General features: G+C 43.2%; 6 protein-coding genes and 1 long non-coding RNA gene across 9 annotated transcripts; 3 read left to right on the top strand and 4 right to left on the bottom strand.

Moving 5' to 3' along the window:
* Window positions 1–11,267: 11,267 nt before the first annotated feature.
* LOC137308144 (uncharacterized) lies at window positions 11,268–77,342 on the top strand. 3 transcript variants are annotated; one of them, XR_010959424.1, is made up of 5 exons: window positions 11,268–11,716; window positions 15,155–15,372; window positions 26,991–27,430; window positions 35,820–35,915; window positions 76,291–77,342. It is a non-coding gene; the product is annotated as an uncharacterized lncRNA (long non-coding RNA). The 3 variants fall into 3 exon arrangements; XR_010959423.1 differs by having other exon boundaries at window positions 27,150–27,430; XR_010959425.1 differs by having other exon boundaries at window positions 15,155–15,250.
* A 17,043-nt stretch (window positions 77,343–94,385) lies between these two features.
* Window positions 94,386–94,697, bottom strand: LOC137308146 (histone H4). The gene has a single exon (XM_067977034.1). The coding sequence runs from the start codon at window positions 94,695–94,697 to the stop codon at window positions 94,386–94,388; it is 312 nt and encodes a 103-aa protein (XP_067833135.1).
* Window positions 94,698–96,520: 1,823 nt separating this feature from the next.
* Window positions 96,521–97,144, bottom strand: LOC137308167 (histone H1-like). Its single transcript, XM_067977050.1, has 2 exons — window positions 96,977–97,144; window positions 96,521–96,868 (listed from the first exon to the last, which is right to left on the bottom strand). The coding sequence occupies exons 1-2, from the start codon at window positions 97,142–97,144 to the stop codon at window positions 96,521–96,523; spliced, it is 516 nt and encodes a 171-aa protein (XP_067833151.1).
* Window positions 97,145–110,918: 13,774 nt separating this feature from the next.
* On the bottom strand, window positions 110,919–111,230 carry LOC137308150 (histone H4-like). The gene has a single exon (XM_067977035.1). The coding sequence runs from the start codon at window positions 111,228–111,230 to the stop codon at window positions 110,919–110,921; it is 312 nt and encodes a 103-aa protein (XP_067833136.1).
* Window positions 111,231–112,774: 1,544 nt separating this feature from the next.
* LOC137308168 (histone H1-like) lies at window positions 112,775–113,395 on the bottom strand. The gene has a single exon (XM_067977051.1). The coding sequence runs from the start codon at window positions 113,393–113,395 to the stop codon at window positions 112,775–112,777; it is 621 nt and encodes a 206-aa protein (XP_067833152.1).
* A 19,330-nt stretch (window positions 113,396–132,725) lies between these two features.
* On the top strand, window positions 132,726–133,331 carry LOC137308169 (histone H1-like). The gene is made up of 2 exons (XM_067977052.1): window positions 132,726–132,905; window positions 132,999–133,331. Exons 1-2 carry the CDS (start codon window positions 132,726–132,728, stop codon window positions 133,329–133,331), a joined length of 513 nt encoding a protein of 170 aa, XP_067833153.1.
* Window positions 133,332–134,680: 1,349 nt separating this feature from the next.
* On the top strand, window positions 134,681–134,992 carry LOC137308145 (histone H4). The gene has a single exon (XM_067977033.1). It carries the CDS (start codon window positions 134,681–134,683, stop codon window positions 134,990–134,992), a length of 312 nt encoding a protein of 103 aa, XP_067833134.1.
* The last annotated feature ends 9,187 nt before the right edge of the window (window positions 134,993–144,179 follow it).

The raw sequence follows: 144,179 nt of genomic DNA on the forward strand, positions 1-144,179 counted from the left end.
GAGGGTAAAAGGCCTACTCCTGTTCCTATAATCCTTCGAAACCAAGAGAGGCGATCCCAGGCTTCAGTCTGTCCTCATCCAGCAGAGAGAGCTGGTCTTCCGCTGAACGTTCCTCACAGAAGTTGTCTCTACATTTCAAACACTGTCAGTATTGGATTCACGGACAGGGCACAATGAAAAGAAAACTTTCTTTCTGCTCACCTTCTGAACCCAGGGCTTTGGCTTTTTGTTGGATCCTCCACAGTGAACTGGATATAGTTATAAAACAATGTTAGGCAACACCTTTATAAATCGCTGGGTTAGGCCTCGGCTGGAGCATTGTGTCCAATTCTTGGGCACTACACATTAGGAAGGCCTTGGAGAGGACGCAGAGGAGATTTACTGGTATAGGTCCAGGGATGAGGGAGTTCAGTTACGTGGGGAGACTGGAGAATCTGGAATTGTTCTCCTTGGAGCAGAAAGGCATAAGGAGAGATTGTCGAGAATAGAGCCAATGATAGGCGAATTCAACCGGAATGAATGTCGGTAACCAGAGGAGACAGATTTAAGATAATCAGCTAAAGAACCAGAGTGCGACGATGAGGAGAATTCTCCTTTGTTAGCGAGCTGTTATGATCTGGAATGCACAGCATGAAAGGGTGGCGGAAGTTGATTCAATTGTGACTTTTCAACCGGAATTAGATAAATACTTGAAGGGCTAAAATTTGCAGTGCTATGGGGAAAGAACAGTGGAGTAGGGCTAATTGAATAGAACTTTCAAAGAGCCGGTCTCAACAGAAAGGGCCGGGTGGCCTTTTCCTGTGATGTGGGATTCAACGAACGATGAGGTGTAATACTTCCTGCTTCCAGACAACCTTTGTCTAAAACATTCCTGCTCCCCCGAGAGGCCTGTTGTTGAAATCCAGCTGAGTTTAACCCTCCGCATTCAACAGTAACTCTGGTAACATTAGTGATTCACATGATTTTGAAGTTTGCTTTTTCCCAGCCTCCCACCCCCATAGATACTGACTATCCTTGAGGGACGGGCTCCACAATGACAGGCTGCCTCATTGGTATTTCACCCCAAGGGCATAATCTCCTGTGTCAGAATAGACGCACCGTGTCAGCACCTACTGCACCTTCCACCAGGGGACCCTGCTGACCAGGAGTGATGGAGAGATAGAAGTGGAAGAGAGGGAGAGAATGTGAGAGAGGGAGAGAGAGTGAGGGAGCAAGGCAGATAAAGATAGAGAGAGAGGGTGACAGAGACAGAACGAGAAAGAGAGAAACATAGAGACATAGCGGGACCGAGAGAGACACGGAGAAAGGGGCAGATAGAGAGAGAGAGAGAGACAGAGACAGAGCGAGCGAGAGAGACGGAGAGAGGAACAGATGGGGAGATATATAGAGAGAGGGGAGAGGGAGAAAGAGTGAGAGAGAAAGGGAGAGAAAGACAGAGAGACGGAGTGAAACAAAGAGAGCTGGAGATAGAAAGACAGTGAGAGAGACAGATTGCAGGAGGAGAGAATGGGAGATAGAGGTTGAGAAGGAGATCGAGAGAAAAATACAAACACTCACACACACACACACATGGAGTCGGAGAGAGACAGAGAGAGAGAGACATAGAGATGGGGAGACAGAGAAAAAGAAAGAGAGTGGAAAGAGAGAGTAGGAGATAGAGGGTGAGAAGGCAACAGAGGGAGAGAAAGACACACACACACGGCATCAGAGAGAGAAAGAGACACAGGGAGACCTACAGATGTGGAGGCAGAGAGAGAGCAACAGATAGAGAGAGGGAGATGTCGAGAGACAGAGAGAAACCGAGAGAGAGAGAGAGTCTCTTAAAGGGACAGAGGCAGAGAGAGAGGCAGACAGAGAGAGAGACAGACAGAGAGACAGAGGGAGAGAGAGACAAGGAGTTCGACAGAGAGAGTGAGACAGGGAGAGTGAAAGATAGAGAGACAGTAATAGAGACAGACAGGAGTGGGAGAGAGAGGGAGATAGAGGGTGAGAAATAAACAGAGAGAGAGAAATACACACATACACAGAAATTAAAGAGAGACCGAGAGAAAGGGAGACAGAGCGAGAGGCACAGATAGCGTTAGACAGGCAGAGAGAGCGAGGGATAGAGACAGAGGTAAAGAGACAGACCGGGAGAGAGAGACCGAGAGAGAAACGGAGAGATAGAGCGAGCGAGAGAGAGAGAGACCGGAGAGGGAGAGGGAGTGAGAGAGAGACGGAGAGAGACAGAGAGAGAAAGAGAGAACGAGAGAGACAGACAGAGACAGAGCGAGATAGAGAGCGAGAGTCTCATAGAGGGACTGAGACAGAGAGAGAGGGGGAGAGAGAGTATGAGTGGGACACAGATAGAGAGAAAAGGAGTGGGACAGAAAGAGTGAGACAGAGAGAGAGAAAGAGAGAGACGGAGAGGTAGAGAGAGGGAGAGACAGAGAGAGAGGGAAAAGTCTGTAACGATCAACAGAAATAAAAAGAGAGTGAAAGAAAGAGAGATAGACACACACACAGAGCCAATCAGAGAGTGAGACAGATAGCGAGAGATGGAGAGACGGAGAGCGAGAGACAAAGCAGTGAGGGGGCAGAGGATAGTCAGGGAGAGAAAGAAAGACAAGAGGGAGAGACAGGGAGAGAGACAGAGATGGGGACAGAGTGGGAGAAAGGGTGAGAGAGAAAGAGAGAGCCAGAGAGAGAGAGAGAGAGAGCTCGATCGGGAAAGAGAGAGGGGATATCGAGGCAGAGAGAGACACAGCGAGAAACAGATAGAAAGTCACAGACAGCGAGATTGAAAGGGATTGGAGCAGACACACAGAAAAAAAGACAGGGATAGTGTGAAAGAATCATTGTCAAAAAGGGAGAGAGCGGGACAGAGAGAGACTGTGCTGTGTTAGGAAACAACTCTCTAATCATCAACAGAAACAAAAAGAGAGGGGGAGAGAGAGACATAGGGAAAGAGAGAGATCGAGAGAACAGAGAGCGGGACGGGATGACAGTGAGAGAGAAAGTCAAGAGTCGGAGACGGAGAGAGATACAGAGCGAGAGTGAAAGAGAGAGTAGAGACAGAGACAAAGTGCTTGGAGGGAGAGAGAGACACAACGGACACAGAAAGACGGAGAGACCCAAAGAAATGGAAAGGGAAAGAGTTGAGGTGGAGGCAAGAATGAGAAAGTAAACTAAAGACAGAGAGGGAAAGCCAGGGAGAGAGGGAAATAGAAAGATAGAGAGAGTGGTGAGAGAAAGAGGAAGACACACAGAAAGGAGGGAGAGAAAGAAAGACAAGATGGAGGGAAAGAGGGATAGTGAGAGATTGATATTTAGAGAAAGGGACAAGAGGGAGAGAAAGAGAGAATAGAAAGAGAAAGAGACAGTGAAAAGAGGGAGAAAAAGAGATAGAGAGAAAAAGGAGACAGAGAAACAGAGATAAGGGCAGAGAAAGAGAGAGAGGCAGGGCAGAGAGAGTGTGACCAAGAAAGTGAAACAGTGTCAGATAGAAAAAGAGACAAAGAGAAACAGAGACAGAGAAATACATATGAACAGGCAGAGAGAGACAGGGAGACCGAGAGGGAGAGAGAGAGAGAGAGAGAGAGAGAGAGGCAGATGGAGAGACAGAGATAAAAGGAGAGAGAGTGGGAGCGACAAGGAGAGAGACAGAGAGAGAGACACACACGGAATTACATAGAGAGACAGAGAAAAATAGAGACAGAGAGAGATGATGAGCGAGAGGAAGAGAGAGTGAGAGAATGACAGACAGAGAGAGGGCGAGAGAGAAACAAAGGTAAACAAGCAGAGACAGAGAGGGAAACGGTTGAGAAAGAGTGAGGAAGAAAACCGGAGCGACAGGTAGATAGAGAGACGGGGACACAGGATGACAGAGAGTGAGTCAGAGAGAGATAGAGATCTGTGTCTTTTTCTGTTTAAAAGAGGTGTGCGATCAGTCCCCGATCATACCGTGTCTGTTAAAAAGGAGTGTGTGTAACATGAGCCAGAAACATCTCTAATCTCTGCAGAAATGTGTGAAATAGGCCTGAAACATCTCCACTCATTGCAAAATGTGCAACATGGACCTGGATCACCTGTCATCTTCACAACAATTGGTAACATAGGCCTGAAAAATCTGTAATCTCCACAGTAATGTATCGTATAGTTCTGAACCTCATCTAATATCTACAACAACCTGTAACATAGGCCTGAAACATCTGGATTTTCGCAAAAATGCGCAGCAAAGACCTGAGATATCTGCAATATTTCTAACAATGTGTAACTTTGTTCTGAACGTCTCTAATCCCTGCAACATTGTGTAACATAATCCTGGAACATCAATAATCGCTCCATCAATGTGTAACACAGGCCTGACCTACCTGTTTCAGGCCTATGTTATACAATGTTACAGAGTTTAGAAATGTTTCTGGCCTAAGTTACACAATGTTACAGAGTTCAGAGATGTTTCAGGCCTATGTTGTACAATGTCAAGAGTTTAGAAATGTTTCAGGCCTATGTTACACAATGTTACAGAGTTCAGAGATGTTTCAGGCCTATGTTATACAATGTTAAGAGTTTAGAAATGTTTCAGGTCTATGTTATACAATGTTAAGAGTTTAGAAATGTTTCAGGCCTATGTTACACAATGTTACAGAGTTCAGAGATGTTTCAGGCCTAAGTTATCCAATGTTAAGAGTTTAAAAAATTTTCAGGCCTATGTTACACAATGTTACAGAGTTTAGAGATGTTTCAGGCCTATGTTATACAATGTTACAGAGTTTAGAGATGTTTCAGGCCTATGTTATACAATGTTACAGAGTTTATAAATGTTTCAGTCCTATGTTATACAATGTTACAGAGTTTAAATATGTTTCAGACCTATGTTATACAATGTTACAGAGTTTACAGATGTTTCAGGCCTATATTATACAATGTTACAGAGTTTACAGATGCCTCAGGCCTATGTTATACAATGTTACAGAGTTTCGTGATGTTTCAGGCCTATGTTTCAGTTTGTTACAGTGATTACAGATGTTTCAGGCCTATGTTATACATTGTGGAAGAGATTACAGATGATTCAGGCTTATGTTGCACATTTTTGTACAGCACTTTGTTGTCTTTCCCTTGTATCACTGCATCTTTCGAGTTGATTTCCTTTTGTCACTTTACTCTATCAGATTTTATGTTGTTTCCATTTGACATTCACTTGCCGATGTTTCTGAACAATCGTTGTTTTGAAGGTTACTGGTTTGTCTTTCAGCAGGTTACAGTTGTTCATGAGATTCATTGCCTGAAACGGAAGAATCTGGGCTGGGGAATCGTTTTTATTTTTGTCTCAAACCCCCATTGAAAACAAAACAAAGTGCGCTGAGGACTTTCTCAACCTGTTATTTTGCACCGGACTCGGGCCGAGGAGCAGATCTCAGCTCCGGCTGAAATCTCCGTTTTGCTGAAACAGACGGACAAGCTGAATTTAAAGCGGCGCCGACAGCTCCAGGTGGTCGGGGAGGGGGGGCGGAAAGTGCACGGGGAGCGAGGTTCGCTGCAGTACGGAAGGTACCGAAAAACTGATTCCTGCACCGGATAGTGAAAAAGCTGCTTGGTATATTTTGCATGAACTGAATGTTAAAATTTGGGGAAATGTTCACATAAACGCAGCTGCAATAACATCTTTATTCTCAAACAGCCAGTTAAATAAACGTCAGCTTTGAAAAGCAAAGTCCGATCAAAAAAATGTGAGCAAATGGTGATTGCATTCTAGTGTTTAAAAGGGGTGTACTGTCAGTCCCGGATCACTCTGTGTCTGTTTAAAAGGGGTGTACTGTCAGTCCCGGATCATTCTGTGTCTGTTTAAAAGGGGTGCACTGTCAGTCTCAGATCAGTCTGTGTCTGTTGAAAAGCGATGTGCTGTCAGTCCCGGATCATTCTATCTCTGTTTAAAAGTGATGTGCTCTCAGTCCCGGATCATTCTGTCTCTGTTTAAAAGCGATGTGCTCTCAGTCCCGGATCATTCTGTCTCTGTTTAAAAGCGATGTGCTCTCAGTCCCGGATCATTCTATCTCTGTTTAAAAGCGATGTGGTCTCAGTCCCGGATCATTCTGTCTCTGTTTAAAAGCGATGTGCTGTCATTCCCGGATCATTCTGTGTCTGTTTAAAAGCGATGTGCTCTCAGTCCCGGACCATTCTGTCTCTGTTTAAAAGCGATGTGCTCTCAGTCCCGGATCATTCTATCTCTGTTTAAAAGCGATGTGCTCTCAGTCCCGGATCATTCTGTCTCTGTTTAAAAGCGATGTGCTCTCAGTCCCGGATCATTCTGTCTCTGTTTAAAAGCGATGTGCTCTCTGTCCTTGATCATTTGGACCGATTCTCTGACCCTCTCCATTCACGGGCCGCGCTCCACGTTTGAAGCCCGAGCTGAGCGAGTGTTGTCTCCCATTGTGACGTCAGAGGCGCAGCGACAGGATCCCGAGACTCAGTCACCCGGTCCCACGAGCACTGATTCTGCACGATATCCGGGGCTGAATGTTCCCCAATGGAGCATTGTCTCAATGTACAGACAGGAATGGACAGAGCAGCACTCAGTCTGGGCTACAATTGGACACTAGTTCAATGTACAAACAGGAAGGGCTCAGTCTGGGGCTCAGTCTGGGCTACAGTGTGACACTGGTTCAACATACATACAGGAAGGGAACAGGATACGACTCAGTCTGGGCTACAGTGTGACACTGGGTAAATGTACAGACAGGAAGGGAACAGGATAGGACTCAGTCTGGGCGACAGTGTGACACTGGGTCAACGTACAGACAGGAAGGGAACAGGATAGGACTCAGTCTGGGCTGCAGTGTGAAACTGGGTCAACGTACAGACAGGAAGGGAACAGGATAGGACTCAGTCTGGGCGACAGTGTGACACTGGGTAAATGTACAGACAGGAAGGGAACAGGATAGGACTCAGTCTGGGCGACAGTGTGACACTGGGTAAATGTACAGAAAGGAAGGTCCCAGGGTTGGACTCAGTCTGGGCTACAGTGAGACACTGGGTAAATGTACAGACAGGAAGGGAACAGGATAGGACTCAGTCTGGGCTGCAGTGGGTCACTGGGTCAAAATACAGACAGGAAGGGAACAGGATAGGACTCAGTCTGGGCTGCAGTGTGAACTGGGTAAATGTACAGAAAGGAAGGTCCCAGGGTAGGACTCAGTCTGGGCTGCAATGAGACACTGTGTCAATGTACAGAGAGGAAGGGCCGAGGCTGGCGCTCATTCTGGGATTCAGTGGGACACTGGGTCAATTTACAGACGGAAAGGGCCCAGGGCGGGTCTCAGTCTGGGCAGCAATGGGACACTCAATGTACAGAAGGGTCCAGGAGGCCCTCAGTCTGGGCTGCAGAGGGACATTGGGTCAAGGTACAGACAGGAAGGGCCCAGGGTAGGTCTCAGTCTGGGCTGCAGTGAGACACGGTGTCAATGTACAGATAGGAAGGGCCCAGGGTGGCGCTCAGTCTGGGCTGCAGTGGGACACTGGGTAAATGTACAGACAGGAAGGGATCAGGCTGGGTCTCAGTCTGCGCTGCAGTTAGTCACTTGCAATCGGACTCAGTGTTCCTGGGTTTGTGGAGTGAGAACACCCAAGGTTCCCGGTGACTGCTGGAAAGTGCACCTGTGTGGGTCTCCCATTGCCCCCTCAGTGTTGGATGAGAATGTATTCATAAATCTCTGATTGGCCCCTCAGTGAGGGAGGAGGTTTAACCCGCTGTACTCTTGAGGAGGAGTGGGGATCTGGGGTTAAAAGAGATTGGATTTTTTATACCCGGTTTACGCGGGAAGTAAATCACCCGAATGGCACGAAAACCGGGATCCAGGGGGAGGCGTTGTTATCCCGATTCGGAGCATCAGACCGACCACTGAGCCGCTGATATAATGTGGCGGGTGAATGTGGCATGGTATTGGCGATTCGAGACTGTTTCAAAGTGCAAGTCCAGTTGTTATAAAGCAGCGCTCGTATCGTTAAACTAAAAAGTACTGATATTACTGAGAGTATCTGTGTTGATTATATTGCTGATATTACTGAGAGTATCTGTATTGATTATAGAGTTGATATTACTGACAGTATCTGTCTTGATTATAGAGCTGATATTACTGACAGTATCTGTACTGATTATAGAGCTAATGTTACTGAGAGTATCTGTATTGATTATAGAGCTGATATTACTGACAGTAACTGTATTGATTATAGAGCTGATGTTACTGAGAGTATCTTTCCTGATTTTCGAGATGATACCACCGACAGTATAAGTTTTGAGTATAGAGCTTATACTTCTGAGAGTAGCTTTATTGATCATAGAGCTGATAATACTGACTGTACCTGTGCTCAATATAGCGTTGATATTACTGACTGTATCCATGCTCAATATAGGGCTTTTATTACGACAGTATCCCTGATCATTTTCGGGCTGATAATTCTGACACTGTGTGTTGATGAAAGAGCTGGTGTAATAAAAATATTCACTGACTGACAAAGAATTTTACAGATCAGGAACAGCCCACTTGGCCCAACAGGTCTTTGTCTGGATTTATGTTCCACACGAGCGTTCCCCACACTACTTCTTCGCATCCTATCAACTTATCTTTCTATTTCTGGCCCCCTCGTGTATTTATCCACCTTCCCCTTAAATGCATCTGCACTTTTCGCCTCAACCATTCCACGTGGTAGCGAGTTGCACATTCTAACCACTCTCTGGGTAAGATGTCTCTCCTGATTTCGTACTTGGTTTCATTAGTAACTACCTAATATTCATGGCCTCTAGTTTAGGACCGCCCTCAAGGGGTAACATCTTCTCTAGGTCCACCCTATGGAAATCATTTTGAATATAAAGACCTCCATCAGGTCGTCTATCAGTCTTCTCCTAAATAGAGAACAGAGCCACAGCCTGTTAAGTCTTTCCTGATATTGCTGGTAAATAATGCATTGAACCAGTGACTCCAGGAATTAAAAGAAAGTAATGGCAGGAAGGAACACCCAGGCCACAATCTTCTCCCCTAGGACCGGATTAATGCCGGCAATGTCGGCACAATCCAGAGCACGTTAGAAGGGGAACTTAAAACTGCACCAATAAAATATCCGGAGCCGGCAGGCCGTGTTTGTGCATTGCTGCGGTTCAAGCAGATCAGTTAGAAGGACTGCACTGTCAAACTCACAAATTAAAAAACAACTTTCTGTACAATTGTTGTCTTGTCCTGCCAGGTGGGTGCGGGAGAACTGCTGGGACTCGCCCGGCAGAGGCGGAGACTCCGAAACGGCGCCAGAGAGTTCGATGTTCTGACCTGTCTCACTGTTTGTCGACTGAACGACAAGATTCTTATGATAGCGTGGGTTTGGGTGGGGGGTGAATTGAGATCCAGAATCCTGGACACATCAGGTCAGCATCTCGGCAGATACAAAAAGCATCAATTTCAGGACCTTAGTATTTAAAATCTATAGAGACAGAATCTCTTGTTCTGAACTTTTAACCGTCCCCGAAATAAAATCGCAGGTTGGTTTCAGGGTTTCACTGTTTAATTCTGACTGGACACAGGGTGGAACAATGGGTGTGTTTACTATATTTAACAAAGTTTACCTTCGATTCCCTTGCACCGATTATCTGATCTTTTCAGTTGACCCAGAATCTACAACCTATTGGAGGAGGGCATTCCGCATGTCCAGTAAACTTTGTGTGAAAAAGTGCGTCCAGGTTTCACACCTGAAGGGCCCAGCGCTAATTTTAGTGTTGTGCCCCCTTGTCCTGGACACCTCCATCAGAGGAAATGACTTCTCTGTATCTAATGAGTATGGTGTATTATATTTTGGTAGGAAAAATAATGGGGCCACATACTGCTTCGATGATAAGTGTCTAAATAGTGTAGAGGAGCAGAGGGTTCTCGGGGTAAAGATACAGAAATCACTAAATGTGACGATGCAGGTTAATAAGGCCATTAAAAAGCAAATCAAGCACTGAGGTTCTTTCCAGATGGATGGAATTGCAAAGCAGAGAAGTTATGTTAAAGTTGTATAAAACCTTGGTTAGGCCACACTTGGGTTACTGTGTACAGTTCTGGTCTCCATATGATAAAAAAGGATATAGAGGCACTGGAGAAGGTGCACAAAGGATTTACTAGGATGATACGAGAACTGAGAGGTTATAACTATCAGGAAAGATTGATCAACATGGAGCTCTTTTCTCTGGAAAAGGGAAGATAGAGGGGTGAACTGATAGAGGTCTTTCAGATCATCAAAATTGAGGGAGAAACCAGAACTAGGGGCCATAAATAAATGATAGTCACTACTAAATCCAATAGGGAATTCAGCAGGAACGTCTTTCCCCAGAGAGTAGTTAGACTATGGAACTCACGACCACAAGGAGTCATTGAGGCGAGTCGCCTAGATGAATGTAAGGGAAGCTAGATAAACATCCGAGTGAGAAATGATATGGTGGGAGGAGAAGATGAATTAAGGAGGGAGGAGTCTCGTGTGGATTATGGACCAGTTGGGCCGAATGGAGTGTTTCAATGCCGTACGTTCGATGTAATTCTGTGCAATTCTCTATTGAATCGTTTTATCAATTTATAAATCTCAATTAACGCACCCAGAGTCCATGCAAACCTATCATTTACCAACACTGTCCACGTAACAATGTACTTAATGAGATATCAACCCACCATTTAAGCACAATATCCATTTAACGGTGTATTAAATGATATATAAACCCACCATTAAACCACACTGTCCATTAAACAATGTATTTAATGATATATAAACCCACCATTTAAGCACAATGTCCATTTAACGGTGCATTTAATGTTACATAAACCCACCATTTACCCACACTGTCCATTTAACAGTTTATGTAATTATGACCACAATCTGTCCCTGTGATTGATCACAACAATCCGTCCATCCGAATTATCACCACAACCTATCCCGGGGATTGATCACAACAATCCGTCCCTCGGAATTATCACCACAATTTGTCCTCAAACACTTTCTCTCTTCTGACCTCTGAAAATGAGTGAAATTCAATCCTTCTACCGATCACAGCACAGAAATGGTCCTTTCCGGATTTAACAATTTAACTGCTGTATCTTCAGAATATTTACTATGATAAATGTAACTGGGGAAAGACAGTGCTCATTCCACAAGTGACTGAGGTGGTTGATGCTCAGCGACAGCTGAATTCGGCGGTTAAATGGTTAAAGTCCTCACTTTCAGAAACAGCCTCTCCTCAGCTCACTGACGAAACACTGTCTTTTGGCCCCAGGTTTGAAAGCGCAAACATCAGAAAATCGATGGGACTTTGAGCAAACAATGTCCCTGATGCAAATGTAACAATTTATTTCTAACCAAGTATCTTTTTTTACTGAACCTCCCTGGAAAAAGAAGAGAAGAAGTAAAATTTATAACTGACTTTGTTCGCAATTGGCAGCGAATCGTCAAACCGGTTCGATTAGATTCCACCAGAAAGGCCGCTCCCTGTTCTGAAACAAATGAGGAATGTTTGTGTTGAAATCCATCCTCATGTCTGGCAGCAGCTTTCACAGAAGGCGGAGCTCTGAATCTCACATAACAAGGATCAGATCAAATTCCCAAGTTGTGAACTGCTAAAATAAAGCAAGGAACTTGTACTCGATTGGTTTCAATGAAATAACAAGGATATAATTTGCAAAATCTGCACGGACAGTGAGAGACGGAAAATCCTCGCGGGATCAAGGTAAGGTTCATGTTGTGTCAATTTGTTTTATGAATTAACTTTTTCTGCCCCTTCCTCCTTTCTAAAGCCGATTTCCCGCGGTCTGATATGTTCCCCAGCGGATGGAGCTCTCTTGCTCGCGGATGGAACAATTCACTAATTGTTCGCTGAGACACGAACTGAAGGTCGGCTATTTTATACCGGGAATTTCAGGGCTTATCCCTTCATGGGCCCCACCAATCTCCCCACAGACACATTTTAAAGCGGTGACAGGACAGAAAGCAGGAACACGAACTCTGGAGATTTACACAACCGTAGTCCAGCGGTGCCTCCTCTCCAACTTAGAAATTGATATTCAGTAAACAGGGGTGAGAAACTGACCTTTCTCACTCTATATGCATTTATTTCTAACTGTGACACTGGCTTTTTTTACTCACTGAATCGTTTTCTGCACGGTACACTTTTATTTAACTGACCAAAAACTGATGCAACATTCAGTTCAACTTAGTAAAGTTTTAACACAGTCGCAATGGTCGATTATCGCGCTCTACCGGGCACCTGGAAAATCAGCCGATTACAACTACGAGCAGGTCGGAGGATCCATCACTAATCTTTATATAAAAAAGTAACCACTGAAATTACCAACAGGTGGGAGGGACCATCACTAATCTTTAGAGAAAGATTAATACTGAATTACAAACAGGTAGGAGAGTCCATCACTAATCATTATATAAAAAGTAACCACTGAATTCCAAACAGGTGGCAGGGTCCATCACTAACCTTTATATAAAAAGTAACTATTGAAATTACCAACAGGTGGGAGGGACCATCATTAATCTTTATACAAAGAGAAACACTTGAAATTACGAACAGGTAAGAGTGTCCATCACTAATCTTTGTATGTAAAGTAACTCCTGAAATTACCAACAGGGAGGTGTGTGGATCACTTATCTTTATTTTTAAAGTAACTATTATATTACAAAAGGTAGGAGGCTGCATCGCTAATCTTCGTTTAAAATGTAATTATTGAAATTACCAACAGGTAGGAGGGTCCATCACTAATATTTACATAAAACGTAACTACTTTAATTACCAACAGGTCGGTGGGTCCATCACTAATCTTTTTAAAGAAAATAACGAATGAAATTACCAGCAGGAGGAGGGTCCATCACTAATCTTTTTATAAAAAGTAAGCATTCAAATTACCAACAGTGAGGATGGTCCTTCAATAATCTTTATACAAAAAGTAACGACTGAATTACAAACAGCAAGGAGGGTCCATCACTAATCATTATATAAAAGTAACGACTGAATTACAAACAGGTGGGAGGGTCCATCACTAATATTTATTTAAAAAGTAACTGCAGTTATTACCAACAGGTGGGAGGGTCCATCACTAATCTTTATAGAACAGTAACTAGTGAATTACAAACAGGGAGGAGGGTCCATCACTAATCTTCAGATAAAAAGTAACTACAGAAATTACCAACAGGTAGGAGGGTCCATCACTACTATTTATATATAAAGTAACTCCTGCAATTACGAAGAGGGAGATTTGTCCATCACTTGTCTTTATTTAAAAAGTAATTATTGAATTACAAATAGGTCGGAGGGTGCATCGCTAATCTTCTTTTAAAAAGTAATTACTGAAATTACCAACAGGTCGGACAGTCCATCACTAATCTTTAACTAAATAGTAACGACTGAATTACAAACAGGAAGAAGAGTCCATCGATAATCTTTATATGAAAAGTAACTAATGAAATCAGCAACAGGTAGGAGGGTCCATCACTAATCTTTATATATCAAGTAACTACTGAATTACAAACAGCAAGGAGGTTCCATCGCTTATCTTTAATGAAAATTAACTACTGAAATACAAACAGCTACCACGGTCCATCAATAATCTTTATATAAAAAGTAATTACTGAAATTACCGACATGGAGCAGTGTCCTTCAATAATCTTTACATGAAAAGTAACTACTGAACTAGAAACAGGTTGGAGGGTGCATCACTAATCTTTGTATAAAAAGTAACTACTGAAATTACAAACGTGTAGGAGGGTCCATCACAAATCTTTATTTAAAAAGTAACTACATTAATTACCACCCGGTAGGAAGGTCCATCACTAATCTTTATGTAAAAATAACTACTGAATTACAAACAGGTAGGAGGGTCCATCACTAATCTTCAGACAAAAAGTAACTACAGAAATTACCAACAGGTAGGAGGGTCCATCACTAATATTGATATAAAAAGTAACCATTCAAATTACCAACAGGTTTGAGGGCCCGATCTCTAGTCTTTATATATAAAAGCAAGTAACTGCTCAAATTAATCTTGTGTTTGATTACACTAATGTAATTAGTGTAGGTGTAAATTTAAGTTTTTGTTGCTGTTGTCCGTTTAAAGCACTAGTGTGAGCGTGACTGAAACAACAGATAACTGCATCTTACAAGGTCTCAAACTTGGTTGTACATTTATGGTAGAGAATAACTTCAACTATAGTTTGCAGAAATTTCCTGACCGACATGAACCGCTTTTACATTCAAACAGTGTGAAAAGGAAAGCACCGATACTGATAGTTTGATTGGTTGCTCTTGCATTTGCGCACACATACAGCAAGGCGCACACAAAATGGAGAATTATGATTATAAAACAGCCGTCAAATCTTCAACTTAGAAATTTGTGGTGTTTTCTGAGATTGTACGACCCCAAAAGATAACGCAAAGATAAATGTGCAGCATCTGTTTAAAGTTACACGATTCACAATATTATACATTAGTGTTGATATTATTGAACGGAAATTCCTCACCTCCGACAGTGCTCATTAGTCAGGTGCTGATACCATGAGAGATACGGTAAATATATTCAAATAGAAGCACCAACCAAAACACAACTCCATGAACACACGGACAATGTCACTGTCCATAGAGAGCAGAAAAATCACACCCAGCTCCAAACTCTGTATGTAGATAGATATCAGGTTCATAAAATACCGGAATTTAATATCAAAACTCAACACATTAAAAATATTAAAAATAAATCTGTGAATAAAATAATACAACAGCGCCAGACTGGGTAACACCGAGTGAAGGATCATTTAATTCATCACCTTGCTCCATATTGCCCTCCAGAATATTCACGACCTCAGGAATAAGTCTGGTGCTGGCCTGCACGGTGAGGAAACCTGACCAATTGGTGCTCCCAGTGCAGAATCTCGGCCGGCTACAACTGGGTTGTGAAGATCAGTGGGTCTCATTGGGTTTCACTGGGCAGCTGTCTTTGCCGCACCTCATGTGGAGAGTTGATCCTTACAGTCGGGAAATGCTAGATTCCAGAGCGAACAGCTGTTGTACTGATGGGGGAGGAGGGACTTGATATCGCGACAAGGCGACGTTTTATCCTTCTCATTTCAATATTTCACTCTAACCCTCCTATTAATATATTTATTACAGAGCATCAGAATCTTGGAACGCCTGTCACCTCCATGGCTGAAGGACCAAACAGGGGAGAAGACCCAACATCATCAACAAGAATGAGAATAGACACCGGTAGATTCAGAACAACCTTTAAAATATCAATTGTGTCCTGATAAAGGGTCCAGCTCACGAACAAGAACCTGCAGCTCACACAAGAAGAGAAAACCGAGCAGATACTTTGTGGATAGAGAGAAGTGAGTGAACATCTAGTGGGGCAGTGCAGTCACAGGTGGAGGGACATCAGTACTGGAACTGTCCGGTAGATAACTGGTGTTAGGGACTGCAAGGTGGATAGAGACAGTGACTCAGGCTGGCCTTCCTGATTAATAGTGTGACACCAGGGAGTAGGGGGACACCCCGAGTGGCGCAGGTGTGACAGGCAGGTTAGGCACAGGAATAGGAGCGCGATAGTGTTGCGAGATTCTATAGTCAGGCGAGTAAACAGAATGTTCTGCAGCCCTGAGCAGTTCCCAATTGGTAAGTTGCCTTCCTGGTATCAGAGCGAAGAACTTCCTGGAACAGGTTGGACACTCTCTGGGAAGGAAAGGAGAGAGGAAAATAGTCATGGCCGGAACGAATAACAAGGAAAGAGCTCCGTTTATAGAATGAATATTAACTCTGGAGCCCAAGACTGAACAACAAGGCCTGAAGGTGGTGATCTCTGGATTGTATTGCGCTGGGCTGCTTAAGGAGGACAATATGAGGCAGGTCAATGTGCGGCTGCAGGGCTGGAGCAGGAGGGAAGGGTTCATGTTCTTGGGACACTTGGGTGAGTTGAGGAAGACGGGAAGGGATGGTTACGATCTGAACATACAAACAACAATAGGGTGAGTTCAGGACGAAGGGAACGGATATATAAACCCATAATTTATCGACATTGTCCGATTAACAGTGTATTTAATGATAAATGAACCTACCATTTACACACACTGTCCTTTTAACAGTGTATTTAATGATATATGAACCCACCATTTAACCAGACTGTCCATTTATCAGTGATGTAATGATATATAAACGAACCATTGACATACACTGTCCATTTAACAGTGTATTTAATGATATATAAACCCACCATTTACACACACTGTCCATTTAACAATGTATTTAGTGATATATAAACCCAATATTTACCCACACTGTCCATTTAACAGTGTATGTAATGATACATAAACCCACCAATTACACAGACTGCCCATTTAACAGTGTATTTAATGATATATAAACCCACCATTTACACACACTGTCCTTTTAACAGTGTAGTTAATGATATATGAACACACCATTTAAACACACTGTCCTTTCAAAAGTGTATTTAATGATATATGAACACACCATTTACCCACACTCCCCATTTAACAGTGTATTTAATGATATATAAACGAAGCATTGACACACACTGTCCATTTCACAGTGTGTTTAATGATATATAAACCCACCATTTACACACACTGTCCTTTTAACAGTGTATTTAATGATATATGAACATAACATTTACCCACACTGTCCATTTAACAGTGATTTAATGATATATAAACCCACCATTTACCCACACTGTACATTTAACAGTGTATTTAATGATATATAAACGAAACATTGACCCACACTGTCCATTTAACAGTGTATTTAATGATATATAAACCCACCATTTACACACACTGTCCATTTAACAGTGATTTATTGATATATAAACCCACCATTTACCCACACCGTCCTTTTAACAGTGTATTTAATGATATACAAACCCACCATTTACTCGCACTGTCCATTTAACAATGTATTTAATGATATATAAACCTACCATTTACACACACTGTCCATTTAACAGTGTATTTAATGATATCTGAACACACCATTTATCCAGACTGTCCATTTAACAATGTATTTAATGATACATAAACCCACCATTTACATACACCGTCCATTTAAAAGTGTATTTAATGATATATGAACCCAGCATTTGCACACAATGTCCATTTAACAGTGTACTTAATGATATATGAACCAACCATTCAACCACACTGTCCATTTAACAGTGTATTTAATGATATATTAAACCACCATTTACACACACTGTCCATTTAAAAGTGTATTTAATGCTAAATGAACGCAGCATTTTCACACACTGTCCATTTAAAAGTGTATTTAATGATATATGAACCAAACATTTACACACACTGTCCATTTAATAGTGTATTTAAAGATATATGAACCCACCATTTACTAACATTGAACATTTAACAGTGTACTTAATGATATATAAACCCACCATTTACAAACACTGTCCAGATTACTGTTTATTTTCTGATATATAAACCTACCATTTACACACACTGTCCTTTTAACAGTGTATTTAATGATATATGAACCCACCATTTAACCAGACTGTCCATTTAACAGTGTATTTAATGATATATAAACCCACCATTTACACACACTGTCCTTTTAACAGTGTATTTAATGATATATGAACCCAACATTTAACCAGAATGTCCATTTAAAATTGTATTTAATGACCGATGAACCCAACATTTAATCACACTGTCCATTTAGCAGTTTATTTAATGATATATAAACCCATCATTTACCCACACTGTCCATTTAATAGTGTATTTTATGGTATATAAACCCATCGATTGCTCACACTGTACATTTAACAGTGTATTTAATGATATATAAACCCACCATTTACCCACACTGTCCATTTAACAGTGTATTTAATGATATATAAACCAACCAATTAACCACACTGTCCATTTAACAGTGTATTTAATGACATATAAACTCACGATTGACCCACACAGACTATTTAACAGTGTATTTAATGATTTATAAAGTGTCCATTTACCCGCACTGTCCATTGAACAGTGTATTTCATGATATCTTAACCCACACTTATCCACACTGTCCATTTAAAGGTGTATTTATTGGTATAGAAAGCCACCATTTCCCTGCACTGTCCACTTAACATTGCATTTAATGATATATAATCAAATATTTATCCACACTGTCCATTTAACAGTGTATTTCATGATATATGTGCCAACATTTAACCAGACTGTCCATTCAACAGTGTATTTAATGATCTGTAAACTTACCATTTACAAACACAGTCAATTTAACAGTTTCTTTAATGATATATGAACCGACCATTAAACGAGACTGTCCATTTAATAGTATATTTAATGATATATAATCCCAACATCGACTCGCACTGTCCATTTATCAGTGTATTTAATGATATATGAACCCAACATTTACACACACTGCCCATTTAACGTGCATTTTATGATATATAAACCCACCATTTACCCACACGGTCCATTTAACAGTGTATTTAATGATCTGTAAACTTACCATTTACAAACACTGTCCATTTAAAATTGTCTTTAATGATATATGAACCGACCATTAAACGAGACTGTCCATTTAATAGTATATTTAATGATATATAATCCCAACATCTACTCGCACTGTCCATTTAACAGTGTATTCAATGATATATAAACCAACCATTTACCCACACTGTCCGTTTAACAGTGTATTTAATGCGATATAAAACCACGATTTACCCACACTGTCCATTTAACAGTGTATTTAATGAGACATAAACCCACCAATGACCCGCACTGACCATTTAACAGTGTATTTAATGATTTATAAAGTGTCCATTTACCCGCACTGTCCATTTAACAGTGTATTTAATGATATATGAACATATACTTATCCACACTGTCCATTTAAAGGTGTATTTAATGTTATATAAAGCCGCCATTTACCTGCACTGTCCACTTAACAGTGTATTTAATGCTGTATAATCCCATATTTATCCACACTGTCCATTTAACAGTGTATTTCATGATATATGTACCCACCATTTAACTAGACTTTCCATTTAACAGTGTATCTAAAGATATATGAACCCAACAATTACACACACTGTCCATTTAACAATGTATTTAATGATAATTAAACCAACAATCTATTGACATTGTCCATTTAACAGTGTATGTAAAGATATATGAACCCAACATTTACCAACACTGTACATTAAACAGTGTATTTAATGATATATGAACCCACCCTTTACCGGCACTCAAAAATTTAACAGTGTATTTCATGATTTATAAAGTGTTCATTTACCCGCATTGTCAATTTAACAGTGTATTTAATGATATATGAACTCAACCTTTAACCAGACCGTCCATATAACAGTGTATTTAATGATATATAAAAATACCATTTACACACACTGTCCATTTAAAAGTGTATTTAATGATAGATGAACCCAACATTCCCCACACTGCCCTTTTAACAGTGTATTTAATGATATATAAACCCAACATTTACCCACACTGTCCATTTAACAGTGTATTTAATGATATATAAACCCACAATTTATCGACATTGTCCATTGAACAGTGTATTTAATGTTACATGAACACACATTTTAACAACGCTGTCCATTTAACGGTGCATTTAATGATGTATGAACCCACCATTGAACCAGACTGACCATTCAACATTGTAATTAATTATATATAAATAAACCAATAACACACACTGTCCATTTAACAGTGTATTTAATGATATATAAACCCATCATTTACCCACACTGTCCATTTAACAGTGTGTTTAATGATGTATAAAACCACCATTTATCCACACTGTCCATTTAACAGTGCATTTGATGACATATAAACCGACCATTGACCCTCACTGTCCATCTAACAGTATATTTAATGATATATAAACCCACCATTGAACGCACTGATCATTTAACAGTGTATTTCATGATATATAAAGTGTCCATTTACCTGCACTGTCCATTTAACAGTGTATTTAATGATATATGAACCTACCATTTACACACACTGTCCATTTTACAGTGTATTTAATGATATATTAACCCACCATTTACTCGCACTGTCCATTTAACTGTGTATTTAATGATATATGAACACAACATTTAACCATTCTGTCCATTTAACAATGTATTTAATGAAATATAAATCAACCATTTACACACAATGTCCATTTAACAGTGTACTTAATGATATACGAACCCAACATTTACCCACACTGTCCATTTAAACGTATATTTAATAATATGTAAACCCACCATTGAACCAGACTGTCCAGTTAACAGTGTATTAAATGATATAGAAACCCACCATTTACACACACTGTCCATTTAACAGTGCATTTAATGATATATGAACCAACCATTCAACCACACTGTCTATTTAACATGTATTTAATGATATATTAAACCACCATTTCCACACACTGTCCATTTAACGGTGTATTTAATGATATTTTAACCCACCATTGACACGCACTGACCATTTAACAGTGTATTTAATGATATATAAACCCACTATTGACACGCACTGACCATTTAACAGTGTATTTAATGATATATAAACCCAACATTTACCCACACTGTCCATTTAAAAGTGTATTTAATGATATATTAACCCACAAGTTATCGACATTTGTCCATTAACCAGTGTATTTAATGATATATGAACCCAACATTTAACCAGACTGTCCATTTCACAGTGTATTTAATGAAATATAAATCAACCATTTACACACACTGTCCATTTCACAGTGTATTTAATGATACATGAACCCACCAATGACCCGCATTGACCATTTAACAGAGTATTTATTGATTTATAGAGTGTCCATTTACCCGCACTGTCCATTTAACAGTGTATTTAATGATATATGAACGTACCATTTACCCACACTGTCCATTTAACAGTGTGTTTAATGAAATATAAATCAAACATTTACACACACTGTCCATTTCACAGTGTATTTAATGATACATGAACCCACCATTTAACCAGACTGTCCATTTAACAGTGTAATTAATGAAACATAAACCAACCATTTATCCACACTGTCCATTTAACAGTGTATTTAATGATATATAAACTCACCAATAACACACACTGTCCATTTAACGATGTATTTAATGATATATAAACCTACCATTTAAAAACACTGTCCATTTAACAGTGTATTTAATGATATATGAACCAACAATTTAACGAGACTGTCCTTTTAACAGTGTATTTAATGATATATGAACACAGCATCTACTCGTAATTTCCATTTAACAGTGTATGTAATGATATATAAACCCACCATTTACCCACACTGTCCATTTAACAGTGTGTATAATGATATATAAACCCAACATTGACCCACACTGTCCATTTAACAGTGTAATTATTGATATATAAACCCACCAATAACACACACTTTCCATTTAACAATGTATTTAATGATAAATAAACCAACATTCTATTGACATTGTCCATTTAACTGTGTATGTCCAATTAACAGTTGATTTAATGATATATAACCCACCATTTACACACACTGTGCGCTTAACATTGTATTTAATGATTTATAAAGTGTCCATTTACCCGCACTGTCAATTTAGCAGTGTATTTAATGATATATGAACTCAACATTTAACCAGACCGTCCATATAACAGTGTATTTAATGATATATAAACCCAACATTTGCACACACTGTCCATTTAAATGTTTATTTAATGATATATAAACCTACCACTTACCCACACTGTCCATTTAATTGTGTATTTAATGATATATGAACCCACCATTTAACCAGACTGTCCATCTAACAGTGTATTTAATGATATATAAACCCAACATTTGCACACACTGTCCATTTAAATGTTTATTTAATGATATATAAACCTACCATTTACACACACTGTCCATTTAACAGTGTATTTAATGATATATGAACCCACCATTTAACCAAACTGTCCATTTAACAGTGTATTTAATGCCAGATGAACCCACCATTTACAAACACTGTCCATTTAACAGTGTATTTTATGAAATATGAACCCACCATTTACCCACACTGTCCATTTAATAGTGTATTTAATGATATATAAACCCATCATTTACCCACACTGTCCAATTAATAGTGTATTTAATGATATTTAAACCATCATTCACTCGCTGTCCATTTAATTGTGTATTTAATGATATATAAACACATCATTAAAACACACTGTCCATTTAACAGTGTATTTAATTATATATAAACCCACCATTACCGATACTGTCCATTTAACAGTGTATTTAATTATATATAAATCCACCATAACCGATACTGTCCATTTAACAGTGTATTTAATGATATATGAACCTACCATTTACCCAAACTGTCCATTTAACAGTGTATCTAAACAGATATAAACCCACCATTTACCCACACATCCATTTAAAAATGTATTTATTGTGAAAAATCCCACCATTTGCACACACTGTCCATTTAACATTGTATTAAATGATATATAAACCAACCATTTACCCACACTGTCCATTTAACAGTGTGTTTAATGATATATAAACCCACCATTGACCCGCACTGACTTTTTACATTGTATTTAATGATTTATAAAGTGTCCATTTACCCGCAATGTCCATTTAACAGTGTATTTAATGATATATGAACCCATATTTATCCACACTGTCCATTTAAATGTGTATTTAATGATAGATACACCCACCATTTACACGCACTGTCCATTTAACAGTGCATTTCATGATATATGAACCCAACATTTACCCGCACTGTACATTTAACAGTGTATTTAATGATATATAAACCTACCATTTAAACACACTGTCCATTTAACAGAGCATTTAATGATATATCAACGCGCCATTTACACACACTGTCCATTAAACAGTGCATGAAATGGGAAATAAACCCACCATTTACCCACACTGTCCATTTAACAGTGTATTTAATGTTATATGAACCCACCATTTAACAACTCTGTTCATTTAACAGTGTATTTAATGATATATTAACCAACCGTTTGCACACACGGTCCATTCAACAGTGTATTTAATGATATATAAACCTAACATTTACACACACTGTCCATTTAAAAGTGTATATAATGCTATATGAACCCACCATTTACACACACTGTCCATTTAACAATGTATTTAATGATAAATAAACCAAAAATCTATTAACATTGTCCATTTAACAGTGTTCTTAAAGATATATGAACCCAACATTTACCAAAACTGTACATTAGTCAGTGTATTTATTTATATATGAAACCACCATTTACCCGCACTGTACATTTAACAGTGTATTTAATGATATATATACCTACCATTTACCCACACTGTCCATTTAACAGTGTATTTAATGATATATGAACCCACCATTTACCCACACTGTCCATTTAACAGTGTATTTAATGAAATATAAAACCACCATTTACCCACACTGTCCATTTAACAGTGTATTTAATGAAAGATGAACCCACCATTTAACCACATTGTCCATTTAACAGTGGATTGAATGATATGTGAACCCACAATTTATCCTGACTGTCCATTTAACAGTGCATTTAATGATATATAAACGCACCATTTACACACACTCTCCATTAAACAGTGCATGAAATGGGAAATAAACCCACCATTTACCCACACTGTCCATTTAACAGTGTATTTAATGTTATATGAACCCACCATTTATCCACTCTGTCCATTCAACAGTGCATTTAATGATGTATTAACCAACCGTTTGCACACACTGTCCATTTGAAATTGTATTTAATGATATATGAACCCTCCAGTTGCGCACTCTGTCCATTTAACAATGTATTGTATGATTTATGAGCCCACCATTGAAACAGACTGTCCATTTAACAGTGTATTTAATGATATATAAAACCACAATTTATCGACATTATCCATTCAACGGTGTATTTATTGATATATGAACCCACCATTTAGCAACACTGTACATTTATCAGTGTATTTAATGATATATGAACCCAGCTTTTAACCAGACTGTCCATTGAACAGTGCATTTAATGATATTTCAACCCACCATTTACACATACTGTCCATTTAACAGTGTATTTAATGGTATTTGAACCCAGCATGTAACCACACTGTCCATTTAAGTGTATTTAATGATATATAAAACCACCTTTTACACACACTGTCCATTTAAAATTATATGTAATGATATATAAAGCCACCATTTAACCACACTGTCCATTTAACAGTGTATTTAATAATATATAAACCCAACATTTACCTACACTGTCCATGTAACAGTGTATTTAATGATATATGAACCGACCATTTAACCAGACTGTCTATTTAACAGTGTATTTAATGATACATAAAACCAACATTTGCACACACTGTCCATTTAAAAGTGTAATTAATGATATATGAACCCACGATTTACCCACACTGTCCATTTAACAGTGTATTTAATGATAAATAAACCCACCATTTACACACACTTTTCATTTAACAGTGTATTTAATGATATATAAACCCATCATTACCCACACTGTCCATTTATCAGTGCATTTCTTGATATATAACCCCTGCATTTACCGAACTGTCAATTTAACAGTGCATGAAATGGGATATAATACAACCATTTACCCACGCTTTCAATTTAATAGTGTATTAAATGATATATAAACCCAACATTTTCCCACACTGTGCATTTAATAGTGTATTTAATGATATATAAACCCATCATTGACCCACAGCGTCCATTTAACAGTGTATTAAATGATATATGAACCCACCATTTACAAACACTGTCCATTTAACAGTGTATTTAATGATATATAAACCTAACATTTACACACACTGTCAATTTAACAATTTATTTAATGATATATGAACCCACCATTTACCCACACTTTCCATTTAACAGTGTAATTAATGATATATGAACCCACCATTTTACCACACTTTCAATTTAACAGTGTATTTAATGATATATTAAACAACCATTTGCACACACTGTCCATTTAAAAGTCTATTTAATGATATATGAACACAACATTTACACAGACTGTCCATTTAACAGTGTATTTAATGATTATAAAATCCACCAGTTACCCACACTGTCAATTTAACAGTGTATTTAATGATATATCAACCGACCATTTACGCACACTGTGCATTTAACAGTGTATTTAATGAAAAAAAAACGCCATTTACCCACACTGTCCATTTATTAGTGTACTGAATGATATATGAACTCACCATTTAACCACACTGTGCATTTAACACTGTATTTATTGTTATATAAACCCAGAATTTATGGACATTGTCCATTTAACAGTGCATTTAATGATATATAAAACCTCTATTTCCAAACAATGTCCATTGAAAAGTGCATTTAATGAGATATGAACCCACCATTGACAAACTCTGTCCATTTAACAGTGCCTTTAATGATGTATGAACCCAACATTTAACCAGACTGTCCATTTAATCCTGTATTCAATGATATCTAAACCCACCATTTACCCACACTGTCCATTTAATAGTGCATTTAATGATATGTGAACCCACCATTTACCGAACTGACAATTTAACAGTGCCTTAAATGGGATATAAACCCACCATTTACCCACATGGTGCATTTAACATTGTATTTAATGATATATAACCACACCATTTACCGAACTGTCAATTTAACAGTGCATTAAATGGGATATAAACCCACCAATTACCCTTACTGTCCATTTAACAGTGTATTTAATATTATATGAGCCCACCATTTGCACACACTGTCCATTTAACAGTCTATTTAATGATATATAAACCCATCATTACCTACACTGTCCATTTATCAATGTATTTCTTGATATATATCCCCTGCATTTCCCGAACTGTCAATTTAACAGTGCATGAAATGGGATATAATACAACCATTTAACCACGCTTTCAATTTAATAGTGTATTTAATGATATATAAACCCAGCATTTTCCCACACTGTCCATTTAATATTGTATTCAATGATATATAAACCCATCATTGACCCACACTGTCCATTTAACAGTGTATTAAATGATATATAATCCCATATTTATCCACACTGTCAATTTAACTGTATGTTTAATGATACAGAAACACAGCATTTTCTCTCACTGTCCATTTATTAGTGTCTCTGATTATATATAAACCGACCATATACACGCACTGTCCATTTAAAAGTGTATTTAATGATATATGAACCCACCATTTACCCACACTGCCATTTAACAGTGTATTTAATGATATATAAACCTAACATTTACACACACTGTCAATTTAACAGTGTATTTAATGATACATGAACCCACCATTTAACCAGACGGTCCATTTAGCAGTGTATTTAATGATATATAAAACCATCATTTATCCACCCTGTCCATTTAATGTGTATTTATTGTGAAAAATCCCACTATTTACCCACACTGTCCATTTAACAGTGTATTTAATGATATATAATCCCATATTTATCCACACTGTCAATTTAACAGTATGTTTAATGGTACAGAAACACACCATTTTCTCACACTGTCCATTTAAAGGTGTCTCTAATGATATATAAAGCCACCATTTACCCACAATGTCCATTTAACAGTGTATTTAATGATATATAAACCCACCATTTACAAACACTGTCCATTTCACAGTGTATTTAATGATATATGAACCCACCATTTGCAAACATTGTCCATTTATCAATGTGTTTAATGATATATAAACCCATCATTTACCCACACTGCCATTTCACAGTGTATTTAATGAAATATAAACCCATCATTTAGCCACTCTGTCCATTTAACAGCTTATTTAATGATATATAAACACATCATTTACCCATACTGTCCATTCCCCCAGTGATTGAGCTGATTGATGCTCAGACATAGTTTAATTCGGCGGTATAATGGTTAATATCCTCACTTTCAGAAACAGCCTCTCCTCAGCTCACTGACGAAACACTGGCTCTTGGCCGCAGGGTTGAAAGCGCCAACATCAGAAAATTGATGGGACTCAAGTAAACAATGTCCCTGATGCAAATGTAGCAATTTATTTCTGAACAAGTATCTATTTTACTGAAATTCCCAGGAACAAGAAGAGAAAATGAAAATTTAGAACCAACTTTGTTCACAATTTCTGAAACAAATGAGGAATGTCTGTGTTGAAATCCATCCTGATGTCTGGCAGCAGCTTTCACAATGGGCGGTGCTCTGAGTCTCACATAACAAGGATCGGATCAAATTCCCAAGTTGTGAACTGCTGAAATAAAGCAAAGAACTTGTACTCGATTGATTACAATGAAATAACAAGGATATAATTGGCAAAATCCAGACGGACATTGAGAGACGGAAAATCCTTGCGGGATCAAGGTAAGCTTAATGTCGTGTCAATTTGTTTTAGTAATTAATTTTTCTGCCCCTTCCTCATTTGTAAAGCCGATTTCCTGCGGTCAGATATGTTCCCCGGCGTACGGAACTCTCTATTCCTCGCGGACGGAACAATTCACTGATTGTTCGCTCAGACACTGACTGAAGTCCGGCTATTTTACACTGGGAATTTCAGGGCTTCTCCCTTCATGGTCCCCACCAAACTCCCCCAGACACAATTTAACGCGGTTCAGGGAAAGAAAGCAGGAACACGAACTCTGGAGATTTGCACCATCCTCGTCCAGCGGTGCCTCCTCCCCATGTTAGAATTTGATACTTGGTAAACAGGGGTGGGAAACTGTCCTTTCTCACTCTTTAAGCATTGATGTGTAACTGTAATACTTGCTCTTTTTACTCACTCAATCGTTTTGTGCCCGGTACACTTTTATTGAACTGATCAAAGACTGATCGAACACACAGTTCAGCTCAGTAAAGGGTTAACTCTTTCGCAATGGCCGATTATCGCTCTCTGCCTGACACCTGGAAAATCAGCATATGGTTACCCGAGGGGTCAGACTGAACGCGATCCAATGACAGGATAGGAGCAACATCGGAGACAAAACGTATTCCAGATTAATTATAATCAATTAGTTTGATTCCAATTAATAGGAGAATGGAGCAGGGACGTCTGTTTTTGCTAAAATATGTTAGCGAGGGTGTTATTTGTTGAACTGGCTCAATTGAAGAAAGGCCGTTCCCTTCAGATAGAAACAAACTTCACGAATGTTTTAAAGGGATACCGGTTCAGGGCGGAAACCATCTTTCACACAGATGGGTGGTTTCTGATCGTTAATCATGGTAATTTGAGTAGTTACTTTTAATATCAACAGGTCGGAGGGCCACAGCACTGAGTGGAATAAATGAAACTTTTGCAGCAGGAACAGAAGATTTATGAAATAGTGAAAAGTTATGAGCAGGAAAACGGAAGGAGGTTTTGAAGAAGTAACTCGATATTAAAAATTGAAAACGTGAACGGGTCAACATTCCAATGAATTTGAGTTCAGATTGTGTGTTATGTCTGTGAATCTACAAAATATTCAAAACACGTTTGGAATGTCAGAATCATGAGAGATGTGATCTAGTATCTATAAGTCAGGGCCTGGGTTTTCACAGAACACAGTGAAATGTTCCTGGTTATCACATTTTGAGGAGAGAGGACGCCAGTATGAATAAATGGTTCCATGACAGAGGTGGAAAAAACATCAACAAACTTTCAGGGCCCCAGCACTAATCTTGATATAAACAGTAACGACTGAAATTACCAACAGGTAGGAGTGTCAATCACTAATCTTTATACAGAAAGGTAACTACTGAAATTACAAACATGTCGGAGGGCCAATCACTAATCTTTATATAAAAGATAACGACTGAAATTACCGACAGGTAGGAGGGTCCATCACTAAACTTTATATAAAAAGTAAATACAGAAATTACCAAAAGGCAGGAGGGTCCATCATTAATCTTTATACAAAAAGTAACATGCCAAATTACCAACAGGTATGAGGGTCCAAGCACTAATCTTCACATAAAATGTTACAAATCAAATTACCAACAAGGAGGAGGGTCCATCACTAATATTTATATGAGAAGTAACCACTGCAATTACCAACAGGCAGGAAACCCATCACTAATTTTATATAAATCACTAATTTTATGTTAAAAAGTAACCACTCAAATTACCAGCAGGTATGAGGGTCCAAGCACTAATCTTTCTATAAAAAGTAACTTCTGAAATTACTAACAGGTAGGAGGGTCCATCCCAAATCTTTACATGAACATTTACAACTCAAATTACCAACAGGTAGGATGCTCCATCACTAATTTTAAATAAAGAAGTAACCACTGAAATTACCAACAGGTTGAAGGGTCCATCGCTAATCTTTATATAAAAAGTAACTCCTGAAATTACCACCAGGGAGGAGGGTCCATCATTAATCTTTATATAAAAAGTAACTACTGAAATTTCGAGCAGGTAGGAGGTTCCATCACTAATCTTTAACTAAAAAAAAACCTACTGAAATTACCACAAGGTAGGAGTGTCCATCACTCATCTTCATAAAAAAGTAACAAGTCAAATTACCAACAGGAAGGAGGGTCCAGCAATAATCTTTATATGAAAAGTAACTACTAAAATTACGGACAGGTCGGAGGGTCCATCACTAAAACTTACAAAAATAAATAACTACTGAAATTACCAACAGGCAGATGGCCCCATCACTAATCTTTATATAAAAAGTAACAACTCAAATTACCAACCGAGAGGAGGGTCGATCACTAATCTTGAAATAATAATTAACTATTGAAATTACCACCCGGTAGGAGGGTGCATCACTAATCTTTATATCAAAAGTAACTACTGAAGTTACCAACAGAGAGGAGGCGCCATCACTAATTTTATATAAAAAATAACGACTGAAATAATCATACGAAGGAGGGTCCATCACTAATCTTTACATGAAAAGTAACTAAAAAAATTATCAACAGGAAGAAGGGTCCATCACTAATCTTAAAAAAAAAGAATCGACTGAAATTGCCAACAGGTAGGATGGTCCATCACAAATTTTTATTCAAAAATAACTGCTGAAATTACCACCAGGTAGGAACGTCCATCATTAATCTTTATATAAAAAGTAACCACTGAAATGACCAGCGGGTATGAAGGTCCTATCACTCATCTTTACATAAAAATGAACTGCTGAAATTACCAACAGGCAGGATGTCCCATCACTAATCTTTAACTAATAAAAAAAATAACTATTGAAATTACCAGAAGGTAGGAGTGTCCATCACAAATCTTTATAAAAAAGTAACAAGTCAAATTACCAACAGGGAGGAGGTTCCATCAATAATCTTTATATAAAAAGTAACCACTGAAATTACCGAGAGGCATGAGGCCCATCACTAATTTAACAGAGAAAAAGTGACAACTCAAATTAGCAACAGGTAGGAGGGTCCATCACAAATCGTTATCAAAAAAGTAACTGCTGAAATTACCAACAGGGAGGAGGGTACGTTACTTATGCTTACATAATAAGTAACTACTGTAATTACCACCAGGTGGGAAGGTCCATCACTAATCTTTATATAAAAAGCAATTACTGAAATTACCACCAGCTAGGAGGGCCCATCAATAATCTTTACAAAAAAAAACACTGAAATTACCATCAGGTAGGAGTGTCCATCACTAATCTTTACATAAAAATATAGCGGCTGAAATTACCAAAAGGTAGGAGGAACCCATTACTAAACTTTATATAAAAAGTAACTACTGAAATTACCACCAAGCAGGAGGCCCATCACTAAATTTTTATAAAAATGTAACGACTGAAATTACCAACAGGTCGGAGGGTCCATCATTAATCTTTGCATAAAAAAGTAACCACTGAAATCACTACCAGAAAGTAGTGTCCATCATTAATCTTTATAAAAGAAAAATAAACTACTGAATTTACCAACAGGCAGGAGGCCGCATCACGAATCTTGATTTAAAAAAAGTAAATCCTGAAATTACCAACAGGTCGGAGGGTCCATCACTCACCTTCACGTAAAAAAGTAACGACTGAAATTCCCAACAAGCAGGAGGTCCCATCCCTTATCCTCGCCGAAAAAAATAACTACTGAAACTACCACCAGGTGGCAGTGTCCATCAGAAATCTTGACGTGAAAGGAAACTACTGAATTTACCATCAGGGTTGAGAGTCCATCACTAATGTTTTGTTCAAAAGTAACTACTTAAATTCACACCAGGCAGTCGGGTCCAACGCTATTTGTTATATAAAAAGCAGCTACTCAAATTACCAACAGGCAGGAGGGTCCATCAATAATCTTTACAAAAAAAGATAAACTACTGAAATTACCAACAGGTAGGAGGGTCCTCACTAATCTTTGTATAAGAAGTAACAAGTGAAATCACGAAAAGGCAGTGGGCCCCATCACTAATTTTATATAAATAAGTAACTAATGAAATTACCAACAGGGAGGTTGGTCCGTCAATAATCTTTATATAAAACGTAACAACTCAAATTACCAACAGGGAGGAGGGGCCATCATTTATCTTTATATAAAAAGTAAATACTGAAATTACCACCAGGTAGGAAGGTCCATCACTTATGATAATACAAAAAGTAACGACTGAAATTACCAGTAATTATGAGGGTTCCATCACTAATCTTTACCTTAAAAATTAACCACTGAAATCACCACCAGGTAGGATTGTCGGTCACTAATCTTGATATAGAAGTAACTACTGAAATGATCAACGGTTAGGAGGGTCCATCACTAATACTTACATGAAAATTAACCACACAAATTATGTACAGGGAGAAGGGTCCATCACTAATCTTTATGTAAAAAGTAACCACTGAAGTTACCAACATGGAGGAGGGTCCATCACTAATTTTATTTGAAAAAGTAACGACTGAAATTACCCACAGGTGGGGGGGGGGGGGTTCATCACTAATCTTTATATAAAAAGAAACCACTGAAATTACAAAAGGGAGAAAGGTCCATCACGTATCTTAATATAAAAAGTAACAGCTCAAATTACCAACAGGAAGGAGTGTCCATCACTAATCTTTATATAAAAAGTAAACACTGAAATTACCAACAGGAAGGAGTGTCCATCACTAATCTTTATATAAAAAGTAAACACTGAAATTACCAACAGGCAGGAGGGACCATCACGAGTCTTTATATAAAAAGGAACGAGTCAAATTACCATAAGGCAGGAGGCCCTGTCACTAATCTTTACATAAAAACTAACCACTGAAATTACCATAAGGCAGGAGGCCCTGTCACTAATCTTTACATAAAAAGTAACGACTGAAATTATCAAAAGGCAGGAGACCACATCACTAATATTTACCTAAAAAAGTAACTGTTGAAATTACCAACAGGTAAGAGGGTCCATCACTAATCTATATATAAAGAGTAAGCACTGAAATTCCCAACGGTCAGGACGCCCCATCACTAATTTTATATAAAAAGGTGACAACTGAAATTACCCGCAGGTAGGAAGGGTCATCACTACTCTTTATATAAAAAGTTACAACTCAAATTGCCAAAAGGGAAGAGGGTCCGTCACCAATGTTTATAAAAAAAGAAAGTACTGAAATTACCAACAAGTATGAGAGTCCATTTCCAATCTTTGTATAAAAAGTAATTACTTTTTTTTTATTCGTTCACGGGATGTGGGCGTCGCTGGCAAGGCCAGCATTTATTGCCCATCCCCAATTGCCCTCGAGAAGGTGCTGGTGAGCCGCCTTCTTGAACCGCTGCAGTCCGTGTGGTGACGGTTCTCCCACAGTGCTGTTAGGAAGGGAGTTCCAGGATTTTGACCCAGCGACGATGAAGGAACGGCGATATATTTCCAAGTCGGGATGGTGTGTGACTTGGAGGGGAACGTGCAGGTGGTGTTGTACCCATGTGCCTGCTGCTCTTGTCCTTCTAGGTGGTAGAGGTCGCGGGTTTGGGAGGTGCTGTCGAAGAAGCCTTGGCGAGTTGCTGCAGTGCATCCTGTGGATGGTACACACTGCAGCCACAGTGCGCCGGTGGTGAAGGGAGTGAATGTTTAGGGTGATGGATGGGGTGCCAATCAAGCGGACTGCTTTATCTTGGATGGTGAAATTACCAACAGTTAGTTGGGTCCATCCCTAATCTTCATATAAAAAGTAACAACCAAAATTACCAACAGGTCGGAGGGTCCATCACCCACCTTTACGTAAAAAAGTAACGACTGAAATTACCAACCAACAGGAGGTCCCATCCCTTATCCTCACCGAAAAAATAACTACTGAAACTACCACCAGGTGGCAGTGTCCATCAGAAATCTTGACATGAAAGGAAACTACTGAATTTACCATCAGGGTTGAGAGTCCATCACGAATCTTTTGTTCAAAAGTAACTATTTAAATTCACACCAGGGAGTCGGGTCCAACGTTATTTTTTTACATAAAAAGCAGCTACTGAAATTACCAACAGGCAGGAGGGTCCATCACTCATCTTGAGATAACAAACGTAACTGCTGAAATCACCACGAGGTAGTAGGGTCCATCTCTATTTTTTATAAAGAATAGAAATTACTGAAATTACCAACAGGTAGGAGGGTCCATCACTAATCTTTATATAAAAACTAACCACTGAAATTACCAACAGGCAGGAGGGTCAACCACAAATCTTTATATGAAAAGCAACTACTGAATTTACAAAAGGGAGGAAGGTCCATCACTAATCTTTTTAAATAAAGTTATTACTGGAATTAGCAACAGGTAGGCGGGTCCATCAATTATATTTATAGAGAAAGTAACCACTGAAATTACGACCAGGTCGGAGGGTTCATCACTAATCTTTATATAAAAAGCAACTACTGAATTTACAACAGGTAGGAAGGTTCTTCACTAATCTTTTTTAAAAAATGTAATACTGGAATTTCCAACAGCTAGGGGGTCCTTCACAAATCTTGGTAAAAGAAAAAAACTACTGAAATTTCCAACAGAGAGGAGGGTCCATCACTTATCTTCATATGAAAAGTAACTACTGAAATTACCACCAGGTGGGAGTGTCCATCGCGAATCTTTATATATAATGTAACTACTGAAATTACCACGAGGCAGGAGGAACAATCACTCATCTTTGTACCAAAAGTAACAACTGAAATTACCAATTGACAGGAGGCCCTATCAGTAATTTTTATTAAAAAAAGGTAACTACTGAAATTACCAACAGGCGGGAGGTCCCATTACAAAACTCCAGCCAAAAATATAACTACTGAAATTACCACCAATTAGGAGTGTCCATCACTAATCTCAATATAAAAAGAAACTACTGAAATTACCAACAGGTAGGAGGCTCCATCACTCGTATTTTTAAATAAAGTAACTGCTGGAATTACCAACAGCTGGGCGGGTCCATCATTAATCTTTGTAAAAGAAAAAAATACTAAAATTACCAACAGGGAGGAGGGTCCATCACTGAACTTTATAAAAAAAACGTAACTACTGAAATTAACACTGGTCAGGAGTGTCCATGACTAATCTTTATATAAAAAGTAACGACTGAAATTACCAATAGGGAGGAGGTCCCATCACTAATCTTTACATGAAAAGTAACTACACAAATTAGCAATAGGGAGGAGGGTCCAACATTAATCTTTAGATAAATGGTAAACACTGACATTACCAAAAGGGAGGAAGCTCCATCACTAATCTTTATATGAAAAGTAACTGCACAAGTTAATCTTGTGTTTGATTACACTAATGTAATTAGTGTAGGAGTAAATGTAATTTTTGTTTCTGTTGTCCGTTTATTACACGAGTGTCAGCGTGACTGACACAATCGATAACTACATCTTACAAGGTATCAAACTAGGTTGCACATTTAAGCTAGAGAATAACTTCAACTATAGTTTGAAGAAATTACAGAACGATATTAATCTCATTTACATTTCCAAAGTGTGACTGATAGTTTGATTGGTTGCTCTTGCCTTTGCGCACACACAGCGAGGCACACACAATGTGGAATCATGATTGTAAAACAGCCGTCAAATCTACAACTTGTATATTTGCGGTGTTTTCTGAGATTGTAAGACCCCTAAAAATAATACAAAAATAAATGTGCAGCACCTGTTTAAAGTTACACGATTCATAACATTATACATTCGTGTTAATATTAGTAGAACGGTGTAAAATTCCTCACCTCCTACAGTGCTCATTATTCAGGTGCTGATACCATGAGAGATATGGTAAATATATTCAAATAGAAGCACCAACCAAAACACATCTCCATGATCACACGGGCAATGTCATTACGCATAGAGAGCAGAGAAATCACACCCAGCTCGATATTGTGTATGTAGATAGATATCAGGTTCATAAAACACCAGAATTTAATATCAAAACTCAACAAACAAAAATATTCAAACAAATCTGTGAATAAGAAAATACAATAGCGCCAGACTGGGAAATAACGAGTGAAGGTAATTCATCACCTCGCTCCAGTTTGCCCTCCAGAATATTCACGACCTCAGGAATAAGTCGGGGTGCTGGCCTGCACTGTGAGTAAATCTTACCAATTGGTGCTCCCAGTGCAGAATCTCGGCCGTCTTGAACTGGGTTGTGGAGATCAGCGGGGCTCATTGGGTTTCACTGGGCAGCAGTCTGTGCCGCACCTGATGTGGAGAGTTGATCCGAACAGTCGGGAAATTCTCGATTCCAGAGCTAACAGCTGTTGTAATGTTGGGCGAGGAGGGATTTGGTATCACGTTTAACGAGGCGACGTTTTATCCCTCTCATTTTAATATTTCAGTCTAACCCTCCGATTAATATATTTATTACAGAGAATCAGAAACTTGGAACGCCTGTTACCACCATGGCTGAAGGTCCAAATAGGGGAGAAGATCCAACATCATCAACAAGAATGAGAATAGACACCGGTAGGTTCAGAACAATCTTTAAATATCAATTGTGTCCTGAAAAAGGGTCCAAATCACGAGCAAGAACCTGCCGCTCACACAGGAAGAGGAAACCGAGCAGATACTATGTAGATAGAGGGAAGTGAGTGACCATCCAGAGGGGCAGTACAGTCATAGGTGGAGTGACCTCATTATTGGAACTGTCCAATAAATACCTGGTGTTCGGGACGATAAGAGGGATAGAAAGAGTGACTCAGGATGGTCCTCCTGAGTAACAATGTGAAAACAGGGAGCAGTGCGGGGCAGCCCGAGTGGGGGAGGGGGGAGAGGCAGGTGGGGCACAGGAATTAGAGAGCGATAGTGCTGGGAGATTTTCTAGTCAGGGGTACAGGGAGACTCTTCTGAAGACATGAGCATGTCGCAAATGTTAAGCTGCCTCCCTAGTGCCATAAAGAACAACATTCTGGAACAGATGGGACCGTCTCTGGGGAGTAAAGAATAGCATAATATATTCATGGTAGGAAGTACTAACACGGATAGAACTAGGTTTATACAGGGAATATTAAGATTTAAGCTCTATACTGAAAAACAAGGCCTCAATTTGGTGATCTCTGGATTGCTTTGCACTGGGACACTTAAGGAGGAAAATATGAGGCAGGTCATCTGTGCGACTGCAGGGCTGGAGCAGGAGGGAAGGGTTCATGTTCTTGGGACACTAGGGTGAGTTCAGAACGAAGGAAAGGGACAAACAACAATGGTTTGATAGACTGGGTACATGGAGCAGTGGGAGGGTTTCACCTGATGGGACTGGAGCGTGTGAAATATCTCGATCTGAGACTAGAGAGTGGAAATAATAAAACTGTTGAAGCAGGAACAGAAAATTTATGAAATAGTGAAAAGTTATTAGCAGGAAAATGGAAGGAGGTTTTGAAGTAGTGACAGAAGAAGTAACTTGATATTAAAAGCGAAGAAAAACGATAACGGGTCAACATTCCAATGAATTGGAGTTCAGATTGTGTGTTATTTCTGTGAATCTACAAATCATTCCAAACACGTTTGGAAAATCAGAATCATGAGAGATGTGATGTAGTGTCTGTACAACAGGGCCTTGGTTTTCACAGGACAGGGTGAAATGTTTCTAGTTATAACGTTTTGAGGGGAGAGGAGGCCAGAATTAATAAATGTTTCTATGACAGAGCTGGAACAACAACATCAACAAATTTGCATTCATATAGCAACTAAACGGGGTAAAATGACCAAGGCACTCCAGAGGAGCGATTATCAATTTGACACCAAGTCGCATAATAAGGTATGAAGATGCGTGATCAATAGCTTGGTCAAAGAGGTAGGTTTTAAGGAGCGTCTTAAATGAGAAGAGAGAGGCGGAGAGGTTTAGAACAGAAGGAAGTTCCAGGGAGCTATTTGAAGGTAGAATCAATATGTACTCAGTTATGCAATAGGAAGGGAAATATCACAATTGTTGATGGGTTTTGCAGGCCAGCAAGCAGTGGAGATGAGATAGAGGAAACTGGGGGGAAATAGTTGTGGTGAAAGAAGATTTGGGGAGATACAAAGTATTTCCCTTAGTTTCTAAAAATGATGGCGGAAGTTACATTTTGTTGCAATAGAGGAGGCTGAAGATCCAACGTTGGAGATAACAGTAGAGAAGGATTTGGGTCTGAATTTAATAGCCAAGGTGGATATGTCACCGGGCCCAGAGATAACTCACCCGAGGGTGTTAAAGGAAGTCAGTGAGGAGATTGGAGGGACTTTGATCATAATTTTTCAACCCGCAAAATTTTGATAACACAATTGTTATCAAAAATATCCAGATGGACTGAAGGAGACCAAGTAAAGTCTCTGTTAAAATAGGGAGGGAGGGGTCAACTCGTCAACGAGAGACCAATTAGTCCACTCAATTGTGGGCAAACTGCTCGAAGCAGTAATTTCAGTTCGTATTAGTGAACTTTTATGATTCGAGGAAGGCTGGAACGGATACATTTTAGACATTTAACATTTGATTAGACTAATTTGATATACATTTGTTGAGACGTGACTATACAGGTCAATGGATTGTAACACATGCGGTATATATGGGTTTTCAGAAGGTATTTGATATCGTGGCTCACAGGAGGCGTCAGCCGTTTGGTATTAGAGGAAATGTCGCCGCCCGGATGGAAGGTCGATAATGTGTTTAGTTTTCTCCATTGTTGTTCACAGACCGAACACTGCGATCACTGAGTTCTTGACAAAGTGCGACGGTTACCAACTGATCCAGTTGACGCAATTCTAAATGAACGGAGTGAAAATAATGACAGTCACTCAGCTACATCCTGGAAATACTGACACTCACGCAGAATCTTCCTTTAAATACTGACACTCACACAGGAACATCCTGTAAATACTGACACTCGCGAAGGAACATCCGGTAAATACAGACACATTCAGGAACATCGTGTAAAAACTGACACTCACTCTGGAACACCCTGTAAATACTAACGCTCAACCTGGAACATCCTTTAAATACTGAAACTCGCTCAGGAACATCCTGTAAATACCAACATTCACTCAGGAACATCCTGTAAATACTGGCACTCACTCAGGAACATCCTTCAATTACTGACACTCACTCAGGAACATCCTGTTATTACTGACACTCAATTGGCAAACCCGGAATGCCCACTTACATAAGAAGAGTTACCAGGAGGCCCCTTAATTGCATCTCCTACCCGGAATACCCGATGTAGCTGTACATGCTTAGCAGGCGACCCCGTAATCCCATCTCGCATCCTGCAAAACCCACATTAATATACAGACTTACTCGGAGACCGGTAATTATATCCTCCATCTCAGAAATTTCACCTAGATGTAAAGACTTTCAAGGAGACCCTCTGATTATATTTTACAATCCGGAAGCCACGTATAGATGCAGACATGTACCAGGATACCCCGTAATTTCATCTCCCATCCAGGAAACCCAATGGGGTTATCGGGATTTTCCAGCAGAACCCGTAATTACATCTCCCATCCTGGAAACCCATCTAGATATGGAGACTTATGGGGGGTTCCTGCAATTATATTTACTATGCCGGAAAATCGTCTAGATATAAACACTTAACGGGAGATTCTATAATTGCATATCAATTCATGAAAATCCGATATAGATTTAGATAATTACCAAGAGAGCCCCGCGATTATATCTCATTTCCAGAAATCTCATATAAATATGGGTAAGTAACAGGAGCTCCCTTAATTGCACGCCCCAACTCCCATCCAGAAAACCCCTTCTGAATATCGAGACTTCCCAGTAAGCATCGTAATTAGATCTTACGTCCGTAAAATTCCATAAACACATGCAGGCTTATCAGGAACTCCAGGAGAAGTGAAGATGGCAATGAACGACGAGAACAGTAATACAGTGAAAGATAGTTCAAAAACTAATAGCTGGATATAGAGACTTATCAACAATAGCATCATCAGCGATGAGCAGACAGGAAGCGGGAACAACAGTCGTACAGTTAAACACCATAATTAATAACTGGATATAAAACTTACCAGGGACACCGAGAGCAGTTAGGCGGGCACAGTAAATGACTGGAACGTTCATAAAGTGCGTTATGGTGTGTAGAACTAATAGCTAGATATCGAGAATTTCCAGTGACACCGAGAGCAGTTAGGCGGGCACAATAAATGACTAGAAAAGTAATACAATGAACACAGATCCGACACTGAACACAGACTCCTCTCAGAACAAAGAAAACAATCTGAACACAGACACCACTCTCAACACAGACAACACTGAACACAGACACCACTCTGAACACAGACACCACTCTGAACACAGGACACACTCTGAACACAGGCCGCACTTTGAACACAGACACCACTCTGAACACATACACCCCACTCTGAACACAGGACACCACTCTGAACACAGACACCACTCTGAACACAGACACCACTCTGAACACATACACCCCACTCTGAACACAGGACACCACTCTGAACACAGGACACCACTCTGAACACAGACACCACTCTGAACACAGACACCACTCTGAACACAGGACATACTCTGAACACAGGCCGCACTTTGAACACAGACACCACTCTGAACACAGACAACACTCTGAACACAGACAACACTCTGAACACAGGACACACTCTGAACACAGACACCACTCTGAACACATACACCCCACTCTGAACACAGGACACCACTCTGAACACAGACACCACTCTGAACACAGACAACACTCTGAACACAGACAACACTCTGAACACAGAGACCACTCTGAACACATACACACCACTCTGAACACTGTCACCACTCAGAACACAGACCACACAATGAGCACGAACCCCACTCTGAGCACGGACCCAACTCTGAGCACGGACCCCAAACTAAACACAGACCCCACGGCGAACACATTCCCCACTCTGAACACAGAGACACTCTGAGGCAGATCCCACTCTGAATAAAGTCCCCACACTGAACACAGACCCCATTCTGAAAACAGACCCCACACTGATCGCAGATTCCACTCTGAAGACAGACCACACTCAGAAAACAGACCTCACTCTGAACACAGACACAATTCTGAACACAGACCCACTCTGAACACAGACCCCACTCTGAAGATTTCTGTGTTCGTATAGAAAGAACGTTATTGTACATCTGGACGACGCTGTTCCTCTCTCCTCATTTCTCCTTCACCCCCGTGGCTCCACCCACCTTTGGAACATTACATATGTCATTTTCATTCCTCCTTCCTCTTCATCCCCCAATTCTCCTCTCCTCCACTTTAGTTCTTTCTGTAAATCTTCGTTAAATCTGCTTTTTATTTTCCCCATTTTACCTGCCTGACTCAGTAACCGAACAATTTTGGTCATTTTCCAAATGAACTGCTTACTTTGCATTCAAAGAACAAAGCCACCTCATCGACAGAATATATTTTCATACGGGGCAGAGATTGCTCAGGGGGAAGGAGGAATTCCGTTCAGTTAAATGCTTAATTCTCACAAAATTATATCCAGAACAAACTATAAGACACCGCCCTGTGTCACATGGGGGAACACTTTGAACATTCACCCCGGGAACTAAATACCCGAGATAAAATTACTGTAAGGAGTTCAGGCCTTGAAATATTTAGTGCCACGAATGAAAAGATGCCCTTAATATATCCTGAATTGTAAAGAGGCTGTAAGGTGTCTGCAAGTGCCTTCAAAAGCTGCTTTAAAACCAATGTGTTCAGAGAGCTTTGCCTCCATCTATCTCTCTAAGCTGCACTCTCTCACACAGTATGCACGCAGTTGAATCCTTCATAAATTATTCTGAGTTATCGATTGATATACAAAGCCTGACACTGAACACAGACCCCACACGGAACACCTCAATCCTCTCACAACACAGACCACACTCTGAACACAGACCCCACTCTGCACACAGACCCCACTCTGAACACAGACCCCACTCTGAACAAAGACAGCACTCTGAACACAGGCCCAACTCTGAACACAGAGCTCACTCTGAAAAAAGACACCACTCTGAACACAGACCTCACTCTGAACAAAAACCCCACTCTGAACTCAGGCCCCACTCTGAACAGAGAGCTCACTCTGAACACAGGCCCCACTTTGAATACAGACCTCACTCTGAACACCGACACCCCACTCTGAACACATACACCCCATTCTGAACACAGGCACCCGTCTGAACAAAGACACCACTCTGAACAAAGACAAAGCACACTGAACACAGACACCAGTCTGAACACATATACCACACTCTGAACACAGACACCACTCTGAACACATATACCCCACTCTGAACATATATACCCCACTCTGAACACAGACCCCACGCTGAACACAGACCTCACTCTGAAAAAAGCCACCACTCTGAACACAGGCCCCACTCTGAACACATACCCCACATTGGACACAGACCCCATTCTGAAGATTTCTGTGTTAGTGTGGACAGAGCTTTATTGTACATCTGGACGATGCTGTTCCTCTCTCCTCACTTCTCCGTTACCCCCGTGGCTCCACCCACCTTTGGAACATTCCATATTTCATTTACATTCTCCTCTCCTTTTCATCCCCGAATTCTCCTCTCCTCCACTTTAGTTCTTTCAGTAAATCTTTTTAAAATCTGCTTTTCATTTCCCCCATTTTACCAGCCTGACCCAGTAAATGAAATATTTTGGTCATTTTCCAAATGAATTGATTACTTTGCATACAAAGGAACAAAGTCACCTCATCAACAGAATGAGTTTTCATAAGGGACACAGATTGCTCAGGGGCAACGGAGGTATCTGTTTTGTTGAAGTTTGAATTCAACCAATATTCTGTCCAAAACAAACTGTGAGACAAGACTTTGTGTCACATGAGGAGAAACATTCCGAACACTCACCCATGAGATCTACAGATCTCAGGTAGGATTGTTATGTTTTGCTCACACCCGAACATATTTCGTGCCAGTAATGAAAGACATCCTCAATAGTCCCTGAACTGATAAAGTTGTTCTAAGGTGCCATTCAAGTGCCGTCAAAAACCTATTTAAAACCTGTTTCTTAAATGTTATTTTCTCCACCTATCGCCTTACCCCGCACTGTCTCTCCCTCACACTCTGCGCGCTGTTGAATTCTTGGCATAGTAATCTCCGATATCTATTTAAAAACAAAGCCTGACACTGAACAGTGTCCCCACTCTGAAAAATGTCCCCACTCTGTGAACACAGAGCCCACAGGAAGCGGGGTGGTCGGCGGTGTTATCAATGTAGCTGTGAGAGCCGGTATGTTTAAAAGTCCCTGAATTTGCAGCGTTGCTCTGTGGTGCCGATCATGTGGACGCAAAAGAAAACCTATTTCTTCAAAAGGCTTTTCCTCCATTTTCTCTTTAACCCGCACTCTCTCACACAATCTGCGTGCATTCGAATTCTTTGTAAAGTGATCTGAGGTCTCTATTTGCAAACAAAGCCTGACACTGAATACCAACCACCACTGCATAAGGACCAGACTCTGAACACAGACCACTCACTGAACACAGACCCCAATCTGAATACAGGCTCCACTCTGAGCACAGACCCCACTCTCGACACGGACCCGACTCAGAGCACAGACACCATTCTGAAGATGTCTTTGTTCGTGTACAGGAAACTTTATTGTACATCTGGACGATGCTGTTCCTCTCCCCTCACTTCTCCTTCACCCCCCATGGCTTCACATACTATTGTAACATTCCATATTTCATTTACATTTCCCCTCATCTCCGTCATCGAATCTTCCTCTCCTCCACTTCATTTCTTTCTCTAAGTATGCTGTAAATCTGCTTTTTATTTTTACCATTTTAGTTTCTGTTCTCTATAAATATAAGACTTTGGTCAGTTTTTAACTTAATTCCTTATTTTGGATTCCGAGCATCAAAGCCACTTCATCGACAGAATATATTTTCATAAGGGACAGAAAGTAATGAGGGTGAAGGAAGAATTATGTTTTGTTGAAGGCGCAATTCTCACAAAATTGTATCCAGAACAAACAATGAGACACCGCCCTTTGTCACATGAGGGGAACACTATGAACATTCACCCCCGGGACCTCAATACCTGAGATAAAAGTAAAGTGCAGAGTTAAAATATTTAGTGCCGTTAATGTAAAGATGCCCTTAATAAGTCCTTAATTGGTAAAGAGTCTGTAAGTCCAGTATTGGTTCAGAGACCACACTCTGAACACAGGCCCCACTCCGAAAATTTCTATGTGAGTGTTGACGGAGCTTTATTGTACATCTGTTCGGTGCTGTTCCTCTCTCCTCACATCTCCTTCACCACCGTGGCTCAACTCACCTTTAATACATTACTTATGTCATTTGCATTCCCCCTTCCTCTTCATTGCCCAAAACTCCTCTTCTCCACTTTAGTTCTTTCTGCAAATCATCTTTAAATCGACATTTTTATTTTTCCCATTTTACTTGCCTGACTCAGTATCTAAAATATTTTGTTCATTTTCCCCACTCTGGACACAGACCCCACTCTGGACACAGACCTCACTCTGCACACAGACCCCACTGTGAAAATTCTTGTGTTAGTGTTGATGTCGCTTTATTGTACATCTGGAAAATGCTGTTCTTCTCTCCTCTCTTCTCCTTCAACCCCCGTGCTTCACCCACCTTTGCTACACTACTTATGTCATTTACATTCACCCCTCCTCTTCATTCCGACATCTCCTCTCCTCCACTTTTGTTCTTTCTGCAAATCTTCTTTAAATCTGCGTTTTATTTTTCCCATTTTACCTGCCTGACTCAGTAACTGAAACATATTGGTCATTCTCCAACTGCATTCATTACTTTGCATACCAAGGAACAACGCCACGTCATCGACAGAGTATATTTTCATCGTGGACACAGACTGCTCAGGGGGAACGGAGCTATCTGTTTTGCTGAATTTCGAATTCAACCAATATTCTGTCCGAAACAAACTGTGAGGCAGGACCTTGTGTCACATGAGGAGAAACACTCTGAACATTCACCACTGAGACTTAACGATCTCAGGTCAAATTGCTATTTGTTGTTCAGAGTCTAACATATTTCATGCCAGTAATGAAAGATTTCCTTATTAGTCCCGGAACTGGTAAAGTTGCTCTGAGTGGCCAATCAAGAGCCGTCAAAAACTGTTCAAAACCTTTTTTCTTCCAAGGTGTTTCCTCCATCTTTCTCTTTAACCCGCACTCTCTCTCTCTCTCTCACCTTCTGCACGCATTTGAATTCATTGTAAACAATCTGAGAGATCTATTCACAAGCAAAACCTGACACTGTACACAGTCCCCACTCTGAACACAGACCTACTCTGACAGAGAACCCACTCTGAGACAGAACACACACTGAGACAGACCCCGCTCTGACACAGATCCCACTCTGAGACATAACCCACTCTGAGACAGACCCCACTCTGACACAGAACCCACTGTGACACAGAACCCACTCTGAGACATAACCCACCATGATACTGAAACCACTCCGTCACAGAACACACTCTGAAAACAGACCCACTCCGACACAGAACCCACTCTAGCATCGAACCCACTCTGAAAACAGACCCACTCTGACACAGAATCCAATCTGACACAGAACCCACTCTGACACAGAACCCACTCTGACATAGAACCCACTCTGAACAGAGACCCCACTCTGAACACAGTCCCCACTCTGAACACAGACCCCACTCTGAACAAAGACCCCACTCTGAACACAGACCCCACTCTGAACGCAGACTCCACTCTGAACAAAGACCCCACTCTGAACACAGAGCCCACTCTGGACACAGACCCCACTCTGGACACAGACCCCACTCTGGACACAGACCACACTCTGCACACAGACCCCACTGTGAAAATTATTGTGTTAGTGTTGATGTCGCTTTATTGTACATCTGGAAAATGCTGTTCTTCTCTCCTCTCTTCTCCTTCAACCCCCGTGCTTCACCCACCTTTGCTACACTACTTATGTCATTTACATTCACCCCTCCTCTTCATTCCGACATCTCCTCTCCTCCACTTTTGTTCTTTCTGCAAATCTTCTTTAAATCTGCGTTTTATTTTTCCCATTTTACCTGCCTGACTCAGTAACTGAAACATATTGGTCATTCTCCAACTGCATTCATTACTTTGCATACCAAGGAACAACGCCACGTCATCGACAGAGTATATTTTCATCGTGGACACAGACTGCTCAGGGGGAACGGAGCTATCTGTTTTGCTGAATTTCGAATTCAACCAATATTCTGTCCGAAACGAACTGTGAGGCAGGACCTTGTGTCACATGAGGAGAAACACTCTGAACATTCACCACTGAGACTTAACGATCTCAGGTCAAATTGCTATTTGTTGTTCAGAGTCTAACATATTTCATGCCAGTAATGAAAGATTTCCTTATTAGTCCCGGAACTGGTAAAGTTGCTCTGAGTGGCCAATCAAGAGCCGTCAAAAACTGTTCAAAACCTTTTTTCTTCCAAGGTGTTTCCTCCATCTTTCTCTTTAACCCGCACTCTCTCTCTCTCTCTCACCTTCTGCACGCATTTGAATTCATTGTAAAGCAATCTGAGAGATCTATTCACAAGCAAAACCTGACACTGTACACAGTCCCCACTCTGAACACAGACCTACTCTGACATAGAACCCACTCTGAGACAGAACACACACTGAGACAGACCCCGCTCTGACACAGATCCCACTCTGAGACATAACCCACTCTGAGACAGACCCCACTCTGACACAGAACCCACTCTGACACAGAACCCACTCTGTGACATAACCCACCATGATACTGAAACCACTCCGTCACAGAACACACTCTGAAAACAGACCCACTCCGACACAGAACCCACTCTAGCATCGAACCCACTCTGAAAACAGACCCACTCTGACACAGAACCCACTCTAGCATCGAACCCACTCTGAAAACAGACCCACTCTGACACAGAACCCAATCTGACACAGAACCCACTCTGAACAGAGACCCCACTCTGAACACAGTCCCCACTCTGAACACAGACCCCACTCTGAACAAAGACCCCACTCTGAACACAGAGCCCACTCTGAACACAGACCCCACTCTGAACAAAGACCCCACTCTGAACACAGAGCCCACTCTGAAAAAAGACCCCACTCTGAAGATTTATGTGTTAGTGTGGACAGAGCTTTATTGTACATCTGGACGATGCTGTTCCTCTCTCCTCACTTCTCCGTCACCCCCGTGGCTCCACCCACCTTTCGAACATTAAATATTTCTTTGACATTCCCCTCTCCTTTTCATCCCCGAATTCTCCTCTCCTCCACTTTAGTTCTTTCTGTAAATCTTTTTAAATCTGCTTTTCATTTCCCCCATTTTACCAGCCTGACCCAGTAAATGAAATATTTTGGTCATTTTCCAAATGAATTGATTACTTTGCATACAAAGGAACAAAGTCACCTCATCAACAGAATGAGTTTTCATAAGGGACACAGATTGCTCAGGGGCAACGGAGGTATCTGTTTTGTTGAAGTTTGAATTCAACCAATATTCTGTCCAAAACAAACTGTGAGACGAGACTTTGTGTCACATGAGGAGAAACATTCCGAACACTCACCCATGAGACCTACAGATCTCAGGTAGAATTGTTATGTTTTGCTCACACCCGAACATATTTCGTGCCAGTAATGAAAGACATCCTCAATAGTCCCTGAACTGATAAAGTTGTTCTAAGGTGCCATTCAAGTGCCGTCAAAAACCTATTTAAAACCTGTTTCTTCAATGTTATTTTCTCCACCTATCGCCTTACCCCGCACTGTCTCTCCCTCACACTCTGCGCGCTGTTGAATTATTGGCATAGTAATCTCCGATATCTATTTAAAAACAAAGCCTGACACTGAACAGTGTCCCCACTCTGAAAAATGTCCCCACTCTGTGAACACAGAGCCCACAGGAAGCGGGGTGGTCGGCCGTGTTATCAATGTAGCTGTGAGAGCCGGTATGTTTAAAAGTCCCTGAATTTGCAGCGTTGCTCTGTGGTGCCGATCATGTGGACGCAAAAGAAAACCTATTTCTTCAAAAGGCTTTTCCTCCATTTTCTCTTTCAGCCGCAGTCTCTCACACATTCTGCGTGCATTCGAATTCTTTGTAAAGTGATCTGAGGTCTCTATTTGCAAACAAAGCCTGACACTGAATACCAACCACCACTGCATAAGGACCAGACTCTGAACACAGACCACTCACTGAACACAGACCCCAATCTGAATACAGGCTCCACTCTGAGCACAGACCCCACTCTCTACACGGACCCGACTCAGAGCACAGACACCATTCTGAAGATGTCTTTGTTCGTGTACAGGAATCTTTATTGTACATCTGGACGATGCTGTTCCTCTCCCCTCACTTCTCCTTCACCCCCCATGGCTTCACATACTATTGTAACATTCCATATTTCGTTTACATTTCCCCTCATCTCCGTCATCGAATCTTCCTCTCCTCCACTTCATTTCTTTCTCTAAGTATGCTGTAAATCTGCTTTTTATTTTTACCATTTTAGTTTCTGATCTCTATAAATATAAGACTTTGGTCAGTTTTTAACTTAATTCCTTATTTTGGATTCCGAGCATCAAAGCCACTTCATCGACAGAATATATTTTCATAAGGGACAGAAAGTAATGAGGGTGAAGGAAGAATTATGTTTTGTTGAAGGCGCAATTCTCACAAAATTGTATCCAGAACAAACAATGAGACACCGCCCTTTGTCACATGAGGGGAACACTATGAACATTCACCCCCGGGACCTCAATACCTGAGATAAAAGTAAAGTGCAGAGTTAAAATATTTAGTGCCGTTAATGTAAAGATGCCCTTAATAAGTCCTTAATTGGTAAAGAGTCTGTAAGTCCTGTATTGGTTCAGAGACCACACTCCGAACACAGGCCCCACTCCGAAAATTTCTATGTTAGTGTTGACGGAGCTTTATTGTACATCTGTTCGGTGCTGTTCCTCTCTCCTCACATCTCCTTCACCACCGTGGCTCAACTCACGTTTAATACATTACTTATGTCATTTACATTCCCCCTTCCTCTTCATTGCCCAAAACTCCTCTTCTCCACTTTAGTTCTTTCTGCAAATCATCTTTAAATCGACATTTTTATTTTTCCCATTTTACTTGCCTGACTCAGTATCTAAAATATTTTGTTCATTTTCCCCACTCTGGACACAGACCCCACTCTGGACACAGACCCCACTCTGGACACAGACCTCACTCTGCACACAGACCCCACTGTGAAAATTCTTGTGTTAGTGTTGATGTCGCTTTATTGTACATCTGGAAAATGCTGTTCTTCTCTCCTCTCTTCTCCTTCAACCCCCGTGCTTCACCCACCTTTGCTACACTACTTATGTCATTTACATTCACCCCTCCTCTTCATTCCAACATCTCCTCTCCTCCACTTTTGTTCTTTCTGCAAATCTTCTTTAAATCTGCGTTTTATTTTTCCCATTTTACCTGCCTGACTCAGTAACTGAAACATATTGGTCATTCTCCAACTGCATTCATTACTTTGCATACCAAGGAACAACGCCACGTCATCGACAGAGTATATTTTCATCGTGGACACAGACTGCTCAGGGGGAACGGAGCTATCTGTTTTGCTGAATTTCGAATTCAACCAATATTCTGTCCGAAACAAACTGTGAGGCAGGACCTTGTGTCACATGAGGAGAAACACTCTGAACATTCACCACTGAGACTTAACGATCTCAGGTCAAATTGCTATTTGTTGTTCAGAGTCTAACATATTTCATGCCAGTAATGAAAGATTTCCTTATTAGTCCCGGAACTGGTAAAGTTGCTCTGAGTGGCCAATCAAGAGCCGTCAAAAACTGTTCAAAACCTTTTTTCTTCCAAGGTGTTTCCTCCATCTTTCTCTTTAACCCGCACTCTCTCTCTCTCGCTCACCTTCTGCACGCATTTGAATTCATTGTAAAGCAATCTGAGAGATCTATTCACAAGCAAAACCTGACACTGTACACAGTCCCCACTCTGAACACAGACCTACTCTGACATAGAACCCACTCTGAGACAGAACACACACTGAGACAGACCCCGCTCTGACACAGATCCCACTCTGAGACATAACCCACTCTGAGACAGACCCCACTCTGACACAGAACCCACTGTGACACAGAACCCACTCTGAGACATAACCCACCATGATACTGAAACCACTCCGTCACAGAACACACTCTGAAAACAGACCCACTCCGACACAGAACCCACTCTAGCATCGAACCCACTCTGAAAACAGACCCACTCTGACACAGAACCCAATCTGACACAGAACCCACTCTGACACAGAACCCACTCTGACATAGAACCCACTCTGAACAGAGACCCCACTCTGAACACAGTCCCCACTCTGAACACAGACCCCACTCTGAACAAAGACCCCACTCTGAACACAGACCCCATTCTGAACACAGAGCCCACTCTGAACAAACAACCCACTCTGAACACAGAGCCCACTCTGAAAAAAGACCCCACTCTGAACACAGACCCCACTCTGAACACAGAGCCCACTCTGAACACAGACACCACTCTGAACACAGACACCACTCTAAACAAAGAACCCGCTCTGAAGATTTCTGTGTTAGTGTTGACGGAGCTTTATTGTACATCTGTTCCGAAGAAAAAAAAACTAGCATGCTCAATCTTTGCTCAGAGCTAAAATTCTCCAGCTCTGGCAACATCCTCGCAAATCTCTTCTGTCCCCTCTCGAGTGCAATCACATCTTTACTGTAATGTGGTGAGCAGAACTGTAGCAAGTACTCAAGCTGTGGCCTTACCAATGTTTTATGCTGTTCTAGCATAACCTCCCTGTTCTTGTATTCTATGCCTCGGCTAATAAAGGAAAGTATCCCGTATGCATTTTGAACCATCTGATCTACCTGCCCTGCTACCTTCAGGGATCTGTGGACATGCATTCCAAGGTCCGTTGGTTCCTCTCCTCCTCTCAGTACCCCCCCCCCCCATTTATTGTGTAATCCCTTGCCTTGTTTGCCTTTCCCAAATGCATATCCTCACACTTCTCTGCATTGAATTCCATTTGCCACTTTTCTGCCCACCTGACCAGTCCATTGATATCGTCCGGAAGTCTACAGCGTTCCTCCTCACGATCAACCACACGGCCAATGTTTGTATCATCTGCAAACTTCTTGGTCAAGCTTCCCACATTCAAGGCCAAATCAATAATATATACCACAAAAAGCAAGAGACCTGCTACTGAGCCTTGCGGGACCCGAATGGAAACAGCCTTCCAGTCGCAAAAACAACCGTCAACCACGGCATGAAAAACTCAGGTTAAATGCAGAGTAAAGCTCCTTCTACACTGTCCCTTCAACACTCCCAGTGCAGGTACAACAGAGGTTAGATACAGAGTAAAGCTCCATCAACACTCTCCCATGCTCTGTGTGTGGGTGTCAGTCCCACACCGGGTGAGATCAACGAACAGAGGCCGGGATGTGCCTGGGCCTTCCACAGAGATCACTGCCTCCCCCATTCTCGGTAATTCCACCTCCCTGTGATGCTGTGATCCTGATTCTCTATCTCTCTCTGTCATTCTACCCTCTCTCTGACCAATCTCTATCACTCGCTCTGTCTCCGTCTCTCCCTCGCTCTGTCTGTCTCTCCCCTGTTTCTCTATCTCTGACTTTCTCTCTCTCTCTCTCTCTTGTCCCTCTGTCGGTTTCTCTCACTCTCCCCCTTTTCTTTCTCTATCTTCCCCTCTTTTTTCTTTAGCTTCTTGTGCTCTCCTTCTCTTCCTCTTGTCTCTGTCTCATCCCCTCTTCCCTCTCTCAGTCTCTCTCTCTCTCTCTTTCTCACCTAACTGTTTCTCTCTCTCTCTCCCACTCTCTCTCCCTCTACATTCTATGTCTCCTTTTACTTTCTCTCTTTCTTTCTTTCTCACCCTACTCTCTGCCTGTCTGTCTGTCTCTCTCCCAATCGCCCTACCTCTACTCTGTCTGTCTCTCTCTACTCTCCCTATTTCTCTTGCCCTGTACTATCTCTCACTGTACCTTCTCTACCTCCTTTTACTCTGTCTTTTTCTCTATTTCTCGCACTACTCTCTCTCCCTCTACCTTGTCTGTCTCCATTTAATCTCTTTCTTTCTCTCTTTATTACTCCACTCTATCACCCGCTACCTTCTCTGTCTCCTTTTACTCTCTCTCTCTTTCTCACCCGACTCTCTCTCTCTCTCTCTCTCGCTAGCTCTCCTAGTCGCTTACCTCTGCTCTCTCTCTCTCTCTACTCTCCCCATTTGTCTTGCCCTCTACTCTCTCTCTCTCTCTCTCTGCACCCTCCTCTCGGTGATAATAAACTAATTGGAAAAATATCTAGAGCGGAAATGAGGTCACACTTTTCACTGAGGTTTATTATAATTTAGAATGATCTGAAAGAGCGGTGGAACCACATTCCATTGGAACTTTCAAAAGGCAATTGGATATGTCCTTGAAGAGGACTAATTTGCAGGGTTGTTGGGAAAAAGCTGGAGTGTGGGACTAAATTGGGCAGTTCTTTCAATGAGACAACACAGGTATTTAGGGCCGAATGTGTGGTAACATTCCAGGACTTCGTTGACTTTACAGCCCAGAAACAGGCCTTTCAGCCCAACAGTTCCATGCCAGTGTTTATGCTCCAAACGAGCCCCCTCCCCTCCTTCTTCGTCTAACCCTATCAACATGTCCTTCTATTCCTTTCCTATCTCATTGAAACATATAAAATAGAATATAAGATCTGAGGGGGCTTGACAGGATAGATGCTGAGAGATTGTTTTCCCTGGCTGGAGAGTGTAGAACGAGGGGGAAGAGTCTTCGGATCAGGGGTCGGCCATTCCGACTGAGATGAGGAGGAATTCCTTCACTCAGAGGTTTGCGAATCTTTGGAATTCTTTCCCCCAGAGAGATGTGGATGCTCAGTCGTTGAGTATACTCAAGGCTGGGAATGATAGAATGTTGTACTCTAAGGGAATCAAGGGGTTTGGGGATCGAGAAGGAAAGTGGAGTTGAGGTAGAAGATTAGACATAATCTGATTGAATGGCGGAGCAGGTTGGAGGGGCCATGGACCTAATCCTGCTCCCATTTCTTATGTTCTTGTGATCTTACTCACCCATGTGTTTATCTCGCTTCCACTTAAATCCATCTTTGCTATTCGTCTCAACTATTTGTTGTGGTAGCAAGTTTCACGTTCTCAGCACCATCTGGGTAAAGAAATTTCTCCTGCATTCATCATTCGATTCAATTCGATTTATTAATGAATATCCTATAACAATGACCCTGAGTTCTGGTCTCCCGGCAAGTGGAAACATCTTATCTACGTCCACCCTATCAAGCATATCATTAATCTTAAAGATCCCTATCACGTCACTCCTCAGTCTTCTCTATTCTAGAGAAAAGAGCCCCAGCTTGTTCTCTCTTTCCTGACATGTGTAACCTCTCAGTTCTTTGAAATTGTTTCAGAAAACTGTCCGAGATGCACTCTAGAAATATATTGTCCTTATGTCCCAGTCTTGGTGAAAATTAAAATCTCCCTTCATAACTGCTTTGCCCTAGCTACAGGCTCCTCTGATCTCCATATCTCTGTGTAGGGTCAATACTCCCTGTTTGAAGTATTTGCTTCATTAATTGAATGCATTTCATGCCCCAGTTCACCTCAGTTGGTTGTGATCTCCAGTGTGATCGAGCCGTCTACGGGTTCAGGCTCTGAACAGCAACTTGATTCTCTGATCTGGGACTGACAGCACACCCATTTTAAACAGACACAGAATGATCAGGGACTGACAGCACATCCTTTTTAAACAGACACAGAATGATTCGGGACTGACAGCACATCCCTTTTAAACAGACACAGAATGATCTGGGACTGACAGCACATCCCTTTTAAACAGACACAGAATGATCTGGGACTGATAGCACACATCTTTTAAACAGACACAGAATGATCAGGGACTGACAGCACACCCATTTTAAACAGACACAGAATGATCTGGGACTGACAGCACACCCCTTTTTAAACAGACACAGAATGATCTGGGACTGATAGCACACATCTTTTAAACAGACACAGAATGATCCGGGACTGACAGCACACCCCGTTTAAACAGACACAGAATGATCCGGGACTGACAGCACACCCATTTTAAACAGACACAGAATGATCCGGGACTGACAGCACACCCATTTTAAACAGACACAGAATGATCCGGGACTGACTGCACACCCATTTTAAACAGACACAGAATGATCCGGGACTGATAGCACACCCATTTTAAACAGACACAGAATGATCCGGGACTGACAGCACATCCCTTTTAAACAGACACAGAATGATCCGGGACTGACAGCACCAACATAAAAATACTTTTTCAGTGCCCTAAGCAACTGAGCTAATCGACCACTTCCTAGATGAGCTGTTGGAAATTTCAGTTTACTTTGCAACGTTTGCGTTCCCGGGAAACAAATCCTCTGCAGCTGCCTATCAAAGGAACTGCTGGAGGGTCGTAATTTATGAAGATATACAACATAGGCATGAAACATCTGTACTCTCTGCAACAATGAATAACGTAGGGCTGAAACATGAGTAATCTCTGCAACAATGTATAACATAGGCATGAAACATCTGTACTCTCTGCAACAATGAATAACGTAGGGCTGAAACATTTGTTATCTCTGCAACAACGTGTAGCACAGGCCTGAAACATCTCCAATCTCTGTAACATTATATAACTTAGGCCTGAAACATCTCTAAACTCTGTAACATTGTATAACATAGGCCTGAAACATCACTAAACTCTGTAACATTGTATAACATAGGCCTGAAACATCTCTAAACTCTGTAACATTGTATAACATAGGCCTGAAACATCTCTAAACTCTGTAACATTGTATAACATAGGCCTGAAACATCTCTAAACTCTGTAACATTGTATAACATAGGCCTGAAACATCTCTGATATTGATGCAGCGCGAAATCTGACCTTTAATATCTCAACTAGTCTGGTCTCTCTTCCACCCGCCCCACTCGGGCAGTCAGCAGCATGATTACCGAGAGCAACACTTTCATCATACACAAACATATACAGTCACATGCACACACATACAAACACATATAGGCACATACATTCACATAAAGGCACATCCTCACACATAAAGTCGCAGATACACACACACATACACACGCACATGCAAATACACATCCATACAGGCACATACACACATATACATGCATATACATACATATAAAGGCACAGACACACACATAAGGGCACAAAACAAACATAACATTCATATATAAAGGCACATACATACATACACACACACACATACAGGCACACTCACACAAATAAAGGCACATACACACACATACGAGAACATACACACATATATACACATACACACACATAAAGCAACATACACACATAGATATACACAAACAGAAAGGCACACACACACAAATACTCTTACATACTCATTCAGGCAAATACACACACATAAAGGCACATACACACACATACGCACATAGAGGCACAAACACATACATCAAGGCACATACACAGACATACACATACACAAACATAAAGGCATAGAATCATAGAAAGTTAAAGCACAGAAGGAGGTCATTCGGCCCACTGCGTCCGCACCAGCCGATAAAGAGCTATCCAGCTTAATCCCACTTTACAGCACTTGGTCCGTAGCCCTGTAGATTGCGGCACTTCAAGTGCTCATCCAAGAGCTTTTTAAATGAGTTGAGAGTTTCTGCCTCTACCACCCTTTCAGGCAGTGAGTTCCAGACCCCCACCCACCCTCTAGGTGAAATCTTTTGTCCTCAACTTCCCTATAGTCCTTCTACCAATTACTTTAAATTTATGTCCCCTGGCACTGATATCTCTGCTAGGAGAAACAGGTAATCTCTATCCACTCTATCCAGTCCCATCATTATATTATATACCTCAATTAAATCTCCCGTCAGCCTCCTTTGTTCCAAAGAAAACAACCCAACCTAGCCAATCTTTTCTCATAGCTAAAATTCTCCAGCCCTTGCAATGTCCTCGTAAATCTCCTCTGTACCCTCTGGAGTGCAATCACATCTTTCCTTTAATGTGAGACCAGAACTGTATGCAGTACTCAAGCTGTGGCCTAACCAATGATTTATACAGTTCTAGTATAACCACCCTGCTCTTATATTCTATGCCTCGGCTAATAAAGGAATGTATTCCATATGCCTTTTTAAGCACCTTATCTACCTGTCCTGCTCCCTTCAGGGATGTGTGGATACGCACTCCAAGGTCCCTTTGTTTCCCTACACCTCTCAATATCCTCCCATTTATTGTTCATTCCCTTGCCTTGTTTGCCTTTCCCAAATGCATGATCTGCAGGGACTCAGGAGAGGTCCCGGCAGATTGGAAAACTGCTAATGTAACACCGTTATTTAAAAAGGGTAGTAGGCAGAAGGCTGGAAATTATAGGCCAGTTAGTTTAACATCTGTGGTGGGTAAAATTTTGGAGTCTATTATTAAGGAGACAGTAACGGAACATTTAGATAAGCATAATTTAATAGGACAAAGTTAGCATGGCTTTATGAAGGGAAAGTCATGTCTGACAAATTTGCTTGAGTTCGTTGAGGATATAACGTACAGGGTGGATAAAGGGGAACCAGTGGACATAGTGTATTTAGACTTCCAGAAGGCATTCGACAAGGTGCCACATAAAAGATTATTACTTAAGATAAAAAATCACGGGATTGGGGGTAACATTCTGGCATGGGTGGAGGATTGGTTATCGAACAGGAAGCAGAGAGTTGGGATAAATGGTTCATTTTCGGACTGGCAACCAGTAACCAGTGGTGTTCCACAGGGGTCGGTGCTGGGTCCCCAACTCCTTACAATCTATATTAACGATTTGGAGGAGGGGACCGAGTGCAACATATCAAAATTTGCAGATGATACAAAGATGGGCGGGAAAGTAGAGAGTGAGGAGGACATAAAAAACCTGCAGGGGGATATAGACAAGCTGGGTGAGTGGGCGGAGATTTGGCAGATGCAATATAATATTGGAAAATGTGAGGTTATGCACTTTGGCAGGAAAAATCAGAGAGCAAGTTATTTTCTTAATGGCGAGAGACTGGAAAGTACTGCAGTACAAAGGGATCTGGGGGTCCTAGTGCAAGAAAATCAAAAAGTTGGTATGCAGGTGCAGCAGGTGATCAAGAAAGCCAACGGAATGTTGGCTTTTATTGCTAGGGGGATAGAATATAAAAACAGGGAGGTATTGCTGCAGTTATATAGGGTATTGGTGAGACCGCACCTGGAATACTGCATACAGTTTTGGTCTCCATACTTAAGAAAAGACATACTTGCTCTCGAGGCAGTACAAAGAAGGTTCACTCGGTTAATCCCGGTGATGAGGGGGCGGACATATGAGGAGAGGTTGAGTCGATTGGGACTCTACTCATTGGAGTTCAGAAGAATGAGAGGCGATCTTATTGAAACATATAAGATTGTGAAGGGTCTTGATCGGGTGGATGCAGTAAGGATGTTCCCAAAGATGGATGAAACTAGAACTCGGGGGCATAATCTTAGAATAAGGGGCTGGTCTTTCAAAACTGAGATGAGGAGAACCTTCTTCACTCAGAGGGTAGTAGGTCTGTGGAATTTGCTGCCCCAGGAAGCTGTGGAAGCTACATCATTAGATAAATTTAAAACAGAAATAGACAGTTTCCTAGAAGTAAAGGGAATTAGGGGTTATGGGGAGCGGACAGGAAATTGGACATGAAGCTGAGTTCGGATCGGTCAATGCCCTGTGGGTGGCGGAGAGGGCCCAGGGGCTGTGTGGCCGGGTCCTGCTCCTACTTCTTGTGTTCTTTAGATTTGTGGTTGGGATCAGATCAGCCATGATCTTATTGAATGGCGGAGCAGGCTCGAGGGGCCGATTGGCCTACTCCTGCTCCAATTTCTTATGTTCTTATGTTCTTATGTTCTCACACTTCTCTGGATGGAATTCGATTCTCCACTTTTCTGCCCACCTGACCAGTCCATTAATATCTTCCTCCAGTCCACAGCATTCCTCCTCACTGACAAGTACACGGCCAATTTTTGTATCACATGTAAACTCCTTGATCAAGCCCCTCACATTCAAGTCCAAACCATTAATAGATACCACAAAAAGCAACGGTCCTGGTATTGAGCCTTGTGGAACCCCACTGAAAACAGCCTTCCGGTCGCAAAAACACCCGTCGACAATTACCCTTTACTTCCTGCGACTGAGCCAATTTTGGATCCAATCAATCACTCTCCCTTGCATCACATGGGCTTGTACTTTTTGACCAGTCTGCCATGTGGGACCTGGTCAAAAGCCTTGCTAAAATCCATGCACACGAGATCAAACGCGTTACCCTCATTGACCCTCCTTGTTACCTGCTCAAAAAATTCAGTCAAGTTAGTCAGGCACGAACCTCCCTTAACAAATCCATGCTGACTGTTCTTGATTAATCCGTGCCTTTCTGAATGACGGTTTACCTTATCCCTCAGAATCAATTCAAATAATTTGCCCACCACCGAGGTAAGACTGACTGGATATATTACTCTATCTATCTCTTTCTCCCTTTTTAAACAATGGTACAACGTTAGCAGTCCTCCAATCCTCCGGCACACACCTGTAGCTAGGGAGGGTTGGAAAATGATGGTCAGAACCTCCGCTATTGCCTTCCTTGTTTATCTTAACAGCCTGGGATACATTTCATACGGGCCTAGTGTTTTATCTAATATAAAAGATGCTGATCTCCTTAATATTTGCTCTATCACTATGTTTATCCCATCCAATATTTCACAATCCTCCTCCTTATCTTCAATTCCTGCATCATTCCTCTCCTTTGTGAAGACAGAAGCAAAGTATTCATTAAGAACCATACCCACATTTTCCACCTCCACACATCGGTTATCGAATAGCCCGTACCTTTTCTTTCGTTATCCTCTTGCTGTTTATGTATTCAAAAAATATTTTTCGGTTTTACCTAATTTTAATTGCCAGTATTTTATTTTGCTTTCCTAATTTCCTTTTTAATTTCACCTATTTAATTTAATTTTACTTTCTATACTCCACCTGGCTTTCTGCAGTATTGAGCTCTTGGTGTCTGTCATAAGCTTCTCTTTTTTGCTTTATCTTACCCTGGGTGCTTCTTCTCATCCAGGAGGCTCAAGAGTTGACAGTCCCACGCTTTATCTTTGTGGCAACACGTTTACTCTGAAACCCTTGAATCTCCCCTTTTAATGGCTCCGACTGCTCTGACACTGATTTACCTTCAAGTAGCTGTTTCCATTCCACTTTTGCTCAATCACTTCTCAGCTTAGTAAAATTGGCCTTAACCCAATTTTGAACTTTAACTCCTGTTCTATCTCTCCTCCACCCTACTTCATCTCACCCTATCAGCATCCCCTTCTATTAATTTCTCCCTCGTGTGCTTATATAGGGATTTAAAAGGGTTTTTGGTGTCCTTGTAGATGAATCATAGAAAGTTAGCATGCAGGTACGACAATCAATTAGGAAGGCAAATGGCATGTTAGCCTTTATTGCAAGGGGGTTGGGTTAAAAAAGGAAGGAAGACTTGCTGCAATTATACACGGCACTGGTGAGATCACACCTGGAGTACTGTGTACAGTTTTGGTCTCCTTACCTAAGGAAAGACAAAGTTGCCTGAGAGGAGGTGAAACGAAGGTTCACAAGGTTAATTCCTGCTCCCTAGATTCATCTCTGTTTGTGGAAATACGCTTGGCAGAATAGCAGGTATTGCTTGCCAGCTGTTCAAAAATTGCAGATCAAATTTGAAAATGAACAAACAGATTCAGTTACAGAGACGGACTGTCAAAAATAAGGAAAAACAAGGTCCAGAAGATTTAGAGAGAGAAGCAAAACAGAGGCATGGATAATTCCTGGATAAAGAAGATTGTGTATATGTCACTTAAAGATGGAAGGTAATAAAATGAGTTCAGGAATCGAGGCTGGGTGAGAAGTGGGGGCCGTGGTGCGGCACAACTTAGAACCAAAAGCAGGCTTCCCTCTCGAGCAATGGCAAAGTCTTCCAGGACTCCAGGCCACTGGTGGGCCTTGCACATCCTGAGCAGCTCATTTGCGAACTAAGGGTGCAGAAGATGTGATCAGCTCATGCAATGTGTTCAGAGTACAGGCTGGGTTCAGTGTGAAATTGCTTGTGTTGGGATAGTCCTGTTACATCAGGGATCTTAACTTACAACGAAGACACGGACAGAGAGAGAAAGTAAGTAAATGACAGACAGATAGGAAACAGTGACAGGTGGAAATAAGAGAGAGAGAGACTTAGAGAGAGCGAGAGAGAGAAGAGAGGTTAGGAGAGAGAGAATGAGGCAGAGAGATAGAAAGGAGGGAGGGAAGATATAGCAGCAGAGATGGAAAGGAAGAGAATGAGGCAGAGATAGAAAGAGGAGAGAGAGACAGGAAATCGACAGAAGTGGCGAGAAACAATGAGGCAGAGAGAAGAAAGAGGGATGACACAGATGGAGTGAGGGGGAATGAGAGCGAGGCATAGAATCATAGAATCATAAAAGTTTACAACATGGAAACAGGCCCTTCGGCCCAACATGTCCATGTCGCCCAGTTTATACCACTAAGCTGGTCCCAATTGCCTGCACTTGGCCCATATCCCTCTCTACCCATCTTACCCATGTAACTGTCCAAATGCTTTTTAAAGGACAAAATTGTACCTGCCTCTACTACTGCCTCTGGCAGCTCGTTCCAGACACTCACCACCCTTTGAGTGAAAAAATTGCCCCTCTGGACCCTTTTGTATCTCTCCCCTCTCACCTTAAATCTATGCCCCCTCGTTATAGACTCCCCTACCGTTGGGAAACGATTTTGACTATCGACCTTATCTATGCCCCTCATTATTTTATCGACTTCGATAAGATCACCCCGAAACCTCCGACTCTCCAGGGAAAAAAGTCTCAGTCGATCCAACCTCTCCCAAATGTCAAACCATCAAGTCCCGGTAGCATCCTCGTAAATCTATTCTGCACTCTTTCGAGTTTAATAATATCCTTTCTATAATAGGGTGACCAGAACTGTACACAGTAAAATCACCGCGGTAGGATTCGAACCAACAATCGTCTGATCGTATTATAATTCACCCCGACGTCAGACGCCTTACCTTTTAGGCCACACGGTCCGTTGAGGCAAGAAGAGGGAACGTGAGATAGATAAGAGAGGAAGGCAGGAAGTGTAAGAGAGACGAGGCAGAGTGAAATTAGCGAGAGGTCGAGAGAGAGGGATTGAGAGAAAGAAAAGAGAGTCCCCGTAAAGGTGAATGGAAGAGAGAGAATGAGGCAGTGAGTGACAGGGCCAGAGATAAAGAATCAGAGGCAGAGATAGATGAAGCATAGAGAGAAATAAAATAAGTCAAAGAGGGAAAAAGTGAGAGAAAACGAGACCGAGGGATTTGGCAGAGGCAGGGAGAGAGAGAGACAGAAGGTGGAACATATTTCATCCCTGCTTTCTTACACAGTTAAATATTTCTGATATTTTTATTCTTCTATATTAAGAGCATTGTTGGGTTATAATCACAGATTTTGAACCCATAACATTTTGTTCAGTAAGTATTGATTTTGAGACAGTTGCTGATGTCAGAGCAGGTTCATCCAGAAGCATCGAGTTAGACTGCCAGCGACACATGGGTCTCTGGTCAATCGCCCCCTGCATTAACACATCAAACTCTTCCAGGTCAGATAGAGAGTAAAGCTCCCTTTACACTGTCCCCATCAAATACTCCCACGGCAGGAACAGCACGAATTGGATAAAAAATAAAGATCCCTCTACACTGTCCCATCAAACATTCCCATGGCAGGTACAGCACGGGTTAGATTCAGAGTAAAGCTCCCGCTTCAATGTCCGATCAAGCAATCTGATGGGCCTGATGCAATGTGTGTCTCCTTCCAATCTGCCTGAAAAAACCCGTTCAAGTGAGATATCTTGAACCTTGAATGGTCAGAGTGCTGACACTTTGGGCCACCTGTCTTATCTCAGTAACTTTCTAAATGTGTTATGAGGCACTTTCAGAAATTCCCTGCTCTGGTCTCCGCTTCCCATTACCTCCTATTCCCACATCTTCCCCCAGCCTCATAAAACCACTGAACACCCCATCCTCGGACACAATGATCCTAAAGAGAAACAAGACACGGATATGAAGCTGTGATCAATGCAGTGAGATTTATTTCTGAGTAAAGCCCATTATTCAGACAGCAGTAATACAGGGTCAGGGGTTGTGGGACCTACACAATCAAACAGAGCCAGCTCCCCGTGAACGAAGGTTTCATTCAGTGAGAACTTGGAGAGCTCGGGCTGGTGAGAATCCATCACTGGATCTTTCACTCGTTCGGTCCACAGCATTGGAACCCAACGCCGCAGAATATCGGCAGTGTCTCCCCGTTTGTGTTACAGGGGCCTTCACGACACATTGCTCCAAACAAGCTGCAGGTGTCGACGTGACCTAAAATCCAAAATGAAGAGTTAATTAATTGACCGTTCTGGACACAGAGGGAAGGAGAACAATGAGAAAACATGAAGCTGAGTCTGTCCGTGTTACTGGGACTCACTCTGGACCACACATGAACCTCAGCTCATTTGTACTTCATTAAACCTCCCCGACCTGCAGAGACTCACTCTTTGTTCTCAAGGGCAGCCCAATCGTTTTTTCCACAGAATTGAGCCCACCGTTCGCGCTTTCTGAGACTAGAGACAAAGAAAAGAAAGATCTAACAATTCCATGGCGCCTTTCCCGTTAACACAAGGGCCCAAAGAGTTTCACAGACAAAGGATTATTTCTGAAGTACCGACACTGTTTTGTAACCAAATTGCTCACAGCAAAGTCCCACAAACAGCAAATGAGATTTGACAGTGTGGGGAGTTTCTGGTGATGTTAGTTGAGAGAGTGATGTTGGTCCAAGAAACCAGGAGAACTCCCAGCTCTTCAAATAATGTCACCAAGTGTTTCCTGCCCCATGAACAGGTAGACAGGGTCTCCGTTTAACGATTCATTCAAAAGATGACACCTCCAACAGTGCTGCACTCCCCCAGTGCTGGGCTGTATGTACTGGAGTGGAACATCAGCCCATAACTTGTTCACTCAACTCCCAACTGAGGCAAACTGACACCCGGCTCCTGAAAATTGATAGTTTCACCCCTTGACTCGTCCACTTATTTAGTGTCCTCATATCCTGATCTCTATGAAGGCTGCAGAATTATTAGTATTTAAAAACCTATTTTGAAACCCTTTTGATCCAATCCCCTCCCCTCATGTTATGAAAATCTGACTCATGTCTGGGGATCGGTTCCTCAGACGCCTCCAGTATCACTCCCAATTCACCATTCTTTGTCTGTGGGTATGAGCAGTGAGTGTGGGGGAAAGGGGCTGAAATAGTTCCAGATCCCGTCCACATTCTCACCCTTTGTAGCAGGCAGCACTGATCGGGAGCAGGAGCTGTGAGATTCCCACTCCACAGTACCTGGGTACCGAGGCCAATTACAGTCTCCCAAACAGGTCAATGCCCCGGTTGAGATCCGGTGACTCGGCACTGGCCAGTAATTTGTGCTTTAATTCCTGGTCTGTTTGGATCCTCACACAACACCCACCATTCCCACTCCCCGCTCAGGTACCGACTAAACAATCGGGGGATTTACCTGTTGAACTGGTTCAGATTAAATTCTTCAGTCATTCTTAAAATTTTACAATCGTGATCATTTAACCAATCGAACAGTGAGATTCAGTCAGAGAATAAAATAGTTTAAACACAATGAAACTGTCTGAACACTTGGTGCTGAGATCGGAGAAATTTACCTCTGAAACCATTGTAACCATCACAAGATTGAGCAGTGATGGACTGAGTCAGCACCAGGACTACAAATGCCAAGAACAGAACTTTCATCATCTTCCGCTGAGTTCCTCAGCGTCAGGATCAGTCGGCAGGAGTACTCGCGTTCTGTATCTAGACTCAGAGAGTTTGCTGTATTTATAATCACGTATATGGGGAGTGACTCTCTGAAAATATCCAGGGAAAGGAATTTCCCTTCTGTGTGATGGTGGATCAGTTGGCAGCTTGCCTTAGTTGGCAGTTCTCTATCTTTCAGATCACAAGGTTGTGTTTTTGGTCCCACTTCAGGTTTTAAAACATGAGCTCATCTGACAGGATGTGCCAGGAACACAAGCAGGACATTTAACCCTTAACTCCACCCCAAGTATTGCATCCACATGAGCTCTAATTCAGACCCCTCCTTACTGCCCGCTCTCCGTGCACTTTAATATGCCAACTAGACTGATGTCTCTTGCGCCGAGCCCCTCTCGGGCAGTGATGGACTGAGTTAGAACCAGGACACCATCTACCGAGAGAAGCGCTTTTATCAGTTCTGGCACAGAGAGTTTGCTGCATTTTATCATCACACACACGGGGACTGACCGCTGTCTGATAATATCCTGAGAAATGTTATTTCCCTTCTCTATTACTGCTGATTAGTTGGCAGGTGGACTAAGTTGGCAGTTCTCGATCTTTCAGATAACAAGGTTGTGAGCTTGGGCCCACATAAAAGGCTTAACACGTGAGTTCAGGTGACAGGATGTGCCAGGTAGACGAACATGGCTTTTAACCCATCAACTCCAACCGCACTATTCTCTCCACATGAAACCGAACCCCTCGCTCCATCTCGCTCCACTTGCTGTTTAATATTTCGCAGTCTGATTTCACTTCCAAGGTTAAACAGACACAGAATGATCCGAGACTGACAGCACATCCCTTTTAACAGACACAGAATGATTCGAGACTGTCAGCACATCGCTTTTAAACAGACACAGAATGATCCGGGACTGACAACAACACCCTTTCAAATAAACACAGACCCAGAATGATCCGGGACTGACAACAACACCCTTTCAAACAGACACAGATCCAGAATGATCCGGGACTGACAACAACACCCTTTTTAACAGACACAGACCCAGAATAATCCTGGACTGACATCACATACCTTTGAGAGAAAGCGAAACTGAATAAATACGGCATGAAACTCACGGGTATGAAAGAGACACACTGAATTAATACTGCGAGATATTGCAGGGTGTGTGCGATAGAGAGACAATGAATTAACACTGCAGGGTATTCCATAGTGTGCGCGGGAGATACACTGAATTGATGCTGTTGGATATTCCAGGGCTTGTGAGAGAAACACACTGTATCAATACTGCAGGATATTCCAGGGTGTGTGCGAGAGAGAGACACTGAATTAATACTGCACGATATTCCAGGGTGTGTGCGAGAGAGAGACACTGAATTAATACTGCACGATATTCCAGGGTTTGTGCGAGAGAGAGACACTGAATTAATACTGCACGATATTCCAGGGTGTGTGCGAGAGGGAGACACTGAATTAATACTGCACGATATTCCAGGGTGTGTGCGAGAGAGAGACACTGAATTAATACTGCACGATATTCCAGGGTGTGTGCGAGAGAGAGACACTGAATTAATACTGCACGATATTCCATGGTGTGTGCGAGAGGGAGACACTGAATTAATACTGCACGATATTCCAGGGCTTGTGAGAGAAACACACTGTATCAATACTGCAGGATATTCCAGGGTGTGTGCGAGAGGGAGACACTGAATTAATACTGCACGATATTCCATGGTGTGTGCGAGAGGGAGACACTGAATTTCTACTGCAGGATATTTCAGGGTGTGTGGGAGAGAGAGTGACTCTGAATTACTACTGCAGGGTATTCCAGGGTGTGTGCGAGAGAGACACACTGAGTTTCTACTGCACGATATTCCAGGGTGTGTGGGAGAGATAGAGACTCTGAATTACTACTGCAGGGTATTCCAGGGTATGTGAGAGTGAAACACTGAATCAATACTGCAGGATATTCCAGGATGTGCGGGAGAGACACTGAATTAATACTGCTGGACATTCCAGGGTTCGTGCGAGAGACGGACTTTGAGTTAATACCACAGGATATTCCATGGCGTGTTAGCGAGACACTGAACTAATACCGTAGGATATTGCAGAGGGTGTGCGAGAGAGAGAAAAATCGAATTAATACCGTAGGATATTGCAGGGTGTGTGAGAGACACTGTATTAATACTGAAGAATATTCCATATTGTGCCGGAGAGAGACACTGAATTAATACTGCAGGATATTCCAGGGTGTGCCGGAGATAGACACTGAATTAATACTGCATGATATTCCAGGTTGTGTGAGAGGGACACAGAATCAATACTGCAGAACATTCCAGGGTATGTGAGAGAGAGACACTGAATTAATACTGCAGGATATTTCGGGGTGTGAGAGATAGAGCCACTGAATTAATACTGTAGGATATTGCAGGGCATGTGCGAGAGACGGACCTCCGCTCTAAATTAATATTGCAGGATATTCCAGTGTATGTGAGAGAGACACTGAATTAATACTGCCGGATATTCCAGGGTATGTGAGAGAGTCACACTGAATCAATGATGCAGTATATTACAGGGTGTGTGCGAGAGAGAGACACTGAATTAATGCTGCAGGATATTCCAGAATATGCAAGAGACACTAAAAAAAACTGCAGGATATTTCAAGGCGTGCGAGAAAGAGACACTGAATTAATACTGCAGGATATTCCAGGGTGTTCAAATGAGAGAAACTGAACTAATTCTGCAGGATATTGCAGGGAATGTGAAAGAGAGTAAGAGAGAGAAGCTGAATTAATACTGCAGGTTATTCCAGGGTGTGCGAAAGAGGAACTGAATCAATACAGCAGGATGTGTGAGACAGAAACTGAATTAATACTGCAGGATATTCCAGGGCAAGAGAGAGAAACACTGGATTAATACTGCAGGATATTCCAGGGAGTGTGTTTGAGAGAAACACTGAAGTAGTACTGCTGGACATTCCAGGGTGTGAGTGACAGAGACAGTGAACTAATACTGTAGGATAGTTCAGGGCATGTGCGAGAGGGATAGAGAGTCAGTAAATTAACACTACAGGATATTCCAGGGTGTGTGAGCGACACACCGAATTCATACTGCTGGATATTCCAGGGTGTGTGCGAGAGAGCGACACTGAGCTAATACTGCTGGATAATCCATGGGTGTGCGAAAGAGATTCATTGAATTAATAATGCAGGATATTCCAGGGTCTGTGTGTGAGAGAGAGAGACTGAATTAATACGGTAGGATCTTGCAGGCCATGTGCGAGAGTGAGAGCGAGATCTGAATTCATACTGTAGGATATTCCAGGATGTGCGAGAGACACACTGAATTAATACTGCAGGATATTACTGGGCATGTGCCAGAGAGAGAGATTAAGATCTGAATTAATACTGCAGGATATTCCAGAGTGTGCGTAATAGACGTTGAATTAAAATTGCAGGATAATCCATGGTTTGCGAGAGAGAGACACGAAAGTAATATTCCAGGATATGTGAGAGAGATGCACTGAATCAATACTGCAGGATATTCCAGGGTGGGTGCAAGAGAGAGAAATATTGATTCGATAGTGCAGGATATTCCAGGGTGAGCAGGAGAGCGACACTCAATTAATACTGCAGGATATTGCAGGGCATGTGCGAGAGAGAGAGGGAGACTGAGTTAATACTGCAGGAAATTCCAGTGCGTTTGCGAGAGAGATTCACTGAATTAATACTGCAGGATATTCCAGGTTGTGTGAGAGGGACACTGAATTAACACTGCAGGATATTCCACAGTGTGTGTGTGAGAGAGGCACTGAACTAATAATGCAGGATATTTCAGGGTGTGTGAGAGAGAAACTGAAGCAATACTGCAGAATATTCCAGGGAATGTGAAAGAGAGAGAGACACTGAACTAATACTGTCCGATAATGCATGGCATCTGCGAGAGAGAGAGAGAGAGACTGAATTAATACGGTAGGATATTCCAGGGTGTGCGGCAGAGACACTGAATTAATACTGCTGGATATTCCAGGGTATGTGCGAGAGAGCGACACTGAGTTAACACTGTAGGATAATCCTGGGGGTGTACGAGAGACATTTACTGAAATAATACTGCAGGATGTTCCAGGGTGTGTGAGAGAGACACTGAATTGATACTGCAGGATATTCCAGGTTGTGTGAGAGAGTCACATCGAATTAATACTGCAGTGTATCCCAGGGTATGTGAGAGAGACAAATTGAATTAATACTAAAGGATATTGCAGGATATGCGAGCGATAGAGAGGCTGGATTAATACTGCACGATATTCCAGGGTGTGTGAGAGAGAGACTGAATTAATACTGCAGGATATTGCAGCGCATTTGCGAGAGAATGAGAGAGACTGAGTTAATACTGAAGGAAATTCCAGTGCGTGTGCGAGAGAGATTCATTGAATTAATACTGCAGGATATTCCGGTGTGTGTGTGAGAGACTCTGAATTAACACTGCAGGATATTCCAGTGTGTGTGTGTGTGTGTGTGTAAGAGAGATACTGAAGTAAAATTGCAGGATATTCCAGGGTGTGTGTGTGAGAGAGGCACTGAACTACTAATGCAGGATATTCCAGGTGTGTGAGAGCGACACACTGAATTAATACTGCAAGATATCCCAGGGTGTGTATGAGAGAGAGACTGAAATAATACTGTAGGATATTCCAGGGTGTGTGAGAGAGAGACACTGAACTAATACTGTTGGATGTTGCAGGGCATGTGAGAGACAGGGAAATAAAAACTTAATTAATATTGCAGGATATTCTAGGGTGTGTGCGAGAGAGCAACACTGAGTGAATACTGCAGGATAATCCTGTGGGTGTACGAGAGAGATTCACTGAAATAATACTGCAGGATATTCCAAGGTGTGTGAGCGAGACACTGGATTAATACTGCAGGATATTCCAGGTTGTGTGAGAGAGAGACACTAAATTAATACTGCAGGACATTCCATTGTGTGTGAGAGACACACTGAATTAATACTGCAGGACATTCCAGGGTGTGTGAGAGAGTCACACTGAATTAATACTGCAGGATATTCCATGGTGTGTGTGAGCGACACTCAATTAATACTGCGGGATATTGCAGGGCATGTGCGAGAGAGAGAGAGGGAGACTGAGTTAATACTGCAGGAAATTCCAGTGCGTTTGCGAGAGAGATTCACTGAATTAATACTGCAGGATATTCCAGGTTGTGTGAGAGGGACACTGAATTAACACTGCAGGATATTCCACAGTGTGTGTGTGAGAGAGGCACTGAACTACTAATGCAGGATATTTCAGGTGTGTGAGAGAGAAACTGAATCAATACTGCAGAATATTCCAGGGAATGTGAGAGAAACAATGAATTAATACTGTAGCATATTGCAGGGCACGTGCGAAAGAGACAGAGAGAGAAATAGAGAGATAGAGAGAGAGAGAGAGAGAGAGGGAGAGAGAGAGATCTGACTTAATACTACAGGATACTCCAGGTTATGCGAGATAAACAGTGAATTAATATTGCAGGATAATCCAAGCTGTGCGAGAGAGAGACACAACATTTAAACTGCAAGATAATCCAGAGTGTGTGAAAGTGACACTGAATTAATACTGCAGGACATTCCGTGGCTTGCGAGAGAGAGACACTTAATTATTACATGCAGGATATTCCAGTGTGTGTGAGAGGGAACACTGAATTAATACGGCAGGATATTCCAGGGTGTGTGCGGGAGAGAAAAACTGAATTAATACTGCTGGATATTCCATGGTGTGTGATAGAGAAACACTGAATTAATACTGGAAGTTATTCCGGGATGTGTGCGACAGAGAGAGACTGCATTAAAACTGCAGGATATTCCAGGGTGTGCGATATAGACACACTGAATCAATACTGCACGTTATTCCAGGATGTGTGCGAGGGAGAGGCACTGAATTAATACTGCAGGATATTCCAGGGTGTATGCGCGACAAAGACACTGAATGAATACTTCCGGACATTCTAGGGTGTGTGCGAGGGAGCGACACTGAAGTAACACTGTATGATGACAGCGGGTGTGTGTGAGAGAGACTGAATTAATATTGCAGGACATTCCAGGTTGTGTAAGAGAGAGACTGAATTAAAACTGCAGGATATTCCAGTGTGTGCGCGAGAGAGACATTGAATTAATACTGCAGAATATCCCAGTTTGTGCGATAGAGAGACAGTGAATTAATACTGCAGGATAATCCAGGGTGTGTGACAGAGACACTGAATTAATACTTTCGGATATTACAGGGTGTGTTTGTGGGATAGATATCGAATTAATACTTCTGGATATTCCGGGTTGTGGGTGTGAGAGAAACACTGAATTAATACTACAGGATAGTTCAGGGTATGTGAGAAAGAGATACTGAATTGATACTGCAAGATATTTCAGGGTATGTGAGAGAGCGAGAGACGCTGAATTAATGCGGCAGGATATCCCATGGTGTGCGAGAGAGAGAGACTGAATTAATAATGCAGGATATTCCAGGATGTGCGAGAGACGCACTGAATTAATACTGCAGGATAATCCAGGGGGTGTGCGAGAGAGTTTCACTGAATTAATACTGCAGGATATTCCAGGGTGTGTGAGGGAGACACTGATTTAATACTGCAGGTTATTGCAGGGCATGTGCGAGAGAGAGAGACCTGAATTAATATTGCAGGACATTCCAAGGTGTGAGAGATAGAGAGTGAATTAATACTGCAGGATATTCCAGGACGGGAGAGACACTGAATTAATACTGCACGGTATGTCAGAGTGTAAGAGAGAGATAACATAGAAATATAGAAAATACAGATAAATTACGACACAGAAGGAGGCCATTCGGCCTATTGTGTCTGTCGATCCAAAAAGCGCAATCGAGCCTAATCCCACTTCCCAGCACTTGGTCCGTAGCCTTGTAGGTTATGGCACTTCATGTGCATATCAAGAGCGTGAGGTACTGAATTAACACGCCTTTGATGGAGGGAATCGATGTTTAAGGTGGTGGAAGGGCTGCCGACCGAGCGGGCTGCTTTGTCCTGGATTGTGTCGAGCTCCTTGAGCGTTGCTGGAGCTGTACCCAACCAGGTAAGTTCACATTCCGGACTTCTGCCTTGTAGTTGGTGAAGAGGCTTTCGGGAGTCTTCGTCGGGGGTTTTGGTGAGGATGAGATGAAGTCGTTTATTCCCTCTTGTTGGTTCTCTAAAACGTGCAAGAAGTCCAGTCTGTTTGCTGTCTCTTTCAGGGCTCGGCCATCCAGAGTATATTGTGTGTCCTCACTACCCTCAGTGCTTCATCCAAGTGTTGTTCAACATGGAGGGGGACTGATTCATCAGCTAAGGGAGGGCGGAAGGTGGTAATCAGAAGGAGCTTTCTTTGTCCATGTTTGACCTGAAACGAATGTGGATTGTTGAGAGAGGGGTGCAGATGCTGACTGGAGATAGAGAGAAACAGATGTTGACTGGAGATAGAGGGTTGAAGATGTTGACCGGAGATAGAGGGGTGCAGATATTGACTGGAGATAGAGGGGTGCAGATGTTGATCGGAGATAGATGGTTGAAGATGCTGACTGGAGATGAAGGGCGCAGATTTTGACTGGAGATAGATGGCTGAAGATGCTGACTGGAGCTAGGGGGTGCAGATGTTGACCGGAGATAGAGGGGTGCAGATATTGACTGGAGCTAGGGGGTGCAGATGTTGACCGGAGATAGAGGGGTGCAGATATTGACTGGAGCTAGGGGGTGCTGATGTTGACCGGAGATAGAGGGGTGCAGATGTTGACCGGAGATAGAGGGGTGCAGATATTAACTGGAGATGGAGGGTTGAAGATGCTGACTGGAGATCGAGGAGTGCAGATGTTGACTGGATATAGTGGGTTGCAGATACTCACTGGAGATAGAGGATTGCAGATGTTGACTGGTGTTTGAGGGTAAAGAAGAAGAAAGAAGTTGCATTTCAATTGCGCCATTTTACAAACTCAGAACGTCCCAAATCTCTTCACAGACAATGATGTATTTTTGAAGTGCAGTTACTGTTGGAATGTAGGAAATGCGGCAGCCAATTTGCGCACAGAAAGATCCCGCAAACAGCAATGAGATCAATGACCAGATAATCTTTTTTTAGTGATGTTGGTTGGTTAATTTTAGGCCCCAGGACACGGGGGAGAGCTCCCCTGCTCACCTTCCAATATGTTCACCAGAGAAAGCAGACGCAGCCTCGGTTTAACATCTCATCCAAATGTCGGCACTTCAGACAGTGCAGCGCTCCTTCAGTACTGCCCTCTGACCTTGCAGCGCTCCCTCAGTACTGATCCTCCGAAAGTGCAGCAATCCTTCAGTACTGACCCTCTGACCTTGCAGCCCTCCCTCAGTACTGACCCTCCGACAGTGCAGCACTCATTCAGTACTAACCCTCCGAACGTGCAGCACTCCCTCAGTACTGCCCCTCCGACAGTGGAACCATCCCCAAGTACCGACCGTACGACAGTGCAGCGCTCCCTCAGTACTGACCCTCCGAAAGTGCAGCACTCCTTCAGTATTGCCCATCCGACCGTGCAGCATTCCCTCAGTCCTGACCCTCCGACAGTGCAGCGCTCCCTCAGTACTGACCCACCAAAAGAGCAGCACTCCCACAGTACTGACCTTCCGACAATGCAGATTTCTCTCAGTGCTGACCCTCCGATAGTGCAGTACTCCCTCAGTACTGGCACCGGGAAGTCTCAGCTTGCGTTCTGGGTCTCGAGTCTCTGGAGTGTATGCGTCTCGAGCCCACGACTCTCTGACTCAGAGCCGAGAGTGCTACCTTACGGAGGACGTTGCAGGCCCGACTGGGCTGGGTGCACCTGTCTGATGCCACGGTCGTATTTCAGAGGGCAGTTAAGAGTCAACCATGTTCTGTGAGACTGGAGTCAGAGTTTGAGGGAAAGGTTGAGTGTCAGGAACAAAATGTTCCGAACAGCTCTTTATACCCCTCGAGAAACTGGAATACACCTGAGAGTGATTCTGAGTCTCAAAAATCTTCTTAATGGGAAGAGAATCTTCTGAACTCCTCAGAAGGTGGGTAGGTGGGAGTGAGCGTTATAGGGAGAGGGTGGGCAGATGGGGCGATGGTATAGAGCAAGCGGATTGATAAGTGGGAGTGAGGGATATGGAGGGAGGATGGGTAAGTCGGAGTGAAGGATATGGTCAGGGAGCGTAGATGTGAGTGATGGCTGTGTCAGTGGGATTGAAGGATTATGGGGTGAAGGTGGGTAGGTGAGATTGGGGGATATGGGGGGAAGATGTGTCGGTAGGGATTGAGGGATATGGTGAGAAGGTTAGTAGGTAGGGTTGGGTGATCTGGGGAGTAGTTGGTTTTAAGGAGCGTCTTCATGGAGGAGAGATAGGCAGAGAGGTTTAGGGAGGGAATTCAAGATTTGAGGCAGCTGATAACCCCCACGGAATATTGGCAACACTCAGAACTGACCCGTGAAACAATTTCCTGTGGAACCCGGACTCAAGCGAGAGACAGAACCTTCTGAGGTGAACAGAAGGAGTTTTGTAATGACAGGGCTGACAAACATCAACACTTCCACCGATTAAGTAGAATGGGCCTATACTTTCTGGAGGCTAGAAGAATGAGAGGTGAGCTCATTGAAACATACAAGATTCGGACGATTCTTGATCGGGTAGATGCTGAGAGACTATTCCCCCTGGCTGGAGAGTCTAGAACTAGGGGGCATTGTTTCAGGATAAGGGGTCGGCCATTCAAGACTGAGATGAGGAGGAATTTCTTCACTCAGAGGGTTTTGAATCTTTGGAATTCTCTACCCCAGAGGGCTGTAGTTGCTGAGTCAATGTCTATATTGAGCCTGAGATTGATAGAATTTTGGACTCGAGGGGAATCAATGGACATGGGGATCAGGCGGGAAAGTGGAGTTGTGGTCGAAGATCAGCCATAATCTTATTGAATGGCGGAGCAGGCTCGAGGTTCCACATGGCCTACTCCTGCTCCTATTTCTTATATTCTTATGTTCTTCCTCCCTCATGTGTTTATCGAACGTCCCCTTATATGCATCTCTGTGAGTTTCCTCAACTGCTCCTTTCTAATTCTCACCACTCTCTGGGTGAAGAAGTTTCTCCTGAATTCACTATTCGATTTATTAGTGACGAACATATGTTCATGACCCCTGGTTCTGCTCTCACCCGCAAATGGAAACATCTTTTCTACGTCCACCCTATCAAACCCGTCATTAATCTTAAATACTTCTATCAGGTTGTTTTGCGGACTGCAGGGTGCTGTACAGTGGTGTTCCTCAGGGGTCAGTGCTGGCACCACTGCTTTTCTTGATATATATGAATGACTTGGACTTGGGTGTACAGGGCACAATATCAATATTTGCAGATGACACAAAACTTGGAAGGGTAGCACACAATGAGGAGGATAGTGATAGACTTCAAGGGGATATAGACAGGCTGGTGGCGTGGAAACACGTGGCAGATGAAATTAAACCCAGAAAAATGAGAAGTGATACATTTCGGTAGGAAGAACGAGGACAGGCAAAATAAACTCGAGGGCACAACTCTAAAAGGGTCCAGGAACAGAGAGATCTGGGGGTTTGGATGCACAAATCGTTGAAGGTGGCAGGGCAGATTCAGAAAGCGGTTTAAAAAAGCATATGGTATCCTGGGCTTTATAAATAATGGCATAGAGTACAAAAGCATGGAAGTCATGGTGAACATTTATAAAACACTGATTTTGCCACAACTGGAATATTTTGTCCAGTTCTGGGTATTGCACTTTAGGAAAGACGTGAAGGCCTTAGATAGGGTGCAAGAGAGTTTTAGTAGAATGATTCCATGGATTCGGGACTTTAGTTACGTGGATAGACTGGAGAAGCCTGGGTTGTTCTCCCTGAAACAGAGACGATTGTGTGGAGATTTGATCAAGGTATTCAAAATCATGAAGGGCCGAGACAGAGTAAATAGAGATAAACTGATCCCATTGGCGGAAGGGTCAAGAACCAGAGGACACAGATTTCAGCTGATTGGCAAAAGAACCAAAGGTGACATGAGGAAAATCTTTTTTACATCGAGTGTTTAGGATCTGGAATGCACTGCCCGATGGGGTGGTGGAGGCAGATTCAATCATGGCCTTCAAAATGGAACTGGGTAATTACTTGAAAATAAAAAAAGCAGGGCTAAGGGGATAGGGCGGGGGAATGGGACTAGCTGGATTGCACTTGCACGGAGCTGGCGTGGAGTCCATGGGTCGAATGGTCTCCTTCCGTGCTGTAACCTTTCTATTATTCTATGATTCTATGAGTTCCCCTCAGTTGGTTGTGATCTCCAGTGTGACCGAGTCGTCTAAGTGTTCACGTTGTGAACAGCAACTTGAGTCTTTGATCCGTCAATTTACATTAACGATTTGGAGTCGGGAATCGGAAGTACAATTTCAAAACTTGTGGATGACACAAAATTGGGAGGTGTAGTTTATAGAAAGGAAGCCCGTGTCAAAATGAAAGAAGTCATCAATAATCTTACTGAATGGGTGTGTAATTGGCAAATTAATTTTAATATAGATAAGTGTGAGGTGATGCATTTTGATGGGTAGATTATTGAGGCCACATATTGCTTGGAAAATAAGAGTCTAAATGGAGCACTGTAGCAAAGGGGGTCTATGGATTCAGATACACAAATTACTGAAAGTAGCGACACAGGTTAATAGGGCGATAAAAAAGCAAACCAAGCATTGGGTTTCATTTCTAGAGGGATAGAATTGTAAATCAGAGAAGTTATGTTAAATTTGTATGTAACCTTGGTTAGACCACACTTGGAGTACTGTGCACAGTTCTGGTCTAAATATTATTAAATGGTGTAGAGGCAATGGAGAGTGTGCAAAAAAGTTTCAAGAATGATCCCAGGACTGAGGGTATATAATAATCAGGAAAGACTAAACAGGCTGAGCCTCTTTTCTCTAGAAAAGAGAAGGCTGAGGGGTGATCTAATCTTTAAGGTAATGAAAGATTTTGGTGGGGTAGACGTGGAGAAAATGTTTCCCATTGTGGTCGAGTCCATAACTAGAGGTCATCAATATAAGATAGTCACTAATAAATCCAATAGGGAATTCAGGAGTAAATTCTTTACCCAAAGAGTGTTAAGAATGTGGAACGCGCTGCCACAAGCAGTAATTGAGGCAAATAGCATAGATGCATTTCAGAGGAAGCTCGATAAGCACATCAGGGAGAAAGGAATAGAAGGATATGCTGATAGGGTTAGAAAAAGTTGGGGGGGAATAGGTTCGTTTGGAGCATAAACGCCGAATGGCCTGTTTCTCTGCTGGAGACTCGATAATATTGGAGGGGTTTGTATTATTTTAATGATTGCTGAGATTTTTTTCCCAATTTTATTAATTCCCGACAAATTTAATATATCTAAACGCGCGATACATTCTCTGCCGCAATTATACACATAATACAGGGCACGTGTCGAGAAAAGCGCAAGAAACCCGCCATTTATTTATTAAACGGCGAGAGTGCAAATATTCGCACTGAGCGCCAGATCTGTATCGCACCTGTTAGCCGAAGGTACGGGACAACGTCCGCCTTTATTTTATATTTAACATAAAATGAAAGTCAGAAAATAACAATCTCACCCAGCAGAATTAGAAAATGTTCGTATTTTACAGGACAGGGAGAGGCCACTCGGTAAATGACGTTCAATCTTTGAGCTCTGTGCTGTTTTAAGTGTGGAGTTTAATGTGACCAATTTGGCTTTTATTTTATTCCTTCACTTTCTATTTTCCGGGCGGACTGTGAAAGGGGTTCGGTTTGGCGGCAAAACATTTAAATGAATGATCTGAACATTGTTTATTCTGATTGTAGATTTCTCGGAGAAACAGCAGGAGTTCATTTATCAGTTAACTGATAATTCGGAAGCTGAAGTGGCAACTTCCGAAATGAAGAGAGAAGGCAATAAATAAACAACATCAACAAAGTGAAAGGAAGAGAGAGATAGAATCGGAGTGTTTATTCGCTGCTCCGGATCTAAGATTATTTGCTGACCACTGGTTATATGTGATCGCGTGGTTTAATGGATAAGGCGTCTGACTTCTGTTTGATGTATTAGTAGATTGTAGGTTCGAGTCCTGTTGCAGTTGTTTTACACACTGAGTGAAAACGTGTCTTCCAGGTCCTGAAACTATTTCACACCCGACCATTTCTAACAGTGCCTGAAGTGATGCAACGAAAATACATTAAAAAACCGACCCAAAAAACACCGCAATTACATTTATGGAACGCCACAGCCCGACCCCAATCGATTCACATACAATGAATTATATCTTAACTATCAGAGAAGGTACAGCACAGGCAGAGGTCATTTGGCCCATCGGACCTGTGCCGCCTCTTTGAAAAAGCGATCCAATTAATCCCATTCTATTCCCCTGTTCTTTTCCCAGAGCTCTGCAAATGTTCAGTGACGGAGTTGATCAATTGTCTCTGTGACGCAATCGATCAGCGCGTTGGGCCATGAATTAAAAATGTTGTTGGTGATTCGAGCCCCTCCAGGGACGGGTCTTTCGAGTTTATTTGTAACATCCACAGTCTGACAATTTCACCTTTGCAATGTGCCTTTTGGCTGTAACATTGTGCTGAGCACAGGTGCACATCTTAAGTTCCTCTACCTCCCGCCCCATTAACACACTGGTCACCAGCACCTACAGTCCTGTGATCTCCTCTACCTCCCGCCCCATTAACACACTGATCACCGGCACCTGCAGTCCCGGGATCTCCTCTACCTCCCGCCCCATTAACACACTGATCACCGGCACCTACAATCCCGGGATCTCCTCTACCTCCCGCCGATTAACACACTGGTCACCGGCACCTACAATCCAGGTCATATCTTTATGAAATAAATGTTTGTCTTTTTCCTATTTGATGTCCAGTTATGGTTCATTTGATTTTCCTGGGTTTGGATTGTGACCGTACCAATTTAATGGCAGTGAGCTGATATTGCCAATCGGGCTCAGCATTCTCTGGCGAGCAGTTACCTGCCCTATAAGTTCCGCTGATAACCTGATATCTGACGAATTTCCTTTCCATGTTCCATTACATCTATGCTTTTCTTTTTAGGGTTCAAACGAGGGTGCACAAAGTTAAACACAAAGCAATTTGTCAACATACACGTCTGGTCAGTAAACGCAAGAGCACGCAGACAGAATCCCAATGGACAAAAGCCCTTCTCATTCACTCCCACTGGAAAAAATCCTAAAAGACCAAAACCTTTCCTAATCTCTCCCATTGCATAGAATCACAAAGAGAAAAAAACCCTTCTCATTCCAAGCCATGATAGAGAGTGCGGTGCCCAGAACTGAACACAGTACTTGAAATGAGGTCTAACCAGAGCTCTGGAAAACTGTGACAAAACTTCCACTCCTTTATATTCCAGTTCCCTTGAGATAAAGATCAAAATTTAATTTCCATGTTACCGTATATTTGTAGTGAATTCTGTACTTGGACCCCTAAATCTCTCTCCTCCCCCACAGTTCTTAGCTTCTTCTTAATTAGTAAAAACACTGATCTATCTTTTTAAGGTTCAAAGTGGATGACCTCAAACTTTCCCACGTTGAACTCCATCTGCCACTGTTTTGCCCACTCACTTAATCTATCAATGTCCCTTTGAAACTTTCTGTTCCCATCTATACTGTTTACTGTGCCACCTAACTTCTTGTCGTCAGCATACTTGGATATAAGGCTCTCTGCATAAGAACATAACAAATAGGAGCAGGAGTAGGCCATACGGCCCCTCGAGCCGGCTCCGCCATTCAATCAGATCTTGGGGGATCTTGGACCTCAACTCCACTTTCCCGCCCGATCCCCATATCCATGATTCCTCCAGATTTCAAAAATCTATCGATCTCCGCTTTGAATATATTGAACGATTGAGCGTCCACAGCCCTCTGGGGAAGAGAATTCCAAAGTTTCCTAATCCTTTGAGTGAAGAAATTTTCCCTGAATGGCCGACACCTTATCTTGAGACCATGAGCTCGAGTTCGTGACTCTCCAGCCAGGGAAATCAGCTTCTCAGTAACTACCCTGTCAAGTCGTCTAAGAAATGTATATGTTTCAATGCGATCACCTCTAATTCTTTTAAACTCCGTCGAATATACGCCAATTTTACACAATATCTCCTGATGGTAAAATTGCAGCAAGACCTCCTTCCTCTTATATTCCAACGCCTTGTAATAAAGACTAACAAAACATTTGCGTTCCTCACTCTCATTGCACCCTCGGTAACTTAGTATTTCCAGTATATTGTCGTCTATTCCTTCTACAAGGAAAATAAATGAACGTTGAAAAGATTTCATTAATATCACGCCTGCTTATGTTTTGGAAACAACCCTCAGCTGAATTGAAACAAATTCGTTTGTCAACTTCGAGTTTCTGAAGGAAGCAAATTAGTACAAACACTGAATTGCGATGTCCGGGAATCGAACCCGGGTTTATGCTCATCACTATACCACCATCGCTGACTAGCAAAAATAATTAAATAGTTCCGAAACATCAGACCCTGAACAGGCACTGCAGGCTGTTGGATTCTGTTCCTCATTTCAACTGTGTCTGGATTTCCACATCGTTCACCTGAGGAAGGAGGTAGCCTCCGAAAGCTTGTGAATTTAAAATAAAATTGCTGGACTATAACTTGGTGTTGTAAAATTGTTTACAATCATTTAAACTGCTTTCTGACGGATCCTTTCTCGCTCTGTTGCAGTTCCCGTTTCCGTCCAGTAGATGTCGCCAACCCCCAATCAATGGAAATTACACAAAAGCCAGTAATTCTTCACCTCATATCGGACTGAAGAGATGGTCGATACCTGCAATACTTTATCAGCTGTACGCACATAGTGCCGCAGCTCACATCAGCCATTGAGTAAAGTTAAATAATTACATTAAATCATCACGGAGACCTGAATACCAGCTGGACACAAATGGCAGCTTAATATTCAAGTCCATAAGAAAGGACAGGGAAATAGGGAAAGGAGGAGGAGTAGAAATATTACTAAAGGGCAATATTACAGCAGTTGAAAGATAGAATATCAGTTAGGGTGAGGGAGCAGTGTAAACACTCTGAGAGACCCATGGTTCATGTCGTAGATGTGATATATTTGGATTTTCCGAAGGCCTTCGATAAGGTACCACACTTCAGACTCATGGCTTAAGTTTACAGCACGTGGAGTCAGGGGACAGGTGGCAGAATGGTTTGCAAGCTGGCAACAAAACAGAAAACTGAAAATAGAGGTTAAGGGTAGTTACTCAGACTGGCAAAAGGTGGGAAGTGGAGTTCCACAGGGATCGGTGTTGGGACCACTGTTGTTCACAAGTTACATTAACAATTCGGGACTCGAGAATCGGAAGTACAATTTCTAAGTTTGTGGACGACACCAAATTGGCGGATGTGGTTAATAAAAAGGAAGAATGCATCAAAATGCAAGAGGATATTAATAAACTTGCAGAATGAAGAATAAGGAGGTCACATACTGCTTGAATAGTAAGAGTCTAATCGGGATAGAAGAGCAAAGGGATCTAGTGGTACAGATATACAAATTACTGAAAGTAGCGACGCAGCTTGATAAGGTCACAAAATGGCAAGTCAAACACTAGGATTCATTTCCAGATTGATAGAATTGAAAAGCAATAAAGTTATGTTGAACTTGTATGGGACCTTGGTTAGACCATACTTGGAGTGTTGTGCACAGTTCTGGTCTGCAATTATAGAAAGGACTTAGAAGGTGCAAAAAAGATTCTCATGATACGAGAAATGAGAGAATATTCTTATTAGGAAATGCTGAACAGATTGGGGGTGTTTTCATTAGAATAGAGAAGGCTGAGGGGTGACCTGATAGAGGCCTTACAGTGGGGTTTCATGGGGTAGACATAGAGAAAATGTTTCCATTTGTCGGGAGTCCAAAACTAAAGGTAATAATGATAAAATTTTCGCTAATAAATCCAATAGGGAATTCGGGAAAAACTGCTTTACCCAGAAAGTGGTTAGAATGTGGAAAACGTTACCGCAAGGAGTAGTTCAGACAAATAGCACAGGTGCAATTGAGGGGAAGCTAGAGAAACACATGAGGAAGAAAGGAATCGAAGGGTATTCTGATCGGGTTAGATGAAGTAGGGAAGGAGGAGCCTCGTGTGGAGCATAAATGCCGGAACAGACCAGTTGGGCCGAATGGCCTCTTTCTGTGCCGTAGTTTCGATGTAACTCGATGTAAAGGCTCTTTTCAGAGCCACCCAGTGTATCTCTGAAAGGGCTGGTTACTGTCTGAAGGGAGACGCTGATATCATGCTACCAGTGTTGCTTTGAGCTGCTTTTTTCTCGTTGCAGGCGAGATGAGGTATTAATGGGACTGGAGTCGGGGCACCGACCACATTCCGGTACTTTAAACGGTAAGTTATGGCCCCCAGTCCACACATCACCAGATTTCTTGTATTATTTAAACTACTTGCCATGCTGGGCTCGTAAAACATCACCAGAACTGCTCGACTAACCTTTCTATATCTGCGGGATTCAGCGCTTCGCTCCGTTTCTGCTCTATTTTGTTAGATTATTTACATAACGCATCAAACTCATAGGGGAATCAGTGAAATGTAACTCTGTACAGAAACAAATAACAGTGAACGGCCTGGTGCCCAGGAGATCAGAAGCATTACTCGCCTTTCGTCCTGTTAACAAGCAAACCGTGTTTACAGTCCACCGACCCGCTTCGGTTCCATATGGGGGATTAAACAGAGAAAGCGGGAGGGGAGGAGACAGAGTGACAGACAGGACAGATGGCAGACTCTAATCTTCCAGCTCCACCTCCAGTTATCCCCGACCGCCGATTTCTAACGATAATTGAACCGAAACACAACGCTCCGCACAAACCCTTACAGACTCGGGCTTCATATTCAAAGATTCCCAGAAACCCGGAGCTTTCAAATAAGCCCCGTTACAATGAAAAGTCAGTACCATTCCTGCCTAAACACAGTCCATTCAAGAACAGTCAACTCGGCTCCTCCATTTCAGTCTGCCCCCCTGTTCTATCTCCCCACGCATCCCCTCCCAGACTGGTTCAGCAGTTTACAAATACCTTACAAATATTTGGAGAATCTCATGTGTTGGGGTTTTAGTTATGACGCCGAGTTTCTCCGCGAGTGTTACGCTCTCACAGAGACTCTCACCCTGAATCTGTGAAAAAATTATCACCATGAACTGGGACTGGATCCGAACACATCCCCAGTTACAATGAGGCCTGGCCCCGACATCTCATTCTCTCTGTTTTATATCAGACAGTATCCCACCTTCATATCCGTACCAGAGAGAGAGAGACTGTCAGTCTTACTCTTCAGATCAGTGTGTTCATATCACGCTCAATAGCAGTATCCAACCTTCATATACTGCACCAGAGGGAGAGAGAGGGCGACCGACACGGTGAGAGAGCGCGGAGAGACACAGTGTCACAATATCAATTGCAGACTGACCTGTAAAGTTCCGTTTTTTTTCCAGAAAGATCTCATTGGAGAGACAGAAGGTGCAATCTAATCTCTCACTGATATTGTACCAGAGGCAGACACATTATTAATCCCACACTCAGGGACAGTGCAGAGCGCGACAAAAACAATGGGCCACATTGAATCCTCTGTTGCCTGTTGTACTATATTCGGTTTTGCAGCTCAAGGTCGTTCGGTACTAAACTAAATAAGCGCGCGTTTCACTCTGATCATATTAATCTGGGACTGTTGCTGTCAGATATTAAACCGACACGGTCCCAGAAAACACACGGACTCCGACTTTCCTCCAATGTTTCTGTAGGATTGGTTTTGAGAAATCCTCCCTTCAGTTTCTTCCTCAAGCGTCAGTTTTATCAGTAAAGGAGCCAAGAATGAACAGAACCCATTGGCTCATTCCACAGCCGCCTTCTTTATCTCTGAAAGACTACTTACCATTAAAAGATCCCGAGAGAAACAGCAGGGATGGAAACATCTAGTTTCATAGTTGGAGATTGGAAAGTCAGTCTGGATTCCAGCGTGAGGCACTGGTGGAATCCCATCTGTTCCCCATTCTGGTGCCTGTTCCTGCACTGCCTGTGGACCCCATTCCCTCTGACCTTTCCCCCAGACCCACTTCCTTTGCTCAGACTCGGAAAAATTCCAATTGGGGAAAGTTTACATCGATTTCAGGATTGGGAATTAAACCAGATATCTGCGCATGCGTGACTCAGCCCCGCCCCCAGCGCTGGTTGGTGGTGAGCAGAAGAGCGCATGCGCGCTGCCCTCCCCCAGCTCGGCCTGTGGGCGCCATTCCCTCAGTGAGCGGAAGAAGATGGTTTAAAACAGGCGGGAATGGAGAGATCACGGCCCCCGGGGGAAGGGAGCAAAGAGCAGCCTCGTTACAGCAGCTCATCGCTCCGGGACCGTGTCCGCAGATGGGCTCAGAGATCGGCATTGAGTCCGGGGGAAGGGCAGGGGGAGTCCGGGGGATGTTTGTAAGAGGCGGAGTGGATCAGGAACTGGTCCCGGAACATGGAGTGAGAGGGGGGGCGGAAGGGAGAGGTCATTCTCGGGCTGTGTGTGGACAGGGTGTGTCCAGGGGAAGGGAGAGAGAATGGGAAGAAGCTGCTATTAAAATCATTGCTGCTTTCTCTCCCCAAACCAGGAGTGAATGGTCCTGGTTTAGTTCCAGTCTCCCCCTGTTTATTGTTATTGGACAGTGAAGAGTGGAAACAGAGCCGGAGAGTAAGGATGTGGGGAGTTATACAAAGAGCATCTATTGCAGGCACCAGGTGAGAAGTGTGAAGGAGACATTTTAAACAGCGGCTGTTTGCTTTAAGTTGAACGGTTAGTCCCGTGGGAGAGGGGATTAGAAACCTGACCTGCACAAAGGTCCCTGCCCCATCGGCTAGTCCCATTCATGGATCAGTGCAGGGGTTGGGTTGTGTCTGGATATCACTCAATTGTTTTAAATTCGCGCAAAACACCTGGTATCAGAAGCTGAGTGCTGCAGTACTGCAGTGGAGTCAGACACTGACTCTGTTTGTATCACTGGTTTTCATTTGTGGGTATTCAAAATAATTATTGACAGGGATATTAAACTGATCACTTTTGTATTTTCTACCTCACCTGTTCTTGAGTTACAAGAGATACGTTTCTTTCTACAGGCAAACCCTTGAAGGATCCAGAATGAATGTGAAGTTTCCTCCACCCGAGGCAAAGGAAGAGTGCAGCCAGCTCCTCACACACAGTCGGTATATTATCACTCACAGAGCACAGAGACACAGACAGGTCATCAGGTCCACAGTCTCAGACAGCAGAGGTAGTCAGTCCCACACTGATCCCAGGTTCCAGAGACACATTTTCAATCCAACAGTCAAACAGAGCAGGTGAGGCAGACGCTGTTTCCATTTCCCCCGAACTCAGTCCCGCTGACAGGAAGATCCAAAAATCCCAGTCCAAAGCTTTCAGATTGTCAATTTCACAAAAGGGCAACATTATCCGTGAATTAAATACCAGATACCCCGAGATTACAATTGAATACTGGCCCAGAACTCTCACACACACGTGAGTTTAATACATGGAGTATCCATTCGAATAGCGGATCATGAGATACAAATTGCAAGTCCAAAACTCATGGACAGTATCAGATTGAGAAATGCTGTGACAGTGTAACCTGAGGAACAAATTAGATACCAGTTTATAATATGCTCATTGTGTGAGATTTAAAGACGCAGTATCAATTTCTTTAGTACAGACTGATCTACACATTATGTACCAATTCAAAAATATCACCATATCAGTGTGAAAGATACATTATCATTCACAATATTACTCACAGACATATAGATTTAATAGTTGTCCAAAAAGCACACAAATCATCAAAGCATCAAATACTTAAGTGTATCCATATTCACCAATTAAATAATGAGAAAAACTATTTAAACATTAAGGTATTAAAGCTACAGTATTGAACACAATAGTGTAATCTGAGAGAATAAATATCTACAGATACACAATGAATCTTACACTCACATAACGTACCAAAGACTGACAGAAGCAGAAGGAATCCCAAACTCACATACAGTACCAGAGACTGACAGATACAGAATGAATCCCACACTCACACACAGTACCAGAGACTGACAGATACAGAATGAATCCCACACTCACACACAGTACCAGAGATTGACAGATACAGAATGAATCCCACACTCACACACAGTACCAGAGACTGACAGATACAGAATGAATCCCACACTCACACACAGTACCAGAGACTGAGGGATACAGAATGAATCCCACACTCACACACAATACCAGAGGCTGACAGATACAGAATGAATCCCACACTCACACACAGTACCAGAGACTGACAGATACAGAATGAATCCCACACTCACACACAGTACCAGAGACTGAGAGATACAAAGTGAATCTCACAATCACCTCCATTAGTGCAAGCTGAGTTACAACTTACGTACCAGAGCAAAAATCTCACAGTTGCAGATTGAAAGATACCATTTCAATTCCATTAATGCAGGCTTAGTTACACATTAGGTACCAGGCCAAAAATCTCAGTGTCAGAATGAACGATACAGTATCAATTCCATTAGTGCAGGCTGAGCTACGCATTATGAACAACTACAAAAAAACTGATACAGATTCAGACTGAAATATACAGTGTTTTATTCATGCAGACTGAGCTCCACATTATATACAAGTTCAAAAATGTCACCATATCAGTTTGGAAGATGCACAAATTCACAATTGTGTTCCCATCGATATGGATTTAATGGAAGTCCAAAAATAGATGCCCACATTATCTGATTATATCCAATGGCATTACATTTTAAAATGTATCATTATCTACCAATTAATGACCGGGAAAAAATATTCATACATTAAGGCATTAAAGATACAGTTTTGAATGCCCTGCTGTAAACCGAGATACAAATTAGATAAAGATAAAGAATGAATCTCACACTTCGATGGACTGCCAGAGACTGACATATAGAATGAATCCAAAACACATACAATGTACCAGTGACTGACAGATTCAAAATTAATCCCACACTCACACACTGTAGCACAGACTGTCAGATACAGAATTTATATCACTCACATACAGCATCAGAAATTGATAGATACAGAATGAACGTCTCACCAACACACAATACCTGAGACTGACAGATACAGAATGAAGCCCACACCCACACACAATATCAGGGACTGACAGATACAGAATGAATCTCACGCTCACACACAGTACTACAGACTGACAGATAAAGTATGAATACCACATACACGCAGTACCAGAAACTGACAGATACAGAATGAATCCCACACTCACACACATTTCCAGAGACAGACAGATACAGAATGAATCCCACACTCACAGACAGTACCAGAGACTGAAAGATACAGAATGAATCCCACACTCACACACAGTACCAGAGACTGACAGATACAGAATGAATCCCACACTCAAAAACAGTACCAGAGACTGACAGATACAGAATGAATCCCACACTCAAAAACAGTACCAGAGACTGACAGATACAGAATGAATCCCACACACAGTACCAGAGACTACGAGATACAGAATGAATCCCAAACTCACACACAGTACCAGAGACTGAAAGATACAGAATGAATCCCACACTCACACACAGTACCAGAGACTGAAAGATACAGAATGAATCCCACACTCACATACAGTACCGGAAACTGACAGATACAGAATGAATCTCACAGTCCCATTACTGCAGACTGAGTTACACTTTACATACCAGTCCAAAGATCTCATTGTGTCAGATTGAAAAATACACAATATAGTCCATTCGAGCAGACTGAGCTACATATTAGATATATTGGTAAATACTCAGAGTATGATACTGAAATAAACAGTATCAATACCAATGGTACAGACTGAGCTACACATTACACACTGTTCCAAAAACCTCATAAATGATCAGACTGGAAGATACAGTTTCAATTCTATTTGCACCGCCTGAGCTGTACATTACATACCAGACTGAAAATACGATCAAATGTTAGACTGAAAGGTACAGGATCGATTCCATGAGTGCAGACTGAGCCACACATAATATCGGGCAGTCCAACAATCTCATACCGTATCAGATTCAAAGATACAAAATCAAATCCATTAGCACAGACTGACCTATATGTTGCTCACCAGTCCGAAAATCTCATACAGTATCAGATTGAAAGATTCAGTATCACTTCCACTATTGAAGACTGAACTACACATTACATTCCAGTCCAGAAATCTCTTACAGTATCAGACTGATAGATACAGTATCAATTCCTTTAGTGCAGGACAGGCTACATATTACATACCAGTCCAAACATCTCATACAGTGTCAGACTCAGATCGAGAATTCATCCCATTATTGCAGACTGAACTATACATTACATACCAGTCCAGTAATTTCACCGTGAACAGATTGAAAGGTACATTATCATTCACAATAGAGTTCAGGGATTAAGATGTAACACACATTGTTTGATGAAAGAAAATCGAAAAGTTTATCCATATTAACAATTTTAATAATCGACAAAGAACTGTATATATTTAAAAGTATTAAAGATACAGTTTCAAATAAGATACTTTCAACTGAAATAAGAATATGAAATGAATTCAGACTTGCACATTGTCTCAGAGACTGAATTACACAATGAATCCCTCACTGAGATAAAGTAGCAGATAATGGCAGATATAGAACGAATCCCACACTCACATATAGTACCAGAGACTGACAGATACAGAATGAATCTCGCACTCACAAACAGTACCAGAGACTGACAGATACACATTGAATCCATCACTTACATATAGTACCCCTGAGACTGACAGATGCAGAATATACCCCATGCTCACAGACATTACCAGAGACTGACAGATACAGAATTAATCCCACACTCACATATAGCACCAGAGACTGACAGATACAGAATGAATCTTACAGTTACATTACTGCAGACTGAGCTACACATTAAATACCAGTCCAAAAATCTCATTGGGTCACATTGAAAGATACAGCACCAATTCCATTGGTGCAGACTGAGCGACATATTCTATATATATAAATACTTATGTTATACTGAGATAAATATTATCAATACCATTGGTACAGACTGAGATACACATTACATACGAGTCCAAAATCAAATAAATGATCAGACTGGAAGATATAGTTTAAATTCTATTAGCACCGCCTGAGCTAAACAGTATATAACACTCCAACAATCTCACACAATATTAGACTGAAAGATACAGTACCAATTCCAGTAGCACAGACTGAGCTATATGTTACTCACCAGTCCAAAAATCTCATACAGTATTGGACTCAGATACAGAATTAATCCCATTATTTCAGACTGAACGACACATTACAGACCAGTCCAGTAATTTCACCATCAACAGATTGAAAGTTACATTATCACACGCATGGATTAAAGAAAATCGAAAAGTGCATCCATATAAATAAATTAAATACTCCAAGAAGAACTGTATATATTTTGAAGTGGTAAAGATACAGTTTCAAATACGATACTGTGAACTGAAATAAGAATATGGAATGAATCCAGACTTGCACATTGTCTCAGAGACTGAATTACAGACTGAATCACACACTGCGATAAAGTAGCAGAGAATGGCAGATACAGAATGTATCCCCCACATACACAGACAGCACCAGAGACTGACAGATACAGAATGAATACATCACTTATATATAGCGCCAGAGACTGACAGATACAGAATTAATCCCACACTCACATAAAGCACCAGAGACTGAGAGATACAGAATGAATCCATCACTTATATCTAGTACCTGAGACTGACAGATGCAGAATGTATCTCATGCTCACACTCATTACCAGAGACTGACAGATACAGAATGAATCCCAAACTCACGCACAGCACCAGAGACAGACAGATACAGAATAAACCCCACTCTCATATACAGTACCAGAGACTGACAGATACAGATATATTTTGAAGTGGTAAAGATACAGTTTCAAATACGATACTGTGAACTGAAATAAGAATATAGAATGAATCCAGACTTGCACATTGTCTCAGAGACTGAATTACAGAATGAATCCCACACTGAGATAAAGTAGCAGAGAATGGCAGATACAGAATGTATCCCCCACATACACAGTCCCTCTCATATACAGTGCCAGAGATAGACAGATATAGAATAAACCCCACTCTCATTTACAGTGCCAGAGATAGACAGATACAGAATAAACCCCACTCTCATATACAGTGCCAGAGATAGACAGATACAGAATAAACCCCACTCTCATATACAGTGCCAGAGATAGACAGATACAGAATAAACCCCACTCTCATATACAGTGACAGAGATAGACAGATACAGAATAAACCCCACTCTCATATACAGTGACAGAGACTGACAGATACAGAATAAACCCCACTCTCATATACAGTACCAGAGATAGATACAGAATAAACCCACTCTCATATACAGTACCAGAGATAGACAGATGCAGAATAAACCCCACTCTCATATAGAGTACCAGAGATAGACAGATACAGAATAAACCCCACTCTCATATACAGTGCCAGAGATAGACAGATACAGAATAAAGCCCACTCTCATATACAGTACCAGAGACTGACCTCTACTGGACGTAAGCGAGAACTGTAAAAGAGTGGAACAAATTCACATGATCTGTCATGGTGACAGAAACAGGACAATGTGCAATGTGAGGAAAGGTTTCTGTCTGTAATTTTCACTCTCGTATTTTTGCACTTTTTAATAGAGAAAAATGAAGATAATTGATTAATAATAAAGTTTTAGCTTCACTCATTCAATAGTTGTCAATTTGCTCGATCATATTTCACTGTACATTGCGCAGTATTTCTCTCTGATTTCTCAGGACACGATTTACATTGTTCCTCTGCCCATTTAGACTGTTATTTTCCAAGCAGTATGTGGCCTCCTTATTCCCCCTAACGAAATGCAGCATCGCAAACCTTTCTATATTGAGATTCAATGGCCATTTAAACAGCCTTCTGCAAGTTTATTTTGCCGCAGTCTTCCTCAGTATTGACTATACCCCAAAATCAATTACAAGAATTTTACACAGCATTACAACTAATGTTTGGTCTAACAAAATGTACTTGCAGCTCGTCTCCATTCCCAGTTTTTCTCAATCCCACCCGTGCAATATAATGTGAAGAATTAGTTTCTGTTCTGTCCCTCTCTCATCTTCAAACTTCAATGTCCCGGGGTTTGGGGAGATCTACTGGCCGGAAGCAGAACTGCAACAGTTCGGAACAAATTGCTGAAAGCGGACAGTGTGCGGTGTGAGCGTGTTTGTGATTGGTGGCAGATACTGAATCTGATTGGATATCTAAAGAAACCAATCAGAGAGTTACAGTTAATAATTATTGTGACCTCACTCCCAATGACCCAATCACAATCATTGCCCTCCCCATCCTTCATTACCATAGGTCTGTGGGACTGCCTATTTAATCCGAGCTCGGAGCGGATTGGGTCATTTCTGGGTCTGAAATTGAGTTTGGAAATGCCTGAGGACAAGAAAGCAGCTCCCAAGAAGGGCGCCAAGAAAACCTTGAGTAAAGCACCAGGCAAAGGCGGCAAGAAGCGGAGAAAGTCGAGGAAGGAGAGTTACGGCATCTACATCTACAAAGTGATGAAGCAGGTTCACCCGGACACCGGCATCTCCTCCAAGGCCATGGGCATCATGAACTCCTTTGTGAGCGATATTTTCGAGCGCATCGCGGGTGAGGCTTCCCGCCTGGCCCATTACAACAAGCGGGCGACCATCAGCTCCCGGGAGATCCAGACCGCCGTGCGCCTGCTGCTGCCCGGGGAACTGGCCAAGCACGCCGTGTCGGAAGGGACAAAGGCGGTGACCAAATACACCAGCTCCAAGTAAAACTCCACAAACAACTGAAAAAAAACACAAAGGCTCTTTTAAGAGCCACCCACAGTCTCTCTGAAGACGCTGTACCGACACCTCTGTATGGAATCATTTTACTGCAGATAGTTTGATAATAACTGTCTCTCTATAACGGCAATTGATACTAGCTCAATTGCTAAATTTCAATCTGATGTAGATAGCTCTTTGGCAACCAAAGGTATTAAGGGATATGGGCCAAAGGCGAGTATATGGAGTTAGATCACAGATCAGCCATGATCTTATCAAATGGAGCAGGAAAGAGGGGCTGAAAGGCCTACTCCATGTTTCTATGTTCTTGTGCTTTTGTAAATTCTCTTGAAATCTGGAAGATTCTTGTATTCATTGCCCGGTATAATCTGTGTGTCGCTTTTTTATTTAGTCCCAATAACCAATAAACATGTCCCTGATCCTCTCATTCCCGCTCATATTCCACCCCTTCCCCCGCATCTGCCCCGTCAGAGCCGTTTTAAGGCGGGGGATTAGACTTCAGTCATTTCTTTCTCCATTTCACCTTTGTTTGTTCATTATTCAGGGATATCACTTTCAGAACCGCAATCCTTTGTAAAGCAGCAATCCCGAAAGGGTGTTCACACCGAGTACAGAATAGTCTAAAGGCTCTCTCACTGTTCCACTTCTTACACCAGGAGTCTCGGCTCCGGTTTCGATCCCGCAGCAGCTCCTGTGAACAGGGATCAATCCACAATCTGGGGTTTGTTACTTTTACAAAGATTGAGCTGGAATCTGTCCCGTTACAAAATGGGACTTTATTCCCGCCCGATTGACAGCGAACGCTGAATGAAGGCGGATTTTAACCGGATTGTAAAAGATTCTGGAAGTTGTGACGGGAAATGTGGAATAACAGAGTAAAAGGAGTGAGATTTTTAAATCTTTCTCTGTACGCGACATTATTTACTAAATCCGCTTCTTGTGTTGGAAATATATTGGCGGGCTTTTCAAATTTCAAAAACGGTTCAGTTCGGGATTTTCCGCACTTTTCTCATTGCTGGCTACTGATTGGTGAATAAAGCAGCTCTCTGATTGGTTCATAGAACAGCCCAATGAGATTGAGAGCAGGTGGGCCAATCACAAGTGCCTCCACTGTACTCCTCCAGAAGGTATAAAAAGGGCGAGTTCGGAAGGATTTCTTCATTCTTTGTGAAAGTGTTTGTGAGATTGGGGAAATGTCTGGAAGAGGAAAAACCGGCGGTAAAGCTCGGGCCAAGGCCAAGTCTCGCTCATCCCGGGCCGGACTGCAGTTCCCTGTGGGCCGTGTTCACAGGCACCTGCGAAAGGGGAACTACGCTGAACGTGTGGGTGCCGGAGCCCCGGTCTATCTGGCTGCTGTGCTCGAGTATCTGACGGCTGAAATCCTCGAGCTGGCCGGCAACGCGGCCCGGGACAACAAGAAGACCCGCATCATCCCCAGACACCTGCAGCTGGCCATCCGCAACGACGAGGAGCTCAACAAGCTCCTGGGACGGGTGACCATCGCTCAGGGCGGGGTGCTGCCTAATATCCAGGCCGTGCTGCTACCGAAGAAAACCAGCCATGTGAGCACCAAGAGCAAGTAAAGCGGCCAAGACTTAACCTGATAACCCAAAGGCTCTTTTCAGAGCCACCCACTGTCTCTATGAAAGGGCTGGTTACTGTCTGAAGAGAGTCAGGAATCAATTTAATAAGGACTTGATTCCGATTCGAGAACTAACAATAACTTGTTAAATACAAATGATCCATATCGGTTTGTTGAAGTTTTCGCTTCCGGACAGCAGATGTCGCCAATCTGCAATAGAGTGAAATTTGCAGTTTGTCTGGTGAATGAGACAAAATATCAGAATTGTCATTGAACTGGGCGGGTGGGATACAGAAATATCAGGGACGTTTGATCATCGGCATCAAGATACATTCTGTTGTGTTCCACCCAATATTATTTACTGTCTCATCCTCCGACAACACTTGCTCGGTCTGTATTATTTTATGATGTGGACATGCCGGTGATGGACTGGGGTTGACAATTGTAAACAATTTTACAACACCAAGTTATAGTCCAACACATTTATTTTAAATTAAATTCCACAAGCTTTCGGAGGCTTCCTCCTTCGTCGAGTGGATGGTCTGGACCTCATGTGAAAGAGTGGGGTCGGAATGAGAACTTTCTGCAGCTGTTTGCCAGAACTTTCTCTGTCCGAATGAGGCACTGGAGGTGATGAGAGTCAGTCTGGTGGAATTCACCTCCCTCCAGTCCTTCGTGTGTGTGAAATAAAGCTGTCTCCGTTAAAAATCCCTCATGTTGTTTCGTCTGGAATTGGCACTCCTGTCTGTCTGGTGTTGAATCTTAGTCTAAAATGAACAGCTGCCATAAAACGTTGATCGGCTCTGTTCCCATCTCTCCGCTGTTATGATGGGCCAACAGTTTTGTCAGGCCGTCCCGTCTAACATCCGCTCCCTCCCCTTTCTGCATGTCCCGTTTAATCAAATTTCTGTGAACTGCACGGCCCTGCGATTTCAACCCAGGAGATCACCGCTCTTTCCTTTGCTGATTTGGTGGCTCTGAAAAGAGCCTTTGTTGCACTTGGTGCTGAAGCCGGGTCGGGTTTAGGCGCGCTCCCCGCGGATGCGGCGGGCCAGCTGGATGTCTTTGGGCATGATGGTGACTCGCTTGGCGTGGATGGCGCACAGGTTGGTGTCCTCAAACAGCCCCACCAGGTAAGCCTCGCTGGCCTCCTGCAGGGCCATGACGGCCGAGCTCTGGAAGCGCAGGTCGGTCTTGAAGTCCTGAGCGATCTCTCGCACCAGGCGCTGGAAGGGCAGTTTGCGGATGAGCAGCTCGGTGGATTTCTGGTAGCGGCGGATCTCCCTCAGGGCCACAGTGCCGGGTCTGTAGCGATGAGGCTTCTTCACTCCGCCCGTGGCTGGAGCGCTCTTCCGGGCCGCTTTGGTAGCCAGCTGTTTGCGAGGAGCTTTCCCGCCGGTCGATTTACGCGCTGTCTGTTTGGTCCTGGCCATTTTCTGAACAGATCTCAACACAACCTGAGACACAGAAACTGTTAATAGCGAGTCCGCTCTGGGGCCACATTTTAAAGTGTCTGTGAGGGACCGCCCCGGGACTGTGATTGGCTGCAGACCCACCACCCAGACTGTCCATGGTCTGTGATTGGCTGCAGACCCACCACCCAGACAGGGAGGGACCGCCCCTGGCCTGTGATTGGCAGGTTTGAACCGAGCTCTGACAGTCAGAACGAAAGGGCGGGAGTTCTTGGGACCCAATTGGCTGAGGTGAAATTAATCATCAATTTCAAAAAGCCCGCCAATTTCAGAGCATCAAATAACAGTTTCAAGAAAATCTCATTTCCCTCCAGCAATGTAAGAATCTCTCTCTTTATAATCTCCATTATTTCCCACTCCTCAGCTCAAATCTCAGGCTGGTTCACATTCCGGTTCATTCTCTGACCTGTCTGTAAACGGGCGGGAATAAAGCCCCGCTCATTGCTTTCCGGAACGGGAAAAAGTCCAGCTTCAAATTCAAAAATCCCGCCAGTTCCGACCCGGTGAACCGCTCCTCACACAGAAACTTCACATTGAACTGATAATTGAATGAGGGCAGGGAATAAACACCGAGCAGAGAGGGACACAGCGGGAGAGGGAGTGAGGCGGGATTTTACTCTGAGCGGAGAATGTAATGTCTGGGGAAAGACTCTGCATCCCCGCCTGTTCATTTATACCGTGGAACCCGGAACTCCGCTCCTTCTGTCGGGATGGCCGAGAACCCCGGTCGTTTTTCAGATCTCCCTGTAACGAGTGCTGGAGAAATATCCCCACATTAATAGATTATCGGAAACTCCTTCCCGGCCCGAGATCTTCCTTCTCCCCCCTTGCCAGATCACTGCTCCCTCTGTGAGGCGGTGGGCGGCTCTGAGAAGAGCCTTTGTTTTGTGTTTGGTTGGAAAGTGTCGAGTCGTTCAGCCGCCGAATCCATAGAGGGTGCGGCCCTGCCGTTTCAGAGCGTACACCACATCCATGGCAGTGACCGTCTTGCGCTTGGCGTGTTCAGTGTAGGTGACCGCGTCCCTGATCACATTCTCCAGGAAAACCTTCAGTACACCGCGGGTTTCCTCGTAGATCAGACCCGAGATCCGCTTCACACCTCCACGGCGAGCCAGGCGGCGGATGGCTGGTTTGGTGATACCCTGGATGTTATCACGAAGCACTTTGCGGTGCCGCTTGGCGCCACCTTTGCCCAGTCCTTTGCCTCCTTTACCTCTGCCAGACATGATAATACTTCACTGATATCGCTGTTGAATGAAAAGCGAACTTGTGCTGGTTCCGTTTTTATGCAGCCTGCCCCGACCTGACTGAAACATGTACAGAGTGAAAGAGGGAGGGGAGGAGACAGAGTGGGATATTAAACAGAGAGGGGAGGAGACAGAGTGAGATATTAAACAGAGAGGGGAGGAGACAGAATGGGATATTAAACAGAGAGGGGAGGAGAGAGAGTGAGATATTAAACAGAGAGGGGAGGAGAGAGAGTGAGATATTAAACAGAGAGGGGAGGAGAGAGAGTGAGATATTAAACAGAGAGGGGAGGAGAGAGAGTGAGATATTAAACAGAGAGGGGAGGAGACAGAGTGGGATATTAAACAGAGAGGGGAGGAGACAGAGTGAGATATTAAACAGAGAGGGGAGGAGACAGAGTGAGACATTAAACAGAGAGGGGAGAAGACAGAGTGAGATATTAAACAGAGAGGGGAGGAGACAGAGTGAGATATTAAACAGAGAGGGGAGGAGAGAGAGTGAGATATTAAACAGAGAGGGGAGGAGACAGAGTGAGACATTAAACAGAGAGGGGAGGAGACAGAATGAGATATTAAACAGAGAGGGGAGGAGAGAGAGTGAGATATTAAACAGGGAGGGGAGGAGACAGAGTGAGATATTAAACAGGGAGGGGAGGAGACAGAGTGAGATATTAAACAGAGAGGGGAGGAGAGAGAGTGAGATATTAAACAGAGAGGGGAGGAGAGAGAGTGAGATATTAAACAGGGAGGGGAGGAGACAGAGTGAGATATTAAACAGAGAGGGGAGGAGACAGAATGAGATATTAAACAGAGAGGGGAGGAGACAGAGTGAGACATTAAACAGAGAGGGGAGGAGACAGAGTGAGATATTAAACAGAGAGGGGAGGAGAGAGAGTGAGATATTAAACAGAGAGGGGAGGAGACAGAGTGAGACATTAAACAGAGAGGGGAGGAGACAGAGTGAGATATTAAACAGAGAGGGGAGGAGACAGAGTGAGATATTAAACAGAGAGGGGAGGAGACAGAGTGAGACATTAAACAGAGAGGGGAGGAGACAGAGTGAGATATTAAACAGAGAGGGGAGGAGACAGAGTGAGATATTAAACGGAGGGGCGGAGAGAGTCAGAGTGACGGACAGTGCGGTCTCTGATCTTCCAGCTCCACCTCCAGCTTTCTCCAACGGCCAATTTCAAACCGTTTATCGATAACTGAACCGAAACACAGCGCTCCGCACAAACCCTTACAGACTCCGCCTTCATATTTAAGAATTCCCAGAAACCCGGAGCTTTTAAATAAGCCCCGTTACAATTAACAGTCAGTAATATTCCTGCCTGAACGAGTCAACCCGCCTCCTTCCATTTCAGTCCCAGACCCGATTCTATTCCCCCACACATCCCCTCCCAGACGGGTTCAGCAGTTCATAAACACATTATTCCAGCTGATTGGAGAATCTCATGTGTTGCGGTTTGAATTGTGATTGCGACGGATCTCCGTCAGTTTTACTCTGTCACGGATTCTCGCCCTGAATCTGTGAGAAAAAAATGAACTGGGAGAGAAGGTGAACACGCCCCAGTTCCAGTGAGGCCCGGCCCGGATATCCCATTCTCCCTATTTTATATCAGACAGTGGGAGTGGGGCGGGTGTAGCGAATGTCAGCGAGTCACCAGGACCCTGGGATTATTGTAAATGATTTCTATCTGAAACCTGAGCCCGGCCCCGGGACAGGAATCATCTGATTCCGGGATCAGCTCTTTTCGAAGAGACGTGGGTGGCTCTGAGAAGAGCCGTTGGGTTCAGATTTTTTACTTCTTTTTGCCCGCTGCTTTCTGAGGCTTTGCTGACTTCTGCTTGGGCTTGGCCCTCGGTTTTTGCACCTTCTTCGCCTTTACTGTCTTGGGGGTCTTGGGCTTCTTAGCCGCCGCTTTCTTCTTAATTGGGGATTTCGCCGCCTTCTTTGTGGTCGATTTCTTGACCGCTGGTTTCTTGACCGCTGGTTTCTTGGCCGTTAATTTCTTGGCTGCTGTTTTCGTTGCCGCTAGTTTCTTTCCGGGAGATTTCTTGGTTCCTTGTTTCTTCAGCTTCTTTCTCACTTTTGCCTGGGTTTCCTTCTTAGCGACTCTGAAGGAGCCCGAGGCGCCCGTGCCCTTGATCTGCACCAGGGAGCCTTTTTCCACATTTCTCTTGATACTTAGTTTGATCTGGGACCGGTGCTTCTCCACATCCAGGCCTTTGGTAGCCAGATCCTTCTTTATCGCGGCCAGGGATATCCCCTTGCGATCCTTGCAATCTGCCACAATCTTGAGGATCTGTTCTCCCAAACTGGGACCGGCTGTCTTGGGTCGGAGAACCGCCTTCTTCTTCTTCGGAGCATTGGTTTGAGCAGCGGCGGCGGGAGCTGCCGTTTCGGCGGCTGCAGTATCTGTCATGTCCTGGACGCTGGAGAAAATCTCTGACAGTCAGAGCTGGGTCAGAAATGAAACGAGAGGCGGCGGCACAGAGCGGACGGGGCGGAGACACCCTGCTGTCAGCTCCCGGCCCCTCCAGCCTCTCTGTGTTTCTCTCTCCTCTTAAACTCCCCGATTCTAATTAAAATCGGGCACTCCAGAGTCCCAGACTAGCCCCTTCCCATCTCTAACACCGGAATGTTTGCTGTCCAAAAACTTTCACCGTAATTAAAAGCACCAGTTTCGATTTAAACCCGTTTCATTGCTGCACTGATCGCGCTCTCTCACATGATCGCTGACATGATCTCTGTTTTTCGGCTGAAATCTTGAATTGAACTAAAACCGTACCTTAAATTTTCACTTCGGGTCTCGGCAGGGGAGGAGGGCGATCCTTTGACAGGGATTTTTAAAAATTTTACTCAAAAGGGACTCGGACATCCGGCGATGAGGCCGGACACACAAACACAGTGACATTAATCTAACCCGCCCGCCCCTTTAACACACAGACTCTGACACAATGTTCACATCTGTCCATTCACAGGACAAACTGTTCACCAGATTGACAATTCCCGGGACAGGCTTTCTTCCCCGCTCGGCCTGAGCTGCGGATTCTCGGGGGTTAGTTGTAGTTTCCCAGTTGAGTAACTGTGAAACACTCTGAGGCCGGCGCTCCTCACAGTCTCTGGTCCCCAGATTCAGGAGCAGGAGCCAATCACAGCTGTGACTGTGATCATCCATGTCTGGCTTTACATAATTATATTGTTCGCACACAGAAATATGTTTGGTTAAGTTGAAAATTCAAATTATCCGCTCTGGGCTCCTCCAGTCTCTCTGTGTTTCCTTCTCCTGCGAAACTGACTGACAGACAATCGTAACTGGTGTCCTATCCATCCCATTCTCCACACCCAGAGACGGCGAGTTACTGAATAAATTCAACACTCACAGACAGTCCGGAGTCAGACAGTTACAGGCTGTTACCCTCCACCTATCCTTACAGGACTGGAGACGGATAAATGCACCGTCAGACCGGCTCATATATAATAGAAGGGACAGTAATCGTCTCACCAACAGCACACAGACACAGAATCACTCTTTCACTTTCTATCAGTGTGTCTATATTACGCTCAGTAACAGTATCCCGAATTCATGTGCAGAACTGGAGAGAGAGAGAGACGGACCGGCAGATAAACGGACAGACAGAGAGACAGTCAGACAGACACAGTATCAGTCTCACACTTCCCATCAGTGTGTCCGTTTCACGCTCAGTAAACATTATCCCACCTTCATGTACAGCGCTTGAGAGACAGAGATACAGACAGACACAGTATCAGTCTCACACTTCCCATCAGTGTATCTGTATCATGCTCAATAACAGTATCCCAACTCCATATACAGTAGATGAGGGACAGAAAAACTGACCTGTTGTGAGCGGTTTTCACCCAGTAATAAATAGGGAACTATTCCATTCCAACTGCTATTCCAAGGTGCAGTGACAGAAGATACAGTCTCATCTCTAACTGATCATATTCCAGAGACAGACACATTATTAATCCCACTCTCAGGGACTGTGTCACATATTTAACGCTCTCTTGCACGTTGTACCCTCTGTAATCTTGCAGCAGAGGGCCGTTCAGTATTAATCTCAGTGACCGAGAGTTTCACTCCAATTGAAATAAACTGGGACTGTTGCTGTCAGATATTCATCCTGCACAGTCCCAGCAAATACACCGACTCCCACTTTCCTCCCATGTTTCTCCAGGATTGGTTTGAGAAATCCTCCCTCCAGTTTCGGGATCAGGCGTTACTTTATCAGTAAAGGAGCCAAGAATGAACAGAACCCATTGGCACATTCCACAGCCGCCCACTTTATCTCTGAAAGACTCTTTCCCATCAAAAGATCCCGAGAGAAACAGCAGGGATGGAAACATCTAGTTTCAGAGTTGGAGATTGGAAAGTCAGTCTGGATTCCAGCGTTAGGCACTGGTGGAATCCCATCTGTTCCCCATTCTGCTGCCTGTTCCTGCACTGCCTGTGGACCCCATTCCCTCTGACCTTTCCCCCAGACCCACTTCCTTTGCTCAGACTCGGAAAAATTCCAATTGGGGAAAGTTTCCATCGATTTCAGGATTGGGAATTAAACCAGATATCTGCGCATGCGTGACTCAGCCCCGCCCCCAGCACTGGTTGATGGGGAGCAGAAGAGCGCATGCGCGCTGCCCTCCCCCAGCCCGGCCTGTGGGCGCCATTCCCTCAGTGAGCGGAAGAAGATGGTTTAAAACAGGCGGGAATGGAGAGATCACGGCCCCCGGGGGAAGGGAGCAAAGAGCAGCCTCGTTACAGCAGCTCATCGCTCCGGGACCGTGTCCGCAGATGGGCTCAGAGATCGGCATTGAGTCCGGGGGAAGGGCAGGGGGAGTCCGGGGGATGTTTGTAAGAGGCGGAGTGGATCAGGAACTGGTCCCGGAACATGGAGTGAGAGGGGGGGCGGAAGGGAGAGGTCATTCTCGGGCTGTGTGTGGACAGGGTGTGTCCAGGGGAAGGGAGAGAGAATGGGAAGAAGCTGCTATTAAAATCATTGCTGCTTTCTCTCCCCAAACCAGGAGTGAATGGTCCTGGTTTAGTTCCAGTCTCCCCCTGTTTATTGTTATTGGACAGTGAAGAGTGGAAACAGAACCGGACAGTAAGGATGTGGGGAGTTATACAAAGAGCATCTATTGCAGGCATCAGGCGAGAAGTGTGAAGGAGACATTTTAAACAGCGGCTGTTTGCTTTCAGTTGAACGGTTAGTCCCATGGGAGAGGGGATTAGAAACCTGACCTGTACAAAGGTCCCTGCCCCATCAGGTAGTCCCATTCATGGATCAGTGCAGGGGTTGGGTTGTGTCTGGATATCACTAAATTGTTTTAAAATCGCGCAAAACACCTGGTATTCAGAAGCTGAGTGCTGCAGTACTGCAGTGGAGTCAGACACTGACTCTGTTTGTATCACTGGTTTTCATTTGTGGGTATTCAAGATAATTATTGACAGAGATATTAAACTGATCACTTTTGTATTTTCTACCTCACCTGTTCTTGAGTTACAAGAGATACGTTTCTTTCTACAGGCAAACCCTTGAAGGATCCAGAATGAATGTGAAGTTTCCTCCACCCGAGGCAAAGGAAGAGTGCAGCCAGCTCCTTCTCCCACACAGTAGGTATATTATCACTCACAGAGCACAGAGACACAGACAGGTCATCAGGTCCACAGTCTCAGACAGAAGAGGTAGTCAGTCCCACACTGATCCCAGGTTCCAGAGACACATTTTCAATCCAACAGTCAAACAGAGCAGGTGAGGCAGACGCTGTTTCCATTTCCCCCGAAATCAGTCCCGCTGACAGGAAGATCCAAAAATCCCAATCCAAAGTCACACTTTCAGATTGTCAATTTCACAAAAGGGCAACATTATCCGTGAATTAAATACCAGATACCCCGAGATTACAATTAAATACTGGCCCAGAACTCTCACACACACGTGAGTTTAATACATGCAGTATCCATTCGAATAGCGGATCATGAGATACAAATTGCAAGTCCAAAACTCATGGACAGTATCAGATTGAGAAATGCTGTGACAGTGTAACCTGAGAAACAAATTAGATACCAGTTTATACTCATAGTGTGAGATTTAAAGATACAGTATCAATTCTATTAGCACAGACTGAGATACACATTCCACAGGAGTCCAAAAATCTAATAAAATAAAATTTAAAGTTTTAGTATCAATTCCTTTTGTGCAGACTGATCTTCACATTATGTACCAATTCAAAAATATCACCATATCAGTGTGAAAGATATATTATCATTCACAATATTACTCACAGACATATAGTCTGGTTGTCCAAAAAGCACACAAATCATCAAAGCATCAAATACTTAAGTGTATCCATATTCACCAATTAAATAATGAGAAAAACTATTTAAACATTAAGGTATTAAAGCTAAAGTATTGAACACGATAGTGTAATCTGAGAGAATAAATATCTACAGATACACAATGAATCTTACACTCACATAACGTACCAAAGACTGACAGAAGCAGAAGGAATCCCAAACTCACATACAGTACCAGAGACTGACAGATACAGAATGAATCCCACACTCACACACAGTACCAGAGACTGACAGATACAGAATGAATCCCACACTCACACACAGTACCAGAGACTGACAGATACAGAATGAATCCCACACTCACACACAGTACCAGAGACTGAGGGATACAGAATGAATCCCACACTCACACACAATACCAGAGGCTGACAGATACAGAATGAATCCCGCACTCACACACAGTACCAGAGACTGACAAATACAGAATGAATCCCACACTCACACACAGTACCAGAGACTGAGAGATACAAAGTGAATCTCACAATCACCTCCATTAGTGCAGGCTGAGTTACAACTTACGTACCAGAGCAAAAATCTCACAGTTGCAGATTGAAAGATACCATTTCAATTCCATTAATGCAGGCTTAGTTACACATTAGGTACCAGGCCAAAAATCTCAGTGTCAGAATGAACGATACAGTATCAATTCCATTAGTGCAGGCTGAGCTCCGCATTATGAACAACTACAAAAAAACTGATACAGATTCAGACTGAAATATACAGTGTTTTATTCATGCAGACTGAGCTCCACATTATATACAAGTTCAAAAATGTCACCATATCAGTTTGGAAGATGCACAAATTCACAATTGTGTTCCCATCGATATGGATTTAATGGAAGTCCAAAAATAGATGCCCACATTATCTGATTATATCCAATGGCATTACATTTTAAAATGTATCATTATCTACCAATTAATGACCGGGAAAAAATATTCATACATTAAGGCATTAAAGATACAGTTTTGAATGCCCTGCTGTAAACCGAGATACAAATTAGATAAAGATAAAGAATGAATCTCACACTTCGATGGACTGCCAGAGACTGACATATAGAATGAATCCAAAACACATACAATGTACCAGTGACTGACAGATTCAAAATTAATCCCACACTCACACACTGTAGCACAGACTGTCAGATACAGAATTTATATCACTCACATACAGCATCAGAAATTGATAGATACAGAATGAACGTCTCACCAACACACAATACCTGAGACTGACAGATACAGAATGAAGCCCACACCCACACACAATATCAGGGACTGACAGATACAGAATGAATCTCACGCTCACACACAGTACTACAGACTGACAGATAAAGCATGAATACCACATACACGCAGTACCAGAAACTGACAGATACAGAATGAATCCCACACTCACACACATTTCCAGAGACAGACAGATACAGAATGAATCCCACACTCACAGACAGTACCAGAGACTGAAAGATACAGAATGAATCCCACACTCACACACAGTACCAGAGACTGACAGATACAGAATGAATCCCAAACTCAAAAACAGTACCAGAGACTGACAGATACAGAATGAATCCCACACTCAAAAACAGTACCAGAGACTGACAGATACAGAATGAATCCCACACACAGTACCAGAGACTACGAGATACAGAATGAATCCCAAACTCACACACAGTACCAGAGACTGAAAGATACAGAATGAATCCCACACTCACACACAGTACCAGAGACTGAAAGATACAGAATGAATCCCACACTCACATACAGTACCGGAAACTGACAGATACAGAATGAATCTCACAGTCCCATTACTGCAGACTGAGTTACACTTTACATACCAGTCCAAAGATCTCTTTGTGTCAGATTGAAAAATACACGATATAGTCCATTCGAGCAGACTGAGCTACATATTAGATATATTGGTAAATACTCAGAGTATGATACTGAAATAAACAGTATCAATACCAATGGTACAGACTGAGCTACACATTACACACTGTTCCAAAAACCTCATAAATGATCAGACTGGAAGATACAGTTTCAATTCTATTTGCACCGCCTGAGCTGTACATTACATACCAGACTGAAAATACGATCAAATGTTAGACTGAAAGGTACAGGATCGATTCCATGAGTGCAGACTGAGCCACACATAATATCGGGCAGTCCAACAATCTCATACCGTATCAGATTCAAAGATACAAAATCAAATCCATTAGCACAGACTGACCTATATGTTGCTCACCAGTCCGAAAATCTCATACAGTATCAGATTGAAAGATTCAGTATCACTTCCACCATTGAAGACTGAGCTACACATTACATTCCAGTCCAAAAATCTCTTACATTATCAGACTGATAGATACAGTATCAATTCCTTTAGTGCAGGACAGGCTACATATTACATACCAGTCCAAACATCTCATACAGTGTTAGACTCAGATCGAGAATTCATCCCATTATTGCAGACTGAACTATACATTACATACCAGTGCAGTAATTTCACCGTGAACAGATTGAAAGGTACATTATCATTCACAATAGAGTTCAGGGATTAAGATGTAACACACATTGTTTGATGAAAGAAAATCGAAAAGTTTATCCATATTAACAATTTTAATAATCGACAAAGAACTGCATATATTTAAAAGTATTAAAGATACAGTTTCAAATAAGATACTTTCAACTGAAATAAGAATATGAAATGAATTCAGACTTGCACATTGTCTCAGAGACTGAATTACACAATGAATCCCTCACTGAGATAAAGTAGCAGATAATGGCAGATATAGAATGAATCCCACACTCACATATAGTACCAGAGACTGACAGATACAGAATGAACCTCGCACTCACAAACAGTACCAGAGACTGACAGATATACATTGAATCCATCACTTACATATAGTACCCCTGAGACTGACAGATGCAGAATATACCCCATGCTCACAGACATTACCAGAGACTGACAGATACAGAATTAATCCCACACTCACATATAGCACCAGAGACTGACAGATACAGAATGAATCTTACAGTTACATTACTGCAGACTGAGCTACACATTAAATACCAGTCCAAAAATCTCATAGGGTCACATTGAAAGATACAGCACCAATTCCATTGGTGCAGACTGAGCGACATATTCTATATATATAAATACTTATGTTATACTGAGATAAATATTATCAATACCATTGGTACAGACTGAGATACACATTACATACGAGTCCAAAATCAAATAAATGATCAGACTGGAAGATAGAGTTTAAATTCTATTAGCACCGCCTGAGCTAAACAGTATATAACACTCCAACAATCTCACACAATATTAGACTGAAAGATACAGTACCAATTCCAGTAGCACAGACTGAGCTATATGTTACTCACCAGTCCAAAAATCTCATACAGTATTAGACTCAGATACAGAATTAATGCCATTATTTCAGACTGAACGACACATTACATACCAGTCCAGTAATTTCACCATCAACAGATTGAAAGTTACATTATCACACACATGGATTAAAGAAAATCGAAAAGTGCATCCATATAAATAAATTAAATACTCCAGGAAGAACTGTATATATTTTGAAGTGGTAAAGATACAGTTTCAAATACGATACTGTGAACTGAAATAAGAATATAGAATGAATCCAGACTTGCACATTGTCTCAGAGACTGAATTACAGAATGAATCCCACACTGAGATAAAGTAGCAGAGAATGGCAGATACAGAATGTATCCCCCACATACACAGTCCCTCTCATATACAGTGCCAGAGATAGACAGATACAGAATAAACCCCACTCTCATTTACAGTGCCAGAGATAGACAGATACAGAATAAACCCCACTCTCATATACAGTGCCAGAGATAGACAGATACAGAATAAACCCCACTCTCATATACAGTGCCAGAGATAGACAGATACAGAATAAACCCCACTCTCATATACAGTGACAGAGATAGACAGATACAGAATAAACCCCACTCTCATATACAGTGACAGAGACTGACAGATACAGAATAAACCCCACTCTCATATACAGTGACAGAGATAGACAGATACAGAATAAACCCACTCTCATATACAGTACCAGAGATAGACAGATACAGAATAAACCCCACTCTCATATAGAGTACCAGAGATAGACAGATACAGAATAAACCCCACTCTCATATACAGTGCCAGAGATAGACAGATACAGAATAAACCCCACTCTCATATACAGTGCCAGAGATAGACAGATACAGAATAAACCCCACTCTCATATACAGTGCCAGAGATAGACAGATACAGAATAAACCCCACTCTCATATACAGTACCAGAGACAGACAGATACAGAATAAACCCCACTCTCATATACAGTACCAGAGACAGACAGATACAGAATAAACCCCACTCTCATATACAGTACCAGAGACTGACCTCTACTGGACGTAAGCGAGAACTGTAAAAGAGTGGAACAAATTCACATTATCTGTCATGGTGACAGAAACAGGAAAATGTGCAACATGTAATTTTCACTCTCGTATTTTTGCACTTTTTAATAGTGAAAAATGAAGATAATTGATTAATAATAAAGTTTTTGCTTCACTCATTCAATAGTTGTCAATTTGCTCGATCATATTTCACTGTACATTGCACAGTATTTCTCTCTGATTTCTCAGGACACGAGTTACATTGCTCTTCTGCCCATTTAGACTGTTATTTTCCAAACAGTATGTGGCCTCCTTATTCCCCCTAACGAAATGTAGCATCGCAAACCTTTCTATATTGAGATTCAATGGCCATTTGCACAGCCTTCTGCAAGTTTATTTTGCCGCAGTCTTCCTCAGTATTGAATATACCCCAAAATCAATTACAAGAATTTAACACAGCATTACAACTAATGTTTGGTCTAACAAAATGTACTTGCAGCTCGTCTCCATTCCCAGTTTTTCTCAATCCCACCCGTGCAATATAATGTGAAGAATGAGTTTCTGTTCTGTCCCTCTCTCATCTTCAAACTTCACTGTCCCGGGGTTTGGGGACATCTACAGGCCGCAAGCAGAACTGATACAGTTCGGAACAAATTGCTGAAAGCGGACAGTGTGCGGTGTGAGCGTGTTTGTGATTGGTGGCAGATACTGAATCTGATTGGATATTGGAGGAAACCAATCAGAGAGTTACAGTTAATAATTATTGTGACCTCACTCCCAATGACCCAATCACAATCATTGCCCTCCCCATCCCTCATTACCATAGGTCTGTGGGACTGTCTATTTAATCCGAGCTCGGAGCGGATTGGGTCATTTCTGGGTCTGAAATTGAGTTTGGAAATGCCGGAGGACAAGAAAGCAGCTCCCAAGAAGGGCGCCAAGAAAACCTTGAGTAAAGCACCAGGCAAAGGCGGCAAGAAGCGGAGAAAGTCGAGGAAGGAGAGTTACGGCATCTACATCTACAAAGTGATGAAGCAGGTTCACCCGGACACCGGCATCTCCTCCAAGGCCATGGGCATCATGAACTCCTTTGTGAGCGATATTTTCGAGCGCATCGCGGGTGAAGCTTCCCGCCTGGCCCATTACAACAAGCGGGCGACCATCAGCTCCCGGGAGATCCAGACCGCCGTGCGCCTGCTGCTGCCCGGGGAACTGGCCAAGCACGCCGTGTCAGAAGGGACAAAGGCGGTGACCAAATACACCAGCTGCAAGTAAAGCTCCACAAACAACTGAAAAAAAATAAACACAAAGGCTCTTTTAAGAGCCACCCACAGTCTCTCTGAAGACGCTGTACCGACACCTCTGTATGGAATCATTTTACTGGAGATAGTTTGGTACTAGCTGTCTCTATAACGGCAATTGTTACTAGCTCAATTGCTCAATTTATATCTGAGATAGATAGGTTTTTGGCACCAAGAGTATTAAGGGATACTGGCCATTGGCGGTTATATGGAGTTAGATCACAGATCAGCCGTGATCTTATCAAATGGCGGAGCAGGAAAGAGGGGCTGAATGGCCTACTCCTGATCCTATGTTCTTGTGCTTTTGTAATTTCTCTTGAAATCTGGAAGATTCTCGTATTCACTGCCCGCTATAATCTGTGTGTCGCTTTTTTATTTAGTCCCAATAACCAAAAACGTGTCCCTGATCCTCTCATTCCCGCTCATATTCCGCCCCTTCCCCCGCATCTGCCCCGTCAGAGCCGTTTTGAGGCGGGGGATTAGATTCAGTCATTTCTTTCTCCATTTCACTTTTGTTTGTTCATTATTCGGGAATCTCACTTTCAGAACCGCAATCCTTTGTAATGCAGCAATCCCGAAAGGGTGTTCACACCGAGTACAGAATAGTCTAAAGGCTCTCTCACTGTTCCACTTCTTACACCAGGAGTCTTGGCTCCGGTTTCGATCCCGCAGCAGCTCCTGTGAACAGGGATCAATCCACAATCTGGGGTTTGTTACTTTTACAAAGATTGAGCTGGAATCTGTCCCGTTACAAAATGGGACTTTATTCCCGCCCGATTGACAGCGAACGCTGAATGAAGGCGGATGTTAACCGGATTGTAAAAGATTCTGGAAGTTGTGACGGGAAATGGGGAATAACAGAGTTAAAGGAGAGAGATTTTTCAATCTTTCTCTGTACGCGACATTATTTACTAAATCCGCTTCTTGTGTTGGAAATATATTGGCGGGCTTTTCAAATTTCAAAAACTGTTCAGTTCGGGATTTTCCGCCCTTTTCTCATTGCCTGCTATTGATTGGTGAATAAAGCAGCTCTCGGATTGGCTCAACGAACAGCCCAATGAGATTGAGAGCAGGTGGACCAATCACAAGTGCCTCCACTGTACTCCTCCAGAAGGTATAAGAAGGGCGGGTTGGGGAGGATTTCTTCATTCTTTGTGAAAGTGTTTGTGAGATTGGGGAAATGTCTGGAAGAGGAAAAACCGGCGGTAAAGCTCGGGCCAAGGCCAAGTCTCGCTCATCCCGGGCCGGACTGCAGTTCCCTGTGGGCCGTGTTCACAGGCACCTGCGAAAGGGGAACTACGCTCAACGTGTGGGTGCCGGAGCCCCGGTCTATCTGGCTGCTGTGCTCGAGTATCTGACGGCTGAAATCCTCGAGCTGGCCGGCAACGCGGCCCGGGACAACAAGAAGACCCGCATCATCCCCAGACACCTGCAGCTGGCCATCCGCAACGACGAGGAGCTCAACAAGCTCCTGGGACGGGTGACCATCGCTCAGGGCGGGGTGCTGCCTAATATCCAGGCCGTGCTGCTACCGAAGAAAACCAGCCATGTGAGCACCAAGAGCAAGTAAAGCGGCCAAGACTTAACCTGATAACCCAAAGGCTCTTTTCAGAGCCACCCACTGTATCTATGAAAGGGCTGGTTACTTTCTGAAGAGAGTCAGGAATCAATTTAATAAGAACTTGATTCCGATTCGAGAACTAACAATAACTTGTTAAATACAAATGATCCATTTCGGTCTGTTGAAGTTTTCGCTTCCGGACAGCAGAGGTCGCCAATCTGCAATAGATTGAAATTTGCAGTTTGTCTGGTGAATGAGACAAAATATCAGAATTGTCATTAAACTGGGCGGGAGGGATACAGAAATACCAGGGATGTATCAAGATACATTCTGTTGTGTTCTACCCAATATTATTTACAGTCTCATCCTCCGACAACACTTGCTCGGTCTGTATTATTTTACCCAGATTTGTACAACAGAAGCTGACTGATGAGTTGATTAATGTGTCAGCGATCACTGAATCAAGAATGTGAGCGAAATTTGCCCGTGTTATTGGATGTGATTGAGGGATTGATTCTGTCCCTGTCAGACTTTTCCTGTGTCAGTTACGAGCATCAGTGAATGTAACACTAATGTTTTACACTGTTCCTGATTCTAGCGCTGAGAGAGAGCAAGACACACTTTGCCTTTGGATCTATTAGTGCGAGTTACACTGAAACAGTCTCTGTCACTGTAGCTGCAGGGAGACAATAGACTGAAACGTCATGTGATCCGAGTCTGGTTCCTTACATCCAGCATGGGTTTCAGATCCCGTCCGATTGCACCTGTCCTTCAGTGCTGGACTCAAATGTCCAGTAAAGTGTTGGGAGTGAGGCTCGAACTTTTAAACGCCTGACTCCGACATTCGAGTGTTTCTGTGAACTGCACGGCCCTGCGATTTCAACCCAGGAGATCACAGCTCTTTCCTTTGCTGATTTGGTGGCTCTGAAAAGAGCCTTTGTTGCACTTGGTGCTGAAGCCGGGTCGGGTTTAAGCGCGCTCCCCGCGGATGCGGCGGGCCAGCTGGATGTCTTTGGGCATGATGGTGACTCGCTTGGCGTGGATGGCGCACAGGTTGGTGTCCTCAAACAGCCCCACCAGGTAAGCCTCGCTGGCCTCCTGCAGGGCCATGACGGCCGAGCTCTGGAAGCGCAGGTCTGTCTTGAAGTCCTGAGCGATCTCTCGCACCAGGCGCTGGAAGGGCAGTTTGCGGATGAGCAGCTCGGTGGATTTCTGGTAGCGGCGGATCTCCCTCAGGGCCACAGTGCCGGGTCTGTAGCGATGAGGCTTCTTCACTCCGCCCGTGGCTGGAGCGCTCTTCCGGGCCGCTTTGGTAGCCAGCTGTTTGCGAGGAGCTTTCCCGCCGGTCGATTTACGCGCTGTCTGTTTGGTCCTGGCCATTTTCTGAACAGATCTCAACACAACCTGAGACACAGAAACTGTTAATAGCGAGTCCGCTCTGGGGCCACATTTTAAAGTGTCTGTGAGGGACCGCCCCGGGACTGTGATTGGCTGCAGACCCACCACCCAGAGAGGGAGGGACTGTCCATGGTCTGTGATTGGCTGCAGACCCACCACCCAGAGAGGGAGGGACTGCCCCTGGTCTATGATTGGCTGCAGACCCACCACCCAGACAGGGAGGGACTGTCCATGGTCTGTGATTGGCTGCAGACAAACCACCCAGAGAGGGAGGGACTGCCCCTGGTCTGTGATTGGCTGCAGACCCACCACCCAGACAGGGAGGGACTGCCCCTGGTCTATGATTGGCTGCAGACCGACCCCCAGTCAAGGAGGGACCGCCCCTGGCCTGTGATTGGCAGGTTTGAACCGAGCTCTGACAGTCAGAACGAAAGGGCGGGAGTTCTTGTGACCCAATTGGCTGAGGTGAAATTAATCATCAATTTCAAAAAGCCCGCCAATTTCAGAGCATCAAATAACAGTTTGAAGAAAATCTCATTTCCCTCCAGCAATGTAAGAATCTCTCTCTTTATAATCTCCATTATTTCCCACTCCTCAGCTCAAATCTCAGGCTGGTTCACATTCCGGTTCATTCTCTGACCTGTCTGTAAACGGGCGGGAATAAAGCCCCGCTCATTGCTTTCTGGAACGGGAAAAAGTCCAGCTTCAAATTCAAAAATCCCGCCAGTTCCGACCCGGTGAACCGCTCCTCACACAGAAACTTCACATTGAACTGATAATTGAATGAGGGCAGGGAATGAACACCGAGCAGAGAGGACACAGCGGGAGAGGGAGTGAGGCGGGATTTTACTCTGAGCGGAGAATGTAATGTCTGGGGAAAGACTCTGCATCCCCGCCTGTTCATTTATACCGTGAAACCGGGAACTCCGCTCCTTCTCTCGGGATGGCCGAGAACCCCGGTCGTTTTTCAGATCTCCCTGTAACGAGTGCTGGAGAAATATCCCCACATTAATAGATTATCGGAAACTCCTTCCCGGCCCGAGATCTTCCTTCTCCCCCCTTCCCAGATCACTGCTCTCTCTGTGAGGCGGTGGGCGGCTCTGAGAAGAGCCTTTGTTCTGTGTTTGGTTGGAAAGTGTCGAGTCGTTCAGCCGCCGAATCCATAGAGGGTGCGGCCCTGCCGTTTCAGAGCGTACACCACATCCATGGCAGTGACCGTCTTGCGCTTGGCGTGTTCAGTGTAGGTGACCGCGTCCCTGATCACATTCTCCAGCAAAACCTTCAGTACACCGCGGGTTTCCTCGTAGATCAGACCCGAGATCCGCTTCACACCTCCACGGCGAGCCAGGCGGCGGATGGCTGGTTTGGTGATACCCTGGATGTTATCACGAAGAACTTTGCGGTGCCGCTTGGCGCCACCTTTGCCCAGTCCTTTGCCTCCTTTACCTCTGCCAGACATGATAATTCTTCACTGAAATCGCTGTTGAATGAACAGCGAACTTGTGCTGGTTCTGTTTTTATGCAGCCTGACCCGACCTGAGTGAAACATGTACAGAGTGAAAGAGGGAGGGGAGGAGACAGAATGGGATATTAAACAGAGAGGGGAGGAGACAGAGTGAGATATTAAACAGAGAGGGGAGGAGAGAGAGTGAGATATTAAACAGAGAGGGGAGGAGAGAGAGTGAGATATTAAACAGAGAGGGGAGGAGACAGAATGGGATATTAAACAGAGAGGGGAGGAGACAGAGTGAGATATTAAACAGAGAGGGGAGGAGAGAGAGTGAGATATTAAACAGAGAGTGGAGGAGACAGAGTGAGATATTAAACAGAGAGTGGAGGAGACAGAGTGAGATATTAAACAGAGAGGGGAGGAGACAGAGTGAGATATTAAACAGAGAGGGGAGGAGAGAGAGTGAGATATTAAACAGAGAGGGGAGGAGAGAGAGTGAGATATTAAACAGAGAGGGGAGGAGACAGAGTGAGACATTAAACAGAGAGGGAAGGAGACAGAGTGAGATATTAAACAGAGAGGGGAGGAGACAGAGTGAGACATTAAACAGAGAGGGGAGGAGACAGAGTGAGATATTAAACAGAGAGGGGAGGAGAGAGAGTGAGACATTAAACAGAGAGGGGAGGAGACAGAGTGAGACATTAAACGGAGGGGCGGAGAGAGTCAGAGTGACGGACAGTGCGGTCTCTGATCTTCCAGCTCCACCTCCAGCTTTCTCCAACCGCCAATTTCAAACCGTTTATCGATAACTGAACCGAAACACAGCGCTCCGCACAAACCCTTACAGACTCCGCCTTCATATTTAAGAATTCCCAGAAACCCGGAGCTTTTAAATAAGCCCCGTTACAATTAACAGTCAGTAATATTCCTGCCTGAATACAGTCCCTTCTATAACTAGTCAACCCGCCTCCTTCCATTTCAGTCCCAGACCCGATTCTATTCCCCCACACATCCCCTCCCAGACCGGTTCAGCAGTTCATAAACACATTATTCCAGCTGATTTGGAGAATCTCATGTGTTGCGGTTTGAATTGTGATAGCGACGGATCTCCGTCAGTTTTACTCTGTCACGGATTCTCGCCCTGAATCTGTGAGAAAAAAATGAACTGGGAGAGAAGGTGAACACGCCCCAGTTACAGTGAGGCCCGGCCCGGATATCCCATTCTCCCTATTTTATATAATTGTAAACAATTTTACAACACCAAGTTATAGTCCAGCAATTTTATTTTAAATTCACAAGCTTTCGGAGACTTCCTCCTTCCTCAGGTAAATGTTTCAGGAGCTCATGAGTTTCAGGAGTAAATTTTATATCAGACAGTGGGAGTGGGGCGGGTGTAGCGAATGTCAGCGAGTCACCAGGACCCTGGGTTTATTGTAAATGATTTCTATCTGAAACCTGAGCCCGGCCCCGGGACAGGAATCATCTGATTCCGGGATCAGCTCTTTTCTGAGAGACGTGGGTGGCTCTGAGAAGAGCCGTTGGGTTCAGATTTTTTACTTCTTTTTGCCCGCTGCTTTCTGAGGCTTTGCTGACTTCTGCTTGGGCTTGGCCCTCGGTTTTTGCACCTTCTTCGCCTTTACTGTCTTGGGGGTCTTGGGCTTCTTAACAGCCGCTTTCTTCTTATTTGGGGATTTCGCCGCCTTCTTTGTGGTCGATTTCTTGACCGCTGGTTTCTTGGCCGCTGGTTTCTTCGCCGTTAATTTCTTGGCTGCTGTTTTCGTTGCCGCTAGTTTCTTTCCGGGAGATTTCTTGGTTCCTTGTTTCTTCAGCTTCTTTCTCACTTTTGCCTGGGTTTCCTTCTTAGCGACTCTGAAGGAGCCCGAGGCGCCCGTGCCCTTGATCTGCACCAGGGAGCCTTTTTCCACATTTCTCTTGATACTTAGTTTGATCTGGGACCGGTGCTTCTCCACATCCAGGCCTTTGGTAGCCAGAACCTTCTTTATCGCGGCCAGGGATATCCCCTTGCGATCCTTGCAATCCGCCACAATCTTGAGGATCTGTTCTCCCAAACTGGGACCGGCTGTCTTGGGTCGGAGAACCGCCTTCTTCTTCTTCGGAGCATTGGTTTGAGCGGCGGTGGGAGCTGCCGTTACGGCGGCTGCAGTATCTGTCATGTCCTGGACGCTGGAGAAAATCTCTGACAGTCAGAGCTGGGTCAGAAATGAAACGAGAGGCGGCGGCACAGAGCGGACGGGGCGGAGACACCCTGCTGTCAGCTCCCGGCCCCTCCAGCCTCTCTGTGTTTCTCTCTCCTCTTAAACTCCCCGATTCTTATTAAAATCGGGCACTCCAGAGTCCCAGACTAGCCCCTTCCCATCTCTAACACCGGAATGTTTGCTGTCCAAAAACTTTCACCGTAATTAAAAGCACCAGTTTCGATTGAAACCCGTTTCATTGCTGCACTGATCGCGCTCTCTCACATGATCGCTGACATGATCTCTGTTTTTCGGCTGAAATCTTGAATTGAACTAAAACCGTACCTTAAATTTTCACTTCGGGTCTCGGCAGGGGAGGAGGGCGATCCTTTGACAGGGATTTTTAAAAATTTTACTCAAAAGGGACTCGGACACCCGGCGATGAGGCCGGACACACAAACACAGTGACATTAATCTAACCCGCCCGACCCTTTAACACACTCTCTCTGACACAATGTTCACATCTGTCCATTCACAGGACAAACTGTTCACCAGATTGACAATTCCCGGGACAGGCTTTCTTCCCCGCTCGGCCTGAGCTGCGGATTCTCGGGGGTTAGTTGTAGTTTCCCAGTTCAGTAACTGTGAAACACTCTGAGGCCGGCGCTCCTCACAGTCTCTGGTCCCCAGATTCAGGAGCAGGAGCCAATCACAGCTGTGACTGTGATAATCCATGTCTGGTTTTACATAATTATATTGTTCGCACACAGAAATATGTTTGGTTAAGTTGAAAATTCAAATTATCCGCTCTGGGCTCCTCCAGTCTCTCTGTGTTTCCTTCTCCTGCGAAACTGACTGACAGACAAGAGTAACTGGTGTCCTATCCATCCCATTCTCCACACCCAGAGACGGCGAGTTACTGAATAAATTCAACACTCACAGACAGTCCGGAGTCAGACAGTTACAGGCTGTTACCCTCCACCTATCCTTACAGGACTGGAGACGGATAAATGCACCGTCAGACCGGCTCATATATAATAGAAGGGACAGTAATCGTCTCACCAACAGCACACAGACACAGAATCACTCTTTCACTTTCTATCAGTGTGTCTATATTACGCTCAGTAACAGTATCCCGCATTCATGTGCAGAACTGGAGAGAGAGAGAGACGGACCGGCAGATAAACGGACAGACAGAGAGACAGTCAGACACACACAGTATCAGTCTCACACTTCCCATCAGTGTGTCCGTTTCACGCTCAGTAAACATTATCCCACCTTCATGTACAGCGCTTGAGAGACAGAGATACAGACAGACACAGTATCAGTCTCACACTTCCCATCAGTGTGTCTGTATCATGCTCAATAACAGTATCCCAACTCCATATACAGTAGATGAGGGACAGAAAAACTGACCTGTTGTGAGCGGTTTTCACCCAGTAATAAATAGGGAACTATTCCATTCCAACTGCTATTCCAAGGTGCAGTGACAGAAGATACAGTCTCATCTCTAAATGATCTTATTCGAGAGAGCGACACATTATTAATCCCACTCTCAGGGACTGTGTCACACATTTAACGCTCTCTTGCATGTTGTACCCTCTGTAATCTTGCAGCAGAGGGCCGTTCAGTATTAATCTCAGTGACCGAGAGTTTCACTCCAATTGAAATAAACTGGGACTGTTGCTGTCAGATGTTCATCCTGCACAGTCTCAGCAAATACACCGACTCCCACTTTCCTCCCATGTTTCTCCAGGATTGGTTTGAGAAATCCTCCCTCCAGTTTCGGGATCAGGCGTTACTTTATCAGTGAAGGGGCCAAGAATGAACAGAACGCATTGGCTCATTCCACAGCCTCCCACGTTATCTCTGAAAGACACTTTCCCATCAAAAGATCCCGAGAGAAACAGCAGTGATGGAAACATCTAGTTTCAGAGTTGGAGATTGGAAAGTCAGTCTGGATTCCAGCGTGAGGCACTGGTGGAATCCCATCTGTTTCCCATTCTGGTGCCTGTTCCTGCACTGCCTGTGGACCCCATTCCCTCTGACCTTTCCCCCAGACCCACTTCCTTTGCTCAGACTCGGAAAAATTCCAATTGGGGAAAGATTCCATCGATTTCTGGATTGGGAATTAAACCAGATATCTGCGCATGCGTGACTCAGCCCCGCCCCCAGCGCTGGTTGGTGGTGAGCAGAAGAGCGCATGCGCGCTGCCCTCCCCCAGCCCGGCCTGTGGGCGCCATTCCCTCAGTGAGCGGAAGAAGATGGTTTAAAACAGGCGGGAATGGAGAGATCACGGCCCCCGGGGGAAGGGAGCAAAGAGCAGCCTCGTTACAGCAGCTCATCGCTCCGGGACCGTGTCCGCAGATGGGCTCAGAGATCGGCATTGAGTCCGGGGGAAGGGCAGGGGGAGTCCGGGGGCTGTTTGTAAGAGGCGGAGTGGATCAGGAACTGGTCCCGGAACATGGAGTGAGAGGGGGGGCGGAAGGGAGAGGTCATTCTCGGGCTGTGTGTGGACAGGGTGTGTCCAGGGGAAGGGAGAGAGAATGGGAAGAAGCTGCTATTAAAATCATTGCTGCTTTCTCTCCCCAAACCAGGAGTGAATGGTCCTGGTTTAGTTCCAGTCTCCCCCTGTTTATTGTTATTGGACAGTGAAGAGTGGAAACAGAGCCGGACAGTCAGGATGTGGGGAGTTATACAAAGAGCATCTATTGCAGGCACCAGGTGAGAAGTGTGAAGGAGACATTTTAAACAGCGGCTGTTTGCTTTCAGTTGAACGGTTAGTCCCCTGGGAGAGGGGATTAGAAACCTGACCTGCACAAAGGTCCCTGCCCCATCGGGTAGTCCCATTCATGGATCAGTGCAGGGGTTGGGTTGTGTCTGGATATCACTAAATTGTTTTAAAATCGCGCAAAACACCTGGTATTCAGAAGCTGAGTGCTGCAGTACTGCAGTGGAGTCAGACACTGACTCTGTTTGTATCACTGGTTTTCATTTGTGGGTATTCAAGATAATTATTGACAGAGATATTAAACTGATCACTTTTGTATTTTCTACCTCACCTGTTCTTGAGTTACAAGAGATACGTTTCTTTCTACAGGCAAACCCTTGAAGGATCCAGAATGAATGTGAAGTTTCCTCCACCCGAGGCAAAGGAAGAGTGCAGCCAGCTCCTCACACACAGTAGGTATATTATCACTCACAGAGCACAGAGACACAGACAGGTCATCAGGTCCACAGTCTCAGACAGAAGAGGTAGTCAGTCCCACACTGATCCCAGGTTCCAGAGACACATTTTCAATCCAACAGTCAAACAGAGCAGGTGAGGCAGACGCTGTTTCCATTTCCCCCGAAATCAGTCCCGCTGACAGGAAGATCCAAAAATCCCAGTCCAAAGTCACACTTTCAGATTGTCAATTTCACAAAAGGGCAACATTATCCGTGAATTAAATACCAGATACCCCGAGATTACAATTGAATACTGGCCCAGAACTCTCACACACACGTGAGTTTAATACATGCAGTATCCATTCGAATAGCGGATCATGAGATACAAATTGCAAGTCCAAAACTCATGGACAGTATCAGATTGAGAAATGCTGTGACAGTGTAACCTGAGAAACAAATTAGATACCAGTTTATACTCATAGTGTGAGATTTAAAGATACAGTATCAATTCTATTAGCACAGACTGAGATACACATTCCACAGGAGTCCAAAAATCTAATAAAATAAAATTTAAAGTTTTAGTATCAATTCCTTTTGTGCAGACTGATCTTCACATTATGTACCAATTCAAAAATATCACCATATCAGTGTGAAAGATACATTATCATTCACAATATTACTCACAGACATATAGTCTGGTTGTCCAAAAAGCACACAAATCATCAAAGCATCAAATACTTAAGTGTATCCATATTCACCAATTAAATAATGAGAAAAACTATTTAAACATTAAGGTATTAAAGCTAAAGTATTGAACACAATAGTGTAATCTGAGAGAATAAATATCTACAGATACACAATGAATCTTACACTCACATAACGTACCAAAGACTGACAGAAGCAGAAGGAATCCCAAACTCACATACAGTACCAGAGACTGACAGATACAGAATGAATCCCACACTCACACACAGTACCAGAGACTGACAGATACAGAATGAATCCCACACTCACACACAGTACCAGAGATTGACAGATACAGAATGAATCCCACACTCACATACAGTACCAGACACTGACAGATACAGAATGAATCCCACACTCGCACACAGTACCAGGGACTGACAGATACAGAATGAATCCCACACTCACACACAGTACAAGAGACTGACAGATACAGAATGAATCCCACCCTCACACACAATACCAGAGGCTGACAGATACAGAATGAATCCCACACTCACACACAGTACCAGAGACTGACAGATACAGAATGTATCCCACACTCACACACAGTACCAGAGACTGAGAGATACAAAGTGAATCTCACAGTCACCTACATTAGTGCAGGCTGAGTTACAACTTACGTACCAGAGCAAAAATCTCACAGTTGCAGATTGAAAGATACCGTTTCAATTCCATTAATGCAGGCTTAGTTACACATTAGGTACCAGGCCAAAAATCTCAGTGTCAGAATGAACGATACAGTATCAATTCCATTAGTGCAGGCTGAGCTACACATTATGAACAACTACAAAAAAACTGATACAGATTCAGACTGAAATATACAGTGTTTTATTCATGCAGACTGAGCTCCACATTATATACAAGTTCAAAAATGTCACCATATCAGTTTGGAAGATGCACAAATTCACAATTGAGTTCCCATCGATATGGATTTAATGGAAGTCCAAAAATAGATGCCCACATTATCTGATTATATCCAATGGCATTACATTTTAAAATGTATCATTATCTACCAATTAATGACCGGGAAAAAATATTCATACATTAAGGCATTAAAGATACAGTTTTGAATGCCCTGCTGTAAACCGAGATAAAAATTAGATAAAGATAAAGAATGAATCTCACACTTCGATGGACTGCCAGAGACTGACATATAGAATGAATCCAAAACACATACAATGTACCAGTGACTGACAGATTCAAAATGAATCCCACACTCACACACTGTAGCACAGACTGTCAGATACAGAATTTATATCACTCACATACAGCATCAGAAATTGATAGATACAGAATGAACGTCTCACCAACACACAATACCTGAGACTGACAGATACAGAATGAAGCCCACACCCACACACAATATCAGGGACTGACAGATACAGAATGAATCTCACGCTCACACACAGTACTACAGACTGACAGATAAAGTATGAATACCACATACACGCAGTACCAGAAACTGACAGATACAGAATGAATCCCACACTCACACACATTTCCAGAGACAGACAGATACAGAATGAATCCCACACTCACAGACAGTACCAGAGACTGAACGATACAGAATGAATCCCACACTCACACACAGTACCAGAGACTGACAGATACAGAATGAATCCCACACTCAAAAACAGTACCAGAGACTGACAGATACAGAATGAATCCCAAACTCACACACAGTACCAGAGACTGAAAGATACAGAATGAATCCCACACTCACATACAGTACCGGAAACTGACAGATACAGAATGAATCTCACAGTCCCATTACTGCAGACTGAGTTACACTTTACATACCAGTCCAAAGATCTCATTGTGTCAGATTGAAAAATACACGATATAGTCCATTCGAGCAGACTGAGCTACATATTAGATATATTGGTAAATACTCAGAGTATGATACTGAAATAAACATTATCAATACCAATGGTACAGACTGAGCTACACATTACACACTGTTCCAAAAACCTCATAAATTATCAGACTGGAAGATACAATTTCAATTCTATTTGCACCGCCTGAGCTGTACATTACATACCAGACTGAAAATACGATCAAATGTTAGATTGAAAGGTACAGGATCGATTCCATGAGTGCAGACTTAGCCACACATAATATCGGGCAGTCCAACAATCTCATACCGTATCAGATTCAAAGATACAAAATCAAATCCATTAGCACAGACTGACCTATATGTTGCTCAACAGTCCGAAAATCTCATACAGTATCAGATTGAAAGATTCAGTATCACTTCCACTATTGAAGACTGAGCTACACATTACATTCCAGTCCAAAAATCTCTTACAGTATCAGACTGATAGATACAGTATCAATTCCTTTAGTGCAGGACAGGCTACATATTACATACCAGTCCAAACATCTCATACAGTGTTAGACTCAGATCGAGAATTCATCCCATTATTGCAGACTGAACGATACATTACATACCAGTCCAGTAATTTCACCGTGAACAGATTGAAACGTACATTATCATTCACAATAGAGTTCAGGGATTAAGATGTAACACACATTGTTTGATGAAAGAAAATCGAAAAGTTTATCCATATTAACAATTTTAATAATCGACAAAGAACTGTATATATTTAAAAGTATTAAAGATACAGTTTCAAATAAGATACTTTCAACTGAAATAAGAATATGAAATGAATTCAGACTTGCACATTGTCTCAGAGACTGAATTACACAATGAATCCCTCACTGAGATAAAGTAGCAGATAATGGCAGATATAGAATGAATCCCACACTCACATTAAGTACCAGAGACTGACAGATACAGAATGAATCTCGCACTCACAAACAGTACCAGAGACTGACAGATACACATTGAATCCATCACTTACATATAGTACCCCTGAGACTGACAGATGCAGAATATACCCCATGTTCACAGACATTACCAGAGACTGACAGATACAGAATTAATCCCACACTCACATATAGCACCAGAGACTGACAGATACAGAATGAATCTTACAGTTACATTACTGCAGACTGAGCTACACATTAAATACCAGTCCAAAAATCTCATAGGGTCACATTGAAAGATACAGCACCAATTCCATTGGTGCAGACTGAGCGACATATTCTATATATATAAATACTTTTGTTATACTGAGATAAACATTATCAATACCATTGGTACAGACTGAGCTACACATTACATACGAGTCCAAAATCAAATAAATGATCAGACTGGAAGATAGAGTTTAAATTCTAGTAGCACCGCCTGAGCTAAACAGTATATAACACTCCAACAATCTCACACAATATTAGACTGAAAGATACAGTACCAATTCCAGTAGCACAGACTGAGCTATATGTTACTCACCAGTCCAAAAATCTCATACAGTATTCGACTCAGATACAGAATTAATCCCATTATTGCAGACTGAACGACACATTACATACCAGACCAGTAATTTCACCATCAACAGATTGAAAGTTACATTATCACACACATGGATTAAAGAAAATCGAAAAGTGCATCCATATAAATAAATTAAATACTCCAGGAAGAACTGTATATATTTTGAAGTGGTAAAGATACAGTTTCAAATACGATACTGTGAACTGAAATAAGAATATAGAATGAATCCAGACTTGCACATTGTCTCAGAGACTGAATTACAGAATGAATCCCACACTGAGATAAAGTAGCAGAGAATGGCAGATACAGAATGTATCCCCCACATACACAGTCCCTCTCATATACAGTGCCAGAGATAGACAGATACAGAATAAACCCCACTCTCATTTACAGTGCCAGAGATAGACAGATACAGAATAAACCCCACTCTCATATACAGTGCCAGAGATAGACAGATACAGAATAAACCCCACTCTCATATACAGTGCCAGAGATAGACAGATACAGAATAAACCCCACTCTCATATACAGTGCCAGAGATAGACAGATACAGAATAAACCCCACTCTCATTTACAGTGCCAGAGATAGACAGATACAGAATAAACCCCACTCTCATATACAGTGCCAGAGATGGACAGATACAGAATAAACCCCACTCTCATATACAGTGCCAGAGATAGACAGATACAGAATAAACCCCACTCTCATATACAGTGACAGAGATAGACAGATACAGAATAAACCCCACTCTCATATACAGTGACAGAGACTGACAGATACAGAATAAACCCCACTCTCATATACAGTACCAGAGATAGACAGATACAGAATAAACCCACTCTCATATACAGTACCAGAGATAGACAGATACAGAATAAACCCCACTCTCATATAGAGTACCAGAGATAGACAGATACAGAATAAACCCCACTCTCATATACAGTGCCAGAGATAGACAGATACAGAATAAACCCCACTCTCATATACAGTGCCAGAGATAGACAGATACAGAATAAACCCCACTCTCATAAACAGTGCCAGAGATAGACAGATACAGAATAAACACCAACTCTCATATACAGTGCCAGAGATAGACAGATACAGAATAAACCCCACTCTCATATACAGTACCAGAGACTGACCTCTACTGGACGTAAGCGAGAACTGTAAAAGAGTGGAACAAATTCACATCATCTGTCATGGTGACAGAAACAGGAAAATGTGCAACGTGAGAAAGGTTTCTGTCTGTAATTTTCACTCTCGTATTTTTGCACTTTTTAATAGTGAAAAATGAAGATAATTGATTAATAATAAAGTTTTTGCTTCACTCATTCAATAGTTGTCAATTTGCTCGATCATATTTCACTGTACATTGCACAGTATTTCTCTCTGATTTCTCAGGACACGAGTTACATTGTTCTTCTGCCCATTTAGACTGTTATTTTCCAAGCAGTATGTGGCCTCCTTATTCCCCCTAACGAAATGCAGCATCGCAAACCTTTCTATATTGAGATTCAATGGCCATTTGCACAGCCTTCTGCAAGTTTATTTTGCCGCAGTCTTCCTCAGTATTGAATATACCCCAAAATCAATTACAAGAATTTAACACAGCATTACAACTAATGTTTGGTCTAACAAAATGTACTTGCAGCTCGTCTCCATTCCCAGTTTTTCTCAATCCCACCCGTGCAATATAATGTGAAGAATGAGTTTCTGTTCTGTCCCTCTCTCATCTTCAAACTTCAATGTCCCGGGGTTTGGGGAGATCTACTGGCCGGAAGCAGAACTGCAACAGTTCGGAACAAATTGCTGAAAGCGGACAGTGTGCGGTGTGAGCGTGTTTGTGATTGGTGGCAGATACTGAATCTGATTGGATATTGGAGGAAACCAATCAGAGAGTTGCAGTTAATAATTATTGTGACCTCACTCCCAATGACCCAATCACAATCATTGCCCTCCCCCATCCCTCATTACCATAGGTCTGTGGGACTGTCTATTTAATCCGAGCTCGGAGCGGATTGGGTCATTTCTGGGTCTGAAATTGAGTTTGGAAATGCCGGAGGACAAGAAAGCAGCTCCCAAGAAGGGCGCCAAGAAAACCTTGAGTAAAGCACCAGGCAAAGGCGGCAAGAAGCGGAGAAAGTCGAGGAAGGAGAGTTACTCCATCTACATCTACAAAGTGATGAAGCAGGTTCACCCGGACACCGGCATCTCCTCCAAGGCCATGGGCATCATGAACTCCTTTGTGAGCGATATTTTCGAGCGCATCGCGGGTGAAGCTTCCCGCCTGGCCCATTACAACAAGCGGGCGACCATCAGCTCCCGGGAGATCCAGACCGCCGTGCGCCTGCTGCTGCCCGGGGAACTCGCCAAGCACGCCGTGTCGGAAGGGACAAAGGCGGTGACCAAATACACCAGCTCCAAGTAAAACTCCACAAACAACTGAAAAAAAATTAAACACAAAGGCTCTTTTAAGAGCCACCCACAGTCTCTCTGAAGACGCTGTACCGACACCTCTGTATGGAATCATTTTACTGTAGATAGTTTGGTACTAGCTGTCTCTATAACGGCAATTGTTACTAGCTCAATTGCTCAATTTATATCTGAGATAGATAGGTTTTTGGCACCAAGAGTATTAAGGGATACTGGCCATTGGCGGTTATATGGAGTTAGATCACAGATCAGCCGTGATCTTATCAAATGGCGGAGCAGGAAAGAGGGGCTGAATGGCCTACTCCTGATCCTATGTTCTTGTGCTTTTGTAATTTCTCTTGAAATCTGGAAGATTCTCGTATTCACTGCCCGCTATAATCTGTGTGTCGCTTTTTTATTTAGTCCCAATAACCAAAAACGTGTCCCTGATCCTCTCATTCCCGCTCATATTCCGCCCCTTCCCCCGCATCTGCCCCGTCAGAGCCGTTTTGAGGCGGGGGATTAGATTCAGTCATTTCTTTCTCCATTTCACTTTTGTTTGTTCATTATTCGGGAATCTCACTTTCAGAACCGCAATCCTTTGTAATGCAGCAATCCCGAAAGGGTGTTCACACCGAGTACAGAATAGTCTAAAGGCTCTCTCACTGTTCCACTTCTTACACCAGGAGTCTCGGCTCCGGTTTCGATCCCGCAGCAGCTCCTGTGAACAGGGATCAATCCACAATCTGGGGTTTGTTACTTTTACAAAGATTGAGCTGGAATCTGTCCCGTTACAAAATGGGACTTTATTCCCGCCCGATTGAAAGCGAACGGTGAATGAAGGCGGATGTTAACCGGATTGTAAAAGATTCTGGAAGTTGTGACGGGAAATGGGGAATAACAGAGTTAAAGGAGAGAGATTTTTCAATCTTTCTCTGTACGCGACATTATTTACTAAATCCGCTTCTTGTGTTGGAAATATATTGGCGGGCTTTTCAAATTTCAAAAACTGTTCAGTTCGGGATTTTCCGCCCTTTTCTCATTGCTGGCTACTGATTGGTGAATAAAGCAGCTCTCGGATTGGTTCAACGAACAGCCCAATGAGATTGAGAGCAGGTGGACCAATCACAAGTGCCCCCACTGTACTCCTCCAGAAGGTATAAAAAGGGCGAGTTCGGGAGGATTTCTTCATTCTTTGTGAAAGTGTTTGTGAGATTGGGGAAATGTCTGGAAGAGGAAAAACCGGCGGTAAAGCTCGGGCCAAGGCCAAGTCTCGCTCATCCCGGGCCGGACTGCAGTTCCCCGTGGGCCGTGTTCACAGGCACCTGCGAAAGGGGAACTACGCTGAACGTGTGGGTGCCGGAGCCCCGGTCTATCTGGCTGCTGTGCTCGAGTATCTGACGGCTGAAATCCTCGAGCTGGCCGGCAACGCGGCCCGGGACAACAAGAAGACCCGCATCATCCCCAGACACCTGCAGCTGGCCATCCGCAACGACGAGGAGCTCAACAAGCTCCTGGGACGGGTGACCATCGCTCAGGGCGGGGTGCTGCCTAATATCCAGGCCGTGCTGCTGCCGAAGAAAACCAGCCATGTGAGCACCAAGAGCAAGTAAAGCGGCCAAGACTTAACCTGATAACCCAAAGGCTCTTTTCAGAGCCACCCACTGTATCTATGAAAGGGCTGGTTACTGTCTGAAGAGAGTCAGGAATCAATTTAATAAGGACTTGATTCCGATTCGAGAACTAACAATAACTTGTTAAATACAAATGATCCATATCGGTCTGTTGAAGTTTTCGCTTCCGGACAGCAGATGTCGCCAATCTGCAATAGAGTGAAATTTGCAGTTTGTCTGGTGAATGAGACAAAATATCAGAATTGTCACTAAACTGGGCGGGAGGGATACAGAAATATCAGGGACGTTTGATCATCGGCATCAAGAGGCATTCTGTTGTGTTCCACCCAATATTATTTACAGTCTCATCCTCCGACAACACTTGCTCGGTCTGTATTATTTTAAACAATTTTACAACACCAAGTTATAGTCCAGCAATTTTATTTTAAATTCACAAGCTTTCGGAGGCTTCCTCCTTCGTCAGGTGAACGAAGATTTTCACATCGTTCACCTGACGAAGGAGGAAGCCTCCGAAAGCTTGTGAATTTAAAATAAAATTGCTGGACTCTTACTTGGTGTTGTAAAATTGTTTACAATTGTCAACCCAAGTCCATCACCGGCATCTCCACATCATGTATTATTTTACCCAGATTTGTACAACAGAAGCTGACTGATGTGTTGATTAATGTGTCAGCGATTACTGAATCAGTGAATGATATTTGTCTGTTATTTGATGTGAGCGAGGGAATTATTCTGTTCCTGTCTCAGTTACGACTTCTTGCCGCATTTCGCTGGTGCTTTACTGAAGGATTTCTTGGCGCCCTTCTTGGGAGCCGCTTTCTTGTCATCAGGCATTTTCAAACTCAATTTCTGACCCAGAAATGATCCAAATCCGTTCCGAGCTCGGATGAAATAGGCAGTCCCACAACCCTATTCTAATGAGGGATGGGGGAAGGCAATGATTGTGATTGGACGGATGGGAGTGATGCCACGTTACATAGCAACATAGAAAACAGGAGCAAGAGTAGGCCATTCGGCCCTTCGGGTCTGCTCCGCCATTCAAAATGATCATTGCTGATCGTCTAACTCAGTTCCCTGTTCCCGCTGTTTCCCCATATCCCTTGATCCCTTTAGCATTTAGATATATATCTATCTCCTTCTTGAATACATCTAATGACTTGGCCTCCACTGCATTCTGTTGTAGAGAATTCCACAGGTTCATCACCCTCCGAGTGAGGACATTTCTCCTGATCTCGGTTCTAAATCCTGAGACTGTGACCCCTGGTTCTGGATTCCCCAGCCATTGGGAATATCCTCCCTACATTTAGTCTGTCTCGTCCTGTTAGATTTTTATATGTTTCGATGAGATCACCTTTCATTCTTCTAAACTCGAGTGAATATTGGCCGAGTCAACCCAATCTCTCCTCATACGTCAGTTATGCCATCCCAGAATCAGTCTGGTGAACCTTCGTTGCACTCCCTCCATGTCAAGGACATCCTTCCTCAGATAAGGAGACCAAAACTGCACACAATACTCCAGACGTGGTCTCACCTCGGCCCTGTATAACAGCAGTAATGTCAGGAATCTTACAACACCACGTTATAGTCCAACAGTTTTATTTGAAAATCACAAGCTTTCGGAGGCTTTCTCCTTCGTCAGGTGAGTAACAGTTCCAGACAGAAACTTTCCTCACATTGCACATTTTCCTGTTTCTGGAACCACGACAGAAAATGTGAATTTATTCCACTCTTTTACAGTTCCCGATTACGTCCAGTAGAGGTCATTCTCCGGTACTGTATATGAGAGTGGGGTTTATTCTGTATTCTGTCAGTCTCCGGTACCCTACATGAGAGTGGGGTTTATTCTGTATTCTGTCAGTCTCCGGTACCGTATATGAGTGTGGGATTCATTCTGTATTTGTCAGTCTCCAGTGCTGTGTGTGAATGTGGGATTCATTCTGTATCCTCAGTCTCTGGTACTGTGTGTGAGTGTGGGATTCATCCTGTGCCTGTCAGTCACTGGTCCAGTATATGAGTGTGGGGATTATTCTCTGTCAGTCTCTGGTCCAGTATATGAGTGTGGGGATTATTCTCTGTCAGTCTCTGGTCCAGTATATGAGTGTGGGGATTATTCTGTATCTGTCAGTCTCTGATACTGTAAGCAGGTGTGGGTTTTATTCTGTATCTGTCTGTCTCCGATACTGTACATGAGTTTGCGGTTTATTCTGTATTTGTCAGTCTCTGATACTGTATATGAATGAGGGGTTTATTCTGTATCTGTCAGTCTCTGGTACTGTGTGTGAGTGAGGGAATCATTCTGTATCTGTCAGTCTCTGGTACTGTGTGTGAGTGTGGGATTAATTCTGTATCTGTAGTCTCTGGTACTGTCTGTGTATGTGGGGGATACATTCTGTATCTGCCATTCTCTGCTACTTTATCTCAGTGTGGTATTCATTCTGTAATTCAGTCTCTGAGACAATGTGCAAGTCTGGATTCACTCTGTATTCTTATTTCAGTTTAAATTATTGTATTTGAAACTATATCTTTAATACTTTAAAGTATATACAGTTTTTTGTCGAGTGTTTAATTTGTAAATATTGATACAGTTATGGATTTTCTTTTATCAAACAATGTGTGTGAGTTTTGGAGTAGTGTTACAACTTAATCTCTGAACTCTATTGTGAATGATAATGTACCTTTCAATCTGTTCACGGTGAAATTACTGGACTGGTATGTAATGTGTAGCTCAGTCTATAATAATGGAATTAATTCTCTATCTCAGTCTGACACTGTGTGAGATTTTTGGACTGGAATGTAATATGTAGCTCAGCCTGCACTAATAGAATTGATACTTTATCTATCAGTCTTATACTGTATGAGATTGTTGGACTGGTGTGTAACATGTAGCTCAGTGCATGCTAATGGAATTGATGTTGTATCTTTGAGTCTGATGTGGTATGACATTGTTGGACTGCTATATAATGTTTGCCTCAGTCTGCACTAATGGAATTGATACATTATCTTTCAATATGACACTATAAGATTTTTGGACTGGCATGTTATGTGTAACTCAGTCTGCAGTAATGTGACTGTGAGATTCATTCTGTATCTGTCTGACTGTGGTACTTTGTGATTCATTCTGTTCCTGTCAGTTCCTGGCACTGTGTGTGAATTTGGGATTCATTCCATATCTGTCAGTCTCTGATGCTGTATGCGAGTGAGACATTCATTCAATTTACATCAATCTCTGATACTGTATGCGTGATATAAATTCTGGATCTGTCAGTCTCTGATACAGTATGTGAGTGTGGGATTTGTTCTGTATCTATCAATCACTGGTACATTGTGTGAGTGTGAGATTCATTCTATATGTCAGTCTCAGGCACTGGATCTGGGTATGAGATTCATTCTTTATCTGTATCAAATTTGTATCTGTTTACAGTATGGCATTCAAAACTGTATCTTTAATATCTAAATAATTTTTCCCAGTATTTAAGTGGTAGATAATCATATCCTTTCAAATGTGATGCTGTAGGTTATAATCAGAGAACGAGTGCATTTTTGGGCTACTATTAAATCTGCTACGATATGAAAACAATTGTGATTTAGTGCATCTTCCAAACAGATATGGTGACATTTTTGAACTTGTATATAATGTGGAGCTCAGTCTGCATGAATGGAATTGATACTGTATCTTTCAATCTGACACTGAGATTTTTGGACTGGTACGTAATTTGTAACTCAGCCTGCACTAATGTCAGTGACTGAGATTCATTTTTTATCTCTCAGTCCGTGATACTGTGTGGGATTCATTCTGTGTCTGTCAGTTGCCAGTACTGTATGTGGGTGTTGACTTCATTTTAAACATACAGTTTCTCACACTGTATGTTAGTGTGGGATTGAATTAGTAATCTGGTACTCTTAATGATTGTGAGATTCATTCTGCATTTCCAATCTCTGGTACTGTGTGTGAGTGTGGGATTCATTCTGTATCTGTCAGTCTCTGGTACTGTGTGTGAGTGTGGGATTCATTCTGTATCTGTCAGTTTCTGGTACTGTGTGTGAGTGTGAGATTCATTCAGTATCTGTCAGTCTCTGGTACTGTGTGTGAGTGTGGGATTCATACATTACATCTCAGTCTCTAGTGCTTTATGAGAGTGTGGGATGAACTCGGTGTCTGTCAGTCCTTGGTACTGGATGCCTGTGTGGGATTCATTCTGTATCTATCATCTCTGGGACCATACTTGAGTGTGGGATTCATTCTGTATCTATCATCTCTGGGACCATACTTGAGTGTGGGATTCATTCTGTGTCCGTATATAATTATTCTCTCAGATTACATTATGGTGTTCAATACTGCAGCTTTCATACCTTAATGTTTGAATCATGTTTCTCATTATTTAATTGGAGAATATGGATACACTTTAGGATTTGATGCTGGAGGTTTAATCAAATAATTTGTGTGCTTTTTGGACTACGATTAAGTCTGTATATCTATGAGTAATATTGTGAATGATAATGTACCTTTCAAACTGATATGGTGATATTTTTGAATTGGTATATAATGTGTAGATCAGTCTGCACTAAAGGAATTGATACTGCATCATTAAATTTTATTTTATAAGATTTTTGGACTCCTGTGTAATGTGTATCTCAGTCTGTACTAATAGAATTGATACTGTATCATTAAATCTCACACTATGAGTATATTATAAACTGGTATCTAATTTGTTTCTCAGGTTACACTGTCACAGCATTTCTCAATCTGATACTGTCCATGAGTTTTGGACTTGCAATTTGTATCTCATGATCCGCTATTCGAATGGATACTGCATGTATTAAACTCACGTGTGTGTGAGAGTTCTGGGCCAGTATTCAATTGTAATCTCGGGGTATCTGGTATTTAATTCACGGATAATGTTGCCCTTTTGTGAAATTGACAATCTGAAAGTGTGACTTTGGACTAGGATTTTTGGATCTTCCTGTCAGCGGGACTGAGTTCGGGGGAAATGGAAACAGCGTCTGCCTCACCTGCTCTGTTTGACTGTTGGATTGAAAATGTGTCTCTGGAACCTGGGATCAGTGTGGGACTGACTACCTCTGCTGTCTGAGACTCTGGACCTGATGACCTGTCTGTGTCTCTGTGCTCTGTGAGTGATAATATACCTACTGTGTGTGAGAAGGAGCTGGCTGCACTCTTCCTTGGCCTCGGGTGGAGGAAACTTCACATTCATTCTGGATCCTTCAAGTGTTTGCCTGCAGAAAGAAACGTGTCTCTTGTAACTCAAGAACAGGTGAGGTAGAAAATACAAAAGCGATCAGTTTAATATCTCTGTCAATAATTATTTTGAATATCCACAAATGAAAACCAGTGATACAAACAGAGTCAGTGTCTGACTCCACTGCAGTACTGCACCACTCAGCTTCTGAATACCAGGTGTGTTGGGCGATTTTAAAACAATTTAGTGATATCCAGACACGACCCAAGCCCTGCACTGATCCATGAATGGGACTACCGGATGGGGCAGGGATCTTTGTACAGGTCAGGTTTCTAATCCCCTCTCCCATGGGACTAACCGTTCAACTGAAAGCAAACAGCCGCTGTTTAAAATGTCTCCTTCACACTTCTCGCCTGATGCCTGCAATAGATGCTCTTTGTATAACTCCCCACATCCTTACTGTCCGGTTCTGTTTCCACTCTTCACTGTCCAATAACAATAAACAGGGGGAGACTGGAACTAAACCAGGACCATTCACTCCTGGTTTGGGGAGAGAAAGCAGCAATGATTTTAATAGCAGCTTCTTCCCATTCTCTCTCCCTTCCCCTGGACACACCCTGTCCACACACAGCCCGAGAATGACCTCTCCCTCCCCCCCCTCTCACTCCATGTTCCGGGACCAGTTCCTGATCCACTCCGCCTCTTACAAACATCCCCCGGACTCCCCCTGCCCTTCCCCCGGACTCAATGCCGATCTCTGAGCCCATCTGCGGACACGGTCCCGGAGCGATGAGCTGCTGTAACGAGGCTGCTCTTTGCTCCCTTCCCCCGGGGGCCGTGATCTCTCCATTCCCGCCTGTTTTAAACCATCTTCTTCCGCTCACTGAGGGAATGGCGCCCACAGGCCGGGCTGGGGGAGGGCAGCGCGCATGCGCTCTTCTGCTCACCACCAACCAGCGCAGGGGGCGGGGCTGAGTCACGCATGCGCAGATATCGGGTTTAATTCCCAATCCTGAAATCGATGGAAATTTTCCCCAATTGGAATTTTTCCGAGTCTGAGCAAAGGAAGTGGGTCTGGGGGAAAGGTCAGAGGGAATGGGGTCCACAGGCAGTGCAGGAACAGGCACCAGAATGGGGAACAGATGGGATTCCACCAGTGCCTGACGCTGGAATCCAGACTGACTTTCCAATCTCCAACTCTGAAACTAGATGTTTCCATCCCTGCTGTTTCTCTCGGGATCTTTTGATCGGAAAGAGTCTTTCAGAGATAAAGTGGGCGGCTGTGGAATGAGCCAATCGGTTCTGTTCATTCTTGGCCACTTTACTGATAAAGTAACGCCTGATCCCGAAACTGGAGGGAGGATTTCTCAAACCAATCCTGGGGAAACATGGGAGGAAAGTGGGAGTCGGTGTATTTGCTGGGACTGTGCAGGATGAACATCTGACAGCAACAGTCCCAGTTTATTTCAATCGGAGTGAAACTCTCGGTCACTGAGATTAATAATGAACGGCCCTCTGCTGCAAGATTACAGAGGGTACAACATGCAAGAGAGCGTTAAATGTGTGACACTGTCCCTGAGAGTGGGATTAATAATGTGTCTGTCTCTGGAATAAGATCAGTTAGAGATGAGACTGTATCTTCGGTCACTCCACCTTGGAATAGCAATTGGAATGGAATAGTTCCCTATTTATTACTGGGTGAAAACCGCTCACAACAGCTCAGTTTTTCTGTCCCTCATCTACTGTATATGGAGTTGGGATACTGTTATTGAGCATGATACAGATACACTGATGGGAAGTGTGAGACTGATACTGTGTCTGTCTGTATCTCTGTCTCTCAAGCGCTGTACATGAAGGTGGGGTAATGTTTACTGAGCGTGAAATGGACACACTGATGGGGAGTGTGAGACTGATACTGTGTCTGTCTGACTGTTTCTCTGTCTTTCCATTTTTGTTCCGGTCCGTCTCTCTCTCTCTCTCCAGTTCTGCACATGAATGCGGGATACTGTTACTGAGCGCAATATAGACACACTGATAGATAGTGAAAGAGTGATTCTGTGTCTGTGTGCTGTTGGTGAGACGATTACTGTCCCTTCTACTATAAATGAGCCGGTCTGATGGTGCATTTATCCGTCTCCAGCACAGGCCGAGCGGGGAGGAAAGCCTGTCCGGGAATTGTCTATCTGGCGAACAGTTTGTCCTGTGAATGTACAGATGTGAACATTGTGTCAGAGAGAGTGTGTTAAAGGGGCGGGCGGGTTAGATTAATGTCACTGTGTTTGTGAGTCCGGCCTCATCGCCGGATGTCCGAGTCCCTTTTGAGTAAAATTTAAAAGACTCCCTTTCAAAGGATCGCCCTCCTTCTTCCCGAGACCCGAAGTGAAAATTTAAGGTACTGTTTCAGTTCAATTCAAGATTTCAGCCGAAAAACAGAGATCATGTCAGCGATCAGATGAGAGAGCGCGATCAGTGCAGCAATGAAACGGGTTCAAATCGGAACTGGTGCTTTTAATTACGGTGAAAGTTTTTGGACAGCAAACATTCCGGTGTTAGAGATGGGAAGGGGCTAGTCTGGGACTCTGGAGTGCCCGATTTTAATTGGAATCGGGGAGTTTAAGAGGAGAGAGAAACACAGAGAGGCTGGAGGGGCCGGGAGCTGACAGCAGGATGTCTCCGCCCCGTCCGCTCTGTGCCGCCGCCTCTCGTTTCATTTCTGACCCAGCTCTGACTGTCAGAGATTTTCTCCAGCGTCCAGGACATGACAGATACTGCAGCCGCCGAAACGGCAGCTCCCACCGCCGCTCAAACCAATGCTCCGAAGAAGAAGATGGCGGTTCTCCGACCCAAGACAGCCGGTCCCAGTTTGGGAGAAGAGATCCTCAAGATTGTGGCGGATTGGAAGGATCGCAAGGGGATATCCCTGGCCGCGATAAAGAAGGTTCTGGCTACCAAAGGCCTGGATGTGGAGAAGCACCGGTCCCAGATCAAACTAAGTATCAAGAGAAATGTGGAAAAAGGCTCCCTGGTGCAGATCAAGGGCACGGGCGCCTCGGGCTCCTTCAGAGTCGCTAAGAAGGAAACTCAGGCAAAAGTGGGAAAGAAGCTGAAGAAACAAGGAACCAAGAAATCTCCCGGAAAGAAACCAGCGGTCAAAAAAACAGGCGTCAAGAAATTAACGGTCAAGAAACCAGCGGTCAAGAAATCGACCACAAAGAAGGCGGCGAAATCCCCAATTAAGAAGAAAGCGGCTGTTAAGAAGCCCAAACCCCCCAAGACAGTAAAGGCGAAGAAGGTGCAAAAACCGAGGGCCAAGCCCAAGCAGAAGTCAGCAAAGCCTAAGAAATTAGCGGGCAAAAAGAAGTAAAAAATCAAGTGCAACTTGTGACCATCTGAACCCAACGGCTCTTCTCAGAGCCACCCACGTCTCTCAGAAAAGAGCTGATCCCGGAATCAGATGATTCCTGTCCCGGGGCCGGGCTCAGGTTTCAGATAGAAATCATTTACAATAATCCCAGGGTCCTGGTGACTCGCTGACATTCGCTACACCCGCCCCACTCCCACTGTCTGATATAAAATAGGGAGAATGGGATATCCGGGCCGGGCCTCACTGGAACTGGGGCGTGTTCACCTTCTCTCCCAGTTCATTTTTTTCTCACAGATTCAGGGCGAGAATCCGTGACAGAGTAAAACTGGCGGAGATCCGTCGCTATCACAATTCAAACCGCAACACATGAGATTCTCCAAATCAGCTGGAATAATGTGTTTATGAACTGCTGAACCCGTCTGGGAGGGGATGTGTGGGGGAATAGAATCGGGTCTGGGACTGAAATGGAAGGAGGCGGGTTGACTCGTTCAGGCAGGAATATTACTGACTGTTAATTGTAACGGGGCTTATTTAAAAGCTCCGGGTTTCTGGGAATTCTTAAATATGAAGGCGGAGTCTGTAAGGGTTTGTGCGGAGCGCTGTGTTTCGGTTCAGTTATCGATAAACGGTTTGAAATTGGCGGTTGGAGAAAGCTGGAGGTGGAGCAAGAAGATCAGAGACCGCACTGTCCGTCACTCTGACTCTCTCCGCCCCTCCGTTTAATGTCTCACTCTGTCTCCTCCCCTCTCTGTTTAATATCTCACTCTGTCTCCTCCCCTCTCTGTTTAATGTCTCACTCTGTCTCCTCCCCTCTCTGTTTAATATCTCACTCTGTCTCCTCCCCTCTCTGTTTAATGTCTCACTCTGTCTCCTCCCCTCTCTGTTTAATATCCCATTCTGTCTCCTCCCCTCTCTGTTTAATATCTCACTCTCTCTCCTCCCCTCTCTGTTTAATATCTCACTCTGTCTCCTCCCCTCTCTGTTTAATGTCTCACTCTGTCTCCTCCCCTCCCTGATTAATATCTCACTCTGTCTCCTCCCCTCTCTGTTTAATGTCTCACTCTGTCTCCTCCCCTCTCTGTTTAATATCTCACTCTGTCTCCTCCCCTCTCTGTTGAATATCTCACTCTGTCTCCTCCCCTTTCTGTTTAATATCTCACTCTGTCTCCTCCCCTCTCTGTTTAATATCTCACTCTGTCTCCTCCCCTCTCTGTTTAATATCCCATTCTGTCTCCTCCCCTCCCTCTTTCACTCTGTACATGTTTCACTCAGGTCGGGGCAGGCAGCATAAAAACGGAACCAGCACAAGTTCGCTTTTCATTCAACAGCGATTTCAGTGAAGAATTATCATGTCTGGCAGAGGTAAAGGAGGCAAAGGACTGGGCAAAGGTGGCGCCAAGCGGCACCGCAAAGTGCTTCGTGATAACATCCAGGGGATCACCAAACCAGCCATCCGCCGCCTGGCTCGCCGTGGCGGTGTGAAGCGGATCTCGGGTCTGATCTACGAGGAAACCCGCGGGGTACTGAAGGTTTTCCTGGAGAATGTGATCAGGGACGCGGTCACTTACACTGAACACGCCAAGCGCAAGACGGTCACTGCCATGGATGTGGTGTACGCTCTGAAACGGCAGGGCCGCACCCTCTATGGATTCGGCGGCTGAACGACTCGACACTTTCCAACCAAACACAAAACAAAGGCTCTTCTCAGAGCCGCCCACCGCTTCACAGAGGGAGCAGTGACCTGGGAACGGGGAGAGGAAAGATCTAAAGTTGGGGAAGGAGTTTCCGATATTCTATTAATATGGAGAGATTTCTCCAGCACTCGTTACAGGGAGATCTGAAAAACGGCCGGGGTTCTCGGCCATCCCGAGAGAAGGAGCGGAGTTCCGGGTTTCACGGTATAAATGAACAGGCGGGGATGCAGAGTCTTTCTGCAGACATTACATTCTCCGCTCAGAGTAAAATCCCGCCTCACTCCCTCTCCCGCTGTGTCCTCTCTGCTCGGTGTTCATTCCCTGCCCTCATTCAATTATCAGTTCAATGTGAAGTTTCTGTGTGAGGAGCGGTTCACCGGGTCGGAATTGGCGGGATTTTTGAATTTGAAGCTGGACTTTGTCCCGTTCCGGAAAGCAATGAGCGGGGCTTTATTCCCGCCCGTTTACAGACAGGTCAGAGAATGAACTGGAATGTGAACCAGCCTGAGATTTGAGCTGAGGAGTGGGAAATAATGGAGATTATAAAGAGAGAGATTCTTACATTGCTGGAGGGAAATGAGATTTTCTTCAAACTGTTATTTGATGCTCTGAAATTGGCGGGCTTTTTGAAATTGATGATTAATTTCACCTCAGCCAATTGGGTCACAAGAACTCCCGCCCTTTCGTTCTGACTGTCAGAGCTCGGTTCAAACCTGCCAATCACAGGCCAGGGGCGGTCCCTCCTTGACTGGGGGTCGGTCTGCAGCCAATCATAGACCAGGGGCAGTCCCTCACTGTCTGGGTGGTGGGTCTGCAGCCAATCACAGGCCAGGGGCGGTCCCTCCTTGACTGGGGGTCGGTCTGCAGCCAATCATAGACCAGGGGCAGTCCCTCACTGTCTGGGTGGTGGTTCTGCAGCCAATCACAGGCCAGCGGCGGTCCCTCCCTGTCTGGGTGGTGGGTCTGCAGCCAATCACAGTCCCGGGGCGGTCCCTCCCTGTCTGGGTGGTGGGTCTGCAGCCAATCACAGTCCAGGGGCGGTCCCTCCCTGTCTGGGTGGTGGGTCTGCAGCCAATCACAGACCATGGACAGTCTGGGTGGTGGGTCTGCAGCCAATCACAGTCCCGGGGCGGTCCCTCACAGACACTTTAAAATGTGGCCCCAGAGCGGACTCGCTATTAACAGTTTCTGTGTCTCAGGTTGTGTTGAGATCTGTTCAGAAAATGGCCAGGACCAAACAGACAGCGCGTAAATCGACCGGCGGGAAAGCTCCTCGCAAACAGCTGGCTACCAAAGCGGCCCGGAAGAGCGCTCCAGCCACGGGCGGAGTGAAGAAGCCTCATCGCTACAGACCCGGCACTGTGGCCCTGAGGGAGATCCGCCGCTACCAGAAATCCACCGAGCTGCTGATCCGCAAACTGCCCTTCCAGCGCCTGGTGCGAGAGATCGCTCAGGACTTCAAGACCGACCTGCGCTTCCAGAGCTCGGCCGTCATGGCCCTGCAGGAGGCCAGCGAGGCTTACCTGGTGGGGCTGTTTGAGGACACCAACCTGTGCGCCATCCACGCCAAGCGAGTCACCATCATGCCCAAAGACATCCAGCTGGCCCGCCGCATCCGCGGGGAGCGCGCTTAAACCCGACCCGGCTTCAGCACCAAGTGCAACAAAGGCTCTTTTCAGAGCCACCAAATCAGCAAAGGAAAGAGCTGTGATCTCCTGGGTTGAAATCGCAGGGCCGTGCAGTTCACACAAACACTCGAATGTCGGAGTCAGGGGTTTAAAAGTTCGAGCCTCACTCCCAACACTTTACTGGACATTTGAGTCCAGCACTGAAGGACAGGTGCAATCGGACGGGATCTGAAACCCATGCTGGATGTAAGGAACCAGACTCGGATCACATGACGTTTCAGTCTATTGTCTCCCTGCAGCTACAGTGACTGTTTCAGTGTAACTCGCACTAATAGATCCAAAGGCAAAGTGTGTCTTGCTCTCTCTCAGCGCTAGAATCAGGAACAGTGTAAAACATTAGTGTTACATTCACTGAAGCTCGTAACTGACACAGGAACAGGCTGACAGGGACAGAATCAATCCCTCAATCACATCCAATAACACGGGCAAATTTCACTCACATTCTTGATTCAGTAATCGCTGACACATTAATCAACACATCAGTCAGCTTCTGTTGTACAAATCTGGGTAAAATAATACAGACCGAGCAAGTGTTGTCGGAGGATGAGACTGTAAATAATATTGGGTGGAACACAACAGAATGTATCTTGATACATCCCTGATATTTCTGTATCCCTCCCGCCCAGTTTAATAACAATTCTGATATTTTGTCTCATTCACCACACAAACTGCAAATTTCAATCTATTGCAGATTGGCGACATCTGCTGTCCGGAAGCGAAAACTTCAACAGACCGATATGGATCATTTGTATTTAACAAGTTATTGTTAGTTCTCGAATCGGAATCAAGTTCTTATTAAATTGATTCCTGACTCTCTTCAGAAAGTAACCAGCCCTTTCATAGATACAGTGGGTGGCTCTGAAAAGAGCCTTTGGGTTATCAGGTTAAGTCTTGGCCGCTTTACTTGCTCTTGGTGCTCACATGGCTGGTTTTCTTCGGTAGCAGCACGGCCTGGATATTAGGCAGCACCCCGCCCTGAGCGATGGTCACCCGTCCCAGGAGCTTGTTGAGCTCCTCGTCGTTGCGGATGGCCAGCTGCAGGTGTCTGGGAATGATGCGGGTCTTCTTGTTGTCCCGGGCCGCGTTGCCGGCCAGCTCGAGGATTTCAGCCGTCAGATACTCGAGCACAGCAGCCAGATAGACCGGGGCTCCGGCACCCACACGTTCAGCGTAGTTGCCCTTTCGCAGGTGCCTGTGAACACGGCCCACAGGGAACTGCAGTCCGGCCCGGGATGAGCGAGACTTGGCCTTGGCCCGAGCTTTACCGCCGGTTTTTCCTCTTCCAGACATTTCCCCAATCTCACAAACACTTTCACAAAGAATGAAGAAATCCTCCCGAACTCGCCCTTCTAATACCTTCTGGAGGAGTACAGTGGGGGCACTTGTGATTGGTCCACCTGCTCTCAATCTCATTGGGCTGTTTATTGAACCAATCAGAGAGCTGCTTTATTCACCAATCAATAGCCAGCAATGAGAAAAGGGCGGAAAATCCCGAACTGAACAGTTTTTGAAATTTGAAAAGCCCGCCAATATATTTCCAACACAAGAAGCGGATTTAGTAAATAATGTCGCGTACAGAGAAAGATTGAAAAATCTCTCTCCTTTAACTCTGTTATTCCCCATTTCCCGTCACAACTTCCAGAATCTTTTACAATCCGGTTAAAATCCGCCTTCATTCACCGTTCGCTTTCAATCGGGCGGGAATAAAGTCCCATTTTGTAACGGGACAGATTCCAGCTCAATCTTTGTAAAAGTAACAAACCCCAGATTGTGAATTGATCCCTGGTCACAGGAACAGTGAGAGAGCCTTTAGACTATTCTGTACTCGGTGTGAACACCCTTTTGGGATTGCTGCTTTACAAAGGATTGCGGTTCTGAAAGTGAGATTCCGGAATAATGAACAAACAAAGGTGGAAAGGAGAAAGAAATGACTGAAGTCTAATCCCCCGCCTTAAAACGGCTCTGACGGGGCAGATGCGGGGGAAGGGGTGGAATATGAGCGGGAATGAGAGGATCAGGGACACGTTTTTGGTTATTGGGACTAAATAAAACAGCGACACACAGATTATAGCGGGCAGTGAATACGAGAATCTTCCAGATTTCAAGAGAAATTACAAAAGCACAAGAACATATTAACAGGAGTTGGCCATTCAGCCCCTCTTACCTGCTCCGCCATTTGATAAGATAATGGCTGATCAGTGATCTAACTCCATATACCTGCCTTTGTCCCATATCCCTTAATATCTTTGGTATCTATCTCAGATTTAAATTGAGCAATTGAGCTAGTATCAATTGTCGTTATAGAGACAGTTAGTATCAAACTATCTCCAGTAAAATGATTCCATACAGAGGTGTCGGTACAGCGTCTTCAGAGAGACTGTGGGTGGCTCGTAAAAGAGCCTTTGTGTTTAATTTTTTTTCAGTTGATTGTGGAGTTTTACTTGGAGCTGGTGTATTTGGTCACCGCCTTTGTCCCTTCCGACACGGCGTGCTTGGCCAGTTCCCCGGGCAGCAGCAGGCGCACGGCGGTCTGGATCTCCCGGGAGCTGATGGTCGCCCGCTTGTTGTAATGGGCCAGGCGGGAAGCCTCACCCGCGATGCGCTCGAAAATATCGCTCACAAAGGAGTTCATGATGCCCATGGCCTTGGAGGAGATGCCGGTGTCCGGGTGAACCTGCTTCATCACTTTGTAGATGTAGATGCCGTAACTCTCCTTCCTCGACTTTCTCCGCTTCTTGCCGCCTTTGCCTGGTGCTTTACTCAAGGTTTTCTTGGCGCCCTTCTTGGGAGCTGCTTTCTTGTCCTCCGGCATTTCCAAACTCAATTTCAGACCCAGAAATGACCCAATCCGCTCCGAGCTCGGATTAAATAGACAGTCCCACAGACCTATGGTAATGAGGGATGGGGAGGGCAATGATTGTGATTGGGTCATTGGGAGTGAGGTCACAATAATTATTAACTGTAACTCTCTGATTGGTTTCTTCAGATATCCAATCAGATTCAGTATCTGCCACCAATCACAAACACGCTCACACCGCACACTGTCCGCTTTCAGCAATTTGTTCCGAACTGTTGCAGTTCTGCTTCCGGCCAGTAAATCTCCCCAAACCCCGGGACAGTGAAGTTTGAAGATGAGAGAGGGACAGAACAGAAACTCATTCTTCACATTATATTGCACGGGTGGGATTGAGAAAAACTGGGAATGGAGACGAGCTGCAAGTACATTTTGTTAGACCAAACATTAGTTGTAATTCTGTGTTAAATTCTTGTAATTGATTTTGGGGTATAGTCAATACTGAGGAAGACTGCGGCAAAATAAACTTGCAGAAGGCTGTGTAAATGGCCATTGAATTTCAATATAGAAAGGTTTGCGATGCTGCATTTCGCTAGGGGGAATAAGGAGGCCACATACTGCTTGGAAAATAACAGTCTAAATGGGCAGAGGAACAATGTAACTCGTGTCCTGAGAAATCAGAGAGAAATACTGTGCAATGTACAGTGAAATATAATCGAGCAAATTGACAACTATTGAATGAGTGAAACAAAAACTTTATTATTAATCAATTGTCTTCATTTTTCATTGTTAAAAAGTGCTAAACAACGGGAGTAAAAGTTACAGACAGAAACTTTCCTCACATTGCACATTGTCCTGTTTCTGTCACCACGACAGATGATGTGAATTTGTTCCACTCTTTTACAGTTCTCGCTTACGTCCAGTAGAGGTCAGTCTCTGGTACTGTATATGAGAGTGGGGTTTATTCTGTATCTGTCTATCTCTGGCACTGTATATGAGTCTGGGGTTTATTCTGTATCTCTCTATCTCTGGCACTGTATATGAGTCTGGGGTTTATTCTGTATCTGTCTATCTCTGGCACTGTATATGAGTCTGGGGTTTATTCTGTATCTGTCCATCTCTGGCACTGCATATGAGAATTGGGTTTATTCTGTATCTGTCTATCTCTGGCACTGTATATGAAAGTTGGGTTTATTCTGTATCTGTCTATCTCTGGCACTGTATATGAGAGTGGGGTTTTTTCTGTATCTGTCTATCTCTGTCACTGTATATGAGAGTGGGGTTTATTCTGTATCTGTCTATCTCTGGCACTGTATATGAGAGTGGGGTTTATTCTGTATCTGTCTATCTCTGTCACTGTATATGAGAGTGGGGTTTATTCTGTATCTGTCTATCTCTGGCACTGTATATGAGAGTGGGGTTTATTCTGTATCTGTCTATCTCTGGCACTGTACATGAGAGTGGGGTTTATTCTGTATCTGTCTATCTCTGGCACTGTATATGAGTCTGGGGTTTATTCTGTATCTATCTCTGGCACTGTATATGAGAATTGGGTTTATTCTGTATCTGTCTATCTCTGGCACTGTATATGAGAGTGGGGTTTATTCTGTATCTGTCTATCTCTGTCACTGTATATGAGAGTGGGGTTTATTCTGTATCTGTCTATCTCTGGCACTGCATATGAGTCTGGGGTTTATTCTGTATCTGTCTATCTCTGGCACTGTATATGAGAATTGGGTTTATTCTGTATCTGTCTATCTCTGGCACTGTATATGAGAGTGGGGTTTATTCCGTATCTGTCTATCTCTGGCACTGTATATGAGTCTGGGGTTTATTCTGTATCTGTCTATCTCTGGCACTGTATATGAGAGTGGGGTTTATTCTGTATCTGTCTTTCTCTGGCACTGTATATGAGAGTGGGGTTTATTCTGTATCTGTCTATCTCTGGCACTGTACATGAGAGTGGGGTTTATTCTGTATCTGTCTATCTCTGGTACTGTATATGAGAGTGGGGTTTATTCTGTATCTGTCTATCTCTGGCACTGTAGATGAGAGTGGGGTTTATTCTGTATCTGTCTATCTCTGGCACTGTATATGAGATTGGGGTTTATTCTGTATCTGTCTATCTCTGGTACTGTATATGAGAGTGGGGTTTATTCTGTATCTGTCTATCTCTGGTACTGTATATGAGAGTGGGGTTTATTCTGTATCTGTCTGTCTCTGTCACTCTATATGAGAGTGGGGTTTTACACTGTATCTGTCTGTCTCTGTCACTCTATATGAGAGTGGGGTTTATTCTGCATCTGTCTATCTCTGTCACTGTATATGAGAGTGGGGTTTATTCTGTATCTGTCTTTCTCTGGCACTGTATATGCGAGTGGGGTTTATTCTGTATCTGTCTATCTCTGGTACTGTATATGAGAGTGGGGTTTATTCTGTATCTGTCTATCTCTGGTACTGTATATGAGAGTGGGGTTTATTCTGTATCTGTCAGTCTCTTTGTCACTGTATATGAGAGTGGGGTTTATTCTGTATCTGTCTGTCTCTGGCACTGTATATGAGAGTGGGGTTTATTCTGTATCTGTCTATCTTTGGCACTGTATATGAGAATTGAGTTTATTCTGTATCTGTCTATCTCTCGCACTGTATATGAAAGTGGGGTTTATTCTGTATCTGTCAGTCTCTGGTACTGAGTGTGAGCATGGGGTATATTCTGCATTTGACAGTCTCAGGTACGAAATATAAGTGATGGATTCATTCTGCATCTGTCAGTCTCTGGTGCTATATATAAGTGATGGATTCATTCTGCATCTGTCAGTCTCTGGTGCTGTCTGTGTGTGGGGGGGATACATTCTGTATCTGCCATTCTCTGCTGCTTTATCTCAGTGTGGGATTCATTCTGTAATTCAGTCTCTGAGACAATGTGCAAGTCTTGATTCATTCTATATTATTTTTTCAGTTTACAGTATCGTATTTGAAACTGTATCTTTACCACTTCAAAATATATACAGTTCTTCTTGGAGTATTTAATTTATTTATATGGATGCACTTTTCGATTTTCTTTAATCCATGTGTGTGATAATGTAACTTTCAATCTGTTGATGGTGAAATTACTGGACTGGTATGTAATGTGTCGTTCAGTCTGCAATAATGGGATTAATTCTGTATCTGAGTCTAACACTATATGAGATTTTTGGACTGGTGAGTAACATATAGCTCAGTCTGTGCTACTGGAATTGGTACTGTATCTTTCAGTCTAATATTGTGTGAGATTGTTGGAGTGTGATATAATGTTTAGCTCAGGTGGTGCTAATAGAATTTAAACTATATCTTCCAGTCTGATCATTTATTTGATTTTGGACTCGTATGTAATGTTAGCTCAGTCTGCACCAATGGAATTGGTACTGTATCTTTCAATGTGACCCTATGAGATTTTTGGACTGGTATTTAATGTGTAGCTCAGTCTGCAGTAATGTAACTGTAAGATTCATTCTGTATCTGTCAGTCTCAGGTACTGTTTGTGATTGTGAGATACATTCTGTATCTGTCAGTCTCTGGTACTGTTTGTGAGCATGGGATATATTCTGCATCTTTCAATCTCAGGTGTACGATATATAAGTGATGGATTCATTCTGTATCTGTCAGTCTCTGGTGCTATATGTGAGTGTGGGATTAATTCTGTATCTGTCAGTCTCTGGTACCTTCTGTGAGCATGGGGTATATTCTGCATCTTTCAGTCTAAGGGGTACTATATATAAGTGATGGATTCAATGTGTATCTGTCAGTCTCTAGTACTGTTTGTGAGTGTGAGATTCATTCTGTATCTCTCAGTCTCTGGTACTGTTTGTGAGTGTGAGATTCATTCTGTATCTCTCAGTCTCTGGTACTGTTTGTGAGTGTGAGATTCATTCTGTATCTCTCAGTCTCTGGTACTGTTTGTGAGTGTGGGATTCATTCTATATCTGTCAGTCTCTGGTACTATATGTGAGTGTGGGATTCATTCTGTATCTGTCAGTCTCTGGTACTGTTTGTGAGTGTGGGATTCATTCTCTATCTGTCAGTCTCTGGTACTGTATGTGAGTGTGGGATTCATTCTGTATCTGTCAGTCTCTGATACTGTATGTGAGTGTGAGATTCATTCTGTATCTGTCAGTCTCTGGTACTGTATGTGAGTGTGGGATTCATTCTCTATCTGTCAGTCTCTGGTTCTGTATGTGAGTGTGGGATTCATTCTATATCTGCCATTATCTGCTACTTTATCTCAGTGAGGGATTCATTGAGTAATTCAGTCTCTGAGACAATGTGCAAATCTGAATTCATTTCATATTCTTATTTGAGTTTAAAGTATCTTATCTGAAACTGTATCTTTAATACTTTAAAATATATACAGTTCTTTGTCGAGTATTAATTTATTAATATGGATACACTTTTCGATTTTCTTTAATCAAACAATGTGTGAGTTTTGGAGTAGTGTTACATCTTAATCTCTGAACTCTATTGTGAATGATAATGTCCCTTTCAATCTGTTCACGGTGAAATTACTGGACTGGTAATTAATGTGTCGCTCAATCTGCAATAATGGGATTAATTCTGTATCTGAGTCTAACACTGCATGAGATGTTTGGACTGGTAAGTAATATATAGCCTGTCCTGCACTAAAGGAATTGATACT

This window comes from Heptranchias perlo, unplaced genomic scaffold (genome assembly GCF_035084215.1).
Source record: "Heptranchias perlo isolate sHepPer1 unplaced genomic scaffold, sHepPer1.hap1 HAP1_SCAFFOLD_122, whole genome shotgun sequence".
NCBI classification, from domain to species: Eukaryota; Metazoa; Chordata; class Chondrichthyes; order Hexanchiformes; family Hexanchidae; genus Heptranchias; species Heptranchias perlo.

What these genes read in the sequence shown, in the direction of transcription:
- LOC137308146 (XM_067977034.1), bottom strand. Translation starts at nt 94,697, where the DNA reads ATGTCTGGCAGAGGTAAAGGAGGCAAAGGACTGGGCAAAGGTGGCGCC.
- LOC137308167 (XM_067977050.1), bottom strand. Translation starts at nt 97,144, where the DNA reads ATGACAGATACTGCAGCCGCCGAAACGGCAGCTCCCGCCGCCGCTGCT. An exon ending in ATCGCAAGGGGATATCCCTG is followed by an intron (nt 96,869 to 96,976) that starts GCCGCGATAAAG and finishes TCCCTGGTGCAG; the next exon opens with ATCAAGGGCACGGGCGCCTC.
- LOC137308150 (XM_067977035.1), bottom strand. Translation starts at nt 111,230, where the DNA reads ATGTCTGGCAGAGGTAAAGGAGGCAAAGGACTGGGCAAAGGTGGCGCC.
- LOC137308168 (XM_067977051.1), bottom strand. Translation starts at nt 113,395, where the DNA reads ATGACAGATACTGCAGCCGCCGTAACGGCAGCTCCCACCGCCGCTCAA.
- LOC137308169 (XM_067977052.1), top strand. Translation starts at nt 132,726, where the DNA reads ATGACAGATACTGCAGCCGCCGAAACGGCAGCTCCCACCGCCGCTCAA. An exon ending in CCCTGGCCGCGATAAAGAAG is followed by an intron (nt 132,906 to 132,998) that starts GTTCTGGCTACC and finishes TCCCTGGTGCAG; the next exon opens with ATCAAGGGCACGGGCGCCTC.
- LOC137308145 (XM_067977033.1), top strand. Translation starts at nt 134,681, where the DNA reads ATGTCTGGCAGAGGTAAAGGAGGCAAAGGACTGGGCAAAGGTGGCGCC.